Raw genomic sequence first — 144,179 nt, 5'->3', positions numbered from 1 at the left:
CTAGGATACACACTTGCATTTACTTCAATTTGCATATAATAACATACCCCATACAACTACATGAAAAGCACCTTTTGAAATCATTTATGGATATAGATTGCTTACACCTCTTACTTCATTGTGAAACAAAGTTAAAGCTGATGATGATATTGCCCATATGCATGCTACTATTTTCGATGAAGTTAAAGATATGATTGCGAAAGCCCAGCAGTCATATACTAAACAAGCAAACAAGAAAAGAAAAGCTATAAATTTTATAGTTGATGATTATGTCTGGTCACGAATTGAAAAGCAAAGACTACAAAGTGTTGAGAAACACCCTGTTGTAATGGTGCGCAGATCGGACGCAGGTAGCTCACGTAGTGAATTCCCAAAGGTCCCCAAGAACAAAGTACTCTACTTTTTAGCACAAAAACCCATGTAAAAGCAAGCACGACATGAGACAAGAGACAAATTGGGTTCAATCTCCCCCATGCCTTGTGTGAGCGCTTCACCAAGCATGTATTTAATGTATATTTCCAATCTTTATGCTCAAAAATAGCCCAATTACAAAAATATGACAAGCTTTTAGCTTTTGAGTTGCTTTCTACCAAAAATAGGAAAATAAAGCTAATGGACGGTGCCCATAGAGTCTGGCACGCCCAATCTCAATGTCCAAATAGAAATAACATATCCAGGCGCATAAGCGCATACAAAATAATAATAAATAATCAATGTCTCTATAGACATAACAAAATATAGGCGTGGCGCCTATCAAAATATAGTCGAAAGGTCGAAAACCCGCTAGACTCCAATGCTTTCCTCCGCCACTGCTGCTATCTCTACACATCAACTGAAGCATTCACAATCGTTAGTAAAATAACACAATTAAACCGACAAAAGTGAATACCTAGCAGTCTTCAGCTACATAAATAAATCAACTGGTTAGAAATAAATCCTAACCTTAATTTATTACGAGTGCGCACTCTAAACTCATAAACGTTTATTAATTTAATATGCATTTTGCGGAATCACCCGCTATGGAATCACCCATGTACACACTAAATTAATGAAACGCCCGAAAAGGACAGGCGTCCCCATCAACTTCTCGCACAAAGAATCCTCTTTGCGTATGAGTCCCGGTCATCTAAGTTTACGGAATCCACCGTAAAACCTCACGGAATCCACCGTGGAATATGCCTCCTGGTAGTGGTCATATAGTCAGTATCTATTATGGCTTCTGGTTCAAGTATTTCAGTCTCTTCTTCTAGTAAAGGTGGGTTTTCATAGACAGGGTGGATAGGTAATTGTCCTCTAAATGGTCTCAATAAACTAATATGAAATGTATTATGAATTTTCCAATGGGATGGCAGTTCTAACTTGAATGCATTGTCATTAATCTTATGAATGATTCTAAATGGTCCGTAGAATCTAGGGGCTAATTTAACAACTGGATGTCTATCTACACTTTGCAGTCTACGCTTTTCTATTCTAAGCCAAACATAATCATCAACTTTGAAATTCATGGCTTGTCTTTTCTTGTTGGCTTGTTTGGTATATGATTGTTGGGCTTTAGCAATCATATCCTTTACCTCATCAAAAATAGTATTATGCATAACAGCAATATCATCGGCACTTTGTATTCTATTAGACAAAGATGCAACAGGTGTAGATAATCTATATCCATAGATAACTTCAAAAGGTGCTTTCTTTGTAGATGTGTGCGGTGTATTGTTGTAAGCAAACTGTAATAAATGCAAATGAGTATCCCATGTCTGAGGTTTAGAGATAGTGTATGCACGTAAAAGATCTAGAATAGTGCTATTTGTGGCTTCTGTTTGTCCATTTGTTTCTGGATGAAATGCAGATGAGAAATCAATCTTTGTGCCTAGATTTGCAAACAGTGTAATCCAAAAATTATTACAAAATCTAGAATCTCTATCTGAAATAATCACTTTCGGCAATCCATGGTTAGTAAAAACAGTTTTCAAAAATAACTGTGCTGCTTGTGATGCTGTTAAAGTTTTCTTACATGCAATGAAATATTCTTGCTTACTAAATCTATCTACAATTGTCCAAATCATGTCATGGTTAGATTTAGTATTTGGTAAGCCAGTAATGAAATCCATAGATATATGTTCCCAAGGTTTAGATGGAATAGATAAAGGCATTAATAACCCATATTGTTTACCATGATGTCTCTTTATTCTTTGACAAATCAGACATTCAGAAACAAAATTAGACACATCTGCATCCATATGCGGCCAATAAAAATCTTCAGTTAACATGCATAATGTAGAAATGATACCTCTATGACCTTGATATGGGGGACAATGAATTTCATTCAAAACAAAAGATCGGAATGGAATAGTAACACACAGTCTCTTTTCAAAGAACATGAATCCATCATTATATGAGAATGAATCAACAGGAATGAAATTATTTTGAACTAATTTTTGCCAATCAGAATGAAAAGTAATATCCTGGTGATATGTGTCTTTCATAGCAATTAAAGAATCAAAAGATATGATAGAAATGTTATGAATTGCAGGTTTTCTACTTAATGCATCAGCAACTACATTTTCTTTTCCAGGTTGGTATTGAATGATAGGATGGAAACTTTGAATGAATGAAGCCCATTTGATATGACGGTCAGAAATTTGGGGTTGGCTAAGTAGATGTCTAATGCTTTGCTGGTCGGTCTTTATCATGAATTCCGAACCCATTAAATAATGCTTCCATTGTTTTAATGCTTGTACAACTGCTAAGAGTTCCTTGTCATAAGTGGAATATTTGAGCTCAGAGGGTTTCAGCTTAGAACTAGAATATGCTATTGGATGGTTATCTTGCATTAGCATGGCTCCTATTCCTGATCCGCTAGCATCGGTCACAACTAGAAAGAATGGTCTGTTAAAGTCAGGCAATTGTAGAACAGGGGCATTGGTCAATGCATGTTTAAGTAAATCAAAGGATTTCTGCTGGTTTTCAGTCCATTGATAAACAATGCCTTTCTTAAGAAGTTTGGTCAGTGGTAAAGCAAGTAATGAGAAATTACGTACAAACTTCCTATAGAAACTAGCAAGACCAAGGAATGAGCGTAATTCATGTACATTTTTAGGAATAGGCCAATGCAATATTGCGTCAATTTTCTTAGGATCAACTTTTATTCCTTCTTTTGATACAATATGACCTAGATATTCTATTTCTGTCTTAAAGAATTCACTCTTGTCAGGATTTGCAAACAATTGATTTTCTTTCAGTAATTGAAAAACTAATGATAAATGCTCATAATGCTCTTTTTCACTTTGACTGAACACTAAAATATCATCAAAGAAAACAATCACACAATATTGATATTTTAGAAAAATACGGTTCATCATTCTACTGAAAGTAGCACGTGCATTAGTTAATCCAAATGGCATAACTAAGAATTCGTAGTGGCCAAACTGTGTCCTGAATGCAGTTTTAAATATGTCGGATCTATCTAACCTCACCTGATGATATCCAGATTTAAGGTCAATTTTACTAAATATAGAAGATCCTTGCAGTTTGTCCATAAGGTCATCAACTCTAGGTATAGGATACCTATTCTTTACAGTGATCTTGTTTAATGCTCGGTAGTCAATACACATCCGATAAGTATTATTCTTTTTCTTGACTAAGAGCACAGGTGCACCGAATGGAGAACTGCTAGGTCGAATTAAACCTCTATTTAGTAATTCTTCTACTTTACTCTGGATTTCTTTTTGCTCTATTTGATTGTGCCTATATGGGGCTTTGCAAGGTGGTTGTGTGCCAGGTATTAGGTCAATCTTATGGTCTTCTGGACGTGATGGAGGTAAACCTGGTGGTAGGTCTTCTGCAAAACAATCCTTAAAATATGCAAGAAATTCCTTATGCCTAGGGTGCAGATGATGTTCCTTTGCATGCAATTCATTCACCCAAATGAGATATGATTTAGTATTCTTGCGTAGTGCACGTTTTGCTTGAGTATGCGAAAGTAGTGGAAACATATGAGATGCATGCATACCAAATAATGTAATAGATTTTCCTTGAAAATTTATATTCATTGTGTGTGTGGAATAATCTATATTGGGATTATATTGGTGTCTCCATGGCATTCCTAGAATAATGTCGCTAGACTGTAATGGGACAACTAAGAAATTTCTTCTTTCAATATATGGACCAATTTGAATTTCTAAATCTTGAACTTCTTGTGTGCCATTGTACCTAGTGCCTAAAAATGCAGCTTTTATGCGATAGTGCATAGGTACAGTATGCAGTTTCAATTCCTTTACCAATTTTGCTGAAATAAAGTCATGGGTACTACCGTCATCATGCAATATAATTCTTTCTTTTCCATGCACCATACATTTCATAGTCAACAATGAATGTGAGGTAGGCATACCTGGTAAAGTGTCGGAAGTAGTAGTAGGATCATCTTCTTCTTCAGTGAAATCCGGCATATCCTCATGCTCGTCTTCATCCATAGCTCCAAGGTAGTTGATATGTGCTGTTGGCTTCTTTGAATGACAATTTGCTGCGAGATGGCCTGGCTGGTGACACTTGTAGCATACGATGGGCTTGGCTTTGGTCACATTATTTGCAATGGCTGGGAGTCTGGGTATATTTGGATTTGCTTGTTGGATAGGCTTAGGATTTGGATTGACAGTGGATGGTAATGCAGGTGGTTTAGGCCAATTCTTGCGGAAAGATGGTGATGAAAAACGACCTGGATTAAACCTTCTGAAATTGGAATTGAATTGTTTAGATCCATAATTACCGTTTGCTTGGAATGGCTGTGGTCGTCGATCTCTTCCACGTAACTTATCTTCAGTGTCGTGGGCTAAGGAGATGGCATCTTCAAGGGTAGCAGGCTTGAACATATTCACCTCAGCGTAGTAATGTCCAAGAAGTCCAGACATGTACTTCCGCTTATGTGTCGTCTCTGGTACGTCTTCAAGCATGCGTAGCTGTAGGAGTGCATTCCAAAAACGCTCTGTATACTGTGGAATAGGCTCACGGTCGCGCTGTTGGAGTAAATCCCATTGCTTGATAGCCTTCTCATGAAATTGCGGTGGTAGGAAATTTTGCATGAACTTCTTCTTGAAATCTTCCCATGTAGCAGGACATTCTATGCTCTTGCGGACTACAGTCCACCAAAGTGATGCTCTATCTATCAGATGATTAGTAACACACTTGATTTTATCTTTCTCAGGATAAGTTTCCTCATGGAAATAGTCATCAAACTGGCTAATGAATGATAAAACAGTCTTTCCTTCTCTTATGCCATTGAAAGTGCGAAACTTGAAACTTCGTTTACTTATCTTAGATTCCTTGCGAATGATTTGTGCTTCAAGAGTGGCGTCGATGGTACGGCAAATCAAATCTTCAGCTTGAGGTTCTTCTTTATCAGTGGACGCTCCTTGTAGCTTTGTCAATTGCGCTTGCAAGGCTTGCCTAGCTCTTCGCTCTTCTTCCAATTGCAGCATGATAAGATCCAGCTTTTGTTCCATGGTAGGCTCGGGTAGGTCGTCTTCAGTCATAGGATCATCCATATGTGGGGTAGTCATCCTGTAAAACTCAACAAACCTTTCTCACTCAAAATCAGTTAGCGGGATGAGCGTAGCTCAAATTTGGGGTTACAAGGCTATGTATTTTTGGGTATTTTCTTCTTCAATTTTCAGAAATTCTGAAATATTTCTGTCTCTGTTTGCTGAAAGTACTTCAACGAACTTGTAGATAGGTAAAACAGCTTGCTGCGAACAACTTTCCAGTTCAGAGTTTTTGCAAACGAACAAGTCTTCTAGGAGTTTTAAGCACTAGTCAGTTCTGATTTAGTCTGACTTGCAGAGTTGCAGACTTAACAGACTTGCAGGGTTGTTGACTTGCTGGACTTAGCCGATTTGCAGAACTTGCAGGACTTGATTCCAAGTGACTTGCTGAACTTGACTTCTGTAGTGCGAGACCCGGAGTATTTTGACTTGTCAGATCTGTGTGACTTGCAGAGATTTGTATGATTTAGCTTAATTAGACTTGGTGATTAAGCTTAAGAGCTTAATTGGTGGACTAGCAGGCCGCCGTTTTTGAATCGTGGGGGAGGGGGGGGACCGTTTTGACTGCGCGAAAATTTCGGGGGCTCTCTTGTTGATCGATTTGAAGATTTGAACCTCAATAAGCTTCTTAAGCTTTGTATTAAGCTTTTAAACTAAGCTTTTTGAAGAAAGAGATATGGCTTTCTTACTGTTTATCACGACTTATTCATGGAGATGAGGGAGTGGTCCTCCGCCTGCAGAGATTGGTCCTTCGCGATCTGACAATGGAAATAGGGGTTCTTGATCGCCAGAAGTCTGCCTGTATCGACGGTTCGCGACGAGATTGACTGTAGAGGCCGTTTGTTCCTGGAGCTCCGCCTTCGCCCGAGATTGGTAGCGATTGGAAGCCCTTGATCTCTGCTCCGCTCTGATACCACTGGTGCGCAGATCGGACGCAGGTAGCTTACTTAGTGAATTCCCAAAGGTCCCCAAGAACAAAGTACTCTACTTTTTAGTACAAAAACCCATGTAAAAGCAAGCACAACATGAGACAAGAGACAAATTGGGTTCAATCTCCCCCATGCCTTGTGTGAGCGCTTCACCAAGCATGTATTTAATGTATATTTCCAATCTTTATGCTCAAAAATAGCCCAATTACAAAAATATGACAAGCTTTTAGCTTTTGAGTTGCTTTCTACCAAAAATAGGAAAATAAAGCTAATGGACGGTGCCCATAGAGTCTGGCACGCCCAATCTCAATGTCCAAATAGAAATAACATATCCAGGCGCATAAGCGCATACAAAATAATAATAAATAATCAATGTCTCTATAGACATAACAAAATATAGGCGTGGCGCCTATCAAAATATAGTCGAAAGGTCGAAAACCCGCTAGACTCCAATGCTTTCCTCCGCCACTGCTGCTATCTCTACACATCAACTGAAGCATTCACAATCGTTAGTAAAATAACACAATTAAACCGACAAAAGTGAATACCTAGCAGTCTTCAGCTACATAAATAAATCAACTGGTTAGAAATAAATCCTAACCTTAATTTATTACGAGTGCGCACTCTAAACTCATAAACGTTTATTAATTTAATATGCATTTTGCGGAATCACCCGCTATGGAATCACCCATGTACACACTAAATTAATGAAACGCCCGAAAAGGACAGACGTCCCCATCAACTTCTCGCACAAAGAATCCTCTTTGCGTATGAGTCCCGGTCATCTAAGTTTACGGAATCCACCGTAAAACCTCACGGAATCCACCGTGGAATATGCCTCCTGGCATCATGTAAAGATAGCTCCTAGATTTTATGGACCTTTCAAAATCATTCACAAAATCAATGATAATGCCTTTCAACTAGAACTACCCCAACACTGGAAAATCCACAACACTTTTCATATTAGTTTGTTATGACCTTTCAAAGGCGAATTACCTGTCCATCCCATTTATGAAAATCCCTCTTTGTTAGAAGAAGGAACTGAAATCCTTGAACCTGAGACTATTCTAGATATTGACTTTATGACCACTAGAACCGGCCGTAGATATTCTAGATATTTGGTGAAATTAAAATATCATCCACTAGCGTCAGTGACCTAGTAGTTACTAACGCTAGTGGATGTGGAATAGAAGCTATCCTTATGCAAGATTCTCATCCCATAGCTTACTCCAGCTGCAAACTCACCCTCTAAACTCAAGTACTCTACTTATGATAAGGAATTGCTAGCTGTAGTACAAGCTTTAGTGTCAATGGAAACACTATTTAATGGGATCTGATTTGATGATCTAAACTGACCAACAAAGTATTAAAAATCTCTTTAGTCAGCCACAAATATCTGATCCACACATTAAATGGGATGCTTTTATTCAAATTTTTCATCCACTTATCCAATATCAACCCGGAAAAGAAAATGTTGTTGCCGATGCCTTAAGTAGAAGACCAACTATTCATAATATCTCTGTGATATCTTTTGATTCTCTTATCACTATGAAAGATACCTATGACCAAGACCCTAGTTTTCAAGCTGATTGGAATAAATTGATTACCAATAACTGGATTCCAATTGATTCATTGTCTTACGCTGATGGATTTATGTTTTATTAGAAAATGTTATGTGTAACTATTCCATTTCGATCTTTTGTGTTGCACGAAATTCATTGCCCCCCATATTAAGGCCATAGAGGTATTACTTCTACTTTACGTACTTTGATCGAAGATTTTTATTGGGCACAGATGGAATCTGATGTTACTTACTTTGTATCTTAGTGTTTAATTTGTCAGAGTTAAGCGACACCATGGTAAGCAGTATGGTTTGTTAATGCCTTTACCAATCCGTGAAAGACCATGGGAGCATATTTCAATGGATTTTATTATTGGTCTACCTAACACTCAAGCTAATCACGATATGATATGGACTATTGTAGACCGATTTAGCAAACATGCATATTTCATTCTATGCAAGAAGACATTAACTGCATCTCAAGCTGTTGAATTGTTTCCGAAAATTGTTTTCACTAACCATGGTTTACCAAAAGTTATATTTCTGATCGAGATTCTAGATTCTGCAATAATTTTTGGATTACTTTGTTTGCTAACTTAGGAACAAAGATTCATTTTTCATATGCATTTCATCTTGAAACAAATGGGTAAACAGAAGCTACAAATAGCACAATCTTAGATCTTTTACGTGCATATACAATTTAAAAACCACAAAGCTAGGATACACAATCGCATTTACTTCAATTTGCATACAATAACATACCCCATACAACTACATGAAAAGCACCTTTTGAAATCATTTATGGATATAGATTGCCTACACCTCTTACTTCATTGTCAAACAAAGTTAAAGTTGATGATGATATTGCCCACATGCATACTACTATTTTCCATGAAGTTAAAGATATGATTGCGAAAGCCCAGCAATGATATACTAAACAAGCAAACAAGAAAAGAAGAGCTATAAATTTTATAGTTGATGATTATGTCTAGTCACGAATTGAAAAGCAAAGACAACAAAGTGTTGAGAAACACCCAGTACTATCTTAGCTATTTTTGAACCCATTTGTTGCCCTATTAAAGCCTCATTCCTAGCCACTTGATATAGTTTTCTTTGGCATTTGAGGCATCATAATGTGCTCATTGAGTGAGAAAAAGTGATTCAATTACATTTGTAGTAGATTTATCAACACTTTTATTTGCTCTCTTCTGCAAATTGAGCTTCATCCGCTACTATGAACCTGTACCACCACAGTGGCAATTGGACTCAAGAAAGTTACTATACATATATCCTCTACATCACGTGCGTTCAAGGCCTATTTATAAATATCCTTATCTATGAGTTTTTCCTAAGTAAAACATAACCCTTTTCTATTCAATATGTAAATAACCCCTTTATATTATACCATTCTATACGTAAAAAATGTATAAAATTTGTATTTTAAAAATACTTTATTTTGAACCCACGTGATGCACACATATATTCATGAGTAACTTACCCGAGCAATTGGATCATCAGAATCTTGACATTCACCCCTCCACCATGATCAATTTTTCTTTTGTATGCATCACATGCTATCCAATGTGAATTTTCCATCCCTTGCATGGACCAAACTCTCATACTTCCCAATTCTGTAAAGTATAGCCCATGCACCTCAAGGATATGCTACAAAGGCACACATCATACATGAGTAAAAATATACTTAATAATTTATACAATTCATACACTTTTCAATTATTGACTCAGTATGCACTTTGTAATGTCAAATTGAACATTTATCACATGCTTCTACCATGTTTTTGTAGAAGTTATGCTTAGTATCGAAAAAATCTTGCTTATCTCCATTGTCAAACACCATCTTTCAAAGCAATGGAGCCAATTTATTGAGAGCAAATCCAAACCTTGCAATCTTGTTTTTACCTCCATTACTTCCATCAAAGAAAGAGAGAAGAAGAGTGCATAGGAGAGACAAAGACTAGAAGTGGAGAGAAAAAGGCAAGAAAGAAGAAGAGAGATAGCTAGAGGCCATGAAAGGACAAGAGGAGGTATAGAGAGAAGAATGAAAATTTTGTATTCTTATGTAAAAAATTAATATCCTATACATATGTCATTTTCCCTTTTATGTGCCCCTAATTCTACTCTTTATATTCCATCCCCACTCGGATGTTTTTGTCCTCAAAAACAAAAATGAGACTTATTACCAATTCTCAATAGTTGGAACGAGGAAAAGTACTCTGCATGGACTGAAAATAATTTGGCCTAATCTTCAAGGATTCATGAAAGTACAACTAGAGAGCTGAGAATCAAGCACAAAGTATTGACAGCCATTTGGAAATGTGAATGTAACAAAAGAAGCTGAGAGGAGAGAGAAGAAGAGCTTAGGAGAGAGAAAGAGAACAAGAAGAAGAGAAAAGAAGACTAGAAGAAGAGAGAGAAAGAGAGGAGGGAGGAGAGAAGGGAGGAGGAAGCCATGGAAGATGGAGATGAAGGCGAAGAGTATGATCTTGATAATAACTGGTTTCCCTAATCTGGCTCTTACACCTTAAATACCCCGGTGTGATGGGGTGTCTAAACCCTAGTCGATGTGTATCTCGCTTGTTACAATCCATCCCCACTTAAAAGGTTTTTGCCCTAAAAAAAAAGGAGAAATAGAGGGGAGTGATGGTTGGGCTAAGGGAGAGTTGCAAAGTACTACTCAGAGCCCTTTGACAATGAAGATTAGATGTGGAGAGACTAGGGACAACATGTCGTCGGGAACTAGTCTGCTGAAGTAAACTGGTCATAACTTTTGATAGGCTACTCCAAATAGGGCGCACCATATGTTGAAACGCAGCTTATGATGACTAATTTTAGCCTATATAGAATGCACATGCATATGATTTGAGTAAGTACCAAAACTGTTCTAAACCAGTGTGCAATCTACGGGTAGAGGGTGGGCAATTTGGGGCATGACGGGCTAGTCTTCCAACCGCCGTTGGGGTTCACGAAGGTAGGGTAATTCATTGAGGATGGTTGCTAGGCACCAAGAGGCTTCTTACAAGGGTAGGCCTTGCCATTTGATGAGGTATTCTTTGATGGATCAGAATCATAAGTGCTTATCTCGTTGCCCAATGATTGCTTCAGGGACATATTGAGTGATGCCCTCTTCATCTATGGGGGAAGTTCTTCCACATAGTCCATTGAGGAGCCTACAAAGGGTTTCAGCTGACTGACATGAAACACATTGTGGTTTTTGGTAGTAGGGGGGAGTTCTAAGCAGTAGGCCAAGTCACCAACTCTCTTCAGGATCCGATATGGGCCATAGAAGTGATGGGCTAGCTTGTTATTGCTGCCCTCTTTGAGAGTTGAATAGCGGGACTTAGGCACTTTCAAAAGGACCAATTCCCCCTCTTGGAATTCCAAATTCCTTCGTTTTTCATCAGCATAGAGTTTCATGTGTGTTTGGGCCTTCTGAAGATTCATTGTGCATTGTTCAAATAAAGCTTGCATGAGATCCAATTCAGCTTGACTCTGAGGGTTGATCTTATCAGTAAACAAGACTGTAGGAAGGGGAACCTTATACCGTATAAGGCCTCAAAAGGGGAAACTCCAATGCTAGAGTGCGTGGAGTTATTATATGCAAACTCAGCCAAGTGAAGCCACGTATCCCAATTGTGATGCACATCATGGCAAAAGTACCTCAAATATGTCTCAAGCCAATTGTTCACTCTCTCAGTTTAGCCATCAGTCTGAGGGTGGTATGCAGTGGATGGAGCAAGCTTGGTCCCCATGGAGGTGAAAGCTGTCTGCTTGAAGTTTCTCATAAACTTTGCATCCCGATCATGTACTATGACTTGTGATAAGCCATGTATCTTGAAGACATTTTCCATAAACTGAGTGGCCACCTGAGAGGCAGTATATTGGATCTTAGTGGGGATAAAGTGGTAACTTTGGTGAGGCAATCAACTACCACATAGATACTATTCCACCCTTTCTTAGTCACAAGAAGGCTAGTGATAAAGTCCATTGTGATGTGAGTCCATTTCCCTTCAGGGATGGGGAGAGGCTATAAGAGGCTAGCGGGCCTGAGTGTACTATCCTTATTATGTTGGCATGGAACACATTTGGTCACAAAGTCCTTGACGTCCCTCCACAAGCCTTTCCAATGAAAGCTCTTGGCAATCTTGTCATACGTTTTGAAAACACCCAAGTGATCGACAATGGGGCAAGAATGCATTTCTTCCATGATCTTCTACTTGAAAGGGAAGGTGGGTGGGATGTTAAATCAAGTATCTCTGAGGGAGCACCGCCCGGGTCAAAGGGAAACCCATCCTCCAGGTCATAGAACTGCTCATGATCAACATCCTCCGTGGGCTCAGCCTAGTCAATGGCTAGGTCATCCTCCTCATTGTGCCAATCTTCCATGACATACATGCTATGAACTGTGACCTTAACTGTCTTGTACGGGCATTTGGAGGCATGATCAGTAGTATACTTATCTCCACATTTAAAGCATAGGCCCTTTTCTTTCCGTTCCTTCACAACATCTAGGGAGATGAACCGTTGACTACTAAATCCATGGGAAGGTGATGCAGTGGACTGTTTATTTTTAGCATACCTATTTTCAGCAGTAGAGCCCGATGTTGTCCCAAAAGTGCCTATTTTTCTTTCAACATGGAAGGCGGGGTAAGTGGGTACTTTGGGGTTGTTATTAGGCATAGAAGTGCCTCAAAACCCACCTCCGTATGGGGCTGATCGTGAAGGGATGCATGGAGGTCCAAAACCTTGCTGAAAATGCTAATTCTTACGGTACTTTCTTGCATATCTCTCAGCCAGTTTGATTGCATCAAACAATGTAGTAGGTTTTTGGGCCATCACATCAGCCGATAGACTTGATTCCAACCCAAAGATATACTTGTGCAATTTAGCGTTGTCACTAATGCTTTCCACATACATGGTCAAGTTCATGAACTGATTAGTGTAGTCACGTACAGTGAGGTTACGTTGGTCAAGAGTGTACCATTGTCTTGCCAAGAGTTCTTTTTCCACAGGGGACACAAAAACTTGGACCATATACATTCTGAAATATTCCCAATCAATGAACTATTGATTCTCCCGATTGATATAGCACCACCAAGTGTGGGCAAAACCTTCCAAATGGAGAGAAGCAAAAAGTATTTTCTGATTATCAGTGCGGGGGTAGATGTTGAAGTAGGACTCCAACTTGAACGTCCATTCTTCCACGTCAGATGGTGAGGGGGATTTCCCATTACACTTTGTCACACAGATCATAGGGGTCATACTGCCCAAATCCTTGCTATCCATGCAGCCCGTGGTGGCCATACATGCCCTACTGTCCATACATCTCTTGTGGTGCATCAAGCCCATGTTGTCCATTATAACCATGTTGTCCATGATTGTGAGGCAGGCCATTTGTACCATATTGTCCTTGATGGGGCTGATTCATCTGGGGTGCATAAGGGCTCCTAGGTAGAGCGGGTGAAATTCGACCCAAGGTGGGAGAAGGCCTCAAGTGAATGTTGTCGGCATGGTAGACGAGGGAATTCAATAGGGGCTCATCATGCGTATGAGAGCGTTCACCCCCAAATTTAGGACAAAATTTTCTGCAATGGGATCTTTGTGACAGTCTTGCAAGACTGTGACCAAAAACACTGCCTATCCCTTAGTACCAACGTCTTACATGGATAGAGCATAGTTCAAGGGGCCTGATCTGCCACATCAATAGCATCTTGAGCATACTGAACATAATCCCGAGCATCAATGCATACCCATCAACTCTGTCATTCATGCATAAGTGCATTCACTGCCATGCATCTCCTTTTGACTACATGTACTTCAAGTGTCATACATGGGTGCCATTAGCATTGTGGGGCATCCAAGAGAGATCATTCGGGCAAGGGAGTGGAGCTCATGGAAGTACCTACACCTACAAGTATTGGGTTTCGGATCACCGGGAGGTGGGCAAAGTTCCCCCCGGGCCAGGTTGTGCACCCCTTCAGGGTCTTAAGTGGTAAGGGAGGGTCACCTCTCTTTTGTCTTACCACCTCGCTTGGCATCGGCCTTTTTCCTCAGCCAAAGTATACATGGCTGACATTTTTAATAAGCAATCAGAATGAGATACATTGGAAAGAAGACATTGGGCCTTTTCATGAGATGCAAGGAATGATAAAGATTGGTGTAGGGGTTACCTTAGTAATCCAGTGACTCACTAGCTGCTACTTACCCAATTTACAATGGCTATTATTCATCCAAGATCATAAGACAAGGTAGGGGGTTAATGTCAGCCATTACAATGAATTTCAGGAAGAGGTATGATGCTTGTATGCAATCTTGAATCTCTCCAACAATGGATTAAGCTCAGTAAGTAGCTAAATTAAGAGATTAAGATCAAAATGGCATACCTCTTTAATGCTTGGGAAGACCATTGAAGCACGAATCATCATGATGCCGCTTGCTCCATTGATCAAGTCTGGTTGTTGGTTGGGCATCCGTGGAAGAGTGCTTCAGCATTTGAATGCTCCTGCTGATGAAGAAGGCTTCCATATCCCCGAGCTTGAGCTTCAAGAATGGGAAGCTTCAAGTGAAGCTTTCATGGCTGCCCGCAAAGCTCCCATGCATGCTGAGGTCAATGTCTTCATCCGGGCAAGAGAAATCATTCACGGGTTGAAGGGCTTGTGGGGTGTGAGCTCTCAAGGTCAGGGATGGCTTCAGCTTGAAGAATCCATGGCTACCCCAAACTTGAAGAATCCATGGCTACCCCAAGGTCATGGATTCTTGAGCTTGAAGAATCCATGGCTACCCCAAATTGTTTCAAACAGTCCGACCTTGGGGCTGAATTCTAGGAGCAAGAGTGCCAAAGGGGTAGACCAATGTGCTGAATCAGTGACCTGGAGTGGTAGGGAGAGGCAGGTAGCAAGAGGAGGAGTGGCAAGAGGGTTGGGGAGGGGCAGGACAACCAGTGCAAAATGCGCTGAAAATTACGGGGCTGTCCTGTAGGCCTTCTGGGCAGCAAATCCCCCAAGTCCACTACTCGATCAGTAGCTTGGGGGGTCAGGGAAGGAGTCCCGAGGCTGGTTGATGTTGGGGAGCACCCTCAGGTCAAATTTTGGGGTTTCTTTGGGTTGGTAGCCATGGTAGCTTGGAGGAGAAGAGAGAGAAAGAGGACTAGGGTAAAAAGCGACTGAGGTTTTTTCCTCTTCCAACTCTTGGGACTCTAAATTGTCCTGGAACCCTTAAAATTTGCATGAAAAGAAGTGACGACCTGCTATTTTAACTATTTTACCTCCAAATATGTCTGAGTCTCAGCCATAGCTCCTGCTTACTCCAAAAAGCTGAAGTTAACTGGAGTCCTTCTTGCTATACATGTACCTATAAGCTGAGTAACTAGGGTTTTTGGGATTTGAAAAGGAAGAAAGGGGAACGAGGAAAAGGACCAAAGCCTAAAGCTATGATACCACTTGTAATGAAAGAAGCTAAGAGGAGAGAGAAGAAGAGTTGAGGAGAGAGAGAAAGAGAACAAGAAGAAGAGGAAAGAAGACTAGAACAAGAGAGAGAAAGAGAGAAGGGAGGAGAGAAGGGAGGAGGAAGCCATGGAAGCTGGAGATGAAGGTGAACAGTATGATCTTGATAATAACTGGTTGCCCTAATCTGGGTTCTTACACTGTAAATACCCCGGTCAGTGTGATGGGGTGTCTAAACCCTAGTCGGTGTGTATCCCGCTTATTATAATGAAAATGAAATCTTGGATCAAAATGTTGTCATTAAGAGTGCCTCCTAGATGGATACTCGGTGTTGTCCACTGTAGACCTTGCTATACTAAATATGTAATAACTTTAGATTGGCTCTGAATCACAAATTATTTAACTCTAAATGAAGATTTCTTTAAGTACTTTTAGCCCATATGACTTACACATCTCTAACATTAATTCAATATAAAATCCAGTCCAAAATAGAGATCTATTTTGCAGTGAAATAAAGCCCAGTAGTTAGCATGATATTGTCTCAAAATTGTTGAAGAGGGAAGGATATCAATCCCAAAGTAATGCTAGCCCCCAGAGAGTTAAGTTCAGCCCTTAGCCTCTCAGGTGGTCGAAAGCAATGGTGGCATTCCATCCATGTGTTAAAATCATGACCACCAAATCATAGATATCATCACTCATGAAATAATATGAATGCACTTGTAAATCCACAAAACCATAAGCAAATGAGTCAAATAGAAGCCCATGGTCATGGTCTTTCTCATCAAAAACTTTATATGCTGCAACTTTAAACCCTTTATCTTTGATTTGATCAACATCAAAATTTGCTTCAGCATAACTATCTTCATCCTCTTCATCTAAATATCCAAATACCAAAAATATCATTGCATTCTTTGCTTTGCGCATATCTTTATGATTAGAATACATCGGTTCAACAAATTTATAACATACAAAGGAACTTTTAAGCATTCCCTACGTAGTACAAAAAGGGAATTCCCTATCAATTCCCTAGTTCAAAATACAGATAAGTAGGAAAAGTAAATGATAGGGAAAATGAAACATTTCCTAGTTAGAGAAACTAGGGAATCACATGGGAAATTTCCTATATAGGAAAATTTATTTATGGGAAAATTTTCTACACAAGAAAGTTTTTCTATGTAGGAAATTTTCTCTATGTAGGAATTTTCTCTAACTAGGAAAGTTTCATTTTTCCTTTCATTTACTTTCCCTACTTATGTATGTTCTTCACTATGTATGGAATGATTAAAAGTTTATTGTGTAAGGGCTAGCATTGGCAACAAGAGTTGTAGCAATCTATCTATAGTTTTTATAGGGAATGCCATAGATCAAGAGAGAAATCTATCTATACACAATGAACTTTAAGAATTTTCCCATATAGTAAAAAAAGAAAGATTTTTTGGGTACTTATCAAAGTATCTAGAAAAAGTATCAACTAGTAAAAGTGGAACACTTTACAAGTTAGTGATATAGTAAAATACTTCTATATAGAAAATTTTTAAAAATCTAGTTTTGATGATCTAGTAAAATATTCCTAGATGAGAAAACTAGTTGGTGGAACTATAGATATAGTAAAATTTTCCTATATAAGAAAACTAGTCAAAACCATAAATAAAACAAAATATTCTTGTATAGTATTAATAGTTTGAACAAAACTATAACATGAAGAATGCGTTTAGTGGGAACACAATTCTTTATTTAAGAGAGAAAGAGAGAATGCATCTATATAAATGATTTTTAAAATTAAATCACTATCTAAGAGGGTTTAACTTTCTATCTTATTCATTGAGATTTCAAATCTCTTGTTTTGTAGGAAAGATGGTTAGGTCCAAGATAGCTACGAAGAAGCTTCCCCTCAAAGCCCCATATTGCATTCAACTTCATGGAGTATTTACTAGCTTAGATATAGTCTTGGACAATGGCACTTCACAGCCTATAAATGGACCATCCTATTCTCAACCTAACAAAGCTTCCTTCAACGGCCCTGAGAGGGATCCTCCTCAACATCCCCCCATAAGAAATGCAAGTAAAATCTAGGTACATTGGCCCTAACAGAAATCAAGAAGTATCAACACTCTTTTGGTCTCATCATTTACGAATGCGAGTTTCTCAAGACTTGTTCATGAGATTGTGTAAGATCTCTACTACATAGAAAGCATGAGGTGCTTTTTGGCACAGTGTTAAGATAGACATGATTACTTCATAGAAGAATGTCTTCATGCTCTGCAGTATACTGTAGCGGCCTTGTTGGTAGACTTGATGGTGGTTGATACTCAGTGTTGTGCAATACATGTGAAGCACATAATCATAACTCCCAAGGACTTCCAACTTGTAAGAAATCTTAGCATTGAAGGATGCATGATGAATATAGTTTGTAATGCTATCTTTTTTGGAATAGCATTCTCCTTGTGCACTAAATATGTGACTATGTTCTAGTGCAAAATTGTTCTACTCATCTCATCTAAAAATATTAGTTAAGTTTTTGCTCTTCTACTTCACACTTAACTCCAATGTGCATCTTTACTGTAGTTTTGGCTAGCACTATCAATTTTAATAAGATAACCATTAAAAAAAGTTTACATTTCACATTGCAAAATTTACTCTTGATACCTTTGTATCATCTATGGTGCAAAGTTTATAAAAACTCATAATAACAATGTTCATTTCTTGATTATCGATCCATTTATAATTTTGGTGTAAGATAAATTTAAAAATACCAAACTATATTGGAATGTGAGAAAACCTCACATGCATACTTGTCAAGTGGCTAAGAGTCCAATATATTTTTTTGGTTAAAAAAAAAAAACAAGACACACCTTATCCAAAGTTTGGTAGAAAAGTGGCTCCAAATGGCATACTTCAAACAAGAGGTCTCTTGGCTTTTTTTTTGCCAAATATATATATTGGGCTCTAGGCCACCTAATAGATGCACGTGTAAAGTTTGTTTTATTCTAATAAAATGTTATAGATTCATAATCGCATAATAGACTATGTGTATGAAGCTACATTAATCCAATTTTTAGGCCTAAATGGGTAAAAGTTTATTCTTATTCTCATGTTTGCACATTATTTTTATTACTTCTTCCATTGAACCCACCTCGGGGAAGTTACTATATGTATATCCTCTACATCACGTGCATTCAAGGTCTATTTATAAATATCCTTATCTATGAATTTTTCCTGAATAAAACATAACCATTTTTTATTCAATATATAAATAAACCCTTTATGTTATACCCTTTTGTATTTAAACAAGGTATAAGAATGGTATTTTAAAAATACTTTATTTAGAGCTCACGTGATGCACAAATATATTCATAAGTAACTTACTCGAGATTCCCACATCCCCAATCTCTATCTCTTCTCTATTCCACCTTCTCGAGCTTACATGGCATGCACCAAGTAAGTTGCTTTTTGTTTTTCCCTCCAGCAAAGACCAAGATACCATGACCTACCTAGAGCACAAGGTGGTAGATGCTCCCCCTCGACCACAAAGATCACCAGAGAAGAAGGGGGGATAGACAACATATTGTTACTCTTCAAGAGATAGGGAGAATTTAGCATGTGTACAAGCTTCTTATTCCAAAATTATCATTCTAGAAGGTCATTTGAGAAATATTGTAGGACATGCTACTAAAAGGGTTTTTGGGGATAAGTGGTTGATGGCCCATTGTCATGCAAGTGGACTATTGCAGCCATGGAGGCCTTGCAGAAAACAACCATGGAGGACTTGTGTAATGAAAGAGACCTAGCTAGCCTAACTAAGGAAGAGAAGAGAGAGAAGGACTGCAGGAGAAGAAGAAGAGGAGAGAGAAATATAGGGAGAAGAGAGAGAAAGAGAGGAAAGGGAGAAATAAGAAGAAGAAGCCATGAAAGCTTGTGAAGGTGAAAAGAGAGATTCTTGATAATTCCGTGATGCCTCAGAATACCCTCTTACACCTTATATACCATCAGTGTGACTGGTATGTTCCCATGCCATGTTCCCGTGTCCCCTGCTCATTACAAACCATCTCGTCTCATAGAGTTTTTGTCCTAAAAAACAAGGGATGAATCGGAAGAGAAAAAGTGGGAGCTCCCGAGTACGACTCTGCGGCGCATGATGCAATGGCAATAAGCAAGGGCAGCATGACAGAGAAGAGAAATGGGGTGCCAAGGGCGTGAGGAATGGGAGACCATATGGGACGGTATGGCCCACATTATAATCCACCATTTCATGATAGACAAGACCTTGGATGGGGTGGATAGCATGCTATCCCGTAGGGGTTTGCTGTAGGAAATGTAACTTTGTATAAAAAACTCCGAACGGGACAAGTGAGGTGTCGTTACAGAGCCTAGGAGGTGTACTTTCAGCCCATGTGGGTGAAGGGGGGCTGAAAATACGTCAGGACCAAAACTGTTGCAGAATAGATGGTTGTCCAGAAGTAACTAGTGTGTTGTCCAAGATAGTATGGCTAGAGAAAAACAGCCATAACTTCCTCTAGGAAACCCATATTGGGGCAAATGAGGTGTCATCGCGGAGCCCTTGAGGTGTACTTTCAGGCCATGTATGGGAACTAGGGATAAAAATGTGTCGGGACCAAAACTGGTGCAAAATAGTTGGCTGTCCAGACATAGACTGCAGCCCAAAACAGGGGTCAAGTGTGGTTAAGTTGAAGGGAGTATTTAAGGTGTTGGGAGATCCAACTAGGGATCACTTATCAATAATCAAGTCTCTTTTACCCTTCCATCCAGCTTTCATGGCTTCCCTTCTCTTTCTCTCTCTTTTCCTATCTTTCTCTCTCCTCTGCTAGTCTTTCTCTCATCTTCTTCCTCTTTCACTCTCCTCTCTGCAGTCTCTCCCTTGTCTCCTAAGTCTCCTTCATTACAAAGAAGCAAGGATTGAAGCAAGCAAGCAATGGGTAAGAAGCTCTCCCTTTCTTCCACTATTTCTCTTAGGTAGTGCCTATGGAGGCACCGAAAGCAAGGCAAAGTTAAAATCTCAAATTGTTATGAAATTTGGTGTACTAGTAGAGCACTATCTATTCTACAAAAAAAGTCATTTAGGGCTATCCCACAAGTTTTTTGGCCATTTTAGGCCATTTTAGGCCCATTTTAGAGCGGCAAGATTGCGAACATTAGTTTTAGGATATATTGTAATTTTGGATGTATTGATCAAAAGTGGATGCACAAGTAATAGATTTCAAATCTGTAAGTTTAGAGATGTTTGCCAAGAAGCAAGCACAAGTTTTACCTACTACAAATAGGTTGCAAATTGCATGTATTATTGAGCACTTAGTAAAAAATACTACTTCATATATTGATATGCACTTGTTGTGAAAGATTGCAGAAGACTAGCTTGTTGTTTTGTATCATTCTTATGATAATGGCAGATAACTGTGGAAACCTCATCATTTATCTACTTTGGGTGGCCTTAATAATAAGAAGACTTAGAAATCATTTATCACTTTTGTATATGTACGGAAGCCATTTTCAGATTTTGATGAGTTGGTCTCTCTCATAATTACTTAAGAGAATAAAATGTAGAGTGACTCATTCGAAAGAAATGGTAAACATGTCCAAGCATTTTACTCAAGTTCAAGAAGGGGATATGGTGGATCCTCTTCGAGAGGCTGTGGTATGGGATGTGCTTGTGATAACTAATAAAATAGATTAAATTAGCAATTTGGTGAAATGCAAGTTTGAGGAGGCCGTGGAAACTTTAGAGATAGGGAAGCTCTGGAGGAAGAGGTGGATAGTAGAATAAAGGTTTTGGTAGTTTTCGTATTGTTTGTCATTATTATGGAAAAATAGATCATATTGCAGCTCATTGTTATACTAATAAGGATGATATCTATAGTGGTAAATTATAGCAAGGAAACTATACATTATCTTTATGATAGAATGAAGAAAAAAATGAGTGTATGTTTATTATGCAACATATGATGAATGCTATTATAGAAAAGGGGACATATGATGATGTATCATATGTCGATTCACATGTATTTAATCATATAACCACTCATGTTGAATGGTTTGGAGAGATATAGGATTTACAAAATCTAGGTTATGCGTAGACATGTGATGATTCATGTCGCCTAATTTCACACATTAAAGAGATTCCCTTGTCCTTGCATGATGGCTAGACAAAGAGTTTGTTAGATGTATTACATGTGCCATCAATCACAAAGAACTTAGTATTTGTTGGCCAAGAGGTAGAGCAATGGTTAAAGGTTAAAGGTTTAATTTAACGTAACATGTACAAGACTTTCATGATAAGTGTAGGTTGGTTGCAAAAGAAAGTAGAGTTGGCTATATGTTCACTTTAGATGCTAAAAGTCTTGTTATGAATGCTACTATGTATGTTAAAGGAACAGGAGTGGTTGCAAACATTGAAATATGGCATAAACATATTCGATATGCAAATGTACAAGGGTTGAAATTAATATAGTCCAAAGGATTGGTTATAGGGTTTCATGCTTTTAGAGTTGCAGAATTTCATATAAGTGTGTGAAAAAGCATGTTAGTTTCGTAAGCAAGCAAGATAATCTTTTTTGCATGACAAAGATGTGAGCCAAAACATGATGTTTTACATATAGATGTTTGGGGGACCTACATAGAATATATCTATTTGTGGCAGTAAATATTTTGTTATGTTCATTGATGATTGTTCAAGAAAGATGTGGGTATATTTCATGAAGGAAATGAGTGATATATTTGAGCACTTTAAAACTTTCAAGGCTATGATTGAAACAAAAACATGCTTGAAAGTTAAGTACTTGAGATCAGATAGAGGGGGATAATACCTCTCTAATGAGTTTAGTGCCTTCTTGAGCTCTCACGGGATAAAGAGATAGTTTACTTGCAGGTATACTCCACAGTAAAATGGGAGTGCAAAAAGAAAAAATAGGCATATAGCAGAAGTTGCATAGGCATTTCTTAGTTAAAAAGAATATTCTATAATATTTCCAGTCTAAAGTTATTTATAGAATTATCTATATTATGAATAAAACTTCGACAATTGAAGTTCATGGGATGTTTATGGAAGAATGCTTAAAGGCAAGAACCCTAATGTGTGACACTTGAAAGTGTTTGGTTGTAAGTATATGTTCATATGCCAAATAAGATTTAAAAAAATCTTGATTTAAAGGTTTTAAAATCTATTTTTATTGGATACTCTTTAGAATAGAAAATATGTCATTATTATAACCCTATCATAGGTGAGTTCATAGTGACTAGGGATGTTAGTTTTTATAAGATGAGCAATTTGGTATGCATCTAGTGGTGATGCAATGGATGATGATGATAGTCACATACAAAAAGAAGAGCAAAAATCACATAGCCTTAGTGGATGAGAAACATCATTTGGTACTACATCTATAGTTAGCTGGGAGACTAAGGAGTAGCGCCAGATCTTTAGGTGGATCTACAAGCACTACAACTAAAGACGAAGGGTAGAAAAAAGTGTCAGAATGGTAATGATGCATCTACTAGTCATTTGGGATTTGATGTAGATTCTAATGGTTTAGAGAGTTTGGCTTATTGGCCTTTTTCTAACCCAAAGTGAATAGAAGTTTTGCACCTAAAAAATTCATTTTTAATATGTGCATACACCTTAGGTTTATTGGCTATTTTCTAACCCAATGTGAATAGAAGTTTTGCACCCAAAAATTTCACATCTATTGTGGGTGATCTTTCTTACTAACATTAAACGATTTTACAATTTTCACATGAACAAGCTACCTCTAATCAAATAATGTTACAAAAATAATAATGCAACCATAAGAATAAATTGTAAGGCATTATGGTTTTACATTGCAAATCAGAGATCCCAAATTAACATAAGGAAACTCGATTTTAAAAAATCACATTCAAAATAAGTTCATTACTTTGACTTGTATGCTTTCACTTTGAGCTTGCGTCCTTCTTCACTCTTTGAGGTTAACACATATTATTGTATTTTTTACATAATTAGAAAACATTTTATATATTGTAATAGGTATAGTATTTAAAAAAAATGTTAGCATGAAAGCTTTAAAATACTAATATTTGTTAATATCATGTCAGCATCTTACCCTTGAGAAGTGGCATATTTTGATACATAAAGATGAACACCCCGACGCAGATAGGGGCATGTTTATGTGTGTCTCTGATGAGATGCACAAGTATTGGTAGCAAGTGATGCGAGGCTTCTAGGCACAAACAAAATTTCAGCTTACCTAGAGATGGTATGCAATATGCATGGATTATATGTTAATCAATATGATTACAAGTTCCTAATATTGGCATAGGGTATTGATAGTATCTCGAGCTCCATGGATGGGATGCTATCTATCGTATTACCAAGTTTAACAACATAGGATAGCTGCTCTCACATCTATATTTTGCTTTGCTTTTCCTGTAGTGTCAAAACTACATCTGTCTGCATGCACGCTGTTTGGAAACAATTATGTGCCAAAAATTTACAGCTACAAATGATGTTGTTGAACCAATTTCATCACTCTAGATAAAGAAACAGATCTTTCATCTGTGATTGTTTGTAGATATATCCCGTCTTTATCTATGGATGCTAGTGCTTCGTCATGGACATTGTTGCCTGCATGGGTGCTAGTCAAGGAGCCTAGGCTATCGAAGCCTTCGAACAGACTGACAGCATCATGTGAGAGGTTAGGGTTACATCCTCTGATCGCTTTCTACCCATCCGACACATTAATGGGCTGACGCTCTTATGTCTTGCTACCCTCTTTGTTGTAAAGAATTTCTAGTGAAGCACTCTCCATAGTAAGGTATTTAGGCAGGAGGATTAAGAAGTCACCAACCATACATTCCTCGTTATTCTCTGCCATGCATTGATTGGGTCATTAGGAGGTTAGGTGCTCCACAGTTGTAGGCGCAGACAGTTCTGCTTGCTTAGAGTAAACTTGGTGAATGAATTGTGCATGAGCGCACAGAAAATGTGCATACACAACACACAGTCATTCACACGCACGCTCTCCTCTTTCTCTCTCTCGCTCTTCCCAGTTGGTGACTACCTTCGTGTACAATTGATGAGAAAGACTATCGCTACAGGGACCTCCTCTGCTATACTTATACGTTTTGACATAAATAGTTCTCTCATCTGTTGAATTTACCACGTTCCTAACTACATTAATTAGCGTTGCTTGCATCAATAGAATGTGAGAGACACAGAGAGAGAGAGAGAGAGAGAGAGAGAGAGAGATCATTACTCCTAGCATATCCAATGAAGGAATCTTGCGCTTGCGCGAGGCCCTTTCAAAGTTCACGTTTCCTCATAAAAACAAACATCTATCTATAGACCACTACGATCAGCCTTGAGCAATCTGAGACTCGAGAAGACACATAGTTACAGCTGGTATTCGCAAAAAGATGAGGAATTTCCCAAAGCCGGTCATAGTACTGTTTCATGTCGGCTAGTCGAAGCTGCAATACTCTGGAGGCCTGTTGAGGTCCTCGCTAATTCTAAATCTGGGCTTTTTTGGTGGAAAGGTAGGATCTCGGTTGCTCTGCTCACTACTGGAGTCCACCCTGGATAATAATTAGACACAAGGGGATAGTAATCAGAAGCTGAGGGAAGAGATTAAATTACTGTCGCCTGAAACTGCAGCAGAGGCAAGCTTTGATTCAATATTGATTGATTGAGAGAGAGAGAGAGAGAGAGAGAGAGACACCAGAGTTGCAACGAGGTACTATAGCTGGTTGAGTGTGGAGCGCAGTTATAAACAGCCTCTTCTTCGTCGTCATCTTGCAGCTGTTGCTGTTGGGCGGTTAACTCCAAGAGATCATGGAAGGTAGTATACGTGTAATTGGTAGATGGAGGGTGCTGATGATAATGATGATGATGATGATGATGATGATGATGTTGTTGTTGTTGTTGCTGCTGCTGCTGTTGATGTTCTTGTGGCCGGGAAGGAGAAGCAGCGCTTGCAGGGTGGTCCGCTACCCTCGCCAGAAGATTGGAGTTTGACTTGGCGCTCTTCCTTGCATCGGAAACCTTCATCAGCACGAAACCAGAAGAACAGTTGTTAGGCCTGCAGTGTCCACAAGTTAAAAACCCAGGTTTTATGTGAGACGATTCACTGGCAGTGACCTCCCATCCCTTGATCTCCAATATCCGAACCCAACAAAACAAACATCAACATTACCTTTGTAAATTGTACAGCCATTTTTCGATCGCTGCAATGGGGATCATACACTGATGTCAACATTCAATTGCGTATGGATCATACGCTGATGACAATATTCAATCCTACGCTAACCAGTAGGCTCTAAATTAATAGTATGGTAGGCAGCCGTTCTTCTTCAAAATGGATGGTAGCCGTTTAAGGTACGAATAAAATTATAAAATGTAGATATTTTGCAGCGTTCAACTCTCAAGGTAGGTGGTCGAAGGCTTGAGAAAGGATGGATAGAGCTAGTGGTGGTGGGGATTTAGTAATAGCACATATGGCGGCGTCGCTGTTAAGCGATAGTAATGGCATGTGTCCTGGCCTGACCCACATGCAAAATGGGTCAGCCCAGAGGGCTCATGTGGGTCAGCAAGAGGGCTAGGATAAAGGAGATGCTAGCAGAGCTGCCCCCTTAGATCATCAATATGATGTGCATTCAAAGGATATTAAGTAATACCCTTTCTTTACATGTTATAAGACTTTAAAATGACCCTTTTTACTTTGCTAAATTTATAATTTTTTTATAATTATAGTTAAAAAATCATTTTTGTAAAATATAACCTTGTAAATTTTACTAAATATAATACCCTTTCTTTTGAACTCACATAGTATCTTACATGTCCTATAAGGTGGACCCCCCAAGCCCAAGTAGATGCAGGAAGAATGCAATGTAGATATGGGAGAAATTGGACAATGCCTTGCATCAAGACCAGGCAAAAAAAAACACTAAGTGCAAAGGGGAAGGCTATGGATGAAGCTAAGGTACACAAGGCAGCTATCTCCCTCCTATTGGACAAAATCAAGCAACGATACACCAACCTCCTCACAATAGGAGTCTTCCTCTACTTCTTGGGAAGACCCCCAATGAAGAAGAGTTCCTATGATGGTTTGAAGGAGCCTATCAAGCCAAAGTGATGCTCATTTAGTCCCACTTCAGCGGAAAAGGCTTCTTCCTGGCAATGCTCACATCCAAATCAGAATGTGTTTGGATCTTGGCCTCCATGGTTGTCTTCAAAGGTAACATTATCTATGCTCTTCCTTAGTCTTCTTCCTTTTCTCCTAAAGGGGTTCTTCTCCATAAATGCCTAGTATGGGTCACTCTATTAGACCTCCCTCTCTGGCTTGATGGAGAGGTGTCAACCATTGCAACCTCATTTGACAAAGTCCTCTACACACCCACTATTACAATTGCCATGGGTTAAGTCAGAAGTGAGCGCATAGTGTGCATCCTATATGGGATAAGTGAAAAGAACCTTTAGATTTCCTTCAATTGCAAGATGCTTTTGGCATGGAAAGCATTTTCTCTATCAAGTTTGCCCTCCTCCTAAACACATGTTGCCTTTGTAGAAGAAGCAGCCATTTTACCCGAACATGTCCACTTAGATGACATAGGAGAAAAAACTAGATGCTACACAAGAAGGGGGAAATCAGACAATCTAGGGTGCTAACCAATCAATGGCTATTGCATGCCCTCAAGCAAAGCCACAAGCCATGAATGAGCCCAAATAAAAGGAATCATAGCCCCAGTCTTGTGGTCCCCCAGAGAAGCCCTCTACCTCATTCTCTAAACGCGCCCCAACAGATAAGAGTGCACCTGAAAAAAATCAAAAGCATAAATTAAAACCCAAAGAAGATAGCTCCAATAAGGAAAACATCCAACCTAGTAAGATGTAGGTAAAGAAGGTTGCAAGCAACAAGAGCTCTAGTCAAGTGTCACTCAAGAAGCTTGCACATAACCCTCTAGTGGATTGCAATTACTATGTTTCCATTGATAACCTTGAACTTTTGGATACCTCGAATACACTATTTTGAATAGCCGAAGTGCACACCCAAGTTTAAGTATCTCTCTTAGAATGTTAGAGGTTGTGGGTCCAATATACATAAGTAAGTATGCTTTGTGCTAGTTTAGAGGTACAAGACTTATGCTCTTAGTCAAAGAAGAGCTCAGCCAAACACTTTCTTGGAAAAGGGGTGATGATGGAGTTGTGGTTGTCATAGTTAATGCTTGAGGTGAAACCTTGTTGCTCATCTTAGCTTGTGCGTCCAACATCTCTACTAAGAGAGCCAAACAATGGGAGTTTTGGAGAGAAAATGTGCTTCAAGCCCTTGCAATTTAGGCAAGATATTAGAACATGACCATCCTCCCCATTGATCACTCCCATGGTATAGCTAACATGATCTAAGAAGAGAAAGAAGCACAAGAGCACTTTATCTCACTGTTGCACCTTGCAAGATCTAGTAGCTATAGTCAATGAAGGCGTGATAATTCCCTACATGTGGCACAACAAGCACTTGAGCCCTAGTCATCACGCATGCAAACTTGATAGCTTCTATAAAACCTAACAAGATTGGTGGATTGGGGGCAGACTTGCCCAGCATCCCTTGAACGAGGCAGCAACCTCCAACCATGTGCCCCTCCCCACTTCACACTTAATACCTCTTTCCTCTCTGATGAGGCCTTTGTGAAGAAGGTAGCCATGATTGGGATTCAAGTAAGGGATATGCCACTCTCCCCCAAACATCAATGGAAGAGCTTCTCTCTCTTCCTTTTTTAATGCTATTTTTTCCTTTTTTTAATTCTCTTTCCTCCTTTTTTGTATTCTCTCTCTTTGCCACTAGAATTTGCATGTGGTCATGCAAACCTAAAATCCTCGTAGTAGCATAATCACAAGTCCATGTACTTGGGCATGATGTGGCTTTTAGTCCCCTGCCCAAGCACCCATTACTTCACATGTTTGCTAGCTATGAATTTAAACTCACCACAACTTAATGAGAAGGCAATGAACTTGACATTTGAGCATGTGGAAAGTTTTGTCCAAATAGTTTGCAAAGGGTGTGTGGATACTTTTCCACTTTTTTAGATAACCCTTTTTGAGATAATAGGTTGGCCCATTTGCAAGGGGGATTTGTTGTTACCTCTACCATTAGTTCAAGTGGAAAAAGTTTCTTGTGCTCTATGCTTTGGCCCATATTGATGTGTATCCATGCATCCCCCTTGTCCACATGGTCTAACAACAATACAGTAGTGTACTAGGAAAGAGTCATCCCCCCCCTCCTCCTCCCATCCAAAACCAACAAAAAGAAAAGAAAGGCTTGCCCTCATTTACAAACTAGGTTATCCTCATGAGAGTCATTAAGGGGCACAAAAAATGAATTGAGCTACTTCACATGGAAAGGGAAGGCTTCACTCATAGACTAGTTTGGCTAGTCATGACCTCTCATAATTCTATTGCAAAGGATTTTTATTGCAAGCATGATCCTCCAACCCCTTAGTTTCTATCATTTTTGGATACTCACTCACATAAATGCCCTATTTGCATACAATTGTACTAGGCATTGGAGAGGAAAAAGACATGATCCTCACAATCAATGTGAAATCTCCTACTATCACATAAACTCTTGTGAAGCTTCTTCTTGAAGCCTTAAATGGGAATATGTACTATAGTAGATTGATGCATGGACAAGCTATGGTGAGCGGCAACAAGAAAAGATTTGTGCCTCTTGACACAAATGATCTACATGGTTTTAGCAACTAGTTTCATTGCACCTTTCTAGGAGACAGTTCTATGAATTTCTTCCATGGCTAGCAACACTTTGATTAGAATGATAGGTAGCTAACTTGGGTTTCTTTGAATTGAGAAAAGAGCATGACTAATGCAAGACTTCAAGATTCAATATTTTGATTTTGGGAACACTAATCATGAAGGTGAACATGGGAGCATAAGGGTGTAACCTAAATGTATATGAGATCTTGTGGTCAATTAAGATTCAAGACATTAATATTTTGCATTATGGGCTTATGCTTGTGGCTTGAAATGCTCATATTGGGCAAGGAGGATAAGGTTAGTGGTTGAGATACATGTCCTTTTGGATACTTGAACATGGTAAGTCATGTGGATGAGGGTTTAACCCTTGTAATTAAAAACCATGCGAAAGAAAGTATGTTTTTAAAAGCCTTAGTTCCGTTACATCCTTAATCTTTTAAAGAAGGGTTTGAGGAGAATTCATGTTTTCTAGAGAGGATCGTAGATGACTAGGACGTTTGAAACAATAGAAGAGAGTTAGACTGGATTTTTGTTTGTCCACGATAGTCTACCTTTGATTGCAGGGTTTATTTTATTGATGTTGAATATATTTTTGTAGAAAGCTCTCCTTGGATGACCTTTTTAAAGAAAGTGCATTATGCTCCATCAAATTCCCTTATGGCTAGGAAAGTTGGGTTCCCCTCTCTTTCCTTGGATAATGCCAACACTTATTTGGAAGAAAAGAAAAAAGGGTAGCATGTATGGGACGAGGTTTTGATGAGACCGTGGAAGACAGATGTGTTAGAGCAAATAATAACTACTGAATGTGTGGACTTCCTTATCTAGATATTTCTCATGTACTAGATACTCCACACCATATACAAATGTTTAAGGTCATTAGAAGAAAAGAATGTACTATAAGTGTGCTTGAGAGATGTTCCACTCCTTTTTTTTGAAAAGACAAAAACAAGACAAAATAGAAGACCCCCTAAGGAATGTTTAGAAGGTGCCATGCTCAAAGAAGGAAAATGAGGTCGATGTAGGAATGCAAGGTGGATTATTCGAGTTATGATGTGGAACTAGATGGAAGGAGAGCATAAGATAGGTATTCACTTCTATAAAGAGAAAAACCAACAGAGTGAGATCCACATGTAGTAGTGCAAGTAAATACCCGGTATTATGAAGACTAGATCTATCCTTCTCAAAAGGACTGGATGTATAATCTAGAATGGGCTTATAGTTTGGTGTACTTTGAAGAAGAAAGTAGAGTGTAATGGCCAATGTAGCTATAACAGTTCATGAGGATCTCACAAGTATAGAATTTAAAATTGACCTAGGAATGAAAATAGCAACTAATGGTGAAGAGCTCCATTGAAGCAAGATGTTTTCTCATGACCAATGTGTTCTAGTTACAAATATCTTGAAGGAGTGATGCAAAGTTTCTTCCTTTTGATTGAGACAATTCCAAAGTTGAAGTTATTGATGCTTCTAACCAATGAAAATGAATGCTCTATTAGATGGGGAGTGGCTAACTGTGTGAGGCATTTTCCTAAAGTCCTAAATGGGAATATGGATAGGAGACCAACACATGGACAAGCTACAATGAGCAATGAGACAAATGGTTTTATCACCTCTTATAAGTAAAGGATCTCGATTTCTCTAACAAATAGTCTCCTTATATTTCTTTTAGAGAGTGTTCCAAGGTTTTCTCCCACTGCTAGCATAGTTTTATCCAAAGCACAAGTATCTATCTTCGGTTTTTTGGGGATTGAGGTAGGACTATGATTGATGCATAGCTTGAAGATTCAATATATGGTTCCTAGGTAAGTGGCATTAGACAACCAAAATGGCAACTTGCACAAGGATTTCACATGGTGAGATATATTGGATGAAATGTAGGGACTGACATGACCTCAAAGTAGTTTTTGGCACCTCTTCTTCTAATCATGAGACAAAAAATCCTATATTGGAGCTCGGCGAGGCTTTCATTAGTAGAAAGAGTAATGGTCATTAGCCAAGTCCTTCTACAAACTATGTGGTACATCACTTCCAGCTATATCTTGCATTGGTCAAATGAAGTGCCTTATTAGGAACTTTATTTGGTGAGAAGGATATGGGATCCTATCTAGAGTGAAGGTGTCTTGGTATTCATCACAAGACTGAGGTCACATTGCTCGAGAAAAGCTTTATTGGTGGGCTCATTATGAGGGCTCTTCTTCCACACATGAGGAGCATTGGAAGAAGCATCAGATAGGGAGGCTTCAATATATCATAGTTGCACATGAAAGATTGTGGCAACCAAGTTATTAATGGATTTTTCAAGAGATGTGAACTAGAGACTTAAGAAGGAGCTTAAAGGTTAGATTTGCTATTGTGATTATGAGAGCATGAATATTTGTTTCATCTAGCCTTCATAAGTTACCACTTACTATATAGCCAAAAACGAGAGGAGGTAGCCTCTACTCTTTAATCACCATTTGATATCAAACTCGGGTCACACTCTCAAGGAAAATGGCATATTTATCTAGGGGAAGATTCTCTCTACAAGTTATTGCCTTAGTGGGAGACTAAGTTTAGATTTCAAGAGGTATTGTAGGATACTCAGAGGCTAAGGATTTATGGCCTTAGGGGAACTAAATCTATGATTAAGTTTGTGATATAGGAAGTATCTCATGTGAGGAACGAATTGATACAAATACTTATCATACTTATTTCGGTCTCTATTCATTGCAAGGGATATCCTTTTACTGGCCATTGTGAGTAGCATATGCCATAGGCATTCCATGATCAAGTGTACAAATTAATTCTTGCCCATGCCATATGTAAACCCCCCCCCTTTTTTGTGTGTTCCATAGGAACCACCCCCTCTCCCGAATAGCATTCTTTTCGCTAGTCTTATTTAAATTTTTTTTACTCCCCCTCCCCCTGTGACACCGCCAACTAGCGCAAGGGAGGGGAAGCAAACAAGAAGACGACGATGATGGAGATGAGGGAGCCACCTCCCCCGTCTCTTCCCCCTACTGTCCCTCCCCAGCTCCTCCACCTAGGCGGTCCAAAACTGGCCACCGCCATGCAAACCCTCAAGTGGAGGGGGAGGAGAGGGGCACTGCCACCCCCCATAACACCCCCCCCCCTTCTCCTTTCTCCCTATAAATACCTTTCCCCCCTACGGTGGATGATGGGATACCCTACCCTCCCCCTGTCGAGCTGCGTAGCCAAGAAGAGAGAGAGAATGAGTGAGAGAGAAGAAGTTTCCAAAAGCTTCCCCTCTTGAGAGGGGTTCCCATGCACTAATTTTGTGAGTCATATAATCAGCAAGCCATCGGACACACGTGCAAGGAAAGGTATCCTAGGATGGCCCCCAAGCAAAGATTGCCTCGTGCTGATGGGAATCCCGCAAACACCAACGGAGTTACAACTTAAGTTCAAGTGTAGATAATACATCCTTGAATAACCATGATAATCTTTCCTACGTAGAGAATAGGAGATAAAGGAAAAGGATACGTTTTGCGAAAGATCATACTTGCATTGAAATGATCTTACATGGAAATGGTCTATTGAAATGCTCATGTTTTCTTGCTTGGAATTAAATAAAATGGTGTGGATATTAGAGCTATTTTTGTAGAAGTGCAACTTGTAATTCGTAGGTCATTCACACTCATAAAATCACGCAACTAACAAAGCTTGCATAAATCCCCACACGAAGAGTGGATAAATGTGTTAAGTAACTCATAGGAAGAGATAACATTTTTCATCTTTGACTTGTAAAGTTGAACTCTTAAGATGTATGTGCCAATATCATTTGGTTGTAAGATGCATATTTTAGAATTGAATTATTGTAAGGAATGGCATCTCAGACACAAGGGTGTTAAATCTTGCATCCTCTTTCTCTTGATATCGTAGATATAATTTTGATTGTGCATAAGATGTGGTCTTCATCGTAATTTGTACTAAATCTAGCTTGTAATATGAAAAAGTGCTAGGCCATTCTTCCTACAATAACAAACTAAGAATTCAACCACATGATAGATCGAAAAGCATGACAAAGTCGAATTAGTTTTAGTCGATGAACCAACATAAGCAAAAAGATCAGACGATGTCAGTAATCGGTACTAGATTCAAGAATCTCTAGACAAACTTTCTGGGCATAATACCACTTAAAGTGATGCATTAAATGTCAAATAAAGGACTCTCTCCACTAATCAAATAACATACCTAATGCTTGCAATTGGACAAAAGCTAATTAAAATGAACTAGGTTACCCCTTACCCTCGCAAGAGGATTGAGCAAAAGATTTTCACCTTGGAACCCTAAAGGGAAGAAACTCTTAACAGAAGCTGGAGGGGAATTCAAATTTATAATGGATTCTCAAGAGGGTGGAGCCACCCTCAAGCTATCCTTGTGGATCTTAGATTGGATTATCTAGATCTTATCAAAAACCCAACCCAAGAATTATAGAACCTAGAAAAATTTACCATTCGAAAACTAATGGGTGTTGCCAATTGGATGTCAATCCAATTGTGTAAATTCTTGTTCTTATTGTATAAGAATGAGGGATGAAGCAAGGGTATTCCCTATCCCCATAGTGGGCATTGCAGTTGATATCAAGGCAAGAAAAATCCGAATGTTGAATGCTAAGTATTTAAAAACAAGCACCACCTTAGCAGGTGTTTTGAGAACTTCCCCACATTATTGTTTGTGCTTGCAATTTTAGAAGCACTGCTTGTGAAAGGATTGTTTGACCAAATCTCTCATAGAAATCTTGTATAATGAATCAAGTTAAATTCCTAGAGGGATATGCCAAGCCACCCCTAGCTAGCCGCCAACCCTATCCAAGGGGTTCTAACTAATCATGACGGAAATGTGGATCGAACCCACCAGGAGAGGTCTCTCTGTGGATTAGTTTGATTGTAGGAGGATGCTTGGGTGCCACGGGGGCTCTGGCTATAAATCCCAAACCTCCGAGTCCTACTCAAATGGTCTATGTGACTCGAGATGGATTCTCAAGGCCCATGTTACTAGTGCAAGGGTGGAATCTTGGAGGAAAAATTAAACAACATCCTTAGGGATTTCAGGATCATACAGTGGACGAAAACTTGTACTTCATATGGATTATCAATATAATAATTACTTTTCCTTGAAAAAAAAAACTTGTGTGATACTGTCTTCATGTCTATGCATAAGGTTACATGAAGGAACGTGTATCTAATGGGAGTAATCAATGAAGCTATTTGTATATGTCATCATAAATATCCTCTTAGGTAATTTAAAGAAAACTAAAAATGTTCCTATCACCAAGGGAAGCGGGTGGGTACAAATCCCTGACGGATACACCGAATGGGTGGGTGGTCCCGGTGAGCCAAGAGGCTTCTCGAAAAGTCAATAAAGATGTTGATCTTAGGATGTCTAGGTTAGAACCCTAGCTCATACTATTTTAGGGGGCCAAAATGGTACTTTTCCCTATTGACAGAGAGGTTGAGTAGTGCATTCCTCTCGTTTCCCATTCCCTTTGAAGCAAGTGTGGTACGGGTCTACTTTGATTCAAATGTTCTACGCAAAGTGGATCATGCTAGAAGGTTGCTAGAATGACCTATCTGTTAGAACCCCAAAAAAATCAGGTTGATCCTTAGAGGGTTGGTTGATACATTTCATTGTGAGGGAGACTCAGGAGGTGCTATCTAACTAAACCTATGACATTCTTCAAGAGTGCCAAGAGGCATCCTTTAGATTTTCCTCCCGATGGGCTAGAAAAATGTGTCAAGGTCGAGACACATTACAGTTGGTATCATATAGCAGACCAACAAATAACACAGTCAAGATAAGAATACATCAGGAAGAGTGAAGTGATGTTTTCACTAGATTTTTTTTTTCTTTTACTCACTTTTGGATTGTTGTTGCTTCCAAAGCTACGAGGCATGGAGCTAATTCCTCATATTTCATATCATGTTCAGGATTGTTGTGAATTCTTCAAGTTATCGCAGAAGAACCAACATGATGGGTCTCTAGGTTCTGTGATGGGGTGAATCCACCAATGAACACTCGATTGGAATCCATGTATCCTTCAAATTTACAAGATGCATTGATAAGATCGGGATCCATTGCCCAAGAAGTCCAGCTAAAATCCATGAATAATAAACCTTGGTCTCACAATGACCAAAATCTAGGGATGTCAAAAGCTCAATTTAAAAGGGCACAAGGACAGAGTTAAGGCCAACGCAAGAAGTTGAAGGCAAATGCAATTAATGACTTTGTCCCCACACAACAAAGCGACCAAAATCTGTGATGTTTTTACTACAAGGAACTTGGGCACTTCAAAAGAGAGTGTCCTAAACTTGGTGAAGATCATCGTCGATGAAAATTTAGTGGGCAAGCCAGGGCTACCCATGACTGCAGATGTGCAGCAATGGGAAGGGCAAAAACTTCCAATGTCACCATTAAGGTAATTAATGAAGAAGAAGACCAGTCCATGGAAATTGAGATTGAGAGGAGATCAGTTCATGCCACTCTCCATAAAATGGGGCCAAATCACCAATTTTTGATGATCCAAACTCCATCAGATTACCAAGGTAAGAAATTAAAAACCCTGATTAATTGTGGTAGTACTCATTCCTTCATTTCACCAGCTTGTGCAAGAAGGTTAGGAATAGCCACTATAGTTGCACCTACTTTGCTTGTCGAATTAGCAAATGGGTGAGAAATTACTTGCACTAGACAAACGACTAAAGAGCCAACATTTGTTAAGTTTAGGATAATAAATCTAGGGGTCCATGAGTTTCTACTTGGGATGGATTGGCTAGTCCCCAATGATGCTCACATCCATTGTTGAAAGGGCCAAGTTTCCTTTCGAAATCCTAAATGTGAGTTAGCTATAACTCAAGGAGAAGTCGGTAAACCAAAGATCTAGCTAGCCAAGGCAACGCAAATGGCTCAAGTGAAAAGGAAAGGATTACCGATCTATTTGATCAAGCTAAAGAAGCTCGAATAGGTAGAGGACTCCAATGAAGAACCATCATGGTTAAAAGAGTACGTAGATGAATTCCCACAAGAATTGATAGAATTACCACCTCTTAGGGAAGTTGACCATGAGATTAAGTTGATGCCATGTGTTGCACCGATTGCAAAAAGTCCCTACAAGATGTCCATTCCTGAAGCTATCAAGTTAAAAGAACAACTCAAACAGCTATTGGACCAAGGGTACATACACCCCAACAATTCTCCTTGGGCAGCTCCAAAAGAAGAAGGATGGAACACTTCGCCTTTTCATTGATTATGGAGGCCTGAAACAAATAACCATCAAGAATAAATATCCTATCCAAGGATAGATGAGTTACTTGATTGATTACAGGGAGCAAAAATCTTCTGTGAAATTGATTTGAGGTCAAGGTACTACTAGATCCGCATCAAGGATGAGGATATTTCTAAGATGGCATTCAATACTAAATATGGTCATTTTCAATTCACAATAATGTCCTTTGGATTGACTAATGCCCTTGCTACATTTAATAGGGTAATGCATGACATTTTTAGACCATATCTTGATGATTTTGTACTTGTCTTCTCTGATGACACCTTGGTTTATTCCAAGGAATAGGAGAATCATGAACCCCAAGTTTGCATTGTCCTTGAGAGCATGAGGTCACACAAGCTCTATGCTAAGAAGAAAAAATGTACCTTCCTCAAGAGACAAATTGAATATCTTGGGTTTATTGTGACAGAAGGGGGAATGTTTATAGACCCTACAAAGGTTAAGGATGTCCAAGAGTGGCCTCCACCAACCACTGTCAAAGAAGTGCGTAGTTTTCTTGGCCTAACAGGATGGTATAGGATCTTCATTAAGAACTATGCCTTAATTGCAGCACCCCTCACCAATCTACTAAAAAAGCAGGTTGCCATAGTGTGGACGCCCACCAAACAATCAAGTTTTGATCAACTTAAGTATAACTTAGTGACAACACCAATTCTGAAACTCCCTAACTTGAGCAAGGATTTTGAAATTGGCACATATGCTAGCTCACTTGCACTAGGCTGTGTACTAATGCAAGAAGGTCATCCTATAGCATATTCTTTGAGGAAGCTAAAAAACCATGAAAAAATTTATGCTACTCACAACCTGGAGTTGCTAGCAGTTATTCATACTCTCAAACTTTGGTGACACTATTTGCTTGGCAACAAGCTCTCTTTGGTCCCAGACCTCAAGAGCCTCAAATGGATCTTCACCCAAGCCGACCTCAATATGAGGCAATGCCGTTAGATTGAGGTTCTACAAGAGTATGAATTTGAGATTAGGTATATACATGGTAAGGAGAATGTGGTCGCTGATGCCTTAAGTTGCAAGTCAATTCCTCAATTCTCTTATTATGGAGGAACCTTCAATGGTGGAATCATTAGCGACTATGGTGTCAATGCCTAGTAACCCTATCCTTGAATTAGCTAAGGAGGAAGCTAGCCATGACCCAGAATATCTAAAGATTATACAGGATATTTTGGAAAAGGACCAAAACCCCAAACTTAAGATCAAGTTTCAAAAATTCTCTTTCAATGGACAAGATTATGCATTCCCTCAAGAAAGAAACTTAAACAAAGAATACTTTGGGAAGCACATGACTCCCCCTTTTCAGGCCATCCCAGATATGTTAAGACCCTCAACACAGTTAGAAAGAGCTTTCGTTGGGAAAAACTTAAGATAGATGTGCTTAATTATGTCACGGAATGCTTGTTTTGCTACTACATTAAGGTAGAGCATGTCAAGATGCCTGGAAAGCTACAACCTCTTAACATTCCTCAAATGAAGTGGGAATTTATCAGCATGGACTTTGTTGTTGGATTACCTTCACTTCAGGGAGGATACAATTCAATTATAGTTATAGTAGATATGCTCATCAAGGTTGCACATCTTATTCCAGTCAAGACAACTATAAAGCTTAGGATATTGCCAGATTATTTATTAAGGATATTTTCACACTCGATGGGTTGCCCAAAAGGATCATTAGTAACCACGACTCTCTCTTCACATCTCACTTCTAGAGAGGGATATTTGAAGCCATTGGGACTCAATACATCCTATCCCCCTCAAACTAATGGCCAAACAAAGAGAGTCAACAAAGTCATTGAAGATATTCTTAGAGCATATTGCTTCTACAAACCCAAGAAATGGATGCATTATCTACCATTGGTAGAGTTTGCCTATAATGCTTCTTACCAACAAAGCATTCAAATGACATCTTTCCAAGCATTGTATGGGCATGGCAGTCATACTCCATTGAATTTTTCATAACCTACCTTAAGGGTAGAGGCTTCCAAGAAAATGCTAGAGGAAATGGATGAGCATGTTAAGACCATCAGGCAAGACATTAGAGCTGCCAAGGATAGGCAGAAAGCTTATGCAAATCTGAATAGACAAGAGCGGCTACACCCTTTACCTTCTTTGTGGACCATCAAGCCTTGCTATACCTAGTGACCAAACCTTGCGCTACAAGATGCATAGCTCGGTGGCTCCTTCTACTTTTGGAGTTTGACTTCTCTTGATTGTATGGAAGGGAAAACAACACTACATGGCTGATCATATGTCACACATCCGCACAAGAGAATTCGTTGGAGAAGGCATTACCGATGAATTGCCAGACGCCCATCTCTTTAACCTCTCCAATGGGAGAGATTTATTCAAGGCCGATCTAATGCCATATTGGGTAGATGACATAGTCCAAGTGCTTGAACACGGACTGCCTGAACAACCAATAGAGAAGGCAAGGCTGAGGTGACTTATTCTCAAAATCCAACCCCACTAGTTGATAGCAGGCCAGCTGTATCACTTAAGGCAAGATGGATTGTTGCGTAGATGCATGTGCGAACATGAGATGTACGATATGCTCTCAGAGGCACATAGTGGGATTGCTAGTGGACACTTTAGCAGAGACACGACAGCCCGCAAGGTGTTGCAATCTCAACTATGGTGGCCAACACTGTTCCATGATGCCGCACAATTTGTTAAGCATTGTGACGAATGTCAGCGATGATGAAGGTCCCTATTCGCAAGGATCAAATGGAGTTGATCCCAATCATTGCACGACAACCCTTCGAAAAATGGGGAATCGACTTCATAGGACCCATAAGCCCCGCTGCACTTAGGCCAAATACATCATTGTGGCCATAGACTACCTAATGAAGTGAGTAAAGGCGAGAGCAATACGAAATAACGATGCTCGAACGACTGCCAAGTTCTTATGGGAGCAGGTGATCTCACAATTCGGATACCCCATCGAACTAGTTAGTGACTAGGGGACGCACTTCATCAATGAAGTGATAGCTCATCTCCTATCCACCTTCCTAATTATCCATCGAAAATTCTCCCCATACTACCCTCAAGCAAATGGATAGGTAGAATCCACAAATAAGATTCTTGTCAATGTCCTAACCAAGGTAGTCTCGGCCTCACACAGTGACTGAGATAACAAGATGATGGCAGCCTTGTGGGCTTACCCCACAGCTTACAAAATGGCTGTCGGATAGACCCCCTTTAGGTTGACCTACGGAATCGAAGCAATTTTCCCTGTATAATTCTTCGTGCCTAGCCTACTAATTGCACTTCAGGAGCGATGGGAAGGAAAGGAGGCATGGACACAATGCCTAGTTGCACTCGAACGCCTCTCAGAGACTCGCCTTCTAGGCACTCATGCACTCATAAGTGAGAAGGAACGATGCTGAGCTGGTTTGACAAGCATGTCAAGCAACGCGAATTTGAACAAGGTGACTTAGTGCTCCTATAATTAGTTAAGGGGCACAAGCAAAAAATGAAGTTTAGGGGTCTTGTACCTTTCAGAGTCCATGCGATTAGCCGAACGGGCAACGTTGAGCTCCTAGTGAGGGAATAGGCTTCTTCAATGGCAGTTGTGTCAAGAAATACTATCACCCCACGCATCCTTTGTATGAGCCATTGATGTTGGAACCACCTGTCAAGGTATGAGTAGCCACCATCACCGAAATTGATGATGAGGATAAGGATACCGTGGAGCCTACATACATGCACATCACGGTCACTGCCAAGCAAACATGTCTTCAATGCCTTAATTGACGAGGGAGTGGACTTCAATGTCTTGACTCACAATCATTGGATCCAACTTGGCAAACCACCCCTACAACCCACTAATGCCAAATTAAACCCATATGGGAGTCGCTCCTATGCACTTCTCGACAAGTGCAAGGCCATCGTTTCTATCAAGTTTGAGAGTGTACCAATGATCTTCTACGTGCTACCAAATCCAAGGATGCAAGCACACGGAGACACTACTAGGGAAAACCTTCAAGAAGCAAACTCATTGGAACATTGATTATGAGTTGCGGCGCATTCACCTTGCCATATGCAACATCTGCATTGATATAGCTTTCAGCAAGGGCTGCACGATAGCACAGTCCGCACGGCCACCTGGTAGAACTCTTAGCAACCAAATCTAAGGAGAAGGGTAGTGCTCGGCCACCACCCACCACCCACCACCTCTCAAGACCCACTGCTCGTGGTAGCAAAAGCTAAGGCTCAACAGCCTAGTTTTCATTGGAGACCTAAACAGCCGCAACCACCGCCTACGAGTTGTTGCACACAACCTCATAAGACTTGAACCTCTAAACCTAGGACACCAAGGCACAGTTACAAAAATCGGTGCATGATCAAGCAAAGGTGAGTCCCTAAATCCCTCCTTCACGTATAAGGCTACTACGAGGGGAATGCCTGGATATGGATCCTTAAAGCTCACGCGACCAAGGGCACCACTCGTACACTATGCCCAAGCCTGATCACCCCTAGTCCCATAGAACCTCAAAACCATAAACTGTAGTGCTCCATAAGCCCACCTCCATCAAGCTCATCCACACATATGCCTAAGAGATTCGAACAAGCCTATCGGCCCGAACTATAGACATCGCCTCATGAGCCATCACCCACTAGGGCCCATCTGACTACAATGATTTACTCTAAAGGTAGTAGTCCATCAAAAGTAGCTGCCGCTTCCCCAGCCCTAAGCCAAGAAGCCCAACCGCAACCTAAATTGAGAACTATTGCATTTTAGTTAGAAGTGACTCTTGGTGGACAATTTTTCACTCATACTAGCTTTGGACATTCTTGGGAGACATTTGAACTTGCCTTCGCAAAGGCAGCAAACTCCACAACTGTGTTTCTCAACAGGGAGATCTCTAAAGAGCAAGCCCTCAAACAGCGCCTCATCATGTCATATGATCAGCGAACCACTTTTGCCATCACTAACCAAGAAATTGCAGAATTGTTCAAACTTGCCGAGACTGAATCCCCGTTCTTGCGGCACTGGTACACTCTTAGGTTGCAATCCAAAGTAGAGGGATGTGCAGTCATGAAGAACACTGAGCAACAGTGCCGCGCAATCAAAATAGCATAGTACAACCCCACTTATATCGTGCCAACCTCGTATAGAGTGTTAACCACTCTTCGCGACCGCCCCTTGGAAGAACACATCTAGGGACATTCTTACCTCGATCACCTACTGACTGAGGAGGAGCTACATATTGCTACTCAAGGTGCCTCTGGTGACTTTCTAACAGATGTTCACACTTACATTACACATGTTGGCACTCGCCCTTTTGATCTCGATCGCATAGCTCAGTTAGAGTACAACCCCAATTTCTACACTTAGTTCCTACGCCGATAACTCCTAGGCCCATTGCAGAATGTCCTCAACCTCCAAAACCTTCAATCCTAGGAAGGATTCTTCTCAAGCTGGGAAGGGAAGGGGAGTGAGATAAATCAAGTGAGGTGAATCAATTAAAACCAATGAAAATCAAGCAAAACGCATAAGCACGTAAACAACGAGCGAGATAGGAAAATGTCAAGAGAACTTTGAAATACAGGGCAAAAAGTTAAAGCCGGAAGGGAAGACTCCACATTGGATAGGATTTTCATGCTTTCATTCAATAAACATATAGAGTCTTTCTTTTTAGACTGTGACTTTTCTTGTGAATTCTTAATGTGGAAGCACTAATGGAAACTTGGGATTATGATAGGAACAAAAGATATTGCAGCAAGACCGTGCCCACTGACTTCCATTCACGGAAGAGGAAAGAGCGCAGTACAACATCACTCTTGAGAGCCACGCCTACAACTAGCTTAAGTTCCGAACCATTCACAACGTAGAGGGTGTGGTGGCCAAGGAGGAAGCGGCCAGGAGAGTCATTGAACAATGCAACTTCACCAAGTACCTCGGAAAATTTGTGCAAGAACATAACCACACAAAGTGTGTGGAGTTCCTCAGGTCTTATGACCTTGACAATGAGTGTGGCACCGTCACAATAGGAAGGGGAGAGAACGCCAAACAGGTACAAGTTCGCTTAACCCTTGCCTTGGTGGAGAATGCGTTGGGACTGGAGCCAAAGGTAGAGAAGAAGCAGAAGAGGGATGTGTATGCCATGTTGAAAACGAGAAAGGAGGACGTGCTAACAAACGACGGCATTAGCATCCAAGACATCCCTGATGTGGAAGTGAGATTGCAAGCAAAACTAGTACACGCGCTCTTCTCCAGCCTGTGCTACAATGTCTTAATGCATCGAATCAGCGTGCCTATACTGGGAGAATGTAGCAGCTTACACCCTGCATGAAGTCGACTCGAACGGTTATATGCGTAAAACTATCGACCAGGCGGCTAAAGCACTAGCTTTAGGAAGCACACCAGCAGAGGAGAGTCCCCAACTTCCAAGGCCACAAAAAGAAAGAAGGCCTCGTTTATTGCCTATGGAAGCATTTTGATTGTACTCATCTAGGAGGTAGTAAAAGAGACACAGGATGCAGAAGAAGGGGAAGGAGAAATGCTCGACAGGTCACCCCCTCACCAGAACCAAGAGAGGTCTAGTGACAAGACCGAGACTAATAAGGAAGGGCAAGGACAACAAGAACAATCAAGCAAAAAGCAGGCCAAGGAACCCAAGAAGAAGACATCACAAAAGAAAAAGAAGTCGGACGAAGGCCGCAAGAAGGAGAAAGAGGATTTGGAAAAGGCAAAAAGAAAATCCCTCAAGGAGGCAGAGAAGAGGGAAAAGAAGGAAAAAAAACAAAGGAAGAAGTCAAGAGGGCTGAAAAGGTTTCAAAACAGGAGGCCGAGAGACGAGAAAAAGAGAAGAGCAGGAAGAAAAAGAGAAACTAGAGGAAGAGTATAGGAAAGCTGAAGAAGAAAGGCAAAGAAGAGCTGCGGAGGAAGAAGAGAAACTAAGAAGGAAGGAGGAGGACTTGGCCGAAGCCACACGACGGTCCATTGAGCAGTAGTGTAGGGCTGACGATCCGGGAGCTTGGAGCCCGTTGAGGGAAGATGGGCATAGCTCTAGCACGTAGGTACCAGAAGCCACACCACTTGCTGTCTTTGAAGGCAAAGGCAAGGCCCTCCTCCATCCTATCCCCACCCTCATGGTGTCCTCCACTGAACCAACCACCCTCACCCCTAGCATCCCCACCAGCATTGAGGTTTCCAACTTCGTGGCCTGGATGATATATTTTATCAATGAAGAAATGGCCCAGGGAAAGAGCACAGAAACCATGGCCACGAGGCACAAGAGACCAGCCGCCCGCAGATGCTGAGTCGAGACAGGACTAGAAGCATCTAAGAGTGGAAGCCTCGACCACCCCAACCCACGCAACAATGACGCCACTAGCCACTTACGACGAGTACATCTCTGATTTGCTCTCCCAATTGGAGAGGGCAAAGGAGGAAAAGAGGATGGCTATGGCTGAGTTGGTGGTAGAAAAGGAGTTAGTAGCCGCTTTCCAGCTTGAAAAAACCCGCACAATAGCCATGGAACAATAAAAGATCGTTGACCTCAGTAAGGAATTAAAAGCCAAGGAAGACATGTAAGAAAGCTACAAGCAGTGGCTCGAGGATGAGAATCAAGAACTGGTGCAGATGCAGCGGGAATATAAGCTCCTGATGCAACATGGGAAATTGGAGGTGAAAACCGCCAACATCAAGCAAATGATGGAGGTATTAAATTCCAAAGAGAAGAAGAGAAAGCAAGAGAGGGAGCAACAACAAAAGGAGATCGAGTCTATGACCACGAGTCTATGACCAATCAACTACACTTGGGAAGGAAAGAGCACGAGAATATGAGCAGAGAATATGAGCAGGGAAGGAAAGACCTCCATGGTGGATTCCATGTGGAGCTGGTGATTTGGGAACGGTACGAAAAATAAAAAGACCCATTCACCTTTAGCTTCCTCATGCCTAACAGCCTGCGGAGGGTCCTACCAATCAAGGTGATGGAGGAGATGATCGCGACTGGCGGCGGCCGACTGGGATAGAAATGGCTAGAAGAAAGGGAGGGGACCCCCACTCTGTGGGAAAGGGAAGAAGCAGAGTTTTGGCAAGACAAGGTGTTCGAAATACCACTTATTGTACAAGGCTACAACTGCCAACCCCTATGGAGGAGGCGAGTGTGCGATATTAGCATGCTCTCCTAGATGGCTTTTTGTAACACTGCCCTATGAGAGGAATGACCCCACATTCATGGCGTATCCTCATAGGGTAGGTGTGGATTTTATTGCCACCCTCCATGGGCGTCATGATTTCCCCATCATCTACAACTCCAATTCCGCCTCCTTCGAACATGCCCTCCTTTTTGACTCGGGAAGCCTAAATGATTCCATGACGCGTTTTCTCACGGACTTATCTTCATGCCCCGATCTAGCCTTTATAACTACTTGTAATTATCTTAGGCTACTTAAGCTACTACTCAAGCAGGACCTGACCCCACAAGAGTGTGGCTTGCCTCCCCTCTTTTTTGACCCTAATGCCATTGACAGCTATGCCATGGTGCGTTTAATGATGAGAGCTAACCTTCTCCCCTCCTTTTGCCTAGCTCTCCTAGAGGATATGAATGACAGCCAGTTCACTATGGTGCAACCATCCCTTCCTCTCCACCACCTCCCTCCACGTCCGCATGAACCTCAAAGGGTACATGCAAAGCCATCAATTTTTTAGCAAATCCATCCAACCCTCTTCTCCGCCTAAATCAGACGAGGAAGATTAGATAGAGGCTATCATTCTACTAGTGTAATACTACTTTTTTTTTAAAAAGAGTATCCAAGGAAGAGCAAGTGGAACATTACACATGGAATGGACAAAACAACTCAATACAACAGCACTTGGCACCAACGTAGAGCATGATCACTACACCTAGGGGTCCTCAAGCTAGGCGTGCTTGGTGGCTTCGGTCGGCTAGCTCCGCTCCTCACCGCCTAGCCCCTTTTGCTTCCCCATTTCACGCTTAGGGCCCATCAAGCGTAGGACATACCTAGGGAGGTCACACTCACCTATGGTTAGACCTATCACTCTAAGCTACTTGCACTGCACCTCTTGCATGAATGGGACCCCCAAGTGTGGGATATCACCCAGGCTAGTCATGGTTAGACCCAACTCCCCATTCCACCAGCACGAGCACATGGCACTACACAATAAGGTAGACACCCCCCCTTAGGTAGAGCACTGCACCCTTTCCTTCCAAGCATCACAACAGCGACCAACCACTGAATTCAGAGGCCTCCATCAACCACTTGCTATTCGTTTGACTTCTCCAACAAACCTTACTACCAAGCTTCCACGAGCACCCAAGTCTACACGTGGCCTTGCCTTACACTACTACTGCACCAACTGCCTCTTAAACCCCAACAGTCGCCAAGAGTGCCATGGGACTGGCACCTGTCTCGGAGGGGGGAATGTTAACCCCAAGCCAAGAAGGTGGAAGAATGCCCAAACCAAGAAGGCAGAAGAAGGAATGAAAAAGCAAGAAGAAGACGGAAGAGGAGCAAAGACACGCAATCCGCCTCTAAAGATAAGCCTGGGCCAAAAGCGTAATTTTAAATAAAAGGCACCTCAAAAACTCCAACTCTTTTAAAAGAGGACCAGGCTCCCTCCTGTGCCACTTGTAAAAGAATAGATGGGTATAGGCTTAGGGCATGAAGCAAGAAGAAGGAATTAGAAAAAGGGACCTTACCACAATGGCCGGTCATGTAAAAATGGATGGGCGCCCATGGGGTTTTAGGGTTTGTATATATAAAGTTCAAAAAGTGAATGGAAGCTCATTCTTTGGTATGTGGCTAACAAGAGCTCTTCTCTTCTTCTCTTCTTCTCTTCTTCTCCTCTTGTTGCTTGTGTGTGCTCTTGAGAGAGGGAGTGTGAGGGAGTGAGTGTGTGAGAGTGAGGGATCAAGAGGGTGAAGCTCTTCACCATCTCCTCTTCTCTTCTCTTCTCTTCTCTTCTTTTCTCTTCTCTTCTCTTCTCTTGCACATGCAGCTATGGTGGATGGAGCTTGGAGATGGAGGAGGCTTGAGGATGCTTGAGCTAGCATCTAGGATCGTGGAGCTACAGGTGTGTGCGAGAGAGCAGGCAACTCATGTCGACATCAAGGTAAGCTCACTACACTCGTAGGATCGACGGTGTGTTGGCTATGTGAGAGGTAGCCATTAGAGCTTGCTTGGAACGCTTGAAGCAATAAGCGGTCCGTGGGTCTTGGCAGTTGAGCGAAGGCTCCCACATCAACCTTGCAAAACCATACTCTTGACTTTACTTCAACTTTACATACATTGAGTGTTCCATTAATCCTTTTAATTTTTAGTCCATAAGTGGTTGCATCTACAACTACAAATGCTATCCTATCTGCCAATTCCTCCAATCTATTATGCATGTCTCCTTTCCCAAAGTTGGGCTCAAGAGAGGAAGCCTCGTTTCTATTGCATGTATTTTCTCATCTTTCCAAAATACTAAATTATTGGCTCATCTTTCCAAAATACAAAATTACATATCATGGTATGTGCTGACACAATCCATATGCTACTATAGGTATTCTCCTCTTTTGCCCTTGTAGACATTAAACTAATAGTTGTAGATGGCTAAGATCACCCATCGTAACCAAACCAAGAAAGTGGTAAACCAAAAGCACCTACCAAACCCCTACCAAGCCTCCCAAATCTCATTAGCCCTATTATTTCCAAGGATTTATAGTAGTCAATTAAGAGCAATAAGAAGCTTAAACTCTAGGACAAATCTTCTTGAAAAATGATCTAAACTATGTCTAGTACTCGTAAAGACTACTTTTATGTCAAAAGCTATTCAAAAGGACCAATTTGATGCATCCAAATCAAAAATCACAACAAGCTTCTCTAATTTTGACTATTTGTTATAGCTAGAAAGAACCGAAAGCATGTCCATACATGTCCAAAAACTCCTCTTTGGTGAAACATAAAAGGACCCTGACCATGAACCAAGCATAATCCACTATAAAGGGATAAAAAAGAGTGCATGAAATCCATATATAGCATTCAACTCTTTTTTCCCCTATGATAAACAATCAACTCAACCGATAAATGGAGCTCTAAGCTTGTAGAACAATCCACCAATGATCAAGGGTCAATCTTCCATTGTTAGAGGCTATGTATCCACTAGGTGGGTGATAACATAGATGGTTCAAAGAGAGAAGAGGATAAAATCAAAAGTTTTTCTTCAGCCTTGTACGCTCTATTGATGAATGTCAAAATTGTCCCAAATCAGGCCACAAATAGTACTCATGACACATAATACTCTCCTTTCATGAGCACATATGAATCTTCTAATGGTAAAGTCTGAGATGCAAGCATAAGAAGCTATGGATAGGTCAGAGACAAAAGAAGAGAACAAATCTGAGTATTTAGCCCTAAAAACCCTATTCCAAAGCTGATACAGCAACACACTCTCTCCAAGAGAGCTTATTTGCCTAAACCAAAAAGTCATTTTACCTTCCTCCAATCGTTTAGAGCTTTCTCCTCAATTGCTACTTGAATTACATGGCACCCAAGAGCTCTCATCCATCCCTCTTTCTCCAGAATTGGTACAACACAATGGCACCTACCTAAATAGGTTGAAAATTATGCAAAAGATCCTGGCCTCTATGACTCCTTGTCTACCACTTAACTCTCTAGTGACTCACTTGAGTGACTAATCAAGGCTTAAATCAAGCCATACACTAGCATGACTTGTCAAATGCTTCCCAAGGCCATAAGATAAGTCAATCTTTAAGCAGACTATCATTACTTGGTGAAATAGACAATAATTCTACTATTGCTAACTCCAATTAAGTGTTAATTTTCACACTATGTATTGAAACTCCTTCAACAACGTCATATAACACAACTTCATGATGTGAAAGTGAAGAAGTATACCTTTAAAAAGGGATAATTGGTCTTGTATGATGATGCACATGGGAAGCTTTTTCTTGAAAAATTAGAGCCTAACTGGGATGGTCCCTACATAATAGTTAGAATAAGTAAATATAAGTCCACCATATTATTAGCATATACATGTTAACCCCCCAAGATGTGCTATTTTTGACATAATTTTTTAGCTTCAATGTAACATTTTGTCTTACATACATATTTTTCTCTTCAAGTCAAATCCAAAATAATGTATCCTGCCATGGTTATTAGCCAATCTATAATTATCAAACCATGGTCCAAAAAGCCTTCCACATGTCAAGATGAGTGTGTGAAGTTCTACTTCTTTTCATTTGAGCTTAAAGACCCAATTCAAAGGTCTAGCTAATAAGTCCATGGTATTACTGGTTGATCTTGAGGGAGTGGAATTTAAAAATAAGGTTAATCTTAATAAGATTAAACCTTATTATCTATAAATGCACTAGCGAAATAAATCCCTTGTAGGTCAATGCGAGGCTGATCAGAAACCTACAAGAGTAAATATTGGTTGATGGGGCGGCTGATTTCTTATCTGGAACACCCATACTTAGAGGAGTGATATCATCAAGAAAAGCTTATCGAGTGGAGTAAAGGATATAAAGCGATTGAGCAATAGGACATATCATTTATCTGGAAAATCAAAGTCTTCTGTCATCACTTCTTACAAATTCTGACAAGCATCCCTATTATATTAAACAAAAAAGGTGGGATTGAGCCTTCAGTACATGCTCTAAATATGTTAAATTTTGACTATTATAATTATGAGTAGAGGTGACGATGGCTATTATGTGAATCCATTGTGGACGCACACATTCTACTTTGATGGAGCGTCTAGGGGTCCCAACAAGAAAGGGAGTATAGGGGTAGTTATTAGAGATCCCCGACGTAGAGTCGTGATGAAATTGATTGTTTCTCTCGAGGTTGGATTTACCAATAACATGGCGGAATACAAAGCTTTAATCATGGTCCTGAATATTGCTAAGAAAGGTAGTATCCATCAATTGTTAGTAAAGGGGGATTCCCAATTGGTATTGAATAGACTAAATGGGACATACATAGTTTGAAATTCTATTCTCTCTATGTATTATCACACTGCTATGACCCTGCTCAACGAGTTTGAGAGTGTCTCTTCAACTGGTTCCACGTTATTGGATTCAATTTGTAGACTCATTAGCACAGGTATGCTAGTGCTACTACCTCCTCATCCTCATCCTCTAATTCAGTAATCGTGGCTATACGGACATTGATAGGGGCTTCTAGCATAGGGTGCTCATGCAGTGGATGTGTGGGAAAGTAATACATTATGTGACTGCCATGTAAGAAGCCTATGCTCTCACCTTTGAGGGTTTCAAGTTTTATGTTGCCCGTCCTACTAATGGTGTGCACTCAGAAAGGTCCTAGTCCTTGAAATTTCATTTTTTGCTTTTGGCTCTTTACCGAGTACAGCGAAACAAGGTCTCCCTTCTCAAAATTGCACTATTTGACATGCTTGTCAAACCATATCTTCTGTCATGCTTTCTCACAAATGGAGCGGCATTCCTCGTACTCATCATCAGAATCAGCTCCTCCTGACTTCTCATCATCCCCTAGACTCTTGTCTCTAGCCTGTCCTTCATCGATGACTAAGGTCCAATTGTATAGTAAGTTTAGATCGTGCACCTTAGTCCATTTCCACTTAGACTCTTCCAGCAGATCTCTAAGGGGCTTGAGATTAGTAGCGAGTTTGCTTGGCCAATCTGCCTGTTAGGTATTCTTGGATCTTGTGAAGTTCCAGCCTATTGCTAGGGATATAGAAAGAGATAGGCCTTGGTTGGCTGCTTGAGCCCCTGGCCATCATGCAATGTGGCACTGTGGGCTCCTTCATCGACACACTCATAGTTTTTGCAGCCTATTTGTATGTCTCCTCTCCGTCTAAGAATGGGAGATCGATGGTTACTAGGACATGCATCGAATCTTGCTCATCCTCCGGGCAAGGGATGTACTTGGTTAATGGCCCATACGATTTCTTTAGTGGCACATCACCCTTGAATATGGTAGAGATGGCATCTAGGTTGAGAGGGGTTGTCTTCCAAGTGTCCATCTTAACCCTTATTGCTTCCATTTGATTTTCTAGGAAGATTAGACCGTTTTCCTAGTCTTCAATGACTCGAGCGTTCCTTATCCAGGATCAACCTAGCAAAATGTCATAATCCACTTCCTTCATGACGATGAAGTTCACAGAGAAGTGGAAAACCACTATCTTCACTGGTCAATTCTTCATGACTCCAAAAGGCCTTACCTTCATTTTGTTGGCTAGAGTGGCAGTGAACCTAGCGGTTTCGACAAGCGGGTTTCCCCAAGCCTGGAGCATAGTGTGGCTCAACACACTCACTCCTGCCCGAGTATCTATGATTCCCTTTCGTGTTATGTCTACTAGGGCTAGGATAGGCAAAATTGTGTGCATCTCAGTGCCTTCCCAAAAGGAATTAACATGTAGTGACTTCGGCACTAAGTGCAATGTCAAGCTGGGTGGTATCTGTGTGACTGCATCATGATCTTGCAAATCAGTGGCAACATGCTCCATCGGTTCTTTTACCCAATGTTTCAAATCGTGCCATAGCATGGGGTGATACTTGAGCAGGTATTCTAAAATTAGAGTCACTTGGGTGGTCACTAACATGGCTAGTAGATTGCTGATTGCTTGCCTCTCTCTTAGGTTCATGCTTCTTGGCCATTAGTCTTGGCTGACTAGTTGGCCCGTGGCATCTAAACCTGGCCTAGCTAGCACCGCCTGTGGAATGGGTGCATCTCTCCATCTTGGTTGTGTAGGTGAGGCTGGCATGCTCATAGTAGAGAGTGTTGAGATATCGAGCTCCACTCGTGATATGCCAAGGTGACCGTTGTGCATTTATGTCACCGACTTGTCAGTTGCAGATGCGGTTGGTACACCGCCCATGAATAATAGCTACATGATAGCTATCCTTATCTACTCTAGTTCGTGGCTCAGTTAGTATGCCACCTTAGTTAGTTGAGTTTGGTTTGAGACCCATATATAGGGTTCTTCTATTTCCTTGTACCAGAGTTCTTTTGGCTTACATAACTAAGAAGAGGAAAACTGTTTTCAGCCTCCACCTGTGTGTGTATTTCCCCATTGTGCAAGCAAGAAAGCAAGCCAAGCTCGCGGTGTTCTGGTAAGAGGAGTAGTGTTGCTTTCATTTTCTATTTTGGGAGCAGATCTCTGCAGATAGCACAGCCGGAAATTGCAAGAGTGCATTGTCTCAGGTTGAGACGCCCTTCGCGGTGAAGCAAGAGGCCAGTATATGCTGCGGGAGAAGGGCTTTAGCCCTCGGCGACCCTGTTTTTTTTATTTGAGGCCATTTCAGGGCCTGTTTTGGAGGCGAAAGTTTTCTGCACGCACTCAGGAAAAGGCCCAGTTTTATGCTGTGCGACCACTGTTCTATAAGTCGGTGAAAAGTTACTGTAGAAATTGCATCGTATGCCTGTGCGCAAAGACATTGGGAGTTACAGAATCATCCTTGTTGCTTATTGATGCAAAATCGTCACTAGGAAGTGACTGTGTGGTTAAATACCACTTTCGTCAGTTTTGCAGATTTGCCCTTGTGAGGCTGAAGCTGTGTTCTCTGCAGTGACAGAATTTTTTGTAGTATTCTGTAATGGCGTCTGATTCTCTTTCACAGATTGTAACTGAAAAGCTTGACAAGAACAACTTCCAAGCATGAAAGTTTAGAATGACGAATTTCCTTAAGGGAAAAGGATATTGGGAATTTGTTGCAGGAAATGAAGAAGAACCAGTTCTTCCTGATGTTCCCAATCAACAGCAAATGCAGGCATTCAAAGCATGGCATGAGAGAGCCAGGAAAGTTATGTACTGGCTGTCTATCAGTATTTCAGACTCTATGATTGTGCATATTCAGGATGCAAGTACGCCAAAGGAGGCATGGATACTTTGTCAAAAATGTATAGCACAAATACGCAAGCCAGGAAAATGCAGCTCAAGCAAGAGTTGCATAATGTGCAAAGAGAAAATATGAGCATCAATGACTACCACATGAAGGTGAAGAAGATTGCAGATGCACTTGCTTCCATTGGGTCACCAGTGGAAGATGATGATTTAGTTTCTGTGACCTTGAATGGTCTAGGAAAGGATTATGCACAGTTCCGAACATCCATTTCTGTCCGTGAAAGATTTCCTGATTTTGAGGAGTTGATTGCTCTTCTAATTTCTGAGGAGCAGAGAAATGGTGGTGCATCTTCTTCAGGAGGAACTTCAAAAGAAGTTGTCTTCTACTCAAATGCTGGAAGAGGTAGAGGCAGAGGTAGAGGAGGCCGATTTGGAGGCCGTGGTAGAAATCAGAATATGCAGCAAACTCAAGAAAACCAGTCCTATGGAGGAGGACGTGGTAACTCTAGAGGCAGGGGGAGCCAAAGAGGTCGTAGTGGATGGCAAAGAGGCCAAAATGCAAACAGCAATGTTGAATGCTACTACTGTGGTAAAATGGGTCATATGGCTAAAGACTGCTATAAAAAGCAGAATGATATCATGAATGGAAAATTGCAATAAGGGAATTATGCATCTTCTAGTAGACAGGGTGATAACAGAAATGAGCATTTGTTTATAGTGCAGCACATGAACAATTATGTGACAAGTGCAGAAGAAAGCAACGATGTGTGGTATGTTGACTCAGGTGCATCAAACCACATGACAGGTCATGCAGAATGGATGGAGGATACAAGGAAAATGGAAAAACCAGGATTTGTGGAGACTGGTGATGATACTGCACATCCTATTGTGCAGATTGGAAAAATTCATTTGTCTATGCAGGATGGGAAAAAGAAATACCTATCCGATGTATTTCATGTCCCGAATATCACCAAGAATCTGGTTTCTGTTGGTCAAATGGTTGAGCAGGGCTTGCAGGTCAGATTTAATCCTCATGGATGCTTTGTTGAGGATATGAAAAATAAATGTCACTTGATAGTAAAAGGAAAAAATAAGGGCATAATTTTTACGTTGGATGAAGACATGCCTGAATTGAGTGCAGCAATGTTTGCAGATGGGATCGGTGTAGTTGCAGATATTGATATCTGGCATAAACGCATTGGTCATGTTAATGTACAGCAACTTAAATCAATGCAGGCCCAAAATATTATTGCAGGATTGCCTAAATTCAAGGTTGCAGAAATGCATAAGGTATGTGAAGCCTGTCAATTTGGAAAACAGGCAAGGAAACCATTTCCTAGATATGTTCAAGAGAGTGAAAAGCCATTGGAATTAATCCACTCTGATGTGTGGACTACTAAAGCTACATCTCTTGGAGGCTGTCATTATTTTGTCACTTTTATTGATGACTATAGCAGAAAAGTTTGGGTGTATTTTATGAAAAAGAAAAGTGAAGTTTTTGGGCATTTCAATACTCTTAAAGCTATGGTTGAAAAAGAAACAGGCCTGCAAATAAAATGCCTAAGGTCAGATGGAGGGGGAGAGTACCTCTCAAATGAGTTTGCAAGGTTCCTGCAGGAGCATGGCATAAAGCAGCAATATTCATGCAGTCATACCCCACAACAAAATGGAATTGCAGAAAGGAAAAACAGGCATATTGGAGAGGTATCTCGTGCCATGCTCAACGAAAAAGACTTGCCAGATTTTTACTGGGCTGAAGTAGTTGCTACAACAGTTTATATAATGAACAGGACTCCCACTGCAGCAATACATGGGATGACTCTAGAGGAGAGGTATACTGGTAGGAAACCAGATATTTCTCATTTGAAAATTTTTTGTTGCATTGCCTATGTACGTGTGCCAGATGAGTTGAGATCCAAGTTGGATCCAAAAGCTGAGAAGTGCATCTTTATTGGTTACTCTCTGCAGCAAAAAGGGTATAGATGCTATAACCCTTCTACTCATAAGTTTACAGTGAGTAGAGATGTTGTTTTTGATGAGATGAGTAGCTGGTATAAACCAGTAGATGTGATTGATGATGTAGATGCACAAAATGGTAATGCTGCACAGAATTCACAGCAGCAGACACAAAATATTAGTGGACCTAGAGTGTCCTCTAGCAGTGGTTCACATTCTTCACCATGGACAGGCAGATTGAGATCAGGAGAATCTTCTCAAAGCAATGTAGATAGTGGTATGCAGGTATCACGAAAAGGAAAAGAGAAGGTTGATCAGCCCATGTTTGATGTGAATGCAGGACACTCTTATGTGGATGGTGAATCCAGTGGCTCAGAACAGAGCATTGATGATGAGTTGGGTATTTCTTCTATTGTTACACCTGGAGTAAGGAAGACCAGGGATGATTTGAGAGCACCTGGGAGTGAACCTATTTTGCGCAGGTCTACGAGAGCTAGGTATCCTGTGGATAGGCTGAAATATGATGGATTTACAACCATTCACTATGCATATATGGTCAAAGTGGTACAGGAACCAGAACCCACTTCTTTTAAGCAAGCCATGGGAAAAGAAAAATGGGAGAAAGCCATGGATGAAGAAATGGATGCCTTGGAAGCAAATGCTACATGGGAATTGGTACCTTTGCCTAAAGGTAAGAATGCAATTGGCTGTAAGTGGGTTTATAAGGTGAAGCACAATGCAGATGGTTCTATGAACAGATACAAGGCAAGACTAGGAGTCAAGGGATATGCACAAACATATGGCATTGACTATGAAGAAACATTCAGTCCGGTTGCAAGGATGGCAACCATAAGAGCAGTCATTGCTATGGCTGCATCAAAGGGATGGTCTTTACATCAGATGGATGTAAAGAATGCCTTCTTGCATGGTGATTTGCAAGAAGAGGTCTATATGGAGCAGCCACCAGGTTATGTGCATGCTGTTCATCCTGAGTTTGTTTGCAGGTTGAAGAAAGCCTTGTATGGCTTGAAGCAAGCACCTAGAGCATGGTCTAACAAGATAGGACACTATCTTGTCACTATTGGCTTTTAGATTTCCAAGGCAGATTTCTCACTTTATGTGAGAAAAATAGAGAAAGGTATTATGCTACTTGTCATTTATGTTGATGATTTGATTATGACAGGTGACAGTGATGAAGATATCCTTCATGTGAAAATGCTATTGAAGCAGAAGTTTGAGATGAAGGATTTGGGAGAGCTGCGTTATTTCTTGGGCATTGAGGTGATTAGATCACCAAGTGGGATATAGCTCTTGCAGAGGCAGTATGGATTGGACATGTTGTCTAAATATGGGATGACAGGCTGTAAGCCTATTTTAGTTTCTTTGGAGCAGAATGTGAAGTTGAGCGCAGATGTAGGTGAGTTTCTAGAAGACCCTACTATGTACAGACTTATAGTAGGAAGCTTGATTTATATGACTATTACCAGGCCAGATTTGAGCTATGTTGTTGGATTGGTAAGTCAGTTTATGCAGGCTCCAAGGAAACCGCATTTGGATGCGGCTAGACGCATAGTCAGGTATGTGAAGTCCACATTGCAGTATGGACTATTTTATGAGACTGGGGTTCAGATACAGTTGCATGGATACAATGATGCTGATTGGGCTGGTAGCATTTCTGATAGACGATCTACCAGTGGATATGTGTTCTCTTTTGGGAGTGCTGCAGTCACTTGGAGCAGCAAGAAACAGCCTACAGTTGCCTTGTCCAGCACAGAGGCTGAGTACAGGGGTGCAGCAATGGCTGCATGTGAGGTAGCTTGGTTGCATAAGCTACTTTATGATATGCATCAGCCTACAGATGGGCCAGTTGTCATTTATTGTGACAACATGAGTAGTATACACTTGGCAAATAACCCAGTCTATCATGCTAGAACAAAGCACATTGAGGTGCATTATCACTATGTGCGGGAGAGGGTTTTACTAGGTCTTATTGATCTAGTTTATGTCAGCACAGAGGATCAGGTAGTTGACATATTTACGAAGGCATTGGGCGCAGAGAAGCTGCGCAAGTTCAGAGACCTGCTTGGTATGCAGGAATTGGGATTGAGCTCGAGGGGGAGTGTTGAGATATCGAGCTCCACTCGTGATATGCCAAGGTGACCGTTGTGCATTTATGTCACCGACTTGTCAGTTGCAGATGCGGTTGGTACACCGCCCATGAATAATAGCTACATGATAGCTATCCTTATCTACTCTAGTTCGTGGCTCAGTTAGTATGCCACCTTAGTTAGTTGAGTTTGGTTTGAGACCCATATATAGGGTTCTTCTATTTTCTTGTACCAGAGTTCTTTTGGCTTACACAACTAAGAAGAGGAAAACTGTTTTCAGCCTCCACCTGTGTGTGTATTTTCCCATTGTGCAAGCAAGAAAGCTACAAGTGAGACTCCTTCCTTCTCTCCCACAATCTTGACAGAGAGGTCCTTGATCTCATTCTCTAAAATAGGCTCAACGTCCTTGAGGTGCTCCTGGGCTTCCTTTAACCAATCCTTGACTTTTGCTATTTCCTCGAGTTGGTGCCTAGGGTGGGGATACTCCCCTGCCTTGGCACTCCCTTTCTTTGCCATCTTTGGAGCGGTGGTCTCTGCCTTTGTATCTGTGACCTTCTTACTAGTCAGTAGTGTTGTTGCATTCTCAGTCTTAAGCATGACCTTTTCATTAGTCTTTTTCTTCATTCTCCTTTAGCTCTTCTTTCCTATTCAGGCTACATCTAAATTGCTGGGCCATGGCAGTGATATGCCTGCCTGCTTTGTCTGTGCTCTTGTCATGACATGCATCGGGATGGGTGTGTCCTCGCTATCAGATGTCTTTACTCCAAACAGCCCCAAGGGCAATGATGGTACGATTGTCGAGCTAGGGGATCGGTTTGGGGATGAAACCCTACTTCCATGCTCAATTTGAAGCGTGCGTTGCTCAAGGCTCAAATCCATCGGTCCCGGCAACGGAACCAAAATGTAGGGTGCTCTAGCTCAACCCTCGAGACCTACAGACCGCTTATTTGTCAAGTTTTCAAGCCAAGCGGTCGTGGCTACCTCTCCAATAGCCACACGCTATCCCTACCCATGGGTTGTAGTGAGATTACCTTGATGCACATCGGTAGCTCCACGATCCTTGAGGCAAGCTCAAGCAGCCTTAATCCCTCTCCATTAAGCTCCATCTTCCATAGCCGCGCGAGACAAGAGAAAAGAAGAAGATGATGATGATGATGATGATGAGAGGAGATGGGGAGCTTCTTCTCCTCGATCTCTCGCTCTCACACACTCAGTCCCTCACTCTCTCACACTCCCTCACTCAAGTGCTCACAAGAAGACAAGAGAAGATAAGAAGAAGAACAAGCTTTTTTCCACACACCCAAGAATGAGCTCTCAATCATCTTTTAAACTTTATATACAAGTCCTCAATCCCATTTGGGCAGTCATCTCCTTTTTACATGGCTAGCCTAGGCCCTTTTTTCCATTGTCCTCCTATCTTCCTAGCTTCCTTCCTACTGCCCATCTACCTTTACAATTTGCACGGGTGGGAGCCCACCACTCTTAAAATAAACCATGGTACGCCTTGCACTTCTTTACAAAAGTATTGACTTGCACTTTTTCTCGGCACGCCTTAGTCTTCTGCTTCACTTTTTCCTTGGCCTTGTCCTCTACTTTAGAGTCTCCCGATGTTCCACCTTGTTTGTCTGAGGGTTAACAGTTGACGAAGTCACTATAGGGAGCCTTTGCTACGGAGGATATTCTTGTGGCCATTCCAGGTGGTTTTGTCCCCTTTTTGGGTATTTTTCCCTTAAGTAGATAATGTTATATGTGTATATAGGGGTTACTATCTTTTCGTTTGTTGGGGACCAGCAAATCAAGGCATGAAGTTCAAGGTTTAAGTTAGGTATACCTGTGGGAGATTTGAGAAGTGTTTGTCTCCTGCAAATGCATTTTCACACACTGAAAGGCTTGTTGTAGAAGGCAATCCTAGTGACCCTGTTCTATTGACCTGCTAGGCGGCCGTTCTAAGAGTTTCTATTTGTGGTTGCCTAAGTAGGAGCTCCTAGTTGATTTGTCCTTAGTTAGGTAGGTAGTTCAAACCACCACTTAGGATGACCCCTTTGATATTTCTTTTTAGCTTGGTCATGTTGGAGCAGTTGATTAGTGACTAGCATTGGGCTTTCTGTCACATTATGCTAGGCCTAACTCCTTGTGGATTTCATGACTTAGTTTTTCCAGGGGTAGGATGAGAGCTGGTATGGATTTTATTGTGTATCTATTTTGTATTAGCTTGATGCTCTTTGTGATTGTGTTTATGTGCAAGTCTGTTCATGGGATTTGACGGGCTGAGTCGCCCTATCTTGTGGTCGCTAATGAGAGCTGGATTTTAGGATTTGATTTGAACCAATTCTTGAAGTACTAGAGCCCATTTTTGAAGCCAAAAAGTGCCGAAGAGGCTTAAAGAGACATTTTTTAATGAAAAATCAAATGATGGAGGATGGCGGAGCTGGTGTTATCGTGGATGCATTTTGATGTCACGAATCCAACGCAAGTTCTCCGTTTATCGATCGGAGATCTTTTGACTCCCCATTTAATCCCCACAAGGTTTGGCATTATCAAGGATTTGGGAGTTGGAAAGTGTGCGATGGTGTCCAACAGCATCATGAATCCAACTATTGAGTAGGATTGCAAATCGGAGTCCATTTGCACCAGCAAACACGTCGAAAACTCTTCCGCGGCAATGTGAAAGTAGTTTTTTGAAGTGGACATTTTAAATTAAATGAAATGAAACTCTAAATGAAGAAAACATGCAAAAGCATGTCAAGATGCAGGGAGGGGGCATTTTTTGATTGGTGCCCCATATTTTGGGGATTTTTGTGCCTCTCTTGGATGCTCAATCATGTAGAGAGAGAGGGGGAGATCCTTGATATATGCAGAAAGGGCAAGATTTTGATGGTAACCATGAGTAATATAATGAAGGGAATGGATTTCTAATTTTTAGTCTTTCTCTCTCCTCTCTCCTCTCTCCTATTTGGGCTATTCATATGCATCAATGAAAGAGATAAGGGGGTGGGGGTGATGACGATTTTGAAGTAAATGATGCTGATGGAGCGGTAGAGGATGTAGATTGGGGTCAGTAGCAAGAGGAAAGTGTCCGTGGCCTCTCAATCTTGGGATACACAACTTGAACATGCAGGTTTCTATGAGTAAGTGTTTTTTTTATTTTTATAATGAAAGATAACTGAAGGAAATGATTAATGATGATTGATCTTGGTTGCATATACTGAATTATCTATAAAATGAAAGAAAGAAACCAGAAATTTTGATGACATAATGATTGATGATGATTGATCTTGGTTGCATATACTAAATTATCAGTCCACAAATGGTACTCATGACATATAATACTCTCCTTTCATGAGCACATATGAATCTTCTATTGGTAAAGTCCGAGATGCATGCATAAGACACTATGGATAAGTCAGAGACAAAAGAAGAGAACAAATCTAAGTATTTAGCCCTAAAAACCCTATTCCAAAGCTAAGAATACCACAACACACTCTCCCCAAGAGAGCTTCTTTTCCGGAGCTAGAAAGTCATTTTACCTTGCTTCAATGGTTTAGATCTTTCTCCCCACTTGCTTCTTGAATTGCATGGCAACCAAGAGCTCTCATCCATCCCTCTTTCTCCACAATTGGTACAACACAATGGCACCTATCAAAATAGGCTGAAAATTATGCATAAGATCCTGGCCGTACTCTATGACTCCTTGTCTACCACTTAACTCTTTGGTGACTCACTTGAGTGACTAATCAAGGCTTAAATCAAGCCACACACTAGCATGACTTTTCAAGTGCTTCCCAAGGCCATAAGATAAGTCAACTCTACTATTGCTAACTCTAGTTAAGTGTCAATTTTCACACTATGTATTGAAACTCCTTTGACAACATCGTATAAAAAAACTTCATGATGTGAAAGTGAAGAAGTATACCTTTAAAAATGGATAATTCTCCTTGTACGACGATGCACGTAGGGATCTTTTTCTTGGAAAATTGAAGCCTAAGTGGGATGGTCCCTACATAATAGTTAGAATAAGTAAATATAAGTCCACCATATTGTTAGCATATATATAGGGGTTGGAATTTAAAAATAAGGTTAATCTTAATAAGGTTAAGTCTTTTTATATATAAGCTCACTAATGAGATGAATTCTCTTGCAAGTTTATACCATGTTGATTTGAAACTTGCAAGAGATGTGGCTACATGACTACCACAACATCATCATCCATGTGTGAGATAGGAGGAGAAAAGAGGTTTGTGTTATATGTATTGAGAGGTTCATTTGACAATAATTGATGAGCCTATGTCGACTTAATAAGAGGAGAGATTTGATGCTCTTGCTACTTTTCAAGAACGTTTGAAGCTTCTTGAAATTGTAGTCCGGTGGGGGAGGGGGTGCAAATAGCAACTAACCATAGGGGTTCTTCATCAAACAAGATGTAAGACAAGAGACAAGAAAAATAAACAAAAAATAATATTGTGCATTACTGAATAGAAGCACTATACAAATATTAGAAATCCTCAAGCAAACTTTGACAATGTAAGAATGACTACTCTTTACAAGACCTTCAGCTTTTAGGCCAAAGTCAAGTAGAATGTTCACTCAATCTCCTTATTTGGGAAGCCTTCTAGGCTAACATACATGTTTTGGTACTCACAACTGTGCCCTCATATTGAAGACACAAGATATGTTCAATTCTCAAATTTCCCAGGCCTTTTCTTACATCCAAGATTCTATTTATACAACTCTATCTCTTGTTTACAAACTCAAAATGTTACTTTTCAAACGCAAAAGCTTACTTTTGCCTTTTTTTCCTTTACTTTTTACTTTTCCTATTTTTGTTTTTCTGCTAGCTCTAAGTCAGTAGGTTGTGACTTGTTTCATTCAGAGACTTTGTAATACGAACTTTGAATATAGTTATCCAAGTAAAAACAATTAGAATGACCTTGATCTACAAGGTAGCACATGCAATTGCAAAATTCTTCTCAAAATGGCTTAGGCTAGCACTTTGCATAAAACACATCACCTTTTAATATTTTTGGTCTCAAGCTTTGTAAATCCTCCTAGATCATATAGCATAACACCAATCTACATTTGGCCTTGGCTTATCAATCTTCTGTAGTAGCTCAAGCTTTGTAAATCCTCTTAGATCATATAGCATAACATCAATCATAACATGCTTTATAGACACTTTTGAATTATACTCTTTTATGCATGCTTTTCCTCAGTCTTCTTGCATGTCCTACAAAAACATTACCAAAATCACTAACGGAGTGTCTTCTTCCCCTCTAATCTTGCAATCTATACTAAAATCTAGAATATCTTCTTTGCACTCCTCTCTATCTTTTGCATCTTGCATATGGTCATCTTCAATCAAATTATTATACTGCCATGGTATCATTAGAAGCTACAACATGTTTATTATGGACTTGTTCTGCTATTACAACATTTTCAATTACCATCAAAGCATCTATATCTTCAAGAAACGCATAAGTCTTGGTCAAGATCTCAGTTTCTTCAACACTATCTATCACTGCTATCATATCTACTACATCTCCAGTCAAAGTCTTAGTAGAAAGATCCTCTACATCAAACATATCCTCTATCAAACACAACTCTTGTTGCAAAATGGATAGTACTGGACTTTGTTGGCTGAAAATGATCAGCCCTCTACTCTTTGGATTGCACAAGGACATTTGATCTACACGCTAGATGCTAAAATAATTCAACATTAAACTCTTTTAATTGATGTAATTCATCCCTCTACAACTCTCTCGGATGCTGAAATACTTTAGCCCTCTTCAATGTTTGTTAAAACAAATCAATAGATGATTCTTTTTGCTGAGAAAACTTAGCACCCAACATATCCTAGGTATGCTTCTCCATAAGTTTGGATCCACTTTGAAACCTTGTTTTTGGCATAGCTAAAATATCTGTAGCATATTATGTACATGAAAACTCATATACTTTGTCAATACTCTCTTTATCCTCGAAGTATCTCTTTCTTTCAACTCTTTCTCTTTCTTATTAACATAGTGCCATAGCTCTGTTTTCCTCTCAAGCTTCTTTTCAACTCGTGGCAGAGATGTAGAAGGTCGTAGTGAAACCATAGATACTAGTGTTGGTGTACAAAAAATTGTAGGCATAGGAGCTAGGGGTGAAACCATATATACTAATGCTGGTATAGAAAAAAAGTGTAGGCATAGGAGCTAGGGTAGGCATAACATTTGTAGACATAGTAGGGGGAGCTACAAAAAAAATAGTAGAATGCATGGAAACAGAAGGAATCATAGAAGTGACCATATTGTTTTGTAATCTCAACTTCCACATTTTCCACTTCACTAAGGTAGTGACTGTGTACTTCTCATCCTACCAATCTGTCTTCAAACCTATAGGTTGTGTCATGTCTTGGAAAAGCTCTCTTGGTTGTGCTTGATGCATTGGATTCTTAAGCTCTAAGGCCACTTGACCTACAATATCCATCTAGTTAAGTCTGGGTTCAGACTATCGAAGAAGGTCAGTCTTCACCACCAAGCCCTTGTTTGGCTTGTGCTCGGGTAAGTTACTCATGAATATATGTGTGCATCACGTGGGTTTAGAATAAGGTATTTTTAAAATACCATCTTTATACATTTTTTACTTACAAAAGGGTGTAATATAAAGGGGTTATTTACAAATTGAATAGAAAAGGGTTATGTTTTATTTAGAAAAAAATCACAAATAAGGATATTTATAAATAGGCCTTGAACGCATGTGATGTAGAGGATATATATATAGTAGCTTCCCCGAGGCTTGTGTATCCACTCACAGAAGCTATGTCTTATATCCATAATGATATATTTAAAGTTGTATTCTTCTTTCAAGGCTTTCATGAAGGTAGTCCAAATAGAATTCATAGCATAGAGCTCATTAATGTGTGGCTTTAGGGATGAAGAAATCAACCCCAGACAAAGTACTAGCTCATCATATACATAGGCATACCAAAGAAATCCATCTTTGACTCATAAAGCTTCAAATAACTTGAAACATTATGACCATCAAAGACCTTCTTTTGACTTTCTATTGCCTCTATAGCCTTCATGGTTAGAACTTTATGCTATGCATTGGTGGCTACTTAGCATTCTATCTATTGTAGCATCTATTGTTGATGGTGTTGATATTTTTGTTGCATATATACATTGAAAGTGCAAAGAAGTTATTGCACTTCTTCATTAGATTTAGATGTAGTTGTTGACAATGGTGATTCTTCCATATTATTGATAATGTGGCTTTCACATTGGGTTTGCCAAATGTTTTTGGGAGAGGGGGATTCGCAAATAGCCACTAATTGTAGACATTCTTGATCAAGCAAGACCAAAGACAAGAGACAAGAAAAATAGACACCAAAGAATAATGTGTATTAATGAATACAAGCACTGTCCAAAAATGAGAAATTCTCAAGTAAACTTTGACAATACAAAAATGATTATTCTCTATGTGAGACATTTAGCTTTTAGGCCAAAATAAAGTAGAATATACACTTAGTCTCCTTATTCAAGTAGCCTTCTGGGCTAAGACACCCGTTTGATACTCAAACTTGTGTCCTTGTATCAAAGACACAAGATATCTTCCATTCTCCAATTATCCACACCTTGTCCTTCATCCATGCTTCTCTTTATATAACCACATCCCTTGTTTAAAAACCCAAAATCTTGCTTTTTGAACGCAATGGCTGGCTTTTGCCTTTCTTGCCTTTACTTTTGCTTTCCCTGTTTTCATTTTCCTATAGGCCTTGAGTCAAGTTGCGACTTGTTTTGGCCATAATTTTGTCATACAAAGTTTGAATATACTCATCCAAGTACTAAAAGTAATTGGAATGACCCTATTCTATAAGCTAGCATGGGAAAAATTACAAAATTCTTCTCAAAATGTGAGAGCTAGATTTTAGGACCCTATTCTCAAAATGTGAGAGCTAGTGTTGGAGCCTAAAAGTGCACGAGAGACATTAAAGAGCCAATTTTCATGAAAAATCAAATGATGGCGGATGGCTGAGCTAGAGTTTTCCTATATTCAATTTGATGTCACAAATCCAACGCAAGTCTCCCTTCGTCGATCAGAGATCATTTGACCACCCATTTAATCCTCGCAAGGTTTGGAGTTATAAAGGAGCCACTTGATCTGGGAGCCAAAAAGTATGTGACAAGGCCTAAGTTTATAGATTTCGACGTCATGAAGCCAACCATCCAATCGGATCGCGAATTGGAGTCCGTTTGCACCCCTGAATAGGCCGAAAACCCTTTCACGATAGTGTGAGAGTGATTTTTTGACATGGACATTTTATAAATGAAATAAAATGAAACCCTAAATGAAGAAAACATGCAAAAGCATGTCAAGATGTAGGGAGGGGATGTTTTTTGATTGGCGCCCCATTTTTTGAGGATTTTTGCACCTCTTGGATGGTAACCAAGTGTAATATGATGAAGGGAATGGAATTCTGATTTTTAGTATTTCTCTCTTCTCTCTCCTCTCTCCTCTCTCCTCTCTCCTCTTGTGGGCTATTAATATGCATGAATGAAAGAGAGAAGTGGATAGGGGGCGATGATGATTTTGAAGCAAGTGATGTTGATGGAGTGGTAGAGGACATAGATCGGGGCTGGAGAGCACGTCAATGGGAAGAGGCAAGCGTCAACAGCCTCTCAATCTCGGTACGCGCCTTGAACACGTGGGTTTCTATGAGAGGATGCTCTTTTTCTTTGTTTGATGAAAGATAATTGAAGGAAATGATTGATGATGATTGATCTTGGTTGTATATGCTGAATATCTCTTAAATGAAAGAAAAAAACTAGAAATTTTGATGACATAATAATTTTTCCTCAAAACACGTAAAACCCACAAAGTGTGGTTTTTGAAGAAATCATGGAAAATGGGGGGTTTAGTAATTGTTTTGAGTTCCCATGAAATAAAAATGAATATAAAAATAAAACTGAGTGCTTTTGATTAATGAGAGCTCGTTATTCTAATTTTTCATAATTTTTGAAAAAATCAATAGACAAAAATAAAAAAAATTAGTTGTTTCACAATAGATAAATAAGAAAAAATATGATCCATGTTTGTGGATGTGTGACAAGGTTGAGGCATGAGGATTAAGTCTCAGCTCATCCTTGTTTGTATGTTTTAGTGGGTTTTAATTGCTTTTTTCATGAAAAAATGACACACAAATGAACTTTGAACCTATGCAACGTTGCAAAACCTAAGTGGTTAGGGGGAGAGAGCATTTGTGAGTGTGTTTAGTTGTTGGAAATACATAAATGCATAGCATATAGGTTGATAATAATTACGTGCAGGCTGAAAATCATTAAAGAATTGTTTTACACACCACGTGAGTGATTTCTAATCATAAAATGTTTTTGCACAATGGTCATAGACTTTTGCATTTTGCATGCCACATGGTATAAAACCTGGATGCATAGTACTTGATTGACTAAATAAATTACCAACATGGAGTGTGTGAGGATTTCTAGGCTGTAGGATAGATGAGCAGTTCCTTAGGGTAAGTTTAGTCAGGAAATATCAACTCCTGGATCATTCAATATACGAAAGAGTGGAGCTTGTACATTTTTTCTTTATGTTGAAGCAACACATCAAGGGTCCAATCCACCAGATGTAGGAGAGATGTAGTGGGCCATGACACTCAGCCGGGAGGTTGCCTCCTATGTATGTGATACGTGGTATTCTATATCAAAATGTGTGAGATTTCCCTCTAACGAGTAGAGGAAGGCAAACATTGGATTATGTCCTATTACAAATGCAAGATCGATATTATAGTTTAGTATAGTGTGGTCCTTAGATACTCCTGGCACTGCGAGGCCGTGTGGGGTGTCTTGTGTGTCTTAGATGTCTGACTAGTGCTAGAGAGCCAATGTCAGGCTAGTTTTTGGTCTTGAAAAAATGTCTAAAACTGGCACTTTTCATAAAACACATCACCTTTTGATATTTTTCAAAATAGGTCATTTTATGTATTTGGATCTATCCAAATTTCTCATTAAGTTATTTGAAATTAATTATGGATATTTAGACTATTTTGATGGACTAGTTGTTTTGCTCCTTAAAAAATCCTATAAAGATCTTGTTTAAGTAACCTAGAATTACATATGCAAAATAATTGTATGGATCTCTTCTCCTTGCTCTTCCTTTATTGAGCTTGTAGTCTTATAATATCGATGGTCTCACAAACCAATGTTTTTAAATGTGCACTATTGTTTAGAAAAAGGCCTTTACATTGTCCTTGTCCTTTGTCTTGTTCATATGGTTTTTGATTTGTTCTTTGGTTAAGCCCAACTAATGTTAGTTTTTGTTGACATGAAGGTTACTGTAAATCACCTTGTGCCTTGTTTTGAATTTGTTGAAACTACTTTTCTGCATTTTCCTTAGGTGACCCCAACTTGAATTACCCTCTTGCTTTTGATAACTTGATAAAATTTCATCATCTTTTTTCTTTAGCTGTGGAAACAAATTTATATGTTGGTGGACACATGCAATTACTGTTGTATGTTTGGTTTTGTGGCATAAGGAGGTAAGTTGTAGCTCTCAATCATTTTTCTATTATGTATGGTCCCACTTATGTATGAAGTAAGCTATCCTAGATGTTCTCTCTCCAATGTGGATAATAAAGAAAAAAAATTGTCATCTAGTTCATATGCTACATGTACTCATCCTTTATCATAATCTCTCTTTAATCAGCTTGTATGCGCTATAGTAACATCCTTGGCTGTTAACCCCAGTATAAGACAGAGAAAAAGAAAGTAAAAGAAAATTCAAGAAAATTTAAGAATGCAGAACAAAGCAGAAAAGGCGGTCTGACAAAAGGATAAAATGAAAAAATGTGGAAAGTGCAAGGGTGACCTTAAAAGTCGAGGCAAAGGCAAAGGCACATTTTAAAATGTAAAGGTGCTCCCAAATTTTTGTAAAAGAGCGCCAGGCTCCCTCTTCTGCAAGTTGTAAAGAAGGTAGACGAGCATAGGTGAAGGTATAATGTAAATAGAAGGAAATAGGAAAAGATGACCTTGGCAAGATGGCCGATCATGCAAAAAAAAGGGATGCGTGCCCAAAGGAATAAGGCCATGTATAAAATCCAAAAAAAGTGAATAGAGAAGCTCATTCTTGGTGTGTGGAAAAAGTGGCTCTCTTCTTCTTCTTCTTCTTATCTTGTCATCTTAGATCATGGAGCTACCAGTGTGCTTCAGAGATAAGGGTACTCAAATGGGCATTGAGGCAAGCTCACTATACTCATAGGCTTGAGAGCACGTGTGGCTATGTGAGAGGTAGCCATTGGCATTCGGCTTGAAACGCTTGAGCAATAAGCGGTCTGTGGATGTTGGAAATCGAGTGAAATTTCCCACATTGGCAATAGCCACCCTCATCAAAGTTTGATACCATTACAAACGAAGAAACCACTTTAGAATCAAGACTCGATCACTAGATTCGGAATCTCTGGTTGCAATCAAGCTCTCTTCCTTGTAAAGCTCAAAAATTACTAATCCTTGTGGATGCTTGAGTTGTGCTCCTCTAGGCATGCCAAGAATATGGAAAAAAGAAGTCCTAGTCATCACAGAGAGGATTGACATATATAGAGAGTATCCACTCCATTGTTTGATTCAATCTTTCACACGAATCATTATTCTTTGAATGGTATGGCAAGATGAAATTTTGGTTAATCCCAAGCATAGAGAAAACTACTTTCATGACTTTTGAAACAAAATTTCTCCCCTGATTTGATAAAATTGAATCTCAGCATCCATGCCTTATGACTACTCCTCTAACAAAATCATTATAGCCTCTAACATAGCCCTTGCTTCAGACCACCTAGTTAAATAATCTATGGCAATCAAGATGAAGTTGTTTCAATTCTCTAATTCTAATCATGGGCTCACTATGTTCCAAGAGCAATCCTTGACTACTACACATTTTGCACAAGATGGTAAGACATTATGTACATTGTTTCTCAAATTTGGCCAATAATACTTTTTCCCAAGTAGCCCCAAATACTTATGGAAGCCGAAGTGTCCAAATAAAGGATAAACATGAAAATACTTAACATATTGCCTTTGCAAGCTTTCCACAACATATAGTCACATTTGATCACCTGAATCAAAACAAAGAAGATTGTATTTGACAATAAATCTATTTGTTGATTCCCATCCCTACTTGTTCTTATTTGAGCTTTTACTTAAGAGATTCTATCATCTATCTCTTGTAATTGAGCCAAATCATGATGATCAATAAACAAAATTAGCACATTTTGAGTCTCCACATGTGCTCTTAATATGAAATCCATCATTTTGAGTCTCCACATTTTGAGTCTCCACATGTGCTCTTAATATGAAATCCATCATGTTATTATCCTTCCCTTTGATGTATCTATGTTTAATATAATAAATTTGAACTATCAAAATAGATTTAAAAAGTCTATCGGGAGGATATTGTTGCTTAATTAAAGCAACAAGGGGGTGATGATCTATTTTTACCACCATAATATTACTGCCATAATTGAGCTCTATGCACATAAGCATCAAGTTTATCGATTGCCCAAACCTATTGGTAAAAGTTCATTCTCAACTTTTGAGTGATTCATCTTTGACTTAGTTGGACATTTTCTTTTGAAAATAGATGGATACATATTTATCCACTTTGCTCACTTGAACAAGAATAACTCTGATTCTTGAGTTTGATGCATCTATTTGTAACATGAATGGTTTTGAGAATTTTGGATAGTGCAATATCATAGCTTTTTATATAAGACCCTTTAATATTTTAAATGCATCATCACATTCTTTTGACCAATGAAATTTGTTGAAAATCTTGGATCTAGAGCATCGCAGATGCTATGGCGGATGGAAGATGAGGATGAAACTCATGATGGCATAGACAAGTAGAGAGAAACTATTACACAAGTGAATTAGGTTCCAAGATGGTAGCTTGGACTCATAAACACAATCTTGTGTAGGACTGACAAAGTTAAGAAACTTAACTGAAAGTACAAAGTATCATGACATCGTAATCATTCCATATGAAAGTGATAGTCAAGTACAATGCTTTATAGAAGTTTGGTTGTTCCACTCTCCTCAGTGTGCATATGGGATTCAGTACAGCTCTTCCTGGACAATACATCATTTGTCTATTTCTCAACACCCCCCCTCAAATGATGAGTCCCTACACTTGCTAGCTTTCCCCCCCTACATGATAACATGGCACACGATACTAGCTCATAGGCAACCTAGTCAAGTTAAAGCTTGGGACTTTACATTTTTGGCAAGGATTTTTACGAAGCAAATCCACTATGGGAACATATTCCTTAGAACAATCTATCAAAGTTGTTGATGGTTGTGGAAGTGTCTTCTTCTTCATTCATGAATTGACCTTGGTGGTGGTAATTTTGCATCTATTGTGCTCGTTTCTTGTGAAAACATTCACTGGAAATATGGCTAGTCTTACTACAATAATGACATTGCATCCAACTTCTATTGTCGGTGTTGAATCCTCGACCTCTTCCTTTAGTTCTAGTAGCTCCTTTGGTGTACAAGATATTTTCTTTTGAGCTAGTCTCTTTTATTTGATTTTAAATTTTCTTTCTCCATCAAGTAGTGAGTGCTCAATATCTTTGAGTGAGAGACTAGGAACATCACTTAGGGTGGACACAAGGTTCTCATATGGATCCTTATTTACACTTGCAAGCCATATGGCTATTGCTTCATCTTCATCAATATTCTTCTTAAGAGTTGCAAGCTGGGTTTTTAGGCTCTTCAACTTGTTAATGTGTGTGGTCATAGAAGCAGTGTCTTTGATATCTAGTTTATAAAATTGCATGAGTAATTTTAACTTTGAATTCTTTGCTTGGGTACCAAACATCTTGTCAACTTGTTAATGTGTGTGGTCATAGAAGCAGTGTCTTTGATATCTAGTTTATAAAATTGCATGAGTAATTTTAACTTTGAATTATTTGCTTGGGTACCAAACATCTTGTCAACTTGTTAATGTGTGTGGTCATAGAAGCAGTGTCTTTGATATCTAGTTTATAAAATTGCATGAGTAATTCTAACTTTGAATTCTTTGGTTGGGTACCAAACATCTTGTCAAGTTCCTCACAAGCAGTTCTAGAATTTCTAATGCCAGAGATGTGATGTAGCACATCATCACTTAGTCCCCAAGCAATGATGCCTAGTGCATTGTTATTATCTTCTTCCATTCTTTGGTTTTGAGCTAGTCTTCTTCAACAAACCCATCTTCATCATCTTCCTTCTTGCTATCTGCATCATCTTCAAACATGTCCCACAAGTCCTTTCGCATAAGGTGATACATGGTCTTCTCCTTCTAGGCATGAAAACCTTCACCATTGAATTTAGCTATTTGCTCAAGCTTTTCCATGTTGATAATCTTCAATTAACCAACCAAAAAAAAGGTTGTATTTTAATGTGTCAAGAGACACAAGAGGATCAATGTCAAATTGACACTAGTTGAGTATTAAGGGGTACTAGTTGGTACTTGATCTACTTTTCCATGTCAAATTTTGTACCTCATTCAACTTTTGCCCTTCTTGCCAATTATGATAGTCTGCAACATTTTCAAAGTGATTTAACTAAGAGAGCATGTCTTCATTCTAAAGACCAAAAATTGGCTTTGAATGAACCTTCTTATCTTGGATTACCAATGAAGAAGTAGAGACACCTTAATTGGCTAATAAAGATAAAATGGCTTGATTACTAGAGAAATCTATTGATTGTGGTGGATAAGTATTGCAAAGCTACATTGAAATATTGTAATAAAAAATCTAGGGTAGAAGATTGAACAAAAAAAGATTCATAATAATATATATTTTCATCCCCAAAATGAGCAAAAATGATGAATTATACCTTGTTATCTCTGTTAATAACTATGTGCAAAATTCTTATCAAACTTGACTTCAACAACACATACTTTATAAGCTTTAAAAAAAGGAGAAACTAGATTACTTCAAAGAAAATGTGCATCAATTAGAGTTCAAGATCTCATTCTAGAACTTGCCTTCTCAATCAAAACATGTGCGCTTAAATAGATGAGGTATTGTAACTACCTTGGATGGCTAGTTAGTTAAAGTGGTGAGGATAACAAGTTACATAGATGACTCACTAAAGCATCCCCATTCCAATGGAAAATGTTTGGACCTTCATGTTATATGTAAAATTTGGGACTCAATCGAATCATTGAAAAGGGAAAACAATGGCAAATTAGCATCTATGTTATGGATAAAAATGGCACCATTGGGGCACCTACATAGACTATGTATTTTCTAGGCTCTAGGAACTCTTTGTTATTAGAAGTCAAGCTCAGTAGGTACGTCTTTATGTGTGACCGACATCTGTGACAGCTAGATGTGTGATGTCTCCATGTGACTACATTGAATAAGTAAGGTTTATGTTAGTAGGTGACCTGACTAGAGTTAGTCAGTCTAGTCAACATTAAGACTAGGTTACTTCACATTGTATTTGAGTGCTTCTTAGTTAGTGTGAAATAATGAAGAAAGCTATGGGAACCTGAAGGTTCATGGAGATTGAGTTTCCATGTCTCTCTCTCTCTCATCTTTGAACATGGTATCATAGCGTTGCCAGGTTGAGCTCTCTGGAGCAAGAGGAAGTCAAGAAGACTTGCAGGAGTGGAAGATCAAGGGTTCTCAAAGATCAAACAAGCTGTCATTGTGATGGAAGGTAGGCATTGTGTGATTGCTTTTTACTGAAAGTCAAGAAGACTTGCAGGGGTGGAAGATCAAGGGTTCTCAAAGATCAAACAAGCTGTCATTGTGATGGAAGGTAGGCATTGTGTGATTGCTTACTCTATGGTTCAAGCTACTATCTATGGCTTGTTTAGAGCCTTGTGAAGGGGGTATTAAGCACTAGTGTGTGCTTCATCATCATCACCATCATCAAATTGAGCTCCTAGAGCAGAGGACAGATCTGTGCAAACTGCGCCTGTATTCTGTAGACATTTTCATGGCTGAAAAACATCATATGCAAGTGATATGAAGTGGCTAAATGCCTGACAGAGACTAGTGGAAGGTACTTGAAGAGTACAAGGTATAACTGCTTATGTGAGAGCTCACCTATGAGCTGAGAACAGAGACTGTAGGTCTAGAACAAATAGTGGCATGCTGTATACAGGCATTACAAAGCATGTATGCATTTATGACATGAATCTAGAGCCCTCAAACATACCCAGAAGCATCGATGGAGCAAAGGTATATGCCAGGAGGACATATGTACTTGATGAAATGCATTTGAGCTGAAGTTTCTCACTAAAATCAATCAGATCTGAAATATGTTAATGGCTGAAAACTATCATACACAGTGAATGACAAGCATTGTATCTTGCTGAAGCAATATATGTCACTTTGGAGCTTCTATCACCTATATGAACTAACATATGCATGCTGAATGTATGGAGGATTGAGGAAAGCATTGGATGCTGCTGAATATTCAAATCTGAACCTGAAATAAGTCCCTTGATAGTGCTTGGGCTGGTTGTGAATAGTCATGGTTATGAACAGTCATGTACTCTTTGACAGTTGATTAATGAAAACAGGTTGTCTATGCCTACTCAAATGCTCATGTATTGAACTTGCCACTACAAAGTAAATGTATGACATGTCTTGAGGACTTTTGAAGCTGAAATACATCTTGGTTGCCAAAATATTGGTTGTTGGTGATCTGTAAGCAAATTTATGTCACTTATACTTGCTGGTTATGCACTGTTTTGTGCCTCTATGCTTATGTCTTGATTGCCAAATGTACTAGCAGTTATCTGGGAAGTTTTGGGACATATATGACATGAATGCCACTCAGTTTTGACCTTGGAATTGCTGCTGGTTACTCACAATTTATAGTTTTCAGATTGCATGTATTCACCCTGGCAGTGAGGTTGCAGAAGCTTAAGCTGAAGCAAGTACATAGCTTATGTATTGACAGTTATACCTACAGATGAGACCACTTGTTTGTGGGCTGTTTTGGGTTTCTAGTGGGCTGAAATACCTTGGTTTTTTACTGCAATTAATTGTAGAAAACTGTCATAAACTGTTGTGGACTGAACTTGGTCAGTGATACTTATCGACTTGCAAGGAGTCAGGCACTTGATAGACAGTCTATTGCATCATGGCTAATGCACATGGGACTGAAAATATCACTTAGATAGTTGAAGAAAAGTTAGACAACAAGAACTTTGCATTATGGAAATTCAGGATTAAAACTTTCTAGTTGGTAGAGGTTATTGGGATCTATGTACAGGAGATGAGGCTGCTCCTGAGTTGCCTGCAACGAATCCAACTAATGAATAGAAAAGAGCTTATAGGCTATGGAATGAGAGAGCATGCAAGGTGTTGCATTGGTTTTCTCTATGTATATCTGATGCTATGGTAATTCAAATCATTGGATGTGAGACTCCGAAGGATGCTGGGGACATACTGATGAAAAATTATGGAACCATGACACATGCACGAAAGATCCAGTTGAAACAGCAGTTCAACAACATGTCTAAGAATGGTAGGAGCATCCAGGTGTATACCACGAAGATTAAGACCATAGTTGATCAACTTGCTACCATTGGCTCAAGTGTATCAGAAGATGATATGATTGATGTTGCCTTGAATGGATTAGGGAAAGAGAACAAATATTTTGACACATCCATCTCTGTTAGAGAAGAGCCCCCTACCTGGGAAGAGCTAGTTGCTTTGTTGATGCATGAGGAGGTCAAACTTGGTTTGAATACAGGTTCCAGTGCATCTCAAAGTAGAGACACTATGTTATACTCTAGCCAGCGTGGTAGAGGATCTAGAGGTCGTGGTTCATTTCGAGGTCGTGGTGACACTTGTAATGCTTATGGACAGCAGCAGCAACAGGGTAATTGGCATGGTGCAAATACACAAGGCCAACGTGGATCTGGCGGGTTTAGAGGCAGGGGGAGATCACCCCAGGTAGAGGTGGTGGATCTTGTTCATGGTAGTCTTCTGATCAGTCCAACAGGGACAAAGATTGCCATTATTGTGGCAGGTATGGGCACATTGCAAAGGATTGTTACAAGAAGCAGGGAGATATGAAGGCAAAGGGCAAACAACATGGGCACTATGCATCTTCCAGTGGTGCTCATGATGAGCAAGTTGATAGACTCTTTGCCATGCAGCATGTATCCAAAAATGCATCAAGACATGATAGAGATGATAGATGGTACATTGACTGTGGAGCGTCAAACCACATGACACTACATGGAGAGTGGTTTGATGAGATGGTTGAAGGTACACATGGTCATGTATGTACTAGGGATGACACCCAACATGACATAAAGCATAAAGGGATTGTTCCTCTTATGATGCCTGATGGCAAGAAGAAAGGCCTGCATGATGTATTACATGTACCGACTATAACAAAGAATCTTTTGTCTATGGGTCAAATGGCAGAACAGAATCTGCAAGTGAGATTTAACAAAGATGGATGCTTCATTGAGGAGTATGGAAATGGCTGCAAGTTAATTGCCAAGGGCAGAAGGGATGGCAGGATGTTTACATTGGATGCAACCATTCTGGGACTTAAGGTAGCCATGTTTGCTCATGATGAGAGTGCCATTCGGGATGTAGAGATTTGGCACAAGCGGATTGGACATGTCAATGTACAAAAGCTAAAATCTATGCAGCAGAAGGAAGTAATACTTGGATTACCTAAATTCAAGTATAATGACTTTGGTCATATATGTCCTGCATGTCAGTTTGGGAAGCAGGCATGGTTTCCTTTCATGAAACATGTAAAACACAGCACTAGGCCTTTACAGTTGGTGCACTCTGATGTCTGGGGTCCTTCACATAATGCTTCTTTTGGAGGTGCACGATATTATGTCTCATTTATTGATGATTTTAGCAAGTACACTTGGCTTTATGTTTTGAAGCATAAAGATGATGTGTTTGATGCATTCAAAGACTTCAAGAAGCATGCTGAAAATGAGTTGGGCTGCTACATATCCTGTTTGAGATCAGATGGAGGAAGTGAATATGTCTCTAATTACTTTGACATGTATCTTGCTAAATATGGGATCAGAAGACAGCTCACATGTAGATATACACCGCAGCAAAACGGTGTTGCAGAGAGGAAAAACAAGGTCCTGATGGAATCAGCTAGAGCTATGCTGAATGAGAAATGTCTGCCAAATGGTTATTGGGCTGAAGCAATGGTGACTACTGTCTATGTGCTGAATCGAACCCCTACAATAGGGATTCATGATGTCACTCCATATGAGAGGCTGTATGGTCATAAACCTGATATTTCGCACTTGAAGGTATTTGGCAGCATTGCATATGTGCATATATCGGATGAGAAGAGGAAGAAATTGGATCCTAAGGCAGTGAAGAGTGTGTTTGTGGGATATGCACAGGAACGGAAAGCTTATAAGTGTTATGTACCTTCTACGTATGAAACACTCATAAGCAGAGATGTGGTATTTGATGAGCTAGCATCCTGGTATGGGAATCCTGTTGCAGTGCATACTGATGGCTCACCCAATGTGAGTCATGCTAAAAATACTCCTGTAGAGAGTACTTCCATGAGTGGTCAAACAAGTGATGTATCATCTACAGTGAGTCCTTGGACAGGACGGTTGTGAAATATGTCAGTGGGGGAGAACAGATAAGGGAAAAGAAAAGGTTTTTGAAGATGTAACAGGTCCACTCACTGCAGGTTATGATTCATCTAGTAGTGACAGCTTAGATAGTGAATTGGGGATTCCATCTGTTACGATGCCAGGTGCTAGGCAGAGTCATTATGTGCTGCCTCATGAGAGGCAAGCTCACAGTGAGCCACAGCTCAGGAGATTAGAGAGGGTCAAACGACCTATTGATAGGTATACTTACACTGGATATTCATCCCATCATTATGCTTATATGACGAAAGTAACAGGTTTTAGAGAACCAAGTAAGTTTTATGAGGCAGTTGCAGATGAGGATTGGCGTGCTGCTATGGATGAGGAATATTCAACTTTGGCTGAAAATGGCACATGGGATTTGGTACAGTTGCCTGAGGGCAAAACACCTATTGGCTGCAAGTGGGTGTATAAGGTAAAATGTAAATTAGATGGATCATTGGAAAGATACAAGGCCAGGCTGGTTGCAAAAGGGTATGCGCAGTAGTATGGTCTTGATTATGAGGAGACTTTCAGCCTTGTAGCAAAGATGGCTACAGTTAGAACTACGATTGCTTTGGTAGCAACTAGAGGCTGGAAACTATGGCAGATGGACGTAAAGAATGCCTTTCTGAATGGAGAGTTACGGGAAGAAGTTTACATGGAACAGCCTGAAGGCCATGTGCATCCAGAATTTCCAGCACATGTATGCTGGCTAAAAAATGCATTATATGGGCTGAAACAGGCACCCAAAGCATGGAATGCTCGCATCAGCAGTTATTTGTAGCAACATGGTTTTCGATTGGGTGATGCTGATCATAGTTTGTTTGTGAAGAAGACAGATTGTGGTTATGTATTTCTAGTGGTCTATGTTGATAACTTAATCATTACAGGAGATGATAAAAGCAGGATTGCTAAAGTAAAGACATGTTTACAGGCTGAGTTTAAGGTCAAGGACCTAGGAGAGCTAAAATATTTTTTGGGGATTGAGGTTGTCTCTACACCTCAAGGCATATGGCAGCTACAGAAGCAGTATACTCAGGACATGTTACATAAATATGGTATGGCTGATTGCAAGCCTATGGACGCCTTTAGAGCATAATGTCAAGTTGCAGATTGATGTTGGGACAGAGATTGAGAATGTTACCATGTACAGACAGATGGTAGGTAGCTTGATCTATCTCATGATCACTAGACCTGACTTGAGTTATGCTGTGGGGTTGATCAGTCAGTTCATGCAGAAGCCTCACAAACCACACTTAGATGCAGTCAGGAGAATTCTGAGATATGTAAAGAGTATCACAGATCGTGGGGTGTTTTATGCATATGGAAAACCCCTTGACTTGATGTGGTATATTGATGTTGACTGGGCTGGTTGCACGTATGACAGGAGGTCAACTAGTGGTTATGCATTTGGATTGGGTAGTAGCATGATCAGTTGGCAGAGTAAGAAACAGCCTACAGGTGCACTGTCCAGTACGAAAGTGGAGTATCGTGGTGCAGCCTTAGCAGCCTGTGAAGCTATGTGGTTACAGAAATTGTTGAATGACTTGGGAGTACACTTGGACAGCAAAGTCAGGCTATATTGTGACAATTTGAGCAGTGTCATGTTAGCAAGAAATCCTGTTTATCATGCAAGATCGAAACACATTGAGGTTCACTACCATTTCATCAGGGAAATGGTTTTAGTAGATCAGATTGACTTGGAGCATGTGAATACTGAAGACCAGGTAGTAGACATCTTTACCAAATCACTTGGTAAAGATAAGTTCATTCACTTTAGACAGCTACTTGGAGTGATGCAGATGACTTGAGTTTTGTTTTTGAGCTTGAGGGGGAGTGTTAGAAGTCAAGCTCAGTAGGTACGTCTTTATGTGTGACCGACATTTGTGACAGCTAGGTGTGTGCTGTCTCCATGTGACTACATTGAATAAGTAGGGTTTGTGTTAGTAGGTGACCTGCTAGAGTTAGTGAGTCTAGTCAACACTAAGACTAGGTTACTTTACATTGTATTTGAGTGCTTCTCGGTTAGTGTGAAATAATGAAGAAATCTATGGGAATGTGAAGGTTCATGGAGATTGAGTTTCCCTGTGTCTCTCTCTCTCATCTTTGAACATTTGTTACACCCCTTTGAGATCTCAACGATTGAAACACGCTCACCCCAACATTTTCTCAACCCTGACCTAATATTCATCTCCATGGGAATAGATTACAATGAAAAACTAATTGAAATGAAAGAGCTTAAGTCATGTCTACAATGGAGTAAGAGGAATTGTATCCAACACTAGCTTTCAATCTTGGGTTTATCATTTACCTTTACAAGAGCTACAATAGCTTAGTATCAAATATGAGTGGGGATCAAAATAGTAAAATGATTTTCTATACAATGGTTGATCCAATAGAAGAAGATCCCTTGTGATCTTGAAGGCATAAAATCCATGAGAAATTTGTGGCTACTAGAATGCCTACATCCACTTTACATCAATGATGAGGAGGTCCTCTAGAAGTCATTTCTTGAGAGTGCAAGCTTGAGGAAGATAAGGTTTGATTGAGAATTACTTAATGCCCTATTTCTTGCAACCATGGGAACTATTATCAAGTTTAAAACTTCAGCAATGATGCCTAAGGGCTTTCTCCATTCAGCAATAGCCCAAATTTTGCAATGCACATTGTCTTGATGATGATTACTAGTTTCTAGGGGTTGCCCTACACAGTGTTAGGTACTTGGCTATTGTAGTTGGGCTTGAAAAGAAGCTCTTAAATCTACTCAACTGCATAGTGGTTCTTGAAATAGGAGAGAGAAGCTTGCCAAGCTAAGCTTTCTAGTTCTATTCCACCACTCAAAAGTGATGGAGAACCATTCCAAAGTGGTATACAATCACTGTTAGAATATGGTGAAGCACTTCATTAAAGTGCTTTAATTGTTGAAGAATGGAGATTCATCACTCCACATTTATTAGTTACACATGGTTTTTAGGTGCTATAGAAGCTAAAAAGTAGTGGAATTCCACTCTATAGCCAGCACCAATATCAACTCATAAGCACCACTAACGCAATAATTGTACACCACTCTAGAATGGGTTCTCCACCACTTTTGAGGGTAGAGTACCATTACAAAATGTTGCACATACTAAAAAATTGAAGTGAACATTTTTTGCAAGAATTTTAATTGGTTATGTTTAATTGCATATTGACATGATTTTATATATGTTTTTGCATGGATGTAGTTAGCACCATGACTAGCATTACTGATTCAAACTAGGATTGTTTTACAAAGGAGAACATTCCATTTGAATATGAGTTGAGCCAACACAATGATGGTAAGTGTTGTTTTGTGCAAGTAACTATTCATTATAATTTTAAACTGATTTTTAAAAAAAGGTTAAATGCACAAATATTAGAATTTATTTTAGAAGATGTATTAATTTTTAATTGACTTTTTGTCACTTAAAATTTCATTTAGGTCATCATAATTATTTGTGTATCAATTTATGAGAGTTGAGATGACTCCCTGTAATATTTCCACGCAATAAAAGTTAGTTAGCTAGTTCAAAAGTTAGTTTTTTAGTTAATAAGTTAGTAAGATTACTAAATAAATACTAACTAAGGTAAAAACTAACTAACATTAATAGCTTATAATTTTTATTTAATTAAAAATATTTTTTAAAAAATTGAGAGTTGTAAATCTGATATTTTTCTCGGATTGACAAGGACCGTAGCCACCCTTCACGAAAGTTACAACGTGAACGAGACTTCTGAGCCATATTAATCACTAGTGTTAATGTGTATAGTTTGGATGATAAAAAAATATTAGATTTTTGGGAAAAAAAACTAGTATATTTTAGATATTATCTTAAAAAGATAGAACTGAAAGTTATTTTTAAAAAAAGACAAGTAATGTTTTAGTTAGTTTTGGAGATTTTATAAAAAGAAAAATAAAGAAAAGTGGCTGGCAAAATCGCACGTGGCACGATCGCAGTCTATAGGTAGTAGACAGCACTTCGAATAGAGAAAAGAAGAAGGAGAGAACTAAGAGCTTTCTAACCAAATGTCTTAGCGTTGTACCCCCCTTTTGGAGCCAATGCAACCATTAGATTTATGATCTGAGCATCAGATCACTAAGTCTTCCAAGATCCCCTTTACTGTTGTTCTCAACTTTATCCCCTCCTCTTTAATTCATTATAAATATGAGGCGTGGGGAGGCACAAGGGAGCATAAGGAAACCCAAAGAGGCTACGAGAGAGAGGTAGAGAGAAGGATACCCCTCCAACAGATTGTGAGAGAAAGCTTGAGAGAGAGAGAGAGAGAGAGAGAGAGAGAGAGAGAGGAGTTAACCCGAGAGGCCGCACAATTCTCTCTATCTCGATCCTCGACTTATCCATCTTCTATTATGCTATCCCATCTCAAATCTATTTTGCCTTCTTAATCTCTTGAGTCTACTTGCAGATGATGGCCTCCAAGCAAAGAATGTCGCATGCGGATGGCAATCCTACAACCAGCAACGAAGCTTCAAGTGAAGGCATCACTGTCAATCCAATTGCGGTACCGGTCGCAAGTAATGTATTTTCTAAATTGTTAGATACTTGCTTTGATTCTCGCATGAGATACATTAGGCCCATGTTATGACATACGAGAAGACGTCATAGGAAGGGATAAACCTCTTTCCACATATTCGAAAAATGGAGTTTGCAAAGTGCACGTATCAAGGGAAGTTAATTGCACTAGTTGTGTATAGCTTATTCATTGATAGAGCAATCAATCAAGGGTTATAAATAGCATAATCGTAAAAAGAAAAAATTAAGAATTATGCATGTAAGTATTAAGTAAATTTTGCATAGAATTGCTATTTGATCCCAAGAGGGAGAGCAAATATGAGATGGAATTATTATCACGTCCATTCTTGTATTGTTTGGAAAAAATACAATTAGTTTGTTGGATTGATTGAACAATGCCCTAAATGCTTTTTACAATCAGCTGATTGTTATATTGTGATTTGGATAAATATTCCAAGGCTTGTGTTGATGGCCAATGCATGGCAGGGGTCTGTAATGACAAGTTGCCATGGGAATAAATGAATGTTTTCCTAGAAGATGATATTAGGGCTGATTTCCTTGATTGTGCTCGACTCTTAATTGGATTAATTAAGGGAGGATATGTTGCACGCGTGGATCATCTCCAAGATTGCATCGCATATTACACCAAGAGGGCACTACTCGATTCACAGGCCGATGGTCGAGTGGTAAAAATGCCAACCACAAAAATGGCATCTCAATCCTAGACTACTCATGGGTCAGGTGGAGCTCTCGATACCCCTTGCTTATCTAGAATGGAGTTGGAGATCACCATGAGCCCAACGTCTAGGGCATTGAAAGATCCTATTCTAAATAAAGGATGGAAAATTTGGTGCCATGTGATTTGGACCATGTACTTCTGTTGGACAAAACGGATATATAATTCTCCTGTATGGGCAAGAGACAAAGATTAACTTGAAGATAAGTTAAGAAACTTGTTTGTTAAAAGGATTGCTTGTTTTTTTTTTGTGTTTGTGTTGTTAATTATGTGAACAAACCCTATGCCCTAAAAGGCTTAATTAATGAAGCTAATTTTAAATTTCACACATAAATGTGGTAGGACCTAATTAGAAAACCAAAGCTATCAAGGGAAGCGGGTGAACGGAATCCCCGACGGGTCTGTCCTACGACAGGGTGGTCCCAGAGAACTAGGAGGCTTCTCACAAGGATCTATCGTTGGGTTGACTTTAGGTATCGTTAAGTTAGAGCCCGATTCATGCCATTTTGGGGGACCAGAATAAGACTATGCCCTATTGGTAGAGAGGTTGAGTGGCGCATCCCTCTCGTTTTCCATTCTCTTTGAACCAAGTGCAGTATGGATCTGCTTCGGATTGGGTATATTTGCGTAAACTAGGATGTCCAAAACCCAACATTAGAATGATGTTAGGAGGCCTTGACAACTAGGAACCTAGATTTCAGGTCGATCCGAGTGGGTTCGGCCGCGAACATTTCGTTGCGAGGCGGTGTCGTATTGCTGCGCATTCGAGGTGTGAAACCACCCAAAAGTTGTGCATGAGATTTGTTACTTTGTACATACTTAGTTGTTATGCTTGCTCTTTCATTCTATGCCGAAGATGGAGAAGAACAAGGTTTTTGATGGATTGGAAACTCGAGATGCAATCTCATGGGCTACACTTATTTCAAGATATGCCGAATATGGGCTTTGTGAGGAAGTACTAAAATAATTCCAAGAGATGCAAGTCGAAGTACATTGGTAGATATGTTTGCCAAATGTGAGAGCATGCTTGATGTTTAGCACACCTCAGAATGGTGCAATACAACTAGTAGGAGCATCAAGTCAGGCTTGATTGTGAGTGTCATTGTATCACAGTGGACTTGGGCAGCTACTATTTTGCAAAGCTCTAATGTTACATGGGAGTATGGTGTCAATGGCCCTTTGTGGTATGCGAGTGAGACGACAATTCAGGTGCTCCTTTTTGGAGTATTTGCCATTGAAATCAAACGGAAGACATCATCAGTACATACAATTGGTGAGATTGTGTGTGTGAGGTGGGTTCTTTTTGGTGCACATTGTTGTTGTTGGTGTTTGTTTTGCCCACTTCACCAAGATGGATACGCATAGTGGTAGCATGTTTCGGCTTCTATAGGCCTCATCGTCTTGATTACTTTAGTGGATCCTTTCCCCCCCACAACAAGTAATAGTGCTACTTCAGGTGGCAGTACAGCACTGTTTAATCTGTCTTGAAGGGGTAAGTTGTGTACATGCTATGCTAATCTTTGATGGGAGATTGTGCTATCCTTATCACTCTCCATTTATAAAGAAGGAGGCTACTTTTTGATAACGACAATCTGTGTATGTATTAAAAAAATGAAAAGGGCCACTAATCCTGAAAAAGGGGAGCGAAAAGGGAGGCCTCTCTGGTTTTTCCTGGGGGAAAAAGGAACGAAAAGAACGGCACTCTGGGGGGAAAAAAAAACGAAGGCAACTGCGGCAAAAACAGGGGACAAGAGAGCCGCGCTTGGAAAAAAGAAGGCTACGATGAAGTTCAGGATGAGGACGAGGCCGTGAGGAAGAAGACGATGACAGTAAGAAGCGACTAAAGGTGACGGTGTAGAAGACGAAGAGATGACGAAGTTGCTGCAGTACGAAGGACAACGAGAGGCAGAAAGGACGGAAGGTAGCCGAAGAACCTGACGAAGAAGGTGAAAGGATGCAAACTCGGCAATGCTTCGATGGTGGTTTTTGAGGGAAAAACAGAGCTGTTCAGCTTGAAAACTGAAGAGAGAGAGAGAGAGAATTGATTTCCACTAGAGCGAGCCACCGAGGGGGAGCGCTGAGTGACAAGTTGCTTAACGAGGGAGAGATCGATGCTGCTTGCATCAGAAATTGTATTGATGCCGGTTTCTGCTGTCCCGCAAGTGAATACACAGACACACAGCTTGATTCCCTGCGCCTCTATTGGAGCTTCTTTTCTACGACGAGCACCGCCGCACACCAGGAACGCCTCCTTGCCCTCGCTTGCCCCGCCGTGGAAGCGCTTGCATCAGCCAGTAAAGGCACCGTCTCTTCAGCCTCACCAGCGTCGTCATGGCAATATCCCCTTCGTTTCCCGGGCACAAAGCACTCTCGTGAGAAAGGTCACAGCAAAGGAGTTAGACAACATATTGGACGGCACCAGAAACTGTCCTGTAGTTGTAGATTTGTATGCTCAGTGATGTGGCCCCTGCAAGCTGCTTTCGGAGGAGCTTGAACAGCTAGCTACAGAGAATGGTGATACAGTGACATTTCTTAAGGTGGACACAGATGAAGAATTTGAGCTTGCGAGTCAAATGCAGATTCAAGGATTACCAACCCTTATATTTGTAAGTAAAGATACTGGAAAGAATGCAATTCGTACAGAAGGTTTGCTACCTGCAGATATCATTCACAGCATAATTGAAAACGAGCTGTGATGAAGCTCAAATTGTGATATTGTTTCCTGCACAGGAGCTACTATAAGTTTGTTGAAAATCTTTTGACACATCTCTGATTAGATCAACACAGACTTTTAACTTTTATGAGATGTCACTGGGCCGAATTCCCTAGCAAGAATTTGATTTCCCTTTCAATGGAGAGTCAAAGGAAGGTTCTCGAGGATAAACCGGAGCCGTTGGCTACAAAACAGGCAGAAGCTGGGTGTTCTTGATGCTGCTTTCAAGCTTATCACAAGGAAAAGGAACTCAATTTACATCTCGTTTATCTTCATCAACGTTCTTGTCTTGTTTTTGTTTAAAAGGTGAAAGAAGAAAGGAGTATTTGCACTATAAAGCCCATTGATCCAAGTCTACCATGTCAAGTGATAAACCCACTATTAAGACCTTGAAGCCAGATATGATGTTGATATAAAAGGGATGCGGTTAATTGCTCTGAAAATTATAACAAAGCAGAAAAATTGAGAGATGAGATATTAGCTTTACATGAGGACAATAAATCTGGAGTTCTTGCAGCAAATGAAAAATTTTGTAAGGCGTTTGCTTTTGGAAATATGAAGATGATGCAATAGTACTTACTGCACATGATTACAGTTATTGTTCATATGTTAAAAATACTATCATGAAAGAGAAAAATGTGCTTTACATTGCCACAATTCAGTTTGTCGGCTTATGGAGAATGTAAAAGAATATATGGTTCTTGATCATTCCGTGTCCAACCTTCTTGACCTTGGAAAGGAGCCACCTCTGAAAGGATAATGCTAATTCTTCTGTCTGAAGCTGATAACTAGATTTTGTATTAAATATTTCAATATTGAAGGATGAATTCTATGCTCAGCTGAGAACTTGCTTTTAATCTTATCATTGCTGTAAAGACGAGGACTCGTTGAAAGCTTAATGGACACAAATCCTTACATCTTGCTTATGCATTTGTCTGATCTTTTATCCTGAAATTTATCAAGGTCTTCTGAAGACGCGACTTTGCTTTCTTAAATCCTTCGACATCTTTGGTGAACCCGACGTGAAAGCGTCGCAGAAATTTCAGGATGGGAGACACTTCAGCCTCTATTTCAGCTTCCTCTACAACTCCAGCTGCCTCTACTTCAGCTCCATCTATGACTGCTGCGTCAAGTACTTCAACGGAGGATCTAAAACAGATTTTGCAGAATATGTCCATGTATATGCAGCTCCAAAATCAGCAAACACAAATGTATATGCAGCAGCAACAACAATTACATCAACAACAGTTGTCTCAGCAAAGGCAACTCTATTCGGAGCAGGAGAATGCAAACAGCACGACTAAGGCTATTGAAGCAGTTGAGAGTGAGAAGAAGCTATTCGACGGGCGTAATGTTTCAGCATATTTGAAGACATATGAGATCAAGATGGGGTTTTTTGGAGTTCCTGCTGGACTTATGAGTAAGTACTTCCTTCGTCTTGTCACACCTGCTTTGAGGACAAAAGTGACTGATCTTTTTATTCAAAATACACATTGGCAAGATTTTAAGAAAGCCTTGAAAGAAGAATACTTCCTTGAGGACTTTGGTATGGCTACTCGACGGTCATTCCGAGAGTGGGTCTACATGCCAAACAAAGGTCTTGCTGCTTCGGAGTTGATTCGAGAATTCGAAGAGAGGTATAGTCAGCTTGATGTCATTGAACAAAGAGCATTGGATGTTGAAAAAGTTGAGCTTTTCTTGCAAGCTGCAGATCCTGCTCTTCAAGAAGAATTGGGTGAGCTTCTTGAAGATCGCACGAAGCCTATGGGTCTTAAAACTGATTGGCAAGATGCTCAGGATGCAGTCTCGACATTGACCAAGAGGAGGATATGGAAGACTCGCCTACAGAATGGTTCCATGACACCTACACCATCATCTGCTCTTATGCCTACTTCTATCCCTGTTATTTCTTCTCCTCCTCAGCCAGTTTCTTGGCCTATGCCAGTGCCTACAGTTTCTACTCCACCTCTTCCTCCTGTTCCACGACCGATGCCTACACCTTCTGCTCCAAAACCATCCGCTCCATTGGTGCCTACTTCTCTTGATGATATAATCAAAGGAATCACAGATTTGACACTTGAGTCAGTCAAAGCGGAGTTGGTGGGTAAGTTGAAGGAGTAGTTTGCTTCGACTGTGCCTACTACTTCTTCTAGTGCTCCTACTGCACCTAGGAGTGCTCCTAGTGCTCCTAGGAGAGATCGGAGATGTATTTGGTGTGATAGTACGGAGCATCAGCATTGCAGGGATTGTGACTCTTTCCAGGATGCAAGGAGGCAGAATTTGGTATATTGGGGGCAAGATGGTAAGATTTGGTTGACTGAGACAGGAGCTCCACTTGCTACCAACTTTGGTAAAGGTGGAATGAAGAAGTTAGTGGAGGACATGGCTGCGCGTACTTCTTATGTGACGGCTAGAGGTGATGCTTCTGCATATGGAGTACAGATTGAGAAGGGATCGGAGACTCAGTCCGCACTATGGACTTATGCTATGGAGACTGCAAACAAGGGAAAAATTCAGCAAACTGTTTTGACTAGCGCAGGCTCTAGCATCAGATCAGAGACAGGATGGGACTCGCCTGTTGACAGGTATTCTATTTATGCTTATTTGGCTAAATCTCATGGTGCAGATGTATTTGTTGAGGAGAAGCGTAAGAGGGATGAAGAAAATCCAAGTGCAGCTAAGAAGACTAGAGGGGGTGAGTTTGTTACTCCACCTACTGCAGGACCTTCTTCAAGACCAGGGCCAGATCGACAGATGGAGGATGCTCAAAAGAGAGAAAAGAGGCAAGAGCCTAGAGAGAGAAAGCAGCCAGGATTCAGATTGATGTCCGATATTGAGACATCTACAGACATGAAGAAAATCTTTAATGATAAGATACTTGGCAGTGAGGTGACTTTCACTATTTCTGAGATTTTGGGCATCTCAAAAAGAGAGTTTCAGGATCAGTTTCAGGAGGTCTTGAAGAGGAAAAGACATGCATTGGCTACCACTGATACACAGGGAGTTTTGATTGGAGAGTTGGATGAGGATGATGATGAGGTTATGGTTGATAATGCTTCTGTTTTGCCGCAGGTAGAGAAGAGGGTTCAGCCTATGCATTATGCTAAAATTGATGAGCCTGTTTTGATACCGCGTAGTCACTTTTCGCTGAGCCATTGGGCTAGGGCAACTACAGAGACGATGGTAAAGATTGGAGAGAAACAGGTGCCTTATGTTGCATTGGTTGATCATGGTTCAGAGATTAATCTCATTGTTCGTGGAGTTTATGAGAGTAACAGATGGCCTATGGATGTAGAGCATGGGTGGCGTATGAGAGCCGCCAATAACACTGCAGGTGATTTATATGCTGCTTGCCCTAGTGTCAGGGTTTCTATTGGTGATGTAGAGGAGGATTTTCATTTCTTTGTGCAGGATTCATGCTCTTATCCCATAATTCTTGGTCAGCCATTCATTACAGAGATGCGCATGGAGACAAAGGTCATGGATGATGGATCTGCTTATGCACGGATTCGCAGTAAAGATGGTATGAGAGCAGTTCAGTTTATGACTGTATGTGTGAACCATGTTAGAAACAGGGATACTCTCAGAGATGCACCCTTGCCCACTATGAGAGATTCGGGTTTTCATTAGGTACCGCCGTTTCGCGAGACGACGGTGGTACAGAGGAGAGGAGATTGGAGTTCTCGCCTCCTGGCAGCGGTGTTTTCTCCTCCGGTTATGTTGGGATTTCAGCAAACAGTTCAATGAGCTATCAGAAGACTTCTAGATTGTCTAGAGCTACCAGGCAGTATATATGCAGGAATGAGAAAAATTTGAAAAATGCAGGAATTTTGGAGGATGATGAGCACATAGATGGTATGTATGACAGTGTGATTTGTGCAGATACGATGACAGAGATGAGAGATATGCTGAAAACTGATATGCTGAATTGTCATGGTAATGTATTAGTGCAGTCCCTGGACATGTTTCATGAAATTGCAGATTTTATGTCACAGATTGAGTCAGAGGCTGAGGTAACTCAGCAAAGAGTATTGAGTGCTGAAGAAATTCAGCAAACAGAGTTTCTAGCTGGTTATGATCAGCTTTCAGAGAGACAGAGGGCTGAAAATTTTCAGCCAACAGAGTTTACTGCTGAAATATTTCAGCATTCAGAGTTTGGGGCTGTTCCTATGCAGTCCATAGAGCAGAGGGCTGAGAATATTCAGCCATTGGAGTGCAGAATTGCTGATTTACAGCAAGGTTTATGTAATGCAGAAGAGCATAATGAAGCCAGGGTTGACACGAAATACAAAACTGTGGATAAGAAGGTGAAGCCGGTTGCTGTACCGCTTCCACCTGACAGTGATCAGCAAATAGAGAGGGCTGCTAAACAGCAAATTTTGAGGAATCCGGAGCATATTGGTCATAAATTTTCAGCAGAGACACTTGCTGAATTGAAAATTGGAAATGGTGATTTCTTGTTACCCATGGAGAAGCAATGCTTTCAGGAGATGCTTGAGCGTCATGGAAGGGGATTTGCTTTTGTCCCACATGAGATTGGATGTGTGAATCCTGATATTGTAGCTCCTATTGTCATCTTTACTATTCCTCATATTCCATGGAATCTCCGACCTATTCCAGTGCCTAAAGCACACTTGCCAAAGCTGATTGATTTATTGAATGAGAAGATCAGGATGGGAATCCTTGAGCCTTCATCTGCACCATACTCAAACAGGCGGTTTACAGTTCCAAAGAAGAATGGTACTCTTCGATTTATTCAGGACATGCAGCCAGTGAACAGGGTTACTATCAGGAATGTTGGTATTGGTCCAGTTGTGGATGAGTTTGCAGAGGCATTTGCTGGACGTGCCATCTATTCTTTGGGTGATTTGTATTCAGGTTATGATCAGTTTCAGCTGGCTTTGGAAAGCAGGGATATAACCACCATGAGAACTCCTATTGGGCTTGTCAGGATGTGTACCTTGCCTCAAGGTGCCACTAATTCTGTTGCGCATATGATGAATGCCATGCATAAGGTCCTTCGTGATTACATACCTCAGCTTACTATGCCTTTCTTGGATGATGTGCCCATTAAGGGGTGTGCAGAAGAAGAGAAGAATGAGAGCCTAAATGAGCAGGGATGCAGGTACTTTGTGGCTGATCATATTTCAGCATGTGAGAAGATTTTGGCTAGGTTAGAAGAAGTGAACTTGACACTTTCAGGGCAAAAATCTGTTTTTGGAGTGAATGAGGTTGTCATTGTTGGGCATATGTGTGGATATTATGGTAGGAAACCCTCACCTGATAAGGTGAATGCTATAGGCAAGATTGCAGAGTATTGTTCTACTACTTCAGAGGTACGGAGATTCATTGGTGCTTGTGTGTTTTATATGATTTGGATACCTCATTTTGCACACATTGCAGATTGTTTGTATCAGCTGCTTCGAAAGGGGCAGAAATTCTTTTGGGATGAGAGCCACACTAGAGCCATGCGAAAATTGAAGAAGTTATTGCAGAATGCTCATACTCTCAGGAAAGCGGATTATAATTGTGATAGGCCTATTGTATTGACAGTAGACACTAGTCCAATTGGCATAGGTTGGGCTGTGGGTCAAGATGATGCAGATGGAAATAGGTATGCTATTCGGTTTGGGGCGAAAGTCCTAAATGAGAGACAGAGGAGATATCCGCAAATCAAAAGGGAGTTATTGGGGATTGTCATGGCTCTCAAATGTGACAAGGAGTACTTTATTGGAGCTTCAGTTGTGGTAGAGACAGATTGTTTGCCATTGATTGGTATGATCACGAGTTGCTCTACTCCGGATATAGCTATGTTGAGATGGATTGCATACATCAAGTCATTAAATCCGAAATTTAAAAACATAGCAGGGAAGGATAATCCAGTGGCAGATATGTTATCTAGAGCCAGGTATGATGATGAGGAGACTCTACTTGCAGAAGAGGATGATGCAGAAATTTCAGCCACTATGGTTGATCATGTTTGTCATGTTTATGATATTGTGGCTTTCACAGAAGAGCTCTATATTGGAGATTGGTTGCAGATTGGCAGGTACCTTAGTACACTAAGCAAAAGAGATGAATGGACAGATGAAGAGTTCAAGAAGATCAGAAGGAAAGCCTATGGTTATTTTCTCAAGGACGGATTTCTTTGGAAGCATCCGAAGAAAAGAGGCGGATTACCTTTGCGGGTTGTCTGCGATAGAGAGACACAGTTACAGGTGATGAGGGAGTTTCATGAGAGTCCATGGGCTGGTCATAGAGGAGTATGGGCTACTTATGAGAAAATCAAGGAGAAATATTGGTGGAAAGGCATGTATAGAGATGTTTCTCACTTTGTTGAGACTTGCAGAGACTGCCAGATGTATTCAGTAGTGCGTCATAGAGATGAGCTTCATCCGACCTATCCGCTATGCATTCATTATAAGTGGGTAGTTGATTTGGTTACCATGCCTATGGGTCTATGGCAGATGAGATACATTGTTTTGGCTAGAGAGGATCTTACCAATCATGTTGAGGGCAGATCTTTGAGAACGAAGACCACTAGTGCAGTGTGTAAGTTCTTATTGGAGGAAATTTTCTGCAGGTATGGTTGTGTGGGTAAGATCACTGCGGATCGTGGTGAATTGGATGTAGATGAAGCTAGGGAGTTTTTCTCTCAGCTAGGAATCAAATTGGCTCTAACCACAGCATACAATCCAGAGGGAAATGGGAAGAGTGAAAGAGGACATCCGCCAATAGTGAAAGCATTAGCCAAAGCATGCAGAGGACGGATTGGAGAATGGCCGAGACTTCTACCATTTGCTTTATGGGCTGATCGTACGACTCATAGTGTTACTACAGGATATATGCCTGCAGAGTTGATGTATGGTCAGAAACCTGTTATGCCGATTGAGACTTGTGCTTTGACTTGGTCAGTTTTACCTTGGCAGGAGGATTTGACGAGAGAGGAGCTCTTAGCTCTTCGAATTCGACAGTTGGAGAGGAGACCTGAGGATATTCAGCTAGCTATTGACAGGTTGAAGGTTGCTAGACTGAGAAATAAGGACAGGTTTGACAGCAGGCATCGCTTGCAACCAAGAGCAATAGAAGAGGGAGATTGGGTATTGGTCTTTGATAGCAGCCCTGAAAATCAACATACTGCACTTCGGAAGATGGTGAAAAGATGGTTTGGGCCATACATAGTCAGACATGTCTTTGATAATGCAACATATGAGCTGACAGAATTGGATGGAACAGTGCTTAGAGTGCCTATTGCTGGAAAAAGAATCAAGATTTTCAAGAAAAGAGATGATGAGGATTACGCATTGGAAGAATTTTCGAGAGAAGAGCAACGACAAGAAACTCCAATGGAAGAGACAGATGATATGGCTGGATATCTTGTTGATCTACCGGAAATGCATAATGAAGAGGTTGATTTATTTGTGGATCTTGATGATAATGATCATGGGTAAGTTGGCCCATCCGGAGGATGCGCAGGATTAGAGGGGGTGGATGTCGTATTGCTGCGCATTCGAGGTGTGAAACCACCCAAAAGTTGTGCATGAGATTTGTTACTTTGTACATACTTAGTTGTTATGCTTGCTCTTTCATTCTATGCCGAAGATGGAGAAGAACAAGGTTTTTGATGGATTGGAAACTCGAGATGCAATCTCATGGGCTACACTTATTTCAAGATATGCCGAATATGGGCTTTGTGAGGAAGTACTAAAATAATTCCAAGAGATGCAAGTCGAAGTACATTGGTAGATATGTTTGCCAAATGTGAGAGCATGCTTGATGTTTAGCACACCTCAGAATGGTGCAATACAACTAGTAGGAGCATCAAGTCAGGCTTGATTGTGAGTGTCATTGTATCACAGTGGACTTGGGCAGCTACTATTTTGCAAAGCTCTAATGTTACATGGGAGTATGGTGTCAATGGCCCTTTGTGGTATGCGAGTGAGACGACAATTCAGGTGCTCCTTTTTGGAGTATTTGCCATTGAAATCAAACGGAAGACATCATCAGTACATACAATTGGTGAGATTGTGTGTGTGAGGTGGGTTCTTTTTGGTGCACATTGTTGTTGTTGGTGTTTGTTTTGCCCACTTCACCAAGATGGATACACATAGTGGTAGCATGTTTCGGCTTCTATAGGCCTCATCGTCTTGATTACTTTAGTGGATCCTTTCCCCCCCACAACAAGTAATAGTGCTACTTCAGGTGGCAGTACAGCACTGTTTAATCTGTCTTGAAGGGGTAAGTTGTGTACATGCTATGCTAATCTTTGATGGGAGATTGTGCTATCCTTATCACTCTCCATTTATAAAGAAGGAGGCTACTTTTTGATAACGACAATCTGCGTATGTATTAAAAAAATGAAAAGGGCCACTAATCCTGAAAAAGGGGAGCGAAAAGGGAGGCCTCTCTGGTTTTTCCTGGGGGAAAAAGGAACGAAAAGAACGGCACTCTGGTGGGAAAAAAAAACGAAGGCAACTGCGGCAAAAACAGGGGACAAGAGAGCCGCACTTGGAAAAAAGAAGGCTACGATGAAGTTCAGGATGAGGACGAGGCCGTGAGGAAGAAGACGATGACAATAAGAAGCGACTAAAGGTGACGGTGTAGAAGACGAAGAGATGATGAAGTTACTGCAGTACGAAGGACAACGAGAGGCAGAAAGGACGGAAGGTAGCCGAAGAACCTGACGAAGAAGGTGAAAGGATGCAAACTCGGCAATGCTTCGATGGTGGTTTTTGAGGGAAAAACAGAGTTGTTCAGCCTGAAAACTGAAGAGAGAGAGAGAGAGAGAATTGATTTCCACTAGAGCGAGCCACCGAGGGGGAGCGCTGAGTGACAAGTTGCTTAACGAGGGAGAGATCGATGCTGCTTGCATCAGAAATTGTATTGATGCCGGTTTCTGCTGTCCCGCAAGTGAATACACAGACACACAGCTTGATTCCCTGCGCCTCTATTGGAGCTTCTTTTCTACGACGAGCACCGCCGCACACCAGGAACGCCTCCTTGCCCTCGCTTGCCCCGCCGTGGAAGCGCTTGCATCAGCCAGTAAAGGCACCGTCTCTTCAGCCTCACCAGCGTCGTCATGGCAATATCCCCTTCGTTTCCCGGGCACAAAGCACTCTCGTGAGAAAGGTCACAGCAAAGGAGTTAGACAACATATTGGACGGCACCAGAAACTGTCCTGTAGTTGTAGATTTGTATGCTCAGTGATGTGGCCCCTGCAAGCTGCTTTCGGAGGAGCTTGAACAGCTAGCTGCAGAGAATGGTGATACAGTGACATTTCTTAAGGTGGACACAGATGAAGAATTTGAGCTTGCGAGTCAAATGCAGATTCAAGGATTACCAACCCTTATATTTGTAAGTAAAGATGCTGGAAAGAATGCAATTCGTACAGAAGGTTTGCTACCTGCAGATATCATTCGCAGCATAATTAATGAAAACGAGCTGTGATGAAGCTCAAATTGTGATATTGTTTCCTGCACAGGAGCTACTATAAGTTTGTTGAAAATCTTTTGACACATCTCTGATTAGATCAACACAGACTTTTAACTTTTATGAGATGTCGCTGGGCCGAATTCCCTAGCAAGAATTTGATTTCCCTTTCAATGGAGAGTCAAAGGAAGGTTCTCGAGGATAAACCGGAGCCGTTGGCTACAAAACAGGCAGAAGCTGGGTGTTCTTGATGCTGCTTTCAAGCTTATCACAAGGAAAAGGAACTCAATTTACATCTCGTTTATCTTCATCAACGTTCTTGTCTTGTTTTTGTTTAAAAGGTGAAAGAAGAAAGGAGTATTTGCACTATAAAGCCCATTGATCCAAGTCTGCCATGTCAAGTGATAAACCCACTATTAAGACCTTGAAGCCAGATATGATGTTGATATAAAAGGGATGCTGTTAATTGCTCTGAAAATTATAACAAAGCAGAAAAATTGAGAGATGAGATATTAGCTTTACACGAGGACAATAAATCTGGAGTTCTTGCAGCAAATGAAAAATTTTGTAAGGCGTTTGCTTTTGGAAATATGAAGATGATGCAATAGTACTTACTGCACATGATTACAGTTATTGTTCATATGTTAAAAATACTATCATGAAAGAGAAAAATGTGCTTTACATTGCCACAATTCAGTTTGTCGGCTTATGGAGAATGTAAAAGAATATATGGTTCTTGATCATTCCGTGTCCAACCTTCTTGACCTTGGAAAGGAGCCACCTCTGAAAGGATAATGCTAATTCTTCTGTCTGAAGCTGATAACTAGATTTTGTATTAAATATTTCAATATTGAAGGATGAATTCTATGCTCAGCTGAGAACTTGCTTTTAATCTTATCATTGCTGTAAAGACGAGGACTCGTTGAAAGCTTAATGGACACAAATCCTTACATCTTGCTTATGCATTTGTCTGATCTTTTATCCTGAAATTTATCAAGGTCTTCTGAAGACGCGACTTTGCTTTCTTAAATCCTTCGACAGCGGACTCGAGAAAGCCTAGGCGACAAACCCTGGAACATTCCATGGGAGTGCCGGGCGGCGATGTTTAAATTCGTTTCTATAAGAGAGGAAGATTTAATAATGGAGAAATACTAGCTACACTGGCTAGTATATAAGGTGTTAGGGACTTGATTTTTCGTTATCATATTTTTAATACAAGTCTCCTTTCATCTTCATCTCCTTCTCCAAGCTCTCATGGCTTCTTTCTCTCTCTTTTTCTAGTCTTTCTCTCTCCTCGTCACTCTCTTTCTCTCTCTTCATACAGTCTTTTTCTCTCTTTTGCACTCTCTCTCTCCTTCTTCTTCTCTCTCCTGTCTCCTTCATTACAAGTGGTATCAAAGCTCTTTTTCTGATCCATTTAGTTACTTTACATGCTCAATTACCATCATTTTCACTTTTAAAATCCAAGAGGCTTCAGGTACACAGTCAGGCACAAAAATGGAGGAGCATTGAAGAGCTACAGGTCAAGGACCAAGAGGACAACAGTCAGGAGTATAAATGGAGTCCTTGGACCAAGATTGGAGGCTGGAACACCACATTTAGTAGGTCGTGGGTCATTTTGGGCCAAATTTGAAGGTAAAATTTTAGAAACAGTTGTCACAAGAAGTAGGAAAGAGTTAGTCCTGGTTACTTTTCATATGCAGTCCTCTCTTTCTTCATTCTCAAGCTCCTGCCAAGCTTCCATGGAGGAGAACAACAGCAGAGATCTTGTTCCTCCCATCCCTAGTGATCAAATGCCTTCTACCACAGCTTCTAGGGGGCCCTATGCTTCATTCTAAATACCTATTTGATGTGATTGAGCTGCCTCCTTCCTACCTATGCACAGCCCGCAATTTGCGGTGCAAATTTCGGACAGCAAACTGATCAAGATTACCAGCATACCAGGCCTCTCCTTCATCTTGGCCTTCTTTCTCAGCATCTGGCAGATGATTCTTGCAAGATGGAAGTCACCATTTCATCCTCTTGAGCATCCTTCAGCCTCTAAAACCCTAATAGGTGCAGGCCATGGACAGCCATGGATTCTTCTTCAGCATTCACACTAATTCTTGAGGGCTTTTTCCTTCCTTGGTCCCAGGAACTTAAACCTACAGGAATCCTTGAAGAAGCAAGCATCTAGAGGCCCGTACTTGAAGATGGAAGCAAGATTGCAAGCTGGACATTTGGGGCAGCCATAACCATGGACCATGACCTTCATCTTCTTCAAGTTCCCTTCAAGATTGGGTCCCGTGGCTTCAAGATTGGATTCCTTACTATCAATGGAGCTTGCTTACTCAACGGGAAGAGCTATGGAGCACGGGAAGGAATTATGGGGTGAGATTTTGGGGCATTCTTCTTCTATGATCTTCAAGGCTTCACCAATTTAAGAGGTAATTGACTCTTGAGCTCTCTTCTAATTTTATCCTCTTGCTGAGCCTAATAAGCCTATTGTTGGAAGAGATTCAAGTAGTCAATCATGCATTTCCTTTCAGATTTCAATGCCTACATACTGTCAATTTAATTTCAATTATTCTCTTAGGCTTCGTTGCATTTAAGATGATCCATTCCATGCTAGAAATTCTTATTACTCTTCATTGATTGCTTCACCCTAACCTTTTTTGACTTGTGATGATTGCTTGAGAAAATATTAATCCCTGAAAATCCATTGTAAATGAGGTGAGGTAGTAGTGAGTCACTACTTGGTAAGCCCTCTCCTTATTCCCAATTCAAATCCATGCAACTCATGAAAAGAATTATTTCCAAGCCACCCTACATAGCATGCTGATTGCTTAAATAATAAATGTTTTCCATGTATACTCCGTGTGAGGAAAAAGCCCGATGCTAGGTTAGGTGGCAAGACAAAAGAGGGGTGACTCCCCCTTGCCACTAAAGACCCTAAAGGGGTGCACCACCCGGCTTGGGGGAAACTTTGCCCACCTCCTGGTGATCCGAAGCCCAAGTTGCTTGCAGGTGCAGGTACTTACTTAAAGAACTGAAATATTGACTTGTCACTAATGTATGGAAGTATTACTGGCTACAAATGTATGGAAATTATATTGAGGATGTATTTGCAGACATGGGAATACATATGCAGTCAATGGCAGTGAATGCAATGCTTTGGGATGTATGAGAGATGGCTATGCATGGAAAAATGGTGCTAAGAGATGCTTATGACATGCCCAGTTCTGGAATAAGGCTACAAACAGTGAAATTGGATGATTGAGCAATGCATTATGCCATGTGGGATAACCCCTTAATCATGCATTGACAAAATAATCCATTGTAACCCTTTTCTTAACTCTCACAGGGTGCTGTAAGCAGTTTGTTGCATTTACAGGGGTAAACCTACTCTCAAGAACTGAGATGCAGGTCTTGCAGAGTGCCCAGAGGTCCTACTAAGGGCTTGGATCTGTTTTGGAACTCTATTCGGACTCCACAAAATACTTACAGGTCAAAACAGGTCTCCTACAGGTGTAGACAGGCTGCTGGACTGCACAGTATAGCATTACTTTTCCTATTACAAAATTTTCTGTATAAAATCTGGGAGCTCATGCTTAGCTCAATTTGAAGAGGGCATTCTTTGGCTCCAATTTGAAAAAAAAATTAGGTCAATCGGAGTTTCCTAGCTCAAGTTACAGGCAAAACAATGATAGGTGGTCTAGCGGACTGCACCTAACAATGGTAGGGAATAAGGGAAAAACTAAGGCAAATGATGACCTGCAACAACAAATAAGGGATGCACGCACCCCGAGGGATGAAACTAACCCTGAGGTGGAAGAGAAAGATTATTATCATGGCATGGACAGCCTTGCACTCACTAATACCCTCAGTTCGCATGAGATAAGGCACGCTGAGAGACATAGAGAATTGATAGAAGGCATTGGTCAAATGAAGACCACTATGGACACCCTTGCTGCCCAGATTACCAAATGGATGGAATTCCAAATGAAAGGAAAGGAACATGAAGATAGATCGGGTATGCATGCTGAATGAGTGACAACTCCACCAGTGAATGCAACAAATATGAGCTCTCAAGGCATTTTGGGGAGAATGGGCATTCCTAACAACACTTTTGAACAGGGAGAGCCTTCACATAGACAAGAGGAGCCCATGAGAAATGCAATGAGGGAAAATTTTCAGTCATCACAAGGCCCCATGCCATCTATACAAGCTCAGTCATCTTTTGGCAGAAACTTCTCTAATAATGGTTCATTTTTGGGTAGCCACATGGATCATCCTCAGTTTGGATATGTGGGACAACCACCTAATCATGAAAGAGAGCTGAGAGACAAGATTGTCTTCTCAAAATTCAATGGTCAATCATTATCCCCAGCTGAACTTGAAGAGTGGCTCTCTAAGCTTGAGGACTATTTTGACATCCTACCCAGTAATGATGACCAAAAGATCCATTTTGCAACGATCCATTTGGAAGGATTTGCACATACATGGTGGAGGTACATTAAAAGAGAAAATCAGCAAGTAAACTCATGGGAAGCATTCAAGGCACTCATGGTGCAAGTATTTGTCTCACCAGTGGAGAAAGAAAAGCTTGCTCGCTCGCCGATGGTATGGCTTTGAACAGTGTGGTCTTACTGTTAGAGAATATACAAATCAGTTTCTCAACCTTATCATGTATGTTGAGTCGATTAGTGATGATGCCAAATTACACAAGTATGTGTATGGGATGGATCCCCAACTCTCGGCTAATGTTTCAGCTCAAGACCCATCGGATTTGTTCAAAGCTATTGAATTGGCTGAAAGGTACTCTTGCAAGTATCGTCGAGATGCTTCATTTTAGTATGGACAACAAAGAGGGGCATCTTAGCCAGTGTTTGGGCAGCAAAGAGGACACATGCAGTCATATTCTGGATAGCAAAGAGGTTCTATAAGGCGAGGGTAGTTTGGGACCAGCTAAGGTGGTGGTAACATGTCATTCAACACTCCAAAAATCCCATTTGGGTTAACTAATGCACCGGCCACCTTTCATAGCTTAATGAACAAAATACTTCAGCCCTTTCTTTTCAAATTTGTGTTGGTCTTCTTTGATGACATCCTCATCTATAGTAGATCACTTAAGGATCACCTTTGGCACATGAGGCAGGTCTTTGATGTATTGAGGCAGCACAAGCTCTTTGCCAAATAAACAAAATGTTCTTTCATGCAGACGGAGGTGGAATACTTGGGGCACATCATTAGTGAAGATGGAATTAGGGATGATCCTAAGAAAGTGCAATGTATTAAAGACTAGCCCACACCTGTAAATACCACTTCTCTTGGCATTATGCCACTATTGCAGCTCCCCTGATGGATAGACTTAAGAAAGAGGCCTTCTCCTAGGATGCCATAGCTGATAAGAGCTTTAATAAGCTCAAAGAATTGCTTACCTCAGCACCCATCTTGGTTTGCCCATATTTTTCGAAAGAATTCACCATTCAGTGTGATGCCAATGGCAGAGGTACATGGACCTGTATTGTTACAAGAGCATAGGGTTATAGCATTTGAAAGCCGCAAACTTGCTGAAAATGAGATGACCATGAATGTATATGACCAAGAAATGCTGACCATCCTTCATGCCATTAAGAAATGGCACCACTACTTGTATGGCAGCAGATTTAAGGTCAAGAGCGACCATAGGGTCCTCAAATACTTCCTCTCCCAATCTAATCTTACCCCCAAACAACGCAGATGGGTAGCTACATTGCAGAACTATGACTTTGGCATTACACATACACAGGGAAAAGATAATGTAGTTGCTAATTCATTATCAAGAATGTGGGCTTGTAAAGTTTCAGTCATTATGGAACTTCATAGTGATTGGATAGAAGAGCTTCAGGAGGTCTATTTGTTAGATGCTGATTTCAGCCACATTTTTCAGAAATTACAACAAGGGCATGAAAAAGAAAAATCTCCATATCAGCTTAAGAATGGTCTCTTATGGTTTCAGGGCAGGATTGCCATCCCATACAGTTCCCCATTCAAGCAAAAGAACATGCAAGAGATGCATTCTTCACCTACAGCTGGTCACTTGGGCATTTTTAAAACTTATGACAAAATTGCTAAAAGCTTCCATTGGAAGGGCCTATGGAAGGATGTAAAAGATTTTGTTTTGAGCTGCATGTCATGTCAACAAAACAAAGACAATACCTTAAAACCATCCGGTTTACTACAGCCATTGCCTATGCCCGAAGGCAAATGGACGCATATCACTATGGACTTCATAACCAGCTTACCAGTGACAAAGAAGGGGTGGAACAGCATCTATGTAGTTGTGGATAGACTCACCAAGGCAGTCCATTTCATTCCTACAAAGATCCAATATAGTGCTTCTCAAGTAGCTAGCCAATTCATGGAATATGTTTACAAATTACATGGCTTACCACAGGTCATTGTGCATGACTAGGATGCTAAATTCATGAGCAATTTTTGGCAGGAAGTTTTCAGCTCTATGGGCACTCAGTTAGCTCCTTCCACTGCTTATCATCCACAAACTGATGGCCAAATAGAGAGGGTTAACAAGTGGCTGGAAACTTACTTGAGGCATTTCTATTATGATGTCCAAAACACTTGGGACTTGTGGTTGCATCTAGCTGAGTTTGCTTATAACAACTCTATACACTCTAGCATTGGAGTTTCACCATTCGAGGCATTGTATGGATATAAGGTACCCCTCCCCACGGTTATCTTCAATGATAAAATAAACCCACAAAGCAAGGAGGAATTGGATAAAATGCAGGCCTTACTTCAACAGTGCAAAGTCAACTTGAAGAAAGCTCAGGATCAAATGAAGCTTTATGCTGATGATAAAAGAAGGGATTTTGAATTCCAAGAAGGGGATTTAGTGCTCTTGAAGGTGCCCAAGTCCAGATATGCCACCCTTAAGGATGGATCGAGCAACAAGTTGGCACACAGGTTCTATGGCCCATATCAGATTATCAAAAGAGTGGGAGACTTGGCATATTAGTTGGAATTACCACCATCCATGAAAATTCATAATGTCTTCCATGTGAGCCAATTGAAGCCCTTCATTGGATCATCAGTGGATTATGTTGAGGAGCTACCATCGATAAATGAAGAAGGCATCATTCAATACATACCAAAGCAAATCATTGGACAAATGGAAAAGAAGCTTCACTCTTGTTCCATCATGGAATACTTGATTAAGTGGCAAGGTTTACCACTTGAGGAAGCTTCTTGGAGGCCAGCTTCAGTTTTGGAAGAGTTTCCATATCTATTAGAAGCAGGTTTGGCTGAATCTAGCTAACTACGGCCTTGGTTTTTTCCCAGAATGATTACAAACAGCTCTCTTTTTTAAAGCAGATTTTACCCTGCACTATGGATAGCAATGGACATCATACATGGACTGAAAGTACTCTTTGAGAGCTCTGTTTTGATATATGGCCCACCCCGATCGGAGTCTCCTACAGAAAGTTATGACAGATTTACTACAGCAGGGTCCTGTAGTAAACAACTTGTTGTCCACTGTTTGCAACTCATATTCACTCAAGATACTTGGCTCAAATTTCATTTTTTATAATTTCCCAATACGACCCATGTAACATACATACCCCAGTGACCCGACATACGTAATAATACCTCTTCATTCATTTGTAAACCCCTGTAATAATGCAACAGAGTAGTACTCTGATCTACTCCTACCCAGTTAGCATAAATGCCCAAATTGTTTTTTAGGGCAAAAGCCTTCGGGTGTTGATTTTTCATTATCAGATTTTAATACAAGTCTCCTTTCATCTTCATCTCCTTCTCCAAGCTTTCATGGCTTCTTTCTCTCTCTTTCTGTCTTTCTCTCTCTTTTTCTAGTCTTTCTCTCTCCTCGTCACTCTCTCTTTCTGCAGTCTTTCTCTCTCTTCTGCACTCTCTCTTTCTCTCCTCCTTCTTCTCTCTCTTGTCTCCTTCATTATAGTTTCAAACATCTAAAACGTGCTTAGGTAGCCAATAGGTGGGCACATTACACTCCCACACCATTTCATTTCAAACATCATAATTATTTGTGTATCAATTCATGAGAGACACGATCACTCCCATGTAAAGTTTTCCATGGATGTATACAACCATTCCCAAAGGATGTGATGGTTGCAATAATGTACTCAATTCATTTTCATCCTATACTAGGCCCAAATAACCTTAAGAGAAAGCAATAATGTACTCAATTCATCCCAAAGGATGTGATGGTTGCAATAATGTACTCAACTCATTTTCATCCTAGACTAGGCCCAAATAACCTTAGAAGAAAGCATGTTGGAGATCAAGGCTCCATCACTCATGTAACTACATAGGTAATTTTCTAACTCTATCTTTATGAGGCTCCCATGTGAGAAAAGGCATTTATGAGTAGCAGGTTGACCTAGTAGGTCTCGACTTCGAACACCTGATGATGGTGGTTGAGTATTGTCATATAACTAAATACCAACTATTGCGAAGGTTGGTATATTGCTAACCTAGCTATATATATGTATAGATTCATTACTATATTAGGTCCTTATATGAAGGCCCCACCACATCATGGCATCTCCCACCAATCTTCTTTGGGAAAATGTGTAGAGGGGTGGAGCCCTCTCTATGTGGGTTTGAGGAGCTCATCCCCCTTCCTTGTTTGATTGGTGTCTACTTGAAATACCAATCCTTGTCCATGGCATTTAGTTCTAGGGGAGAGATTGTTGCAAATACAAGTAACATTGAAAATATGTAATATAATAATATTGTGAAATTTTTATGTACTTTCTAGAGTTTAAGAACTATAAAGATGGAATTTGAACTTGCAAATATTTTATGATCATCATCTTTGCAATTATTTTCTTTTCGACAATCGAATAAAATACTTTTGTTTGATTTTTTTAACCTTTATCAAGCAAAGAAGTAATCGACGTCTAATAGACTAGTAGACATGGTAGCAAGGATCTGGCCTTATAGGGGTTAGGTCCTTGCTAAAATATTTTCGCTCTATCTATAAACGTTGGCAATTGCATCATTAAGAATTTCTTGCACATCTTGAAATGTGCATCCGTATTGCATCAATATGTCTCAATTCTCAATGTTTATATTAATGTTTGTTGCATTGGCTATTAGAACATTTGTACCAACGTATATAAACCGAAACTTTTACTGACCTATACTCCGATGGCAAGGCCTATCATTTCAAAACAATTTCATGTGTATTCTCATCTTAGATTGTCAGTATACGTGCCGTCTATTTTAGTGGCATCAGCTCATACGCACACACATAGCTACTCGTATACGATCACCCTCTACACTCACATACACTAACGTACACTGGCACGCTAACACTCACTCGCACACTAACGTACACTGGCACGCTCACACTCACTCGCACGCGCGCACACTCTCAGACATTCACACGTACTTGCATACGTCCCCCAATCACTCGCACTCATTATTCCTTGCACTCATCAACTTTTGATCATACCCTCGCACACATCAGTACATGTGTTGGCTCAGGGATGTCCCTTACTTGCCATCATGATTAGTGTGATCTAGAGCTTGTGAATATATGGTTGCAAGTCGGCATTGCCATCCAGGGCTGCGGGCTAAGAGCTTATATTGTTCAGGAGTGCAGGTGTTGGACTTCTGATCATCATCGCGCCGTACGAGTCCATCTGCGATTCGTAGGATTGCATGTCGTCCATCTTGCCTGCATGATTGTGGATCCGATTGCCTGTCGGTACGGTATCACCACGTTGCCCAGTCGCCATGAGTCATATATATGAATGCAGCATTCGTAGCTGGCGCGGTATAAGCGCTTGTCTTCCATAGACTCCTTCCACCACTTGGCAGACAAGCCGGTCACCAATCCACGTGTTCGCATGCTTGTTCATTGCACTCCACATGTTCGCATGCATGTGTTCGACAGCTAGCTTTCCACTCCATGTGGTTGAATTTCCATCATTCACAAGCTCACCTATAGCAAGATTATTCACACCAAACTTCATTCATATCCACAATTAGTTCAAGACACATAGAAAACAAATAATCCCTTCGGGCATAACCTTGGATGCATACCTTGCACCTTGCACTAGGAATAAGCATTGCATAGCTGGTGACCAAACTCATAGACCTTAGATCATTTGCATTAGGGTTAAGCTCCCATACATTGATGAGCATTGCACCTTTTGCACCTAGTTAGAGTGCATCCCTTTTGCACTAGCTAAGTGGTAGGCACTTAATCACACACTCAAACCCTAGCTCCACACCATCATCCTAATCAACTAACCAAACTCCGGGCCACCCTTAAACTCTATGACTACTTTCCCTTAGGATATTTCTAGTAGCACGGCTCCAATTAGACTATAGGGCTCTCCTCACCTAATGTTACTTCTTTGAGCCATGGTAAACACTAGGTGCTAGTTTCAACCCAAAGCCTTATACTATAATTATATATATATATATAAACATAATTTGACCTCAAATTCACTCAAGAATAGGTCGAAATAGAGTTTTCACCTAGCATTTGCCCAATTTTCTAAACTCTTCATCATTGATCAACCAAAAATTTTCCCACCTATCTATAAACTAAAAATTATGGGGGTGATAAACTAAAAAACCTATTATTCCTAGCTAATCACCCATTTAAATCATATGGAGCTCTAACTTGTTTGTCACTTGTTTTGACGGAGGAGGTAGCTCATTTTAGAGCACTCAATTTATTGCCTTTCAGTGCATTTTCTCTAGCTCGTACTTTTCGTGCATTTCTCACGAGTTACTACTTTCCATAGTCTGCCTACATCTGTTGAAAATTGTCAACTCTTTTCGGGATTTTTTGGAGCATTTCTAGCATATTTACCATATGTTGGTTGGCCATATTTTTGCCCCAAATTTTAGATCAGCCACATTTGGGGATATTTGGCTATTTATAGCCTCCCCACTCAACTGGAAGATCATTCACCTCATCTTTCTCCTTCCATGGTAGGTGCACACTCCAAGCGACTGATCAGTCTTCTTCCACTTTTTTGCTTATATCAGCATTCTTTCTTGTTCACTATAGATTTCATTCTTCTTTTCTTGCAGTCATCTCTATGTTCCTTTGTGTCTAATATTTCCATTTCCTTCCATTGCACACTCTCACATGGTATTAATGTCTAAGAGAGACACAAAGTCCCTAATTCAAGCAGAGGAGACCACCCAGATATGCATTTTGTTGAAAACACAACTTTCTTATTGAAGGAAACAGTTTCTTTGTGCACGCTATAGTATTCTTCCCCTAGGCGAACCCTCCACATTAACTTCCTTGTGCCCTCTTGTAGCCATCTCCTAATTTGAGGCTATCTACTACCAAACTATAAATTTCTTGTGGGTGTCTTGTAGGATTTTGAAGTTGTCTTACCATTAGTTTCGTGGCTTTGATGATACAGATGAGGAGCTTTCTCAACATCAATTATAGCGTGATTATCATGTGGATAGTGAAGAACATAGGTCACCTAGCCAGTTTGTTTGGAAACCCTATCCTCCCTGTTCTCTCCATGTCTCACAGAAGGCCCATTCTACTAGCCTCCATATGCCATCCATGGCACCCTTGCTATACACGTTCATGTACTCCCTTCTTTATCCAAAGATGGTCTTTGGGAGTTTGTTACCCACCCTATCCCCCATCCAGTGGAGTTGTTGGATCATCGATGGATCATTTGGCCTTGTATGGGATCGACTTAACCCTACATCCCGATCTTTCCTCTTTATAAGCTTATAGGATTCTGTCCTAGTGCATGTGCACACGTTGTAGAAAGTAACAAAAGTGTGGACAAAGATTGCTTCTTTGTACCATCAAAAGAAATTTTCCCACCACATTACTCTTGAGAAGAAATTATGGATGCTCGTTGTTGATGATTCTCCTTCCATGAAGGATCCTATTAATAGGTTGGAGCATATGAGGGATGAGCTTGCATCCCTTCGTAGGATGATCTCTTCAAAGGATATAGCTATGATTCTTTTGACTCAGATGTCATCTCCTAAGTTTGAGGTCTTCTACACTAGCCTTCTTATATCAAGCACCTATGAGAAGCTTCTATGGGAGGAGCTTGCCTCACTTGTTTTTTAGTGCACCAAAGACGTTGCCAGTGGATTCACCTCTACCAAAGCTTTTATTGCAGGTTTGCAAGGGAAAAGAAGAAGAAAAGGGAGTCAAGGACTAAAAGATAGGAGAGCTCTTCAGGCTCTAACTCTGATTTCAAGAAGCCTAAATGCCCATATTATGGGAAGGGGACACATCCAAAGGAGAAATGTTGGAAGAAGTACACTCACCTTTGTCACGAGTGAAGGATGAAGCTAAAACATCTAAGCCTTCACGAAACCTCTACTCTAGTAGTTACCCATGAGTTAGTGTTTCTTCATATTATTGAGTTGGGGGAGCCTTCTTCAATGGTTGCCTCATCTTTTGAGAGGCCTTGGCTGGTTGATAGTGGAGCTTCTACTCATGTGACTCGGCCACGAGGTGATTTATTATAGAATCTATGCCCTTCTAGGGTTTTGTCATTGTTGGTGACATTGTATATGTGCCTATTTTTGGTGTTGGCACTTTGTCTTTGTTTCCTAATTGCGCTTCAAGCTCCCTTTCACATGCCTTTTATGTTTTAGACTTGGGCTTTCCACTCCTCTCAATTTTTATAGCCTTACTCAGGCTTGGCACTTGTGTTGTCTTCATCGAGAGAGCCGTTTGTATTGAGGATTCTTCTATTGGGGTTGTTATCGCGATAAGATGCTTTATACGCTCCATTTTCCTTTCCTTATGTAAGGTCCTTTGAGGTAGTTGTTTATTGCTACACTTGCTCCCACTTGTACACCATCTCTTCCACAAGTTCCTTCACATCCCCCAACCTCTCCTCGATGGTTTCCTCATACCCCCAATCCCTTTTAGAGTATGATATAAACTTGGTTATACAACTATGGATTCTCTTGCCCCTAGTGCTTCAAAGGGGGTTTTCCAAGATACTGAGAAGCTTCTTCATCAGTAGTCTACATCGATTGACTTCATCAACACTGGCATTCCTCTTGCCACCCCAGGATCCATTTCTTCCTTGGCCTTTCACCACATCTAGGATCTAAGAAGGGGTGTTAGCACTCATGTGTTTCATGCCTTGTCATCTCTTTCCTGTGAGCCTCATGAGGACTTTAGGGGTTCTCACTTGTCTGTCACTTGTTTTGACTGAGGAGATATGATTCTAGAGCACTCATATCATTACTTTCAGTGCACTTTCAAAAATCATGATTTTTTAATGCATTTCTTGGGCACTTATTACTTCCACAATTTGTCTATACCTACCAAACATTGTGAATCCTTTTCGGGAAATTTTTCTAAGCATTTCTGGCATTTTTACTAAATGTTGGTTGGCCATATTTTTTGCCCTAGGTTTTAGGTCGTCCATAATGGGGATATTTGGCTCTTTGTAGCCTCCCCACTTATTTGGTTGATCATTCATATCATCTTCCTCCATCTCTGGTGTTGTCATCATCATGAGCCTAATCTGTTGCCATCACTAATGCAATGGGCTACATGCAGGGAAGACTGATCACTCTCTTTCCACTCTCCCATTTGTATCAATATTCTTCCTTGTTCAATGTAGATTTCATTCTTCTTTTCTTACACTCTCTCTTTGTTCCTTTGTCTTTGTGTTTTTGTTCCCTTGTATTGCATACTCTCACAAGTAAGGAACCAAGACAATCTATATGAGGCAACTAACTATAGTGATGGCTCTCTCTCTCTCTCTCTCTCTCTCTCTCTCTCTCTCTCTCTCTCTCTCTCTCTCTCTCTCTCTCTCTCTTTGTAGTTGAAATCATGGATAAGAGAATGATAAGGTGGATTGAGAAGTTGTATTCTTCAAGGCATTGTAATTTTAAACGTTGTTTAAGATATAACTCAAGTGGAACATATGATATAGTCTTATTATCTATGACATTGCAATTTTCCTTGCTTTTTTAGATATAGTTGAAGTGGAACATATGAAAATAGCATGCGTGTTTAAAAGTTAATAAACTAGAAACTCTTGGAGCAAAACACGTAAATGAAAAGGCACAATGCTTGTTGGTGCTTTTCCAAATAAAATGAGTTCCATTATGGCATGCTTCTCCTCATGTATATTTGCAAATTCTTTATGAAATCAAGAAATTATGGCAGCTTACCTTATCTTTAAGTTCTTCCAGCTCTTGTAGAAGAAGATCACTCTGCAAGTATAACAATGGTTTCAAGAAGAGAAGTGTGGAAAGATAAGCTTGTTGGGCCATATATCTAACTAAAGTAATAGCAATGAGTTGCAAAGTGGACCTTTTTTGCACGAACTTGTATGAGGCTGTTAAGAATTTGTTGCTCTAGATGGATAAGGTCCTTCAATGAAAGCTTCTCCAAATCATCACCCACAAGATTCCTACAAAGCAAAATTTTTGACTTATTTTGGTCAATTGATTTAAGATGAGTTAAGGATCACTTTAGCATGCACCCCTCATAAAAGAATGCCACTTAGATCATGTCATACATTTCAATAGCTTTCAATTTCTCTGTGTACTGGGTTAGTTTGTCATATGCCTCAGCATTTTCCTGCCATTAAAAGACAAGAAGCAAGAGTCAACTCATGTAAACTTCTTGTGGCATGTTATCATGTCTTACATATGTGATATGGTGTCATTTTGAGTAGTGAATCACATTAGAATTAATTGGAGAGCCTCTATTAAGTAAATAAGTGAACCAAGAATCACATCAATTGCGCACATTAGTAACATTGAGGAGTGCCTTTGGAGCTCTAGAATCTTCTTGAGACTTTATGTAGCGCTCTAGTATTCCTTGCATGCTGAAAGAAAACATCACAATACACAAAGATCAATATAATTACTTCATGTAGTTACTAGGTACACCCATTCCAACCTTATTTACTTTTAACTGTTTATGCATGTGCCCTTTTAATACTCATTATCTTCTAAACTTCCTCCCTACATATATGATCTCTGTTTGGAGGTCATATTATTTCTACTTTCGATTAAAGTACAAGCCACATACTTCTTCTTTTAGAGAGCTTCAAGCATAAAAAATTGAATCCATAAAAAAATTGGAGAGCAAAACTATGTATATATTGTGGAAACATATGTTGGTCTTGTATGATTCAAAGTTTCAAATTCCCTAAAAAAACTAATTAAATAATGAAATGTTTGCCCAATAACAAAAAATGGGCTTACTTATTAGAATTCATATAAAAGTGTCTAGATTCCACAAAAACAAGAAAATTAGAGATTTGGGGGATCACTGTATGTAAACCCTCTATAATATATATGTTCAAGCTTACATATTTTTAGATTCCCTTACTTGTAATTTTCCCCTGGATTAAACACATAGTTTCTCTTTTCAGTTTGCAAATACCCCTTAATCCATTTAGTAAGAAATCATGTGTGCTTTTATTTGGTAGCTATTCAATTTCATTGACTTTAGCCTGCAATTGCATAAAGCCCATAGTGTTATTGCTTTTAGTATGCCTTGAAGGGTCTCCCATGCTTCCTTTACAATTATAGCATTTGGTAATGCATAAATAATGAAACTTGAAACAACTTAAAAGCATATTACAAAGAGCTCTTATGTTTCCTCGAAGGACTCAATATAATAAATTTAAGGCTTGTACTATATATATTTGATTAGCAATAAATACCATTTGTGCTTATGGAATTCTGAAGAAAATATGTAAATTACACGCCATTGCTTTTCAAAATTATAATGCAACTAAAATGATGACTTCCTTTAATAAAATGTAGAATGTATAATATGTATAATCTGATGACTCTTAATAAAATGTAGAATGTATAATACATAAAAGCTGATGACTCTTAATTAAGGAGAGGGTGTATAAAATGAGAATTACACAATGGGACATCATTCCTTAATGTCCAAAGGGGCATGGAAATGAGATGAGAGAGATAATGAGACATTCAAAATATCTCGAAGAGTGTATCATACCCAAGACAAATTTCAAACGCAACAACATACAGATGTATGTAGTAAAAGTAAAATATAGTAGTGTGGATGATGTGGCAACCCCCGCTAGGGCTAGTATAGAAATGAGAATGATCTAATGGCAACTCAATCATCTATGTCTAGAGGGACCAACAAAATGGAAGCTGAGACAAGTGATAAGATATTGTGAACAACTATAAGATTTAGTCATACAACCATGAAGAATGCCAAACATCATAGCTTAGAGATGTAGTAACAATAAAGTGTAGTATTGTGGATAACAAGGCACCATTGTGATTGGTTAGAGTATTTAGTAACACCTCTAATGGACAAGATGTAGCATTTTAGAACCTTTAAATAGCACAATCATGCTTGAATGTATCGGTGAATGGCAACCCAAGATAGTAATAGTTCCACCATGTGTGTGAGAATGATGATACGGCGAGCTAGCAATTGTAATATCCCCGTTACTTAGTTTATTTTAATAAACAATGTATGTATACATTCCAAAGAAAATTGATTTATGTTGCACATCCACACATGAAAAAAACTGCAGAATCTCTACAAGATTTACAAGAACTAGGACTAATTTACCAAAATAGTCTAAAATCTCTAGTATCATGTTTAGATGACTTAATTTTCACTTTATATGGATTCAAATATATATTCTGACTTAATTTGAAGGGAATAAGTTGTCCAAGTCAAAAGATCGATAAAAATAATACAATTTACAAAAAACGTTATTTTTTCCTATTGTTTTATGGATTTTAGCAATTCTAGCCATGTTAACTTGTTGACCACATGTGTTCCGATTGTTTTAAGTACCCGAACATCTATATTTGGAGTTCATACAACAAAGTTATGATCTAAAAAAGTTACAAGGCAGAAATAAACGAAAATTAATGATGTCATCAAAAACGCCATAAAGCAAGCACCCTCTATTTACCCCCCCCCCCCCTCTCACTACTATATAAACAGGGATAGAGCGTCATGTGAAGGACACACAACGACCCATGCAAAAGTCTCTCTGCTGCTATTGATGTGACGAAGCTCTGGTGCAATCAACTGAGTCTCTCTCTCTCTCTCTCTCTCTCTCCAACCCTACACCGGAAGTGTTGCCCGAAACCATCAACTTTTTTCATGGCTCCCAAGAGACGCCAAGATGCTAAGCAGATCACGCTCAGAGAGCTCCCCAACGCGAGGAAATGGCTATTGAAGAAAGAAACTAGTCGAAAACTATCAACAATAGTAAAAACCGCATGTACAAATAGTCACCCAACAATAGTTAGGGGCAAAAAATGAAAAATGCAAGCTCTTGGAACATTTAATGCAGCAAACTCATGATTGCAAGCTAGAATCAAGGTGTAGAAGATTGAAAACACATGTTGCTAGTCTAAAAAAAGTAGGCTTGATCAATAAGGGGAAGAAAGACCTATAATCAATAGAAAAATCGTAGCATGAATCTAGATCCTGCAATTTAGTATCATGTCAGAAGTGGTGCAACAATGAAAGCATAGACAAGTGCTAAAATAAAATGTTGAACACAACATAGAAGAGAAAGAAAATAGAAGAACATTGTAAAGGAAGAGAACTTAGAGATATGCTCAGGAAATGGAATGCATATACCAAACACTAGAATGAGCATGAGTCATTAGCTTTCCAAGGCACTAGCATCGACTCCTCTCTCCAATAGGAATACCACTTGAAGAATGATGATGATTGAATGGGAAGGAGGATTCCTCGAATAAATAGGCCCAAAATATGCCAAATATGGCAATTGGTCAGCCAACATTTAATGCTTGTTGATTGGCATAAAATGCCACAAAAAAATCACTAATATAATGACTAGTGTGCCCACTCAACTGGCATGCACAAACTCATACATGATGTGACAAACCTACTAACATCACCTAATCCTCAAGTAATAATATTGAATGCTTTATTGTTCCTCATCTTACATTCTTTGGTCTTGGTTTTCTTATATGTTTTCTAAGATTCTACAAGCACAAATGGAAGGCCATATGGGTGAGCAACATTAATATGTAGTAAGTTGTCATGACATCACATGGTAGCTTGTGTATCTCATCATAATATCCTCATGCTCCTCCATGATATGCATTTCATTAAGAGCAACCTTGCATGCACAAATGATGCATATACATGTCGACCACAATGTTTGTTCCTAAGTGTATCTATTTGTGTGTATCTTAGAGTAGGCACTATATTATAAGTACAAGATACACTAATCTGTGTATATTTTATTTATTGAATGAAGTCCTACAAGTATAAAATTTAAGAACAATGTATGGGCCCAAACCTTTAAATTAAGTAATACTATAATTACGAATTTTAACGCTACCTCTCATTCATGGTAGATGTAAGTATTCTTGACAAAAAAAAGAGAGTAAAGTAGCTATTAGTTACATGCTTGCAACTGAAAATAGAGGTGGAATTCTATAACAACTACTCCCTGGTCCTAGATGGTAGAAATAATGTATTTATAAGTGTATTTACTTGAGTATAGTCTAACCTCTAAAAATGTGAGTCTCTAGACATGCTTATAAATGCACCTATACATATATTGGCAAGTTTTAAAAGCTCAAACCACATTTATTTACATGCCAAAAGACATATTATTTGTCCAAGGATAGATTGCATAATATATGTAACTATTTTATAGCATTCCAAAGAACATATGAATATTAGCAATATACATATCATGGCTCTACATTCATCATATTTGAGTACATTGCATTTTTAGCGAAAGTCAAAATTACCACTGAGTGACTTTGCATTAACGGCCTCATTGAATCATGCTTGATTTGATCAATATTCTTTATTATTTGATTCTATTCAAAGGCTACCCCTCCATCTCATCATTATCGAATACATGCACATTGCATTGACTTGGAGAAAGGGAGACTAGAAGTACCTTACTAGTTGCCCATAACCCATGTCTTGGCTGAGCTTTGATATGCGGATTCTATTTCTTGAGTCTATTATTTCGAGTTAATGTGTTCTGGTTCTTTTGTTCAATTCTCTATGTATACAATAGCTTTTTTATTTTTCTTTCATTCTGCCACATTCATTTGTCATGGTAACAAAGTCTAAGCATCTTGGTTCTAGTGTTGTTTTCTATTTCAGACTATTGTTTCAAGTTTGATTGTTCTTCTCAACTACTGTAAACTTTATATTTTTTTATTGTTCACATTTGGATGGCTTGATTGTTTCATCTTATAGCTAGGCAACATCTTTTAACTATTGGGGAACTTGTTTACTTGGCATTTTCAATGTTGTACCTTGCATTTCCACTATTGCATTTTGCATTTCAATCAACCCAATCATCATTTTTCATAAGCTACTATTGAGATTTTCCTATTTTCTTTTCATAATATTTTTTCTACCTACATTTTATTGCTTCCGTGTTTTCAACATGATTTACACATTAGAGGAAACATTCACACATGTTGTGTCTTATGTCTTTGTTCACCAAACTCGCTTGCTTCATATACTATTCCTCTCTTCAACCCTTTAAATTGCAATGGTATTCATTTTCTTGAATTGTTGAGCTCTTGGTATTGGGCTTATCAACCGTAAGTATCTCACTTATTCTTCTATAATCCCTTAGTTATATTCTTTATGTATAATCTATCAATGGCTTCTCCATATTGTAACACTTATCTAAAGCATAAAGGCCCTACCTATCTAGCATGGAATATGATGTTGAAAGCATGGTTTGTGCAAAATAATATTTGGTATATGTACTTTTAGGCACTTCCTCAAGCAAAGCTAGGATGCATTAAGTAGACTTACATTGGGTTAAAAGGTGTCTTAATGGAATGAGCCTTTATGTAGGCATCACATGCCATTATGGATTCATGGGCACTAGTAAATATGAGGGTGGGTGCAAGTATACAAAGTGTATGGGTACTAAAGGAATCTAGGGCTAGATAGAGAACTTTCCATTGCTCCAACTATTGAGAGACTCACGACGATTTTATGAGAATGATAAAGGCAAAAGGGGTTCTTGGACACACATTTGCTTTATTTCATTATTACACATATAATCTCCAAGATGCATATTCATTGCTTAGATAACTTTACAAAGCATATAAATTTCATAATGGATACCAAACAATTATGTGTGCGCAAGGATGTTTCTTAAGTCCATGATAAAAGGTTGAAAGCATTCCGAAGCACATGTAACAAAGGTAGGAAGGCAAGTCCAAACTCTTCCACATAGACTACAAAGTAGCTGACTCCACATGGCATATAAACACTTTGATTGCTAAAGATCGTTTTGGGATTTGCTGATTATGCAACTATGAATATGGACTTGCTTTTGCAAATCACCAAAGTACTAACCTAATGGCTTAATCATATGCAAAGGATATAGGTGTTCGAAAAAGTAAACTATCAGGTTTTTCCTTTTGCATGTTTTAGAGCTCCATTAGATGGATGACCTCAATGTTTAAGAGATCATGAATAAGTTGTGCCGAAGCATTAAGCTTTGTATGCCAATTGTGTGTAGCAATATGTCATTAACATTCGATTTATTTGGGCAATATCGTTTGCATTAGCTAATTTTGGAGAAAACCTTTTGCTTGGGTCGAAGCAAATTTTCAGGATTCTTTCAGAACGCTGCATACAACAAGATGTACTTAATTGTCGTTAGATTCATGCAAATCTCCCAAGCATGTTTAATTGTGAGAATTCTGCGATGATGAGCCGGTAATGTAGGACCTTCATCCTCTTCAGCTCATATGAAAGCCACGTGTAACCAAAAAACAAAAGCAAGTTACTGATACGAACTTTGTTGCCCAAGATCCGAGGGCGAGAGAGAGAGAGAGAACAAATGCTCGTCCGCCTGCCCGTGTTCCCCTGTCCGAATCTCTCTCTCTCTCATGCTTGTCCGCCCGCCCGTGTTCCTGTGTTCCTCTGTCCGAATCTCTCTCTCTCTCTCTCTCTCTCTCAATCCAGCAGGAGTACTAGCAGGTGGTAATGATTTGTGTACCAGTTGATAGGAAGAGATAAACAGGGCCTGAGGCGAGAGAGAGAGAGAGAGAGAGAGAGAGAGAGAGCGGAGGCTTACCTGGAACTGGCGAACTGGAAGAGCTTTCCTTTGCTAGAGAAGATGATGACGGCCACGTCTGCGTCGCACAGCACCGACAGATCGTGGGCCTTCTTGAGGAGGCCGCCCCGCCGCTTCGAGAACGTCACCTGTCGCGTCGTCGCGTTCTCGATCCGCTTGATCTTGATCTTGCGCCGCACCATCGTCGATCGATGGAGCTCCCTAGTAGCTGTAATTTACCGGCCGATATTCGATCGTCATCACAAAACACCAAACAGACCAGGCATCCATAATTGGCATCACAGCTAACCAGAATCGCAGAAATTTCCAAAAGAGGAAAGAAACAGCAGTCAAAGTGTCGCGTAAAAGCAGGCTCAATACGGAAGGAAACTAGGGGGAGGATCTCAGGCAGAAAATAAGTGGTGCATAGTATACCTGAGTTAGCGAAACAGCACTAGCTCGTATGTTGCGCGAGAAATACCATCTCTCTCTCTCTCTCTCACAGAGCAAATATATTCCGAGAGAAAGGGGATGGCGAGCGGCCCAGACAGCAGCCTGTGGTTACTGCAGCTGCATGTGGAAAGCTGCACGAAAACGAAGTGCCCTAATCCCAGGAAAATAAAATAAAAACAGTAGTAATATTGCTTAATAGTTTTCCGAAATATCAGAGAGATAAGCAAGTAGTCTGCAAAAGCGATTAAGTCGAGCTTATCCATACTGTGCCAGGCTTCACAGTACACGAGAGAGACGTGATGAGTACACTATGTATCAGCCCAACGAGAGCCGGATCAGTGCTAAACTGGGGGCCGGTAGCTTAGATCGTGTAATCGTGTACGTTTATTTGGGTTCCGGTCGATCTTCCGCCAGCGCACGAACGTACTTCTCCAGCAAGCTGGTCCAACCGAATCGCTATCACCACCCCTCCTGCCACTGACAAGGACCAAAGTCTGGGTAAAAGAGAAAAGGAAAAGCTCTCTCAGACTCTCAGTATCTCTCTCGCGCGCGCCGACACAGACACTCAGTTCAAAGTTGGACTGTCGGAGTCTCTCTCTCTCTCTCTCTGCACTTTTTCGAGAATCACCTGCATACCTCTAGAACAGTCTCGTAAACTTCACCAATTTGAGGCCCGTCCTTTCTCCTATAATTAGTCGACCTTCTCGTTCTTTCACGCTTGCTGGCCTAAAGATGCCTTCAAAGCTCGAGCAGGACCTTCTGACGTGCGTCGTACTGTTCTTCTTTGAGGCGCCTTCTTTCCCATGTGCTCATGACGGATGACTGTGCCCTGTACAGTACCTCCATGATTACAACTACTACTAACAAGAGCTGCTTCAAAAGCAGTCCGTTGCCCCGATAATTCATTTCCCAAACCACTGACCAGGCATCAGTTTTTGTTGCTTTATAGGATCCGTAACAGCAAGGCCTGTGGTCCGTCATCCAGAAAATAAATCCTATTGATGCTCCAAAGAAGGTGGAATCAGTGCGCTTGTTTATGCTATTCCAGAGCAATGTGCTCTGGAAAATGTTATCGGGAAGTCGGGAACAAAATCGGAAACGGAGCACACGATACAATCACAGCCTAGGCCCTAGAGGGGTTTGTGCAAGAGCAGCTTCCCCTTGAAGTACTTGGGAGAGGACATCTTTTAGTAATGCGCTTGTTCATATTAAAATGAATATTTACATTGTCCCAAATAAAAAGGAAGTTCTTCTTGTAGACTGGATTAGGTATTTCCAGATCGTGCGGCTCCTTAAAAGTTTTTCTCTTATTTCTAAGATTCTCTCTAGTTAGATCTTAAGGATTCCTTGAGTTGACAATACACTCTATTCCATATCGAGGATATGGTTGGGGCTAGGAACATCGGGTTTTAGCAAGCTAATATGAAATGCATTATGAATCTTTAGATAAGAAAATGGGGCTAGTGTGTAAGCACGTGTCCTAAGGTATTTTATGATTTTGTACAACCCACAATATCTAACAGTGAGCTTCTTGAATGTCCCAAGAGATAAGGAACTCTTCTTGGGTGGAACCCTTAGAAACACCATGTCACCTTTCTTAAATATTTGATTAGTCCTCTTTAGGTGGGGTTCATATAGCCCTTCTACTAGTCCTTGACTGCCTTTATGTCTTGATAGATTTCCTTGACCTGCTTCTCATGTCATCTAGCATCCTTTCGGAGGCTTCAACCTTAATGGTAGAGTAAGAGAAATTGAGAGGGGATAAGTACTCTTGCTCTAGTAAACTTGCAATGGTGTCATCCTGATGCTTTATTGAAATGATGCATTACATGTATATTCTACCAAGGCGGAAGTATGGTTAGGTGGTACCAAAAGGGGTGTCATTGACACGCCTTTGGTAAGTGGTATATTGTGCTTTTCGGTACGAGTCTTTAGGAAATAGTAGGCTCTTATTTTATTAAATTGTTTCAATTTTAAAAGGGGGGAGACGTGCCATGAACTGTAACACTTTTCCCTCTAGCTCTCAATAACAAATACACCACTCCCCCCCCCCCCCCTCCCCCCCGCTTTTTCTTGCTCATTTTTTCATTTTGTGCAACAACTACCCTAGTGAAGCTCTCTCTCTCTTTGGAGTTTCCTTTGTGAGAACATACTCAGGCTTCCCTTTGGGTATCCAACCAAAGTAGTGGGTTTCCAAGCATGGAGATGCAGGTGTTCTATCACCGGCCTCCTTTGCAAGGAGATAAACAATATCATGGGTAGAATTCATAGTGTCAAGGGAAGCTATCCATTGGTCCGATTTCATGCAGACAATATGAAGGTTTAACTTAAGTAATGAGAGAGTATTGGGCTACAAAGTAAAGAGAGCATCGGGAGAAGTGAAATAATATGAGGGCTGAATCGATGCTCACTAATGACAAGATGAAGAAGAAGATATGTAAAAATATGGCTGAGAGTTAGGTCAGACAAACGGAGGGCATGGACATGGATACACAAAAACGAGTATTTAAGGGGCTTCTACAACATCGTAAATTTAGGGAATTATTGTTTAATGAGGCAAAGTTTGATCAAGGATTTATTATCAACATTCGGAGTCACTACAAGATACAGGCCTTATACCGACATTCAAAGTGACCAAAATGTTCATAAAAATTTTACCTATGTTGTCACAAAAAACGTCAGTTTAGCGATGCCAAAGAATAGCCACTATTATCATCGCTATATTCATCGCTATCTATGTCGCTATCAGTATCGCATATGCGATGCTGATAGAGACGTAAATAGTGACGCATATAGCGACAAACTGCGATGCTAATCTTGACACGTGCAATAAATTTGCAACACTAATAGTGATGGTTACAGGGAAAAAAAAATTGTGGCAGGGCAGCTTAATAGCGACGGTTACAGGGAAAAAAAAATTTGTGGCAGGGCATACGAGCTTTATTTGGGCCATACAAAAGAGTTACATTAAAGTGTACAATGCTTGTCTCCATAAAGGCAAATTGTACTTGAATCCATAAGACTGATATATAAAATAAATACAAGATCATGTAATGAAAGCAACGGTACAATCATAGCAAGATAGAAAGGATAATAATAAGATAGTGCATAAAAAATTCCTACATAAATCACATGACAAAATAAGAAGAGGATGTGCACTCCACGGATCACAGGGCGAGCTATAGATCTCGCCATTCGAAACCTCGTCCTACCGCAAAGGAGCATCAAACGGAATCTGCAAAAAAAGAAACAACTGCACATTAGTCCACCTACAGTAATGTATTTTAATTAAAATTAGTAACTACGGACAAGAAAGGTAAGTGACTTATTGGGCCACCATGTCCATACAATTGGTCAATCGATGCAATGAGATCGTGTCTCTTTGCATATGGAGTCTCTAGGCCGGTGGGATCACGGTTTGTAACGGAGTGCTACAAAGAAAACAAAATATAACTATTAGAAACATGATTCTCAGGACAAGGGATATTGCAAAAAAATAAACAAAGAGAACAAAAGAAAGACTTACAAAGTCCTCCAAATAAGTCTTGTGACCACCACTCCTAACATGATGGACCACTCCTGCCTCCAATCGTGTCCTTGCCACCTTGTGATGTTGTCTTCAATATCCTGGAGAATCTGTAGCCTCCTCCCTGAGTCGGCACCAATCATCTGCGTCTAGCCACTTCGGCTTTGAGGCTCCACTCTTAAGTGCCTTGCGTGCGTCAAATCATCTTTGTTACATACACGCACACATACACTCCATCATCCAATCTATGGAAAACCTATTTGCTACGGCGGGTACTAGAAACTCCTCATGTAAGGATGCTACTATGTAGTCCTTGCTCCCCTCTAGTATGTTCTTCCAATGATCTAAGACGTTGTGCCGAAAAACTTGTTGGCACAACTCTTTCATACGAGCTATCACCCTCCTCCCCTCATTATTCATGATGATGGCTCATATCCTATTATCTACAAGGTATTCATACCCCTCTAGGGTATGCCTCTAAGATGTGTCATCTTCCACCTACGACCATACTCCTAGGTATCAAACACTATAAGGAAAGGCAGGTATAGCGATGGGGAATAGCAACGCAGGAATAGCAGTGTTGCTAAGCGATGTCCCATAGGAAAAAAAGGCAGGCCGAAACCCGAGCGCGTTTCATTTTGCGCATTCGTGAAATATTTCGAGAGGGAGAGTGAGAGAGAGCGATCGTTTTGCATAGAGGGTGAGAGAGGGAGAGAAAGAAGGCTTGCGGTCGCCGCTGCCACCTCTGTTCGCGAAGGAGAGGAGGAGCCGCCATCGCGAAGAGGAGCCGCCAAACCCTCCTGCAAATCTTTATGATGAGTACATTCTCTCTCTCTTTTACTTGTTTAGGGTTTAATTTGTGTATATTGAGAGAGGGAGAGGGAGGGAGAGAAAGAGAAAGAGAGGGGAAGAGAAAGAGAAAGAGAGGGAGAGGGAGGGGGAGGAAATGAGAGAGGGAGAGGGAGGGAGAGAAAGAGAAAGAGAGGGAGAGGGAGAGGAAGGGGGAGGAAATGAGAGAGGGAGAGGGAGGGAGGGAGAGTGCATTCTCTATCTCTTTTACTTTTTTATATATAATTTGTGTATATATATTGAGAGAGGGAGAGGAAATGAGAGAGAAAGAGAGGGAGAGAGAGAGGGAGGAAATGGGAGAGGGAGGGGGAGGGAGAGAGAGAGAGAGAGAGAGAGAGAAAGAGAAAGAGGGAGAGGGAGGAAATGAGAGAGGGAGAGGGAGGGAGAGAGAAAGAAAGAAAATAAAGAAAGTTATATTAACGTCTTCTAAAGACCAAAACTGGCCTATGAGACAAACTGTGATACAACTGATGAGGTCCAGCTATCCAAAATAAAAGTGCTGAATGAAAAGCTAAAAACTGGAAACTGAAAGTACGGTGCTGTGAGTGTGATAAGTGTCGTGTATGTGTATGTGCGTATGTAGCTTTGGTACTCCAGATAATGGCTACAAAAGGGGAACAAATGTCGGCTGTGATAGGGGAACAACTGTCGGCTGTGATAAAGTGGTGCGATGTGTATATGTAACAGATGCAGGGAGATATACTATCCTGGGATGTAGTAGCAGTCGTCGAAGTCGCTAAGAGCAGGTGATCCCTCCTGGATGCAGGATGTTATACATCAGCAGTGGAGAAAGAGCAAACTGGAGATCTGAGATCCAATGTGTCGAGTGTCGTCGGATCTCAGTCTGCTGTCGATGTAGATCAAGAATCCTCCGGATCTCCTATCGATATGGCTGTGGGGTCCGAAACCCATGGATCCTCATGCGGCGTCGAGTACGCTGGTCCTTAGCCTGCTGTAGTGTGAGCCCGGAGGTCTGGCTGGAGGCTGGTACAGTAGCTCTCACTCTGTCTGTCTGAAAGAACTGTGTAATAGTCGTCTGGGTGGGCCCCTCTCTGACTGGGACCTGATGTGTGCTCTGCTCTCTGATGTGCCATGCCTCTCCCAGAAAACGGCCAAATGGTCTCTGATCCATATCAGTCATACATCCCTGAAGTGAGCTGCTCAATGTGTATCTAGATCTCAACTCTGAGTATGCTAGGCATCTGAGAACAAAATGCTCCTCACTCTCCACCTATGATCTGCAAAGGGGGCATATCCTCTCCTCCCGTGGGATGCCACTGGCTCTGCCACTCTCAATCATAAGCTAATGTGATGATACCCAGAGTTTTCCAATAAGAACTCTCAATCGATGTGGCATATAGATCTGCATATATCTCGGAATCTCTATGAATCCCTGCTCTGATATGCTCAAGAACTGTGTATAATAATGTGCCATCTTTGATGGCAGTGGCTGTGCAGGGCTGACCCATGTCCTCTGTATATAAATATGCCATATCTCCTGTCTGATGACTCTGTTCCTCTCAGAGAGAGAGAGGGTGTAAGTGGGAGCCTAAGTATCATATAGAAGAGGTGGGAGTCTCTCAATGTCCAGCCCATGTCTGTCAAACCAAGCTCTAGTCTGTGCATACCATGATGTGGTATCCCCCGCTCCAGCCATCTCCTGAGATGCTATATATGCTCTGTATGCAATGCGATCTCTGTCCATATCCTGAAATCTGTGTAGGAAGCAGACTGTCTGAAATAATGCCTCGACTAGCAAGGGCGATTTGGCAAGCTCTGCTCGCACAATGTCATGTGGGACTGAGGCCTTGCTGCGAATCAATCTAGATATCATGATCACTTGAGGTCTCTCCATCAATGTCCATACATAATCGGCAAGGCCTGGCCCCCATATAGCTGCTCCATACATCAGTGCTGGAGTGACTAGAGTATCAAAGAGCCACCCCTTGGTGCGGGGCTCCTGGAAATGTGCCTAATGACACTGTCGCTCCATAAGAGCCAATGATGAGTATCCTTTAGTGAGACGGTCACGAGCTGCCTGTGTCATCGAGAAAGTCCCTGAAGCTGCTGTAAAGGTGACTCCCAAATATACATATGATCTAGTGACCTCAATACTCCCTCCTGCTGCCATGAAAATACTCTGTCTGCGTATCTGAGCTGATGTATGGAATATAAGAATCTTGGTTTTACCAAGGTTCACTGTCATGCCTCTCTGTATGCAAAAATCATCCAATGCTAATAAATGCTGCTGTAATCCCTGAGCTGAATCTGAGACCAACACAATGTCATCTGCATATAGTAAGATATGAACTGTGGCTCCACTGAGATCTATACCTCCACCAGCTCGCTATTGAATAAACTCTGCTATCTCATCAATGTATAGCCCAAATAGAGTCGGTGAGAGTGGGCATTCTTGTTTCACACCAATGGTGCTCACAAGGGGATCTGATATACCTCCCGGACATCTGACTCTACCAGTAACCCGCTCATATAGTGCATAAATACCCCACATCATGTCATCATCCACCCCCAGATCAAGTAGGCGTCTGAAAAGCCTCTCTCTCGGAACCATGTCAAAGGCTTTGCGGAAATCCACAAAGCAACAATACAATCTCTGTTTCTTCACTCGTGTCTGGTCGATCAGACAACGGAGAGTGAAGATGTGGTCTATGGTAGAAAATGCCCGTCTGAACCCTGCTTGTCCAGGTGTGCGCATGCACTCTCTCTCTGCCAGCGTCTGAGCTCCTCCTCCATCACCATGCCATAAATTTTGGCCAAAACTGGCCCCATCATGATGGTCCTATATGTGTTAGGATCCATAGGATCCCCTAACTTGTGGATAGGTACAATGGTGTGCTCTGTCCACGAGTCAGGCAACCCCTCAGACAATGCACGGTTAAAGAGGTGAGCGATGAGTGAAGCCAATATGTCTCTGCCATATATAATATGCTCTGCCTGAAGATCAAACTGGTCTCGAGCGCGGCCATGCTGTAACCGTGAGATAGCATGCTTCACCATACTAGTGGTGAAAAAGGATGAAATACCCGGTCTCAGTGTACATGGTGTGGGTATCAGCGGCTGTGCGGGTACATGATATAAACTCTGTGCGTATCCATGCCATACTGCAGGGTCATGTATCAGTGTGGGTGAGCATGGTTCTCTGATCTGCCTTCATGCCTTTGCACAATCTCTGCTCATAAGAAGGTGGTATATATCCCAATATCTCTCCTCCTCCCATTCCCGCTTTTTACGGCGGGTCAAGCAGTGCATGCGTCTGTGCACCTGTCTGTGTGTGATCTCTCCTCTGGCCTCCAAATCGCGTAGCTATCGACGTAGATCTCTGCACTCATCATCATACCACCTGTTCTGTGGCATGGTACCGGTCCGAGGGGGGTGCGTGTATGTGTGATGTGGAAAACTGAGTGTAGCAGAATCATGCAAAATACGTGTGATATTAGTGGTCAGTGTATCAAGGGACGCGTATGGATCAAGTGACGTGATGTGCTCCTCCAGATGCTGTGAGTAAACATGTGAGAGCTCATGAGTGAAGTGTATGGTAGTATGCATGTGGGGTATGATATCTGCAGGTGGTGATGGTAATGAGGTGAGGAGTGAGAAACTGAGAAAGGTGTTATCGGCACCGAGTGGAAGTCTCCCAAGGCCGAAGGACTCGATAGTATGCATCCCATCGATCGGTCCAAGCAGATAATCTACAGTACTCTTAGCCCCCCATGTGGGAAGCATGTAAGACCTTCTAAATATGGCCATCGTGCCATCCCGTTATAAATAACAAGATGATGTCTACTAACAAGCTCAAGTAAATGCCCTCCATACCCTGTGGCGTCTGGCCCAATATCTGCTGACTCCTGACTGATCCCCAACTCCTCAAGGTCTAATGCTCTCATGATCTCTGGCTGCTCCATATCAAAACTCTCACACTGTCGGCTCTATGTGCGCCCGTTGAAGTCCCCCATAAGGAAGACCTCACCCAAACTAGAATACAGAATAATGTCCTCTGAGAGCTGTGAATAAGGGGAGGGGGAATCTTTGGCCTGAATATCACCCTGCGTAGTAGCATATCTGGACCCTAGTGGTGAAAAGTAGCATACTGCCATATAGATCCATCTCTCATCTGATATCTACACTCTGATCCATATGTAACTGGCCTCCTCATCTCGTCTCACTAACTAGATATGTCTCTGTATCCCCTGACGGAATAGAACTGCCACCCCTCCTGAGCCCCTAGATGTACTCTGCCTAGTAGTAGCCCGGTATGCAGATACCCACTCAAAACCTGTAATGCGTGGAAGCCCTCTCTCTGGGCTCTCATGTGTCTCTGTGAGGCATATAACATCATGGTCGAGTAAAATCTCCTCAAGTCTGTCCAGTCGTGACCATAGGGAGCCGTTGCAGTTCCAAACTGCCACACGTATCGGGGTCTCCTGTACAGTCCTCTACCCCGTCTCATAGGCCCTGCCCCCCTATTTGGTGGGGCGTCCATCTATAAAAATCCGGCCATCTCGATAGAAGGCCTTATGGCCTTCTCTACGTGCTTGGAGTATCTGTGGCATGCATGCTCGTTTGAGTGCAATCTACATCTGAGTCAAGTCCTCATCCATGAAGATGGGAGCCCCAGTCATCCCTTAGAGCGAGATCCGCTTTTGAAAGAAAGTGGCTCTGTCCTCGGGTGTGCTCATATGTAATATCATAGCTCTGACCCTGGTAGTATCTCATCCTGCATGCCATGCCTGAGTAAAGGGCATGCTCGTGTACCCTAGTTGGGTGCATAGCCGCGTACGTCCTCCTCCGGAGAGGCCCCTTCGGGGAGCCCGGTAATACGCATGTTCAATCTACGCGCGTTTCTGAGCCTCTCCTCCTCTAAGGTCTCCTGAACCCGGACTACCTCCTCCTTTTTATTTTCTTCCCGGACCTCCTTCTTAATGTTCTTCTTCACTACCTTAATCCACCCCTCCTTATTCCCTTCTAATTCTTCCTTCATGTTTGCTTTGATTTTTTCCTCCCATCCCTCTCTCGAAGCCTCAACTTCAGTTTTAATGCATACCTGGAGGTCCTCTCGGCATTCCTTCGTGATAGCCTCTCGGAGGTCCGCTTTGAAATCCGCGTCCTCTCTTACCTCCCGTAGATGTGACACTTTCGTTTGTAACTTGTCCAGGTTGGTTTTGAGATCCCTCTTCTCTTCCGTGAGTGTCTTCACCATCTCCTCCAGTCGCCGGATCCTCTCATGGAGCCGACGGGTTTCTTGGTTCAAGGCATTATCCGCATCCTTCTTGAAATCTTTCTTTGCCTCCTTGATAGCCTGGCTGATTAGGAGCTCCACATTATGGAGCTCGAGCGGCATGTCGCCTCACGGGGAAAAAGCCCCCTCCTGGTTCGAGGATAGAGAGAGAGAGAGAGAGAGAGAGAGAGAGAGAGAGAGAGAGAGAGAGAGAGAGAGAGAGAGAGAGAGAGAAAAGAGAATGGAGAGAAGCAATGGCGGATTTGTGGATGTGCGTTCCCTGTGGACGTACTCCCCCTAACAATCAGAGAGAGAAAGAGAGGGAGAGGGAGAGAGAGGAAATGGAAGAGGGAGGGGGATGAAATGAGAGAACGAGAGGGAGGGAGAGTGTATTCTCTCTCTTATTTATTTATTTTTTGTATAATTTGTGTATATTAAGAGAGGGAGAGGAAATGAGAGAGAAGGAGAGGGAGAGGGAGAGAGAGGGAGGAAATGAGAGAGGGAGAGGGAGGGAGAGAGAGATAGAAAGAGAGGGAAATTAAAGAGAGGGAGAGGGAGGAAATAGGAGGGGGAGGGGGAGGAAATGAGAGAGGGAGAGGGAGGAAGAGAGAGAGAAAGAGAGGGAGAGGGAGAGGGGGAGGAAATGGGAAAGGAAGACGGAGGGAGAGAGAAAGAGAGGGGGAGGGAGAGGAAATGAGAGAGGAAGAGAGAGAGGGAGAGAGAGAGAGAGAAAGAGAGGGGGAGGGAGAGGAAATGAGAGAGGAAGAGAGAGAGGGAGAGGGAGGAAATGAGAGAGGGAGAGGGAGGGAGAGAGAGAGAAAGAGAGGGAGAGGGGGAGGGGGAGGAAATGGGAAAGGAAGAGGGAGGGAGAGGGAGAGGGAGAGGGAGGGAGGGAGAGAGAAAGAGAGGGGGAGGGAGAGGAAATGAGAGAGGGAAAGGGAGACATTAAACATAATAGGGAAATGAGAGAGGAAGAGGGAGAGAGAGAGGGAGGGAGTATTGAGAAATAGAAAAATGATGTATGCTGTAGGATGAGGTGCTATATCCCATAAGCACAGTGAGGAGAGTGGAGAAGTTGGAAAGCTATAAAGACATGTACTTGGTTCACTTTTCAAAAAATGGTATTGTCCTTTGAATCAAGTGTCAGTGTCATTGTCCTTACACACAAGAATGTCTTTATGAGTCCAAGTCTCAAACTTGGAACCTGATTCACTTGTGTGACAATTGGTCTTGTCTAGTCTATGTCTTCATGAGTTTATACTTTGAGTTCCAACCTCCATAGCTGCCATGCTCTAGATCCGTGTTTTTCAACATGGTATCAGAGCTTAGTTGAGCATGGTTTAGCTCTCCTCTACTCTCTCTCAATTCCTCTTCAACTCTAGTCAGCTCAGTTCTAGTCCATGACTTCATCTCTCAACTCTACCTTCACTTGAGCTTCCATGTCATCCATAGCCAGTAGCACCCTGTCATCTTGAAGCTCCTGTATCTCACTCCACATACCAAATCTCTCTAAGCTTCCTTCTGGAGAGATGTTCCCCACCTCACAAAGCTTCCCTTTATCACATCAATCCATGAGATTTGGCTATCTGGACCTCAACATTGTCACTATTGTCAGTTGCTGCCATAACCCCAGTTTGTGGCCTGTAGGACATACCTCACTTTGAGCTCTCATATCTCTCAAACCAGGCAATATTTCAGTGTGTTTTCTTCTGGAGGATTATTCTTCTACTCAAGGAGCATCTTCCTATCACATCTAAGCTTGACATTGGGCACTCACAAGCCTGGCATTGCTGAAATTTGACGTCATTGCCATAACTGCGCATGTTGATGATTCATTGATCTGCGTGCATATTGATGTATTTGATCCTGATGATTTTCATGGGGTTGTTGTAAAACATGGAGTAAGCTACATTTCCATAAAAAAAGTTTTCAAAATGATCAACTCTAGCTCTAGATATCTTGAAAAAACCAAGCCTGGGTCAAAAGCCTAATCCAAGAAGCCATAGCCATCAAGGTCCAAGCTCACTTTTTCTTCAATTTATCATTCCCTTCAACTTAGGGGACACACTGCCACTCTTATCTGAGTCTAAACTCAGTTTCCAGCAAGATGGAAGAAGATCAAGCACCGACATTCAATACTAAGCTCAAGAATAGTATCTATTGATACTCAACTAGTGTCAGTTGACACTGACCTCCTTGTGACACTTCACAAATCTCGCTTGCTAGTCTTTTCTCACTTAATTGGAGCTGCTCAACATGGCAGAGCTTGAGCAAATAGCAAAGTTCAATGGAGATGGCTTCCATGCCTGGAAGGAGAAGACCATATACCACTTCATGCGGAAGGATTTGTGGGACCTATCTGAAGATGAGAAAGAAGATACAGATGACAAGAAGGAAGATGCAGAAATCGGGATACTTACAGTAGCTCCATCAAGAACCAAAGAATGGAAGAAGATGAACAACGAAGCTCTAGGCATCATTGCATGGGGACTATCTGACGATGTCTTGCATCATATCTCTGGCATTAGAGATGCTACAAAGGCTTGGGAAGAGCTTGACAAGATCTTTGGTACTCAAGCAAAGAATTCAAAGGTAAAATTGCTCATGCAATTTTATAAGCTGGATATAAAGGATAGTGCTTCCATGTCCATACACATTAATAAGTTTAAGAGTTTAAAACCCAAGTTGCAACTCTTAAAAAGAATATTGATGAAGATGAAGCAATAGCCGCACTGCTTGCAAGTGTAAACAAGGATCCATATGAGAACCTTGTGTCCACTCTAAGTAATGTTCCGAGTCTCTCACTCAAAGATATTGAGCACTCATTGCTTGATGAAGAAAGCAAATTTAAAAGCAAAGATGTAAAAGAGACCAGCTCAAGGGAAAACCTCTTATACACTAGAGGAGCTACTGGACCCAAAGGAAGATGTCGAGGATTCAACACCGACAATAGAAGTCGGATGGCATGCCATTATTGTGGTAAGACTCACCATGTAGCTAGTGAATGTTTCCACAAGAAAAGAGCCCAACAAGTGCAAAGTGATCATCACCAGAACCAGTTCATGAATGAAGAAGAAGAAGAAGAAGATGCTTCTGCTACCATCAACAACTCTGACAGATTGTTTTGAAGAATTTTTATTGTATCTTTCATATGTTTTTTCCATAGTGGATCTTTCTGGATTTGACTTTGTAAAAACCCTACCAAAAATGTACAATTTCAACCCTTAACTTGACTAGGCTACCATAGAGCTAGTCTCCTGGTCCATCTTTGTATGCAGGGGGGGCAAAAGCCAGTAAGGGTAGAGATTCATCACTTGAGGGGGGGTGTTGAGAAATAGACAAATGATGTATGCTGCAAGATGAGATGTTGTATCCCATAAGCATAGTGAGGAGAGTGGAGAAGTTGGAAAGCTATAAAGACATGTACTTGGTTCACTTTTCAAAAAATGCTATTGTCCTTTGAATCAAGTGTTAGTGTCATTGTCCTTACACACAAGAATGTCTTTATGAGTCCAAGTCTCAAACTTGGAACCTAATTCACTTGTGTGACAATTGGTTTTGTCTAGTCTATGTCTTCATGAGTTTGTACTTTGAGTTCCAACCTCCATAGCTGCCATGCTCTAGATCCGTGTTTTTCAACAGGGAGACATTAACCATAATAGGAAAATGAGAGAGAAAGAGGAAATGAGAGAGGGAGAGGGAGAGGGCGGGGGGAGACGATAACATAATAGGGAAATGAGAGAAGGAGAGGGAGGGAGAAGAAATGAGAGAAGGAGAGGAAGAGAGCAAAAGGAAATGAGAGAGGGAAAGGAGAGAACAGGAGAGAAGATGTTGAACATAATGGGAAAAGAGAGAAAGAGAGAGTGTGGGTGAGGGTGAGGGCGAGGGAGGGAGAGGAAATGAGAGAGGGAGAGGAAGAGAGAAAAGGAAATGAGAGAGGGACAGGAGAGAGAAAAAGAAATGAGAGAGAGAGAGAGAGGAGAGAGAAAAAGATAAAACCTAATGGGAAAAGAGTGAAAGAGAGGGTCAGGGTGAGGGAGGGAGAGGAAATGAGAGAGGGAGAGAAAGGGAAATGAGAGAGGGAGAGGAGAGAGAAAAAATGAGAGAGAGGAGAGAGAAAATCATTAAACCTAATAGGGAAATAGAGAAAGATAGGGTCAGGGTGAAGGAGGGAGAGGAAATGAGAGAGGGAGAGGAGAGAGAAAAAGAAATGAGAGAGAGAGAGAGGAGAGAGAAAAAGAGAAAAAGCATTAAACCTAATAGGGAAAGAGAGGGTCAGGGTGAGGGAGGGAGAGGAAATGAGAGGGGAAAAAAGAGAGAAAGGGAAATGAGAGAGGGAGAGGAGAGAGAAAAAGAGAAAAAAATCATTAAACCTAATAGAGAAAGAGAGAAAGAGAGGGAGGGAGAGGAAATAAGAGAGGGAGAGAAAGAGAGAAAGGGAAATGAGATATGGAGAGGAGAGAGAAAAAGAAATATGAGAGAAAGAGAGAGAGGAGAGAGAAAAAGAGAGAAAAATCATTAAACCTAATAGGGAAAGAGAGAGAGAGGGTCAGGGTGAGGGAGGGAGAGGAAATAAGAGGGGAAGAGAAAGAGAGAAAGGGAAATGACAGAGGGAGAGGAGAGAGAAAAAGAAATGAGAGAGAGAGAGAGGAGAGAGAAAAAGAGCAAAATCGTTAAACCTAATAGGGAAAGAGAGAAAGAGAGGGTCAGGGTGAGGGAGGGAGAGAAAATGAGAGAGGGGGAGAAAGAGAGAAAGGGAAATGAGAGAGGGGGAGAAAGAGAGAAAGGGAAATGAGAGAGGGGGAGAAAGAGAAAAAGGGAAATGAGAGAGGGAGAGGAGAGAGAAAAATATGAGAGAGGGATAGGAGAGAGAAAAAGAGAAAAAAATCATTAAACCTAATAGAGAAAGAGAGAAAGAGTGGGTGAGGGTGATAGAGGGAGAGGAAATGAGAGAGGGAGAGGAAAGAGAGACAGAGAGGGTCATGTTGAGGGAGGGAGAGGAAATGAGAGAGGGGGAGAAAGAGAGAAAGGAAAATGAGAGAGGGATAGGAGAGAGAAAGAAATGAGAGAGGGAGAGGAGAGAGAAAAATAGAAAAAATCATTAAAACTAATAGAGAAAGAGAGAAAGAGAGGGTGAGGGTGAGAGAGGGAGAGAAAGAGAGAAAGGGAAATGAGAGATGGAGAGGAGAGAGAAAAAGAAATATGAGAGAGAGAGGAGAGAGAAAAATCATTTAACCTAATAGGAAAAGAGAGAAAGAGAGGGTTAGGGTGAGGGAGGGAGAGGAAATAAGAGAGGGAGAGAAAGAGAGAAAAGTAAATAGGACCTTACAATAAGCTCATCTTAGGCTCATAGAGGTTAGGCCGAACCTAAGGGATATATGGCTAGAGAGCCCTAGCATACTTGTGCCTCCTAGTATAATGTTCTTCTTGCAAAGAGACCTCTCATACATGGGGCTTGTCCTAGCCTCCACCAGGCAAATATACAATGAAGGCAATCAGTCTATCAGCATGAAAAACATTCATTTTTCATAACGTAATCTCAAAAATAACTTTGGATATTTCATAAAAATCAATCTCTTCTTAAAAAGACAAATACAGAAAACTAAAACAGCATCATTCATATATATGCTTCGCAAAATTAAAATAACATCACCACAAGATCTCTTAGAAAACTCATCTTCAACTATCAATTTTAATTAATAAATATAATATAAAATCACTTGCAAGGAATGACACTCTTTTATCATTAACCCTCTTTCTTCCTTAGAATAGTCTTAGGAACAAATTTATGCTCTAACAAGCATATATTTGAGCATAATAACTATTTTAAGGTTTATTCCATGAGTAGTAGTAGTATATATGCAACCATCAAGCTAGAGATCATGCTTTGGTATTTGTGGAGATCCCAATCTCATGCCCTCATAGAGATTGTAGTGTGCAATAGTGTGGAGAGAAGATGGGTGAGTTGTAAATGGCAAAGGAGAATTCTATTGATGATGGAGAGAAGATGAGGTGAATCGCCAATCCTATTCTTAGTGAGTGCAACCTATCCATAGTCATGGTCATCGTGGTCATGGTCGTAGTCATAGTCATATTGGTAGTCGTGGTCATGGTCCTGGTCCTAGTCATGGTCATGGTTATAGTTGTGGTCGTCATCGTCATGGTCATCGTTGTGGTCGTGGGTTGTGGTTGTGGTCGTCGTAGTCGTAGTCATGGTTGTGGTCGTGGCCGTGGTTGTAGTCGTAGTCGTAGTCATGGTCGTAGTTATCCTCATAGTCATAGTTGTGGTCCTGATTGTGGTGGTGGTGGTGGTGGTGGTAGTCGTAGTCGTAGCCGTGGTCATGGTTGTAGGGATAGTCGTCGTTGTCGTGGTCGTGGTCGTGGTCGTGGTCGTAGTCGTAGTCGTGGTCATGGTCGTGGTCGTAGTCGTGGTCATGGTCGTAGTTGTAGTCGTGGTCGTGGTCGTAGTCATAGTCGTAGTCGTGGTCGTGGTCGTACTCGTGGTCGTGGTCATGGTCGTAGTCACGGTCGTGGTCGTAGTCGTAGCTGCGGTCATGGTTATGGTCATAGTTGTCGTAGTTGTGGTCATGGTCGTAGTTATCATGGTTGTGGTTGTGGTCGTCATAGTCGTGGTCGTGGTCGTGGGTCGTGGTTGTGGTCGTGGCCGTGGTCGTAGTCATAGTCATAGTCGTGGTCGTAGTAACATAGACAAAATGGTAACAAAAACAAAAAAGAATGATAACAAAAATAAATTGTTTGTTGTAACGTAGACAAAATGGAAAACGATGAAGGTCCTGTTGTTCAAGATCGTGAGGCGTATCTTAATGAGCGTGTCCCATGTCCTTGCTCTCAATGCAAGCTGGCAATTAGATGAAAACACCGATTGTCTATAGAACACGTATGATGATTTGGCGAGTTTCAATTTGAGATCATTGATCAGGCGATTGCGGATTTTCAGCAAACGGTAAGAAAAGTTAATATCAATCATGCATTGTACTCGCAAGCTAATTGAATACCATATACAATAAGATTGAGTCTTGCTGGTAAATTTTCTATCTAGGGAGGTGATATCTCATCCCAAGGAGGAGTGTACCCTTTGCAGCCAATTAGAAGAGTTTGTGGGTGTGCGATGGATGGAGTGCATGAGCCAATCCACCACTTGCAAGGCCTAACTATACTGTCAATGCCAAAGGAGACAGGCAACCTTCTAGACCTACCTATAATCTTGAAGCCTGAGATGGAGGCAATGATCGATGCATTGATTCCCATGGATGTTGAGACTTCTGATCCACTTAGAGAGGAAGCATCCATACCACTATATGATGGGTGTCGAGTATCTCGCCTGAAGACACTGCTTGCACTCTTAAGTGTTCAAGCAAAATACAGGTGGAGTGATGTGAGTGTAACTGAGTTATTCAGGTACCTTCTACATATGCTTTATTGATTTCTTTTCAACACTATCATTAAAAAAAATTATGCTTTTTCAAGGTGTTTTATGTTTTTTTAAAAGGTTACTAAAGTATCATATATTACCACTTGCAAATACCATGCCTGAGCCTCGTGATGATGCACGACATGTTTTACGAAAGCTTAGCATGGACTACAATAGCATCCATGCCTGTATCAAGGATTGCGTATTGTTTCGAGAAAAATACGAAACTATGGAGACATGTCCAAAGTATGGTACTCACAGGTATTGAGAGGAGTTACAAGGGCAAACCATCCCTCAAAAATTTCTTAGAAACTTTCCGCTTATCCCTCGTATATATCACATGTTTGGTACATCCGACATGGCGAGCTTGACAATGTGGCATGCATAGAATGGGTCCACAAATGGAGTTCAACGAATATCAACGGATTTACACGCATGGAGCCACATTGACTCTACCTTCCTAGTCTTTGTCCGAGATCCAAAGAATCTTCGGCTCGGTCTTGCAATGGATGGCGTGAACCCATTTGGTCTGCGCTCAACTTCTTAGAGTGTGTGGCTATAGTCCTTGTCAACTCCAATATCCCTCCATGGCTTTCTACGAAGAAAGAACATCTCATCCTTAGCTTACTCGTCCCCGGCCGCTACAAAGTCAAAAATATGGATGTGTATCTTCGTCCATTAGTCGACGAGCTTAAGATTTTCTGGGACGAGAGGGTCACCGTGCAAGATATGAGCAGGCGTGATGGTCGGCAATCAACCAATATTTGAGCCATTTTCATGTGGATGATGCATGACTTTCCAAGATTCGGAGACTGCTCAGGTGAACGGGCCTCCATTCTCATTGGTAATATCTATATTTTATCTCATTTAAGCTTGGATTCACTGGGTCGTAGTGTTGGAACAGGCTTGGTTACCTTAGGTTATCATGCATGTCCATTGTGCGGGCCACAGTTAGACTCCTGAAGGTTACGAACCATGAAGAAGATGGTATATCAAGGACACGCTACTTTCTTGCCAGAGGATCATGAACTCAGGGAAGGTTCTCTTGGACGATCTCCAACACGTATGAACGACGCAAGCTGGTACGAGCTGAAAATGGTCCATGCAGAATTACATCCAAAAGAAATGCAACGGTTCTTAGTTTTCTACGAGTTGCCATATTGGACCCACTTACAGGTCAACCACTTATTGGATCCCATGCATATTTTCAAGAATGTGGGCAGCTTGTTATGGGACCACATCACAGGAAAGAGAGACACTATAGGGGCATGAATGGATTTGAAGGAGGTAGGTAAGATGGAGGCGCTTTGGCCACAGTCGAGTACTGATGGTCGCATGCAGCTACCTCGCACTCCTTGGGTTTTGTCCACTAAAGAAAAGTGTATTGTGAAGCAAGTAGTCAAATCTATCCGCACTCCGACGGGTATGATGCGTTCTCTTAGGCCTGCATTTTCTAAAGACGACCAACTATCAGGGCTAAAATCCCATGACTGGTATAAAATATGTCAGGTTTATACTACGAATGGATTGTAATTGGCGTGCGCATTTTGCTATTTGGAGTGTAGCCATTATTCATAATGCTTTCTCATTTGTGGCAGTTTGTACTATCGATCGTGATCAAAGGATGTCTTACTCTAGAAATATGCTGGGCCATTTATAGGTTGTCGACTTTGGTGCAATGGATCTCACAGAAGGAGATTAAGATGTCCTCTATTAAATCCGCGAGGCGGGGAGCAGTGGAGACGGTCTGTCTCTTTGAGAAATACCTATCCACTAGCATGCTCACGATACAAATCCACCTTCTTGTGCATCTTGTAGATGAAGTGGAGATTGCTGGACCTGTCCATACGCGATGGATGTTCTTCTTGGAGCGCTTCATGAAAACCCTGAAAGGCTTTGTGCGACAACGAGCTCGGCTAGAAGGTAGCATGGCTGAAGGTTGGTTGGTGTCTGAGGCGCTAGTGCATATTTCACAATGGCTACCAACGGTGGATCCAGATAACGAAATGCTATGGTCGCTGAAGGGCAATGATAGACTGATTGGAGATGTGGTGGTTGAAAATGGGGTAGAAAAAACAATGGATGCCTCAATGGAGGAGAAGGTGAATTGCTTTTGTATGTTGCACCATGCCTCTATGGAGACGTGGCTCACCAAGTACGAGATCTCTAGGCAAGATCGAGAGGAAGCGCGAGCTGAATTCCAACATAGTACGTATCATCGAGGGCATGGAGGAGATACCATAGTTCATGTCAACGGGATGGTTACATGGAGCTTTGACCGCAGCGTCTCGCGAAGCGACAGAGGCCTCAATGGAGGAGTGGGAATTATCGAGGGGATGTAGTCCAAAGGTGATGAAGTGTGTAGGATTTGTCATATCTAAATTTTATATGCGACATCCAATTTGAGTGTTTCAATGTATAGTACAAAATATATAGTGCAGCGTGGTTGCGCGGACGGCATTTTCGCGTGGAGCGTATTGACAAAATGTGCTCCACAATGGAATGTGGTGTCATGGCAAGGTTCAAGCAAGAGAGCTGGTGACGAGCAACGAATCTAAACATAGTTGTGGATGAGATGGAGTACTTTGGGAACTTGCAAAGTATTGTTATGGTGGATTACCGTAGCTTCTCCATGATACTATTCGATGTGCAGTGGTTCAAAGTGGTACTTGGAGGAGTTGGAACAACAGTTCGACGAGGTCCATCTGGATTTCTTGAAATAGATTCCAAAAAAAAATGGACGGATTTGCACGACACCTTTGTATTGTCGGCCCATTGTGAATATGTGCATGGACTCATTTATTTGTTAATTATATTACGACATGTTTTATGTCACAATGGTTTAAACTCTCTTGTACGTGTTTGTGAACATGTAATCTTCTATCCAAACCCCTGACAACCTCGATGGTGGTATGTTATACCTTCAACTCCCCGAAGTGCGAGAGTATATGATCAAAGCAATGTTCTGAGCATAGATGAATATAATATGCAATTAGAGGGGTCGATATTGCAAGGGGTAGAGGCCACCGAAAGCTTGGAGCTAGCATCGGCTAACAATGATGGAAATACAGGAGTTGAGAACGAGGTGGACTCATCCTTTTGTCGTGACATGTCTATCGACCTTTCAGTGTATGCGGAGTTGTGTCAAGAGATTAACATGGGACCATAGGATACTTCATACTTGGAGCATCCACTTACTCAATTCGTTGACCAACACTTATAAGGGTACATAAGATATGCATTTTAAGTGAGATCTTTTTTTAAGGATTTATATTATTGTGCTTTGTATTATTTAAATTGATTATTCTAATATTATTTTTTTTCTGTGTAGGTGACATTTTTAGGATGAGTCGAGGGATGAGGGATGAGGAGTTACAGGACATCTTTACACGCATGTCTCAAGACCAGATCGCCAGATTCAGAGATATAGCAGACCAAGAGCTATCTTGGTCTTCGTCAGGGCGCTCTGCTAGATCTACTTCAGTGCGATCGAATGCTTCAGCTTTGAGTGGACGAGCTCGATGCTCCAGACTTCGGCAAGAGGGAGGGAGTGCTTCAGGGTCAGGGGGATGCTGCAGAGATACAGATGTAGTGAGCCTATGGTTGACATGAGATACAGGTGCGACTCCTCGCTCTCGTAGCGGTTCCAGGGAGCGTGGCACAGGCTCAGGTGGATGCTATGGAGGCACGGAAGTGGTGTCTCTGTCTCGTCATTCAGTTGGAGTTGCGTCACCTCCAGGATTTGTCACTTGTGGGGACGTCTACTCCAGTTACTCCGACTTTTGCTCAGTCCCGTCACCAACAGCTGGTCTCTTGGATATTACCCCAGTTGGTACATCGGATGCACAGGGGTCTCCTGGATATGCCCAGGAGCATGGATGTAGATAGGAGAGGACCCCCCTTAGGCAGACCCCAGGGGGATATGGATATCTAGTCGATGACAGGTCAGGAGGCATAATCATGAATGATGAGGGGAGAAGGGTGATGGCTTGCATGAGAGAGTTGTGCCAACAAGTTTTTGGCACAACGTCTTAGATCATTGGAAGAACATACCGGGGGGAGCAAGGACTACATAGTAGCATCCTTGCATGAGGAGTTTCCGGTTCCAGCCTTAGTATATAGATTTTCTACGGGCTGGATGATGGATTGCATGCATGCATATATGTCACACAGATGATCCGATGCATGCAAGGCAATTAAGAGTGGGGCTGCAAAGCCCGAGTGGTTAGATGCGAATGACTAGCACCGACTGAGGGAGGAGGCTACAGATTCTCCAAGGCGTTGGAGTCAGTAGCGCGAGGTGGCGAGGACACAACTCGAGACCAGAGTGGTCCATCATCTTAGGAGTGGCGGCCACAAGATATATTTGGAGGACTTTGTAAGTTTTTCTTTTATTTTGCTTGTTTATTTTTTTGCAATATCCTTTGTACCAACAATCATGTCTCTAACAGTTAGCATTTTGTTTTCTTTGCAGCACTCCATTACAAATCGCGATCCGACCGGCCTTGAGACTCGATATGCAAAGAGAAACAGTCTCACTTCATTGATCGACTGATTATATAGATGCAACGGCCTTGTAAGTCACTCATCTTTCTTGTCCGTAGTTACCATGTTTAATTAAAATGCATTATTGTATGGTGGACTGATGTGTTGTTGTTTCTTTTTTTGCAGAGTCCGTACGATGCTCCTTTACGGCAGGACGAGCTTTCGGAGGGCGAGGATATGTAGCTCGCTCTTGGATCCCTAGAGCTCACACACCTTTATTCTTTGATTGCATGATCTATGTAGATATTTTCTATGTATTAGTGATATCTTGTCATGATTGTACCAATCACTTATTATGCGATCAATTTTTTTCCTTGTTATCATCGCTATTAGTGTCGCAAATTTTACTGCTTGCGTCGTTATTGGTGTCATTATTTCCATCACAAATTATCGCTATCAGCATTCAGTATTGGCATCGATATCAACTAATATCGACGCTGATAGCAACTGTTCTATAACATCACCAATAATGACGTTTTTTTCGACAACGGAAAAAAAATTTATTTGCATTTTCGTCGCTTTTAATGTCGGTATAAGACCTATATCTTGTAGTGAGAGTGCACCAAAGTAGATCTAACAGAATGGCCTAATGGTGTTCGAGAGACAGCTTCTGGTCCAACATATCTCTGAATTGAACCATCTGATATGGAGACATACTACGTGTGAAGATCTCCTGTAGCTCCTCATCACTCATCCCTCGACTCATTGTGCAGATCCAAATATCCACAAAGATCACCTGCATAGAAAAAAATTGGTATTAACATAATCAATATAAATTAAGCAAAGCACGGTAATATAAATCTTTGATAACTGATCTTACTTAAAATGCATATCTTATGTATCCTTATAAGTGATTTGTCAATGAATTGAGTAGGTGGATGCTCCAAGTATGAAGTACCCTATGGTCCCATGTCAATCTAACGACATAACTTTGCATACACTGGAAGGTCGATAGATAGGTCACCAAAAAAGGACGAGTCGACCTCATTCTCAAAGAATTCTTAGACTCCTGTATTTCCATCATTATTACCCAATTCTAGCTCCTCTACATGCTCCAAGCTTTCGGCGGATTCCACCCCTTGCAATATTGACCCCTCTATTTGCATATTGACCTCATTTATATTGGGAACATTGCTTTGATCATATACTCTCGCACTTCGGGGAGCTCAAAAGGTACAACATGCCACCATCCAGGTTGTTGGGGGTTTGGATAGAAAATTACTTGTTCAAAATCACATACAAGAGAGATTTAACTTTTGTGACATGTACCATGTCGTAATAAAATTTAAAAAATATGAGTTCATTCACCTTTCACAATGGGCCAGCAATACAAGTGTGTCACGCAAATCCGTCCATCTTTTTTTGGAATCTATTTTGAGAAATCTAGATGGACCACATCGAACTATTGCCCTAGCTTCTTCAAGTATCAGTTTGAACTACTGCACATCGAATAGGATCATGGAGAAGCTACGATAATCCACCCTGATAATACTTTGCAAGTTTCCAAAATACTTCATCTCATCTATAACGATGTTTGGATTTGTTACTCATTGTCGAATCTCTTTCTCGAACTTTGCCATGATACTAAAATCTGTTGTCGAGCGCATTTTGTCGATATGCTCCATGCAAAAATGTCGTCCACGCGACCATAACACACTGGTTTTTTGTATTGTACATTGAAACTATCAATTAGATGTCGCATATAAAATCTAGATATGACAAACCCTAAACATTTCGTCACCTTTGGACTACATCCCCTCGAGAATTCCTACTCCTGTGACCTCCGCCCCTTCACAGGACGTTGCAGTCAATGCTCCATGCAATCATCACATTGATATAAACCGCGACATTTCCTCCATGCCCTCGGGATATCGAATCGGTCGATAGTGCATATTACGTTAAAATTTAGATCGCACTTCTTCTTGATCTTTCTTGGCTTTCTCGTACCTAGTGAGCCACGTTTCCATGGAGGCATGGTGCAACATACAAAAACGATTCAATTTCTTCTCCATTACAGCATCCATTCTTTTTTCCACCCCATTTCCAACCACATCTCCGATCAGTCTATCATCATCCTTCAATGACCATAGCATATTGTTGTCTGAATCCACTGTTGGTAGCCATTTTGAAATATTCACTAACGCCTCAGACACCAAACAATGTTTAGCCATGCTACCTCCTAGCTAACCTCGTTGTCGCACAAAGCCTTTCAAAATTTTCATGAAGCACTCCAAGAAGAACATCCATCCCATATGGATAGGTCCAGCAATCTCCACTTCATCTATAATATGAACTACAATGTGGGTTTGTATCGTGAGCATGTTGGTGGGCATGTACTTCTCAAAGAGACAGACTGTCTCCTCTATTCTCCACCTTGCGGATTCAATAGAGGTTATCTTAATCTCCTTCTATAATATCCATTACACTAAATTTGACAACCTGTAAATCACCCAACGTATTTCTAGAGTAAGGCATCTTGCGATCGCAATCGGTAGTATAAACTGCCACAAATGAAGAAGCATTATGAACAATGAATACACTCCAAATAGCAAAATATGCAGACCACGTACTATCCATTCTTAGTACAAACCTGACATATCTTATGCCAATCATGGGATCTTAGCCTTGATAATTGGTTGTATTTAGAAAATGCGTACCTGAGAGAACACATAATATCCATCAGAGTGCAGATAGAATTGATAATTTTCTTCGCATGGCGCTCTTATTTAGTGGACAAAACCTAGGAGCACAAGGTAATTGCAAGTGACCATCAGCACTTGACTGCGGCCAAAGCGTCTCCATCTTGCCTACCTCCTTCAAATCCATTCATGTGCCTGCAGTATCTCTCTTTCCTATGATGTGGTCCCATAATAAGTTGCCCATATTCTTGAAAATATGCATGGGATCCAACAAGTGGTTAATCTATAAGTGGGTCCAATATGGCAACTTGTAGAAAATTGAGAACTGTCGCATTTTGTTTGGATGTGACTCCGTGTGGACCAGTTTTTGCTCGTACTAGCTTTGGGCATTCATTCGTACTAGAGGTCATCCAAGAAAACCTTCCTTAAGTTCATGACCCTCTGGCAATAAAGCGGCATGTCCTTGATATACCATCTTCTTAATGGTTCCTAACCTTCGAGAGTCTACTAACTATAGCCCACACAATGGACATAGATGATAACCTGAGGTAATCAGACATGTCCCAACACCTCTATCCAATGAATACAAACTTGAATGAGCTATGGTAGATATTACCAATGAGAACAGAAGCCTACTTATCTGAGCACTCTCTGAATCCCGAAAAGTCATGCATGGTCCACATGAGAATGGCTCGAATATTGGCAGACCGTCGACCATTTCACTTGCTCATATCTTCCACCATGACCCCCTCCTCCCACAAAATCTTAAGCTCATCAACTAATGGACAAAGATACATGTCCATATTCTTGACTTTCTAGTGGTCGGGAATGAGCAAGCTAAGGATGAGGTGTCCTTTCTTCGTAGAAAGCCATGGAGAGATGTTATAGTTAACAAGGACTCTATCTTCAAGGATTTTTTATCTTCATGTACTTTTGACTTCTAAACTTTAGCTATACTAGGCTCTAGTTCTAAATAAAAAGGATGGGAAACTCGATCATGTTTTTTTCACTTCTCCTCAATAAGCGCTTCAACTCCCTAAGATTTTGCCATCATGGAAGAATTTGTAGGGGTAGATAAAGTTGGGGCTAAAACTAGAGCTCGTTGCTACTCTCTTATAGTCATCTTGTTTTATAGGTCTTTTAAGTTCTTTAAAATTTCCTCCATCATATCTTCGATAGTCAGTTTTTCAGATGGCTTGTCAACGACAATAAGAATAGGCATAGGCATAGACATAGAAGAAGTCATAGACACAAGATGAGAAATAGAAGAAGTAGTGGATGGTGCAACAAGATAAGTAGGAGAAATCGAGGTAGGAGAAGACATTGTTGGAGGTGATGATAATGATGATGGGGGGAATGGGATGGTGCCATCCCATTCCCCCCATCATCATTATCATCACTATCTTCATCATCGGCATCCTCATCCACCCAATTACCTTCTTCTCACTCCACGTAAGCTTCAGTTGAGAAGCTTATAAGCTTCTAAAATAAATCTTCCAGAAGCCTTATACCCACGGCCTTCCCCGGGTTTCTTAAAACCACGTCTTGTAAAGGAGATTCCTGCGCGAGGGGGAGTAGGCAGTTTCTAGGGCTGAATTGCCAAAGCCTGGAAGGAGTTTCGGAGATCGAGAATAAGGGAAAGGATAATTCGCGGAGTCCAAGTCCACTACATCATCGATGGCTCCAAAGATAAAGACTCGAGGTGCACATGCGGGAGCCTCCAACCCAAGTTCACGCATGGACAACGCTACGAGTCCTCATCCCTAGGTTCCAATTGCATTCTCGCATGAAAGGGATGTGTTAAGCATGACGAGTTTTAGGAAAAGTTTAAATGCATTCATCCATTTGTTTATGAAGTTAGTGCATGTTGTGCATTTGAAAATTCTTGCACTTCTAAATGCATGTTGCATAAAAGGTGGATTTGTCTAAATGCATCCTTGATTTCCTCGCGAAAAAGAATAGCACATAATGCATTTAGATAATAATCGCCTAGTCGTGATCTGTATGAGTTAATCACTGACATCCATAAAATGTTGTCCAAGTAGTTGCATTGCATGAAACGGATTTATGTACCTTGCAAGTTGCATGTGATGTTAATTACATCCTAGGATGGGTTAAGTGTTATAAAACGGATTAAGTCAACAATAGTCTTATGACATTCATCATGCAAGAACTTCTTTTATCGAAGTTATTTTAGAAAAAGATGCATTTCATATTAAAGCTTGAATTTAATGCATTAAGCGAAGGGTTATGAGCATAGCTCTTGTTGAAATTCAACGTAGGGTTTATACGAGTTAACTCTAAATTGTCAACCTTTATAGTTTAGGCAAAGAAAAAAAATGGTCATTGTACATCTTATAGTTGCATAAAAGGAAAAGTTTATGAATGGCATACTTGCATGGAATGTTGTATCTTGAATTTATTTATTTACATCTCTTAGGAAACGTATTTTCATCTCTTCTAAGAAAAGATCACCTCTTGTCGCAAGACCATTAGATCGATTAGGTAATTCACTTGCAAAGGTGTAACTCAAGTGACGATCACCTCAATGTGCTAGATAGAGTTAAGTCGCGATACAATTCTGCTTAGTATCACACTCAGATAACCGACTTGATAACTCCGACCTAAAAGTTCCTACCCACATTCACGCAATGTTAGGGTTAATGGGATGCCCATACAATAACAATCTAGGGTTTTCACCCTAGGGTAAATTGGCCTAATACTAGACTTCCGATTGAGTTTAGAAACCCTAGGGCCAAACGTTTTCGGCCTAGTAAGATTAGGGTTGGGTTGGGTCAAGAAGACATCCCAAAACCCTACATCTTGACCAAATGTATTTCTTGACTAAGGAACGCTATTTGATGGGAGAAATGATCCCATAAGTTAGGTGCGACACTTGTCTCCTATGCAACAAGTTGCAATGTTGCTTGGCTTGAGTTTAAATCACAAGATAGATTTGCCACTCCTTGGAACATGGTTGGCAAGATCTAAGTACAAGTTTAACTTGCAAGAGGATAAGTAGTCATCCTGCTACATCACCCTTCCTTGGGCTGATTTACCAAGTTAGGGAAAGTTATGTATTGCCTATCAAGAAATTGACCAATCAAGTTAGGGATACAAGGTTTTCCAGGATTTATTAACCTTAATATAAAGAACCTAAGGTGTTTGTTCATTTGTGTTAACAGGGTATAAACCCTAACCCAAGGATAAAAGGGTAAACAAACAATAAAACCCTTGGGGATCTTTCCAAGTCGTAAATGATCCCGGATCGAATGTTGGATGCATTCGGAGAGAAGGATTCACACCTTAGCAGTTGGCCAAACAAACGACCACTGGATTGATTTTGTTTGTACAGTTAGGAGCATTGTTTGTACTTCTTTGCCAATGAACTAAAGATGGAAAAATAATTAATGCTTCAGGTTGAAGGACTGGAGGGAGAGGCAGTGTTAGTTACCCCCGACTGTCTACCTGACCCTATCTAAGGGGGTTGTTAGCCATGCCGGGTACGTGGAACGAACCCGCCACGAGAGGTCTCTCCATGGGTGCTACTTGGAACAGGAGGATGCTTGGGTGTGAGGGGGGCTCTGGCCGTAAATCCCTTGCCCGTGGGTCCTACACAAGAGGCCAACGTGACTCGAGATTGGATCTCAAGGCCCGCATACTAGTCTACGGGTGGAAACTTGGATTAGTAATCCTTGAGGATTGCTGGATTGCCTTCGAGCGGATTATGGAATTGCCTTCGGGTGGATTATGGATTAGCCTTCAGGCTGGATTATATGATGTATTCCAAAGACTGATAAATAAGATCAATTGTTAAAAATGAACTTGTTTGATATTTTTTTTCTATGTCCGTACCTAAATTACGTGAAGGAACCAGTGAATAATTGGCTAATTAAGGAAGCTGTTTCTATTTGTCAAACTAAATGTGATAGGTAATTAGACAACTAAAGCAACCCTGAGGAAAGTGTGGTGGATGCGACCATAGGTCCATCGTACGGAAGGGTGGTCCTGATTGGTCGAGAACTTTTCTCAAAGAAAATTGACAGCAAGGAATGATGACCTAGAATCTAGGATACGAGAGTCCCGATTTATGCTATTTTAGGGGAACGGAATGGAACTATGCCTTACGGGCAGAGAGGTTGAGCTTTGCATCCCTCTCATTTCCCATTCTCCTTGAACTAAGTGCAGCATGAATCCGCTTCGACCCTAATGTTTTTGTGTAAAGTAGTTTGCCTAGGGTTCGATGCTAGCTACCGTTCTAGGAATTTGACCACTAGGAAAGCCCTGATTCAGGTCGATCCTAAGTGGGAACGGTCGGAATGCTTCCACTTTGTGGCAGAATCGAGAAGACCTAGATTGCAAACCCCGTGACATTCCGTGGGAGTGCCGGGCGGCGCTTTCTAGACTTTCTTCCTGATGGGATACTAAGACGTGTCCCACAAGTGAACAGGTAGACACGTTACATTATTAGTGTAGAAACTGCATCGACAACATCCTGCCAATCAGCCTTCAATCCCATAGGCATAGATATAGAAGTAGGCATAGGCATAGACACATGATGAGAAATAGGAGAAGTAGTGGATGGTGCCATAGGAGAAGTAGGAGAAATCGAGGTAGGAGAAGACATTGCTAGAGGTGATTGCATGCCATTCTACAAGCGATCTTTCCATCTCCACGTCTTTGTTAGCGTAGAAACTGCATTGACAGCATCCTGCTAATCAACCTTCAATGCCATAGGTTGCGTACAGTCTTCAAGAAGCTCTCCCAACTAAACACAATATTAGTGAGCTTGGGAATCTTCCAATTCTCAAATTTTGAATACTAAAAAGGTGGCACCCGGATAACATATCCATAAGTTTCTCAAAACCATATGATGTGACCTATCATTGGAAAGTTCTTGAAAAATGGAATCTATTGAGCTATAGAACACTTGATTTGGAGTTATAGTGTTCAAGTTATGACATATCCACATATTTG

At 40.8% G+C, this 144,179-nt stretch overlaps 1 protein-coding gene across 4 annotated transcripts; it reads right to left on the bottom strand.

Moving 5' to 3' along the window:
- Positions 1-24,609: 24,609 nt before the first annotated feature.
- Positions 24,610-116,111, bottom strand: LOC148026232 (MADS-box protein SOC1-like). Of its 4 annotated transcripts, XM_087693519.1 has the most exons (12): positions 115,898-116,111; positions 115,612-115,804; positions 115,241-115,452; positions 114,958-115,126; positions 114,544-114,751; positions 108,225-108,303; positions 107,992-108,053; positions 107,784-107,883; positions 107,642-107,683; positions 48,397-48,480; positions 25,186-25,508; positions 24,610-25,042 (listed from the first exon to the last, which is right to left on the bottom strand). In XM_087693519.1, the coding sequence occupies exons 5-12, from the start codon at positions 114,723-114,725 to the stop codon at positions 24,928-24,930; spliced, it is 987 nt and encodes a 328-aa protein (XP_087549645.1). In that variant the 5' UTR covers positions 114,726-114,751; positions 114,958-115,126; positions 115,241-115,452; positions 115,612-115,804; positions 115,898-116,111; the 3' UTR covers positions 24,610-24,927. The 4 variants fall into 4 exon arrangements, with proteins under 4 accessions (XP_087549645.1, XP_087549644.1, XP_087549646.1 ...); XM_087693518.1 differs by having other exon boundaries at positions 115,612-116,111; XM_087693520.1 differs by having other exon boundaries at positions 114,958-115,106; positions 115,612-116,111.
- Positions 116,112-144,179: the final 28,068 nt, after the last annotated feature.

This window comes from Lygodium microphyllum, chromosome 14 (genome assembly GCF_053477565.2).
Source record: "Lygodium microphyllum isolate KBCC chromosome 14, Lygodium_microphyllum_v1.1.10, whole genome shotgun sequence".
In the NCBI taxonomy this organism is placed as follows: domain Eukaryota; kingdom Viridiplantae; phylum Streptophyta; class Polypodiopsida; order Schizaeales; family Lygodiaceae; genus Lygodium; species Lygodium microphyllum.
The sequence above is the reverse complement of the archived record's forward strand: the minus strand, read 5'-3'. Positions and strand labels throughout refer to the sequence as shown.

Coding starts and splice junctions, on each gene's coding strand:
- LOC148026232 (XM_087693518.1), bottom strand. CDS start 114,725: ATGGTGCGGCGCAAGATCAAGATCAAGCGGATCGAGAACGCGACGACG. Junction 108,054..108,224: donor CACTCCTCAATGTTACTAAT/GTGCGCAATTGA, acceptor TTTTAATGGCAG/GAAAATGCTGAGGCATATGA. Junction 48,481..107,641: donor TGGAAGAACTTAAAGATAAG/GTAAGCTGCCAT, acceptor ACTATTATGTAG/GGACCATCCCAGTTAGGCTC.